At 44.5% G+C, this 144179-nt stretch overlaps 1 protein-coding gene across 1 annotated transcript; it reads left to right on the forward strand.

Annotated features, from left to right (window-relative positions):
- Nucleotides 1-10233: 10233 nt before the first annotated feature.
- Nucleotides 10234-113793, forward strand: LOC138658268 (uncharacterized). The gene is made up of 5 exons (XM_069745750.1): nt 10234-10279; nt 42710-42860; nt 42968-43160; nt 112455-112874; nt 113324-113793. The coding sequence occupies exons 4-5, from the start codon at nt 112455-112457 to the stop codon at nt 113630-113632; spliced, it is 729 nt and encodes a 242-aa protein (XP_069601851.1). The 5' UTR covers nt 10234-10279; nt 42710-42860; nt 42968-43160; the 3' UTR covers nt 113633-113793.
- Nucleotides 113794-144179: the final 30386 nt, after the last annotated feature.

Here is a 144179-nt window from a genome sequence, read left to right on the forward strand (position 1 = left end):
GCAAGGCACAACAGGCACCTGCCATATATATATGCGGTACTGCCTAATATTATTTGCCTCTAAAAAGAGCTAATTTGTATATTATGGTAGTGGATTAAATCCTGCCTATCTCTCTCTAATCCCACAGTCTCTTCCTAATCCTAATCTATACAAACACAATGCAAAATAGCAGATATCTGCAGCATGTACTTGCCATGAAGATGTGAACTGATAATACCCAGGTGCATGCCTTTGACTCTCCCTCGTATTAAATCTCTCCCTCTGCTATCTCCAGTTAACAAAGAACTAATCTTTACCCTCATGAGCTCTTAAAAGAGCTTTCTAGAATAAAAAAATATATGCTCATTTCACTCTCCCTACACTCTCCCCACTCTGTTTTCAGCTGCAATGTGCGCAAGATGGCACCAACAGGGATTAAATATCCCCTATGACACCAGGTTATGACAGCAAAGCCACACCAAAGATGGTGCTGGCATTACTGTGATTGGCAAGCCAGCCTAGCATTTTCAAATAAAGTGCCAAACATGCTGGGCGGGTCATTCGAATATACCGAGGCGAATACCAAATTACTCGCCAAGTAACGAACAGCCCGAATAGCGTACTATTCGTGCAAGTAACGAGTAGTGCCGGATGTATTCGCTTATCACTAGAACTAATTGCAACTTTTTTTTCATTATTATTATTTTTTTTTGCATTAACTCTGTTGTCTAAGTAATAAGATAACTTTATTTTTCGGTGGTGCGAGAACACCTATGCCAGAATTATGTTGATTTTTATGTTTTGCTACTTTTACACACTTTCACACACTAAAAACACTTTTTTTCCACAAAATACGGTGGGGAAAATAAGTATTTGATACACTACCAATTGTTCAAGTTTTACCACCTACAAGCAATGGAATGGTCTGTCATTTTTAAAGTAAGTACACTTCAACTGTGAGATTCAGAATCTAAAAATAAAATCCAGAAAATCACATTGTTTGAATTTGAAATAATGAAATTGCATTTTATTGCATGAAATAAGTGTTTGATCTCCTACCAATCGGCAAGAATTCTGGCTTTCACAGACCTGTTAGTTTTTTTTTCTAGAAGACCTCCTACTCTGCACTCATTACCTGCATAAATTGCAACTTTTTGAACTCATTACCTGTATAAAAGACACCTGTCTACACACTCAATCAATCACATTCCAACCACTCCACCGTGGCAAAGACTAAAGAGCTGTCTTAGGACACCAGGGGCAAAATTGCAGTCCTGCACAAGGCTAGTATGGGCTACAGGACAATAAGGCAAACATATTGGTGAGAAGGCAGCAACTGTTGGCACAAGAAAATGGATGACACACAAGATGACTGTCAATCTTCCTCAGTATGGGGCTCCATGCAAGATCTCGTCTCATGGGGTAAGGAAGATTCTCAGAAAGGTCAAAAATCAGCCCAGAACTACACGGGAGGATCTGGTCAATAACCTGAAAAGAGCTGGGACCGCAGTCTCAGACATTACCATTAGTAACACACTATTTTCTAGTTCTTATTTTATTTTTGAGAAGGGGGCTGAATTTTTGGGAAATGTTTTTGCACACCTGTTTTCCTAGTCTAATATACAACCATACAAACACCACACCTGCTGGCCTGCTGCCACACTTCACTTTCTGTACATCTACCAACCAATCTACTACTTCTTATAGAATTCTCTTTGACAAGGGTCGAATAATTGGGGTTGAAAAGATTGTAAAATATATAGTAAAAAAAAAAGTTGCAATGTCAATCGACGAGGTTGTGTAAAAAAAATTCATACCGTAGAGAAGAGTGTGGGAACTACCATTGACACCAGCTGTCTCGGCAGCAATATTACAAATTCAGACCATAATTGGTGTTGTTTGGTACCAGCAAGTTTATTAGTGGTAAGGAATTGTCATTATGGAATATATGGCACATAAATTATCTGAATCACTGATGTTACTTCTAGCAGTGACACTGTCAGTTAGAGTTTGTTGTCAGCATGGAATGGCCTGTCTAATCTCAAGAGGCTAAGATGGATCATGTTTGGACCATTTTTTTGTTTTGTTTTAAAAGTCTGACAAGTGTCATAGCACTGTGATATTAACCCCTTAATCCCATATGATGTACTATCCCATCGAGGTGACCTGAAACTTAATTCCCAGTGACGGGATAGTACGTCATGTGCGATCGGCCGCGCTCACGGGGGGAGCACGGCCGATCGTGGCCGGGTGTCAGTTGACTATCACAGCTTAGAAAGGTGAACGCGTGCACAGCCTGATAGTGAGGTGCCTGGGTAGATTCCAATATCATAAATAGTAGTAAAAAAAAAACCAGCACTCTAACTTAGCTTTTAGTCAGTGGTTTAATTGTGTCCACGTTAAACAACAGAAACATTTCGGTCCTAATATTCGGACCTTCCTCAGTCACATGGACTTACGGTGGAGGCCGCGTCCCTTCAGACCACACACACAGGCTCCAGATTCTCCCTAAGGGCACCTGCCGGATACTTATACAAGCCCTGAGACACTGTCTGTGTCCACCATCCCCCATGAATCTACTGAGATCTCACAATCCTGGGGTCTGCCTGGTGTCAACCATATCTTATTACTGTGACTGAGGAAGGTCCGAATATTAGGACCGAAACGTTTCTGTTGTTTAACGTGGACACAATTAAACCACTGACTAAAAGCTAAGTTAGAGTGCTGTTTTTTTTACGACTATCACAGCTGACATCCGGCACTATGTGCACATTAACCCCCGGAACACTGTGATCAAACATGATCACAGCATTCCGGCGGTACAGGGAGACATCGCGTAGGAAGGGGGCTCCCTACGTGCTTCCCTGAGACCCTCGGTACAAGACAATGTGCTCACCTTGTACCGAGCGTCTCCTCCCTGCATGCCCCACATTCAAAATGGCCGTTGGGCTACATCCAGGTCCTGCAGGGAGGTGGCTTACCAGCGCCTGCTCAGAGCAAGCGCTGGTAAGCCTGCAGCCCTGCATGTCAGATCACTGATCTAACACAGTGCTCTGAAAAGTGTCAGATCAGAGATCTGACCCTATAACATGATGACCCCCCCCAAAAGGGGGCAATGTTATAAAGTAAAAAAAAAATATTATCATGTGTAAAAAAAGCAAAAAAATTCCTAAATAAAGAAAAAAATATATATTGTTCTCATAAATGCATTTCTTTATCTAAATAATAAAAAACAATAAAAGTACACATATTTAGTATTGCCGAGTCCGTAACGACCCCACCTATAAAGCTGTCCCGCTAGTTAACCCGTTCAGTGAACGCAGTAAAAAAAAAAACGAGGCAAAAACAACGCTTTATTATCATACCGCTGAACAAAAAGTGGAATAACACGTGATCAAAAAGATCGATATAAATAACCATGGTATCGCTGAAAGCATCATCTTGTCCCGCAAAAAGCTAGCTGCCATACAGCATCATCAGCAAAAAAATAAAAAGTTTAAGTCCTCAGAATAAAGCGATGCAAAAATAATTATTTTTTCTATAAAATTGTTTTTATCGTATAAAAGCGCCAAAACATTAAAAAAATATATAAATGAGGTATCGCTGTAATCGTACTGACCCGAAGAATAATACTGCTTTATCAATTTTACCAAACATGGAACAGTATAAACACCCCCCCCCCAAAAGAAATTCATGAATAGCTGGTTTTTGGTCTTTCTGCCTCACAAAAATCGGAATAAAAAGCGATCAAAAAATGTCATGAAAATATTACCAAAAAAACGTCGTCTCGTCCAGCAAAAAACAAGACCTCACATGATTCTGTGGACCAAAATATGGAAAAATTATAGCTCTCAAAATGTGGAGACGCAAAACTATTTTTTGCAATACAAAAGCGTCTTTTAGTCTGTGATGGCTGTCAATCATAAAAATCCGCTAAAAACCCCCCACTATAAATAGTAAATTAAACCCCCCTTCATCACCCCCTTAGTCAGGGAAAAATAACAAAATAAAAAAAGTATTTATTTCCATTTTCCCATTAAGGTTAGGGCTAGGGTTAGGGCTAGGGTTAGGATTAGGGTTAGGGGTAGGGGTAGGGTTTGGGCTAGGGTCAGGGTTAGGGCTAGGGTTACGGTTAGGGTTAAAGCTAGGATTAGGGCTAGGGTTAGGATTAGGGTTAGGGTTAGGGGTAGGATTAGGGCTAGGGTCAGGGTTAGGGCTAGGGATACGGTTAGGGTTAGGGCTAAGGTTGAGGCTAGGGTTAGGGTTTCAGTTAGAATTGGGGGTTTCCACTGTTTAGGCACATCAAGGGCTCTCCAAACTCAACATGGCGTCCGATCTCAATTCCAGCCAATTCTGCGTTGAAAAAGTAAAACAGTGCTCCTTCACTTCCGAGCTCTCCCGTGCGCCCAAACAGGGGTTTACCCCAACATATGGGGTATCATCGTACTCGAGACAAATTGGACAACAACTTTTTGGGTCCAAGTTCTCTTGTTATCCTTGGGAAAATAAAAATTTGGGGGGCTAAAAATCATTTTTGTGGGAAAAAAAAGGATTTTTTATTTTCACGGCTCTGCGTTGTAAACTGTAGTGAAACACTTGGGGGTTCAAAGTTTTCACAACACATCTAGATAAGTTCCGTGGGAGGTCTAGTTTCCAATATGAGGTCACTTGTGGGGGGTTTCTACTGTTTGGGTACATCAGGGGCTCTGCAAATGCAACGTGACGCCTGCAGACCAATCCATCTAAGTCTGCATTCCAAATGGCGCTCCTTCCCTTCCGAGCTCTGCCATGCGCCCAAACAGTGGTTCCCCCCCACATATGGGGTATCAGCGTACTCAGGACAAATTGAACAACAACTTTTGGGGTCCAATTTATTCTGTTACCCTTGTAAAAATACAAAGCTGGGGGCTAAAAAATCATTTTTGTGAAAAAAAAAAAGAATTTTTATTTTCACGGCTCTGCGTTATAAACTGTAGTGAAACACTTAGGGGTTCAAAGTTCTCACAACACATCTAGATAAGTTCCTTGGGAGGTCTAGTTTCTAATATGGGGTCACTTGTGGGGGGTTTGTACTGTTTGGGTACATCAGGGGCTCTGCAAATGCAACGTGACTCCTGCAGACCAATCCATCTAAGTCTGCATTCCAAATGGCGCTCCTTCCCTTCCGAGCTCTGCCATGCACCAAAACAGTGGTTCCCCCCCACATATGGGGTATCAGCGTACTCAGGACAAATTGACCAACAACTTTTGGGGTCCAATTTATTCTGTTACCCTTGTAAAAATACAAAGCTGGGGGCTAAAAAATCATTTTTGTGAAAAAAAAAGAATTTTTATTTTCACGGCTCTGCATTATAAACTGTAGTGAAACACTTAGGGGTTCAAAGTTCTCACAACACATCTAGATAAGTTCCTTGGGAGGTCTAGTTTCTAATATGGGGTCACTTGTGGGGGGTTTGTACTGTTTGGGTACATCAGGGGCTCTGCAAATGCAACGTGACTCCTGCAGACCAATCCATCTAAGTCTGCATTCCAAATGGCGCTCCTTCCCTTCCGAGCTCTGCCATGCGCCCAAACAGTGGTTCCCCCCCACATATGGGGTATCAGCGTACTCAGGACAAATTGGACAACAACTTTTGGGGTCCAATTTATTCTGTTACCCTTGTGAAAATACAAAACTGGGGGCTAAAAAATAATTTTTGCGAAAAAAAAAAAATATTTTAATGGCTCTGCGTAATAAACTGTAGTGAAACACTTGGGGGTTCAAAGCTCTCAAAACACATCTAGATAAGTTCCTTAGGGGGTCTAGTTTCCAAAATGGTGTCACTTGTGGGGGGTTTTAATGTTTAGGCACATCAGGGGCTCTCCAAACCAACATGGCGTCCCATCTTAATTCCAGTCAATTTTGCATTGAAAAGTCAAATGGCGCTCCTGCCCTTCCGAGCTCTGCTATGCACCCAAAAAGTGGTTTACCCCCACATATGGGGTATCGTCGCACTCAGGACAAATTGCACAACAACTTTTGTGGTCTAATTTCTTCTCTTACCCTTGGGAAAATAAAAAATTGGGGGCGAAAAGATCATTTTTGTGAAAAAATATGATTTTTTATTTTTACGGCTCTGCATTATAAACTTCTGTGAAGCACGTGTTGGGTCAAAGTGCTCACCACACCTCTAGATAAGTTCCTTAAGGGGTCTACTTTCCAAAATGGTGTCACTTGTGGGGGGTTTCAATGTTTAGGCACATGAGGGGCTCTCCAAACGCAACATGGCGTCCTATCTCAATTCCTGTCAATTTTGCATTGAAAAGTCAAATGGCGCTCCTTTCCTTCCGAGCTCTGCCATGCGCCCAAACAGTGGTTTACCCCCACATATGGGGTATCAGCGTACTCATTACAGATTGTACAACAATGTTTGGCATCCATTTTATCCTGTTACCCTTGGTAAAATAAAACAAATTGGAGCTGAAATAAATTTTGTGTGAAAAAAAAGTTAAATATTCATTTTTATTTAAACATTCCCCTGTGAAACCCCTGAATGGTTAATAAACTTCTTGAATGTGATTTTGAGCACCTTGAGGGGTGCAGTTTTTAGAATGGTGTCACACTTGGGTATTTTCTATCATATAGACCCCTCAAAATGACATCAAATGAGATGTGGTCCCTAAAAAAAATGGTGTTGTAAAAATGAGAAATTGCTGGTCAAATTTTAACCCTTATAACTCCCTAAAAAAAAAAAATTTTGGTTCCAAAATTGTGCTGATGTAAAGTAGACATGTGGGAAAGGTTACTTATTAAGTATTTTGCGTGACATATCTCTGTGATTTAAGGGCATAAAAATTTAAAGTTGGAAAATTGCTAAATTTTTGCCAAATTTCCGTTTTTTTCACAAATAAACGCAAGTTATATCGAATAAATGTTACCACTAAAATGAAGTACAATATGTCATGAGAAAACAATGTCAGAATCGCCAAGATCCGTTGAAGCGTTCCAGAGTTATAATCTCATAAAAGGACAGTGGTCAGAATTGTAAAAATTGGCCCGGTCATTAACGTGCAAACCACCCTCGGGGCTTAAGGGGTTAATGCTCTCGTTTAGTAGTTGTTGGAAACTACACTGCATTAGGCCTACAAATTGGGTATGGGGTGTAGAGACGGTGTGTTCCACTCCAAGGTGTTCTCCAGGTTGCCTTTCCTGAGCTTCTATCTTCAGGCTCTCGTTTAGTAGTTGTTGGAAACTACACTGCATTAGGCCTACAAAATGGGTATGGGGTGTAGAGAGATGGTGTGTTCCACTCCAAGGTGTTCCCCAGGTTTCTTCACCATTGCTTCGATCTTAATGCTCTCGTTTAGTAGTTGTTGGAAACTACACTGCATTAGGCCTACAAATTGGGTATGGGGTGTAGAGACGGTGTGTTCCACTCCAAGGTGTTCTCCAGATTTCCTTTCCTGAGCTTCTATCTTCAGGCTCTCGTTTAGTAGTTGTTGGAAACTACACTGCATTAGGCCTACAAAATGGGTATGGGGTGTAGAGAGATGGTGTGTTGCACTCCAAGGTGTTCCCCAGGTTTCCTCTCCATTGCTTCGATCTTCTGGCTCTCGTATAGTAGTTGTTGGAAACTACACTGCATTAGGCCTACAAATTGGGTATGGGGTGTAGAGAGATGGTGTGTTCCACTCCAAGGTGTTCCCCAGGTTTCCTCTCCATTGCTTCGATCTTAATGCTCTCGTTTAGTAGTTGTTGGAAACTACACTGCATTAGGCCTACAAATTGGGTATGGGGTGTAGAGACGGTGTGTTCCACTCCAAGGTGTTCTCCAGGTTGCCTTTCCTGAGCTTCTATCTTCAGGCTCTTGTTAAATAGTGGTTAAATGGAACAACTGCATTTGGCGTACTAGTTGGTTTGGGGCCTACTAACAGTGTCTGCCGCTCCTTGCTGTTCTCCTGGTTTCCTGTCCTGAAATTCCATTTTCAGGCTCTCGTTAAGTAGTTGTTAATGTTAGACTGCATTTGGCCTACTAGTTGGGTTGGGGCCTACTATCGGTGTCTGCCACTCCTTGCTGTTCTCCTCCACTGAACAAAGCTGTGCCGCCTGTTTACTACGGTTGCCAATTTTGAACTGCATTTCGACTACTTACTGATTTGGGCCTACTCTCTGTGTCAGCCTCTCATTCCAGTTGTCCTCCACTGCAATGCCCCCTGGTTAGTCCTGTGTTAACAATTTTGAACTGCATTTAGCCAACTTTATTCTTTGGGCCTATATCTGTGTTTCCTCCTCATCCTGCCCATTGCCCAGCCAGTGATAGATGAGTCTGCTAGTACATTGACCCATAACGCAACATTCCCCGTGCACGCTACACAGCAAGATTGTGACCCTGCTGAAAGTCAGGTCCCCCTTCCCGCATACCATACCACCTTACACGGGGACAAAGAGGAAGGTGCAGATGAAGGTGCAGGTTCCTTCATCAGGTGGGGGGAGGAATACTAGTTGGCGACGTCACTGGCACAGGGCCTCTCATAGTACGCAAAAGTGTTGCTGCCGGTGGGAGGCGCCCCTGCCGTGCAAACACACCACTGTACTTTGAGGGGCCCTGTGCCAGTGCCAATGCCAACTAGTGGGCCCCCCCTGCTTGCTCAGGATCACAGCACTTGCAAAGTTGAAATACTTACCTCTCCCTGCTCCACTGCCGTGACGTGTTCCAGATTTCCTGGGCCCACTAATTACTTGAACCAGCCCTACCCCCCACAACTTTAGCCAAATGACCCCCAATTTCCAATGCCTTCCAATTATTATAAGGTAAATTACGATTGACAAGCTTCTGTAACAAGAATGGATGTTTTTGCCATTAAAATGGGCAGTGCAGGTGTTTTCCTGGCCTCCACTCACTGCCGACTATGCTCCCCCATTGACTTGCATTGGGTTTCGTGTTTTGGTCGATCCCCGACTTTTCGCGATAATCGGCCGATTCCACTCGACTCGACTTCTAAGATAGTCGGGTTTCGCGAAACACGGCTAGACTCTAAAAAAGTCAAGGTCACTCAACCCTAGTTAACACCTGAGGACAAAGTAGCAAATAGAGCCTGGGTCATGATAGAGATCCTGTAAAATGGCTCGAGCTACCTGTCATACGGGTAGTGTCCTATCTAAAGGGGGACAGAGAGAAAATGTGAGGACAGCGCTAGAAGGAAGGCTTCCAACTCCACCTGGTTAGAGGGATTCCCAATTCGTTTCAAAACTGGCCGGACCACATGAGCATCCATAATCCGGTAGCCTGGACTGTCGCTGCATTGAATCAAGTAAAGAGGTAAAGAGACTCTTATTATACTACCTACCACCATCTTCATCTATTACATCGGGAGCCCTGGGGACCTTGCTTCACCTGTGGGAAGCCATATATTCCCTGCTGCCATAACATCACCCCAGTGGACCCCTTTAATCAGCATCGATCACCCCTGACCGAATACCACAGGTGGCGTCACAAACTTTTTTTAATTCAACTAACCTCTTTAAAGACCGTCCCTTTAACATGGGTGCCCAGGGCCACGGCCCGGGTCGCCACTGCAGTGACACATCCTATTAAGTATCAGACCCGGTACCGAGTACCCCACGGCCCTGAGGGCATTCCACATACACTGTATTCAGAATTTAATTCTAATACATTTGGTGTCTGGTAGAATTGAATTTACTGGCATTGAGCATAAAGCTCCCCCAACCCCTGTATTATATTCCTCTTACAGCAGCTTCACCCGCTAAGACCGTGGCTCCATTGGCCGAAATTAACTGTGATGCTCACAAAACTCAGGCTTCACGGCACTTGCTGGCCCTCTGAAAATGTGAAGCGAGGGCCACATAATGACATGGCGGTGGACGTGGTGGTGGTGACGGGCGAAGCTCAAAATTCAAATGAGCATGTTTTAGCTAGCATTGTGAAGTGATGGGGAATATGCATTCCACTATCTAGCAAAAATTTTGGCATGAGAGAGGGACCTCCCTGTTCTGTCTCCAACATCTAATTTGTTACCTCTGAATATCTGTTTGCATAATTAGCAGTTTTTTCATTAGTATGAGTATAGAGAAACTTGTATATTCATAATCTTATTTGTTTGCAGTGTTTTGGCTCCCTCTAGCAGCCAGAGTCATGTTCACTATCCTACTTTTATTTTTTTTCCCATTTCTTATGTCTGAATCTCCTCCCATTTTTTGCAATGCATTATGGTAGCTCTGCCTCCATTTCCCTCGATTTTCCTTCACTCTGCATTAAAGGAAAGACTCCTCCATTACATCCCCCTTGCGATTGCATTACCGGTATGTATTTGTGCTCTCTATAGTTCATTTCTGTCCTAATGTTAGCCTAGCATAGGCAGTTGTTTCCGTGGTCAGTTCTAGTTTGTAACCTTCATGCACAATGTATAACATAATTAGCTAAAAACACGACAAGATACAACATAATACCACAAGAAGGGAAGGACTGTAGTCGGACTAGTCGCTAGTAACTATAGAACAAAGAGTGGTCCATGGGGACCAAAGAAAACGACCACAGAGTCCGTATGTGAAAAAATATACAAAGAAATCTTTATTAATTTAAGAACATAATAACTGGACAATATAGAACAGAACGAGTAGGACAAAGAACCACATGGTGCGCACATAAGCCTCACCAGTGTATAAAAATCCACAGGCACACGGAATCGGGGAGGGGAAACACCTGCATTAAAGTATGTGATGGTTCACAATAAATCCGAGGCAGACCGCAATATGAAATCACCATCCAGCATGATATAAATGGCAGTACAAATCACTTAGCTACAAATAAGTAGTCATACTGACCAAGGATCCCTGCCTCGCCAGAAGGGTACAGCCTGAATCTAATAATAACAAAGGCAACCAAGCCATAACAATAATAGACCAGGAACTGTATAGAACGGATCTTACCTCGCTGTCAAAAAGCAGTGTGCCAGCCCTCCCAGAGTCCACGTGCCCTCCCCGACGCACGTTTCGGTCGCACACCTTCTTCAGGGGGCTGTACCCTTCTGGCGAGGCAGGGATCCTTGGTCAGTATGACTACTTATTTGTAGCTAAGTGATTTGTACTGCCATTTATATCATGCTGGATGGTGATTTCATATTGCGGTCTGCCTCGGATTTATTGTGAACCATCACATACTTTAATGCAGATGTTTCCCCTCCCCGATTCCGTGTGCCTGTGGATTTTTATACACTGGTGAGGCTTATGTGCGCACCATGTGGTTCTTTGTCCTACTCGTTCTGTTCTATATTGTCCAGTTATTATGTTCTTAAATTAATAAAGATTTCTTTGTATATTTTTTCACATACGGACTCTGTGGTCGTTTTCTTTGGTCCCCGTGGACCACTCTTTGTTTTACAATGTATAACATGTATAATGTGTATTTCTGCTGTGCCGTGCACTGATTGTATGTATATAGTTGTTTACAGTTTCACCGTGACATATACTATAATATTCAATAAAAGCACAGACTCAACCACAGTCTCCTTATCGGACTCCAGTATAGTGGTTTAGCTGCCTGTATAGCTACATGAGCCTGTCTCATTTAGTGAGGACAGAACACTCCCAAATATAGTGAGTGAGTGAGAGCTCTCCCAAATGTATGATACAAGGCCACCTGAGGGCCCTTCCCAAACTCAGGTTTCACAACACCTGCTGGCCCTCTGAAAATGTGAAGCGAGGGCCATATAATGACATGACGGTGGACGTGGTGGTGGTGGCGGGCAAAGCCCAAAATTCAAATGAGCATGTTTTAGGCTAGTTTCACACTAGCATTTAGCCGGGCTGCGGAGGGATGTGGACTTCCTCTGTGAAGCCCTGCCCACTGCCGTGCCTCTTCGTTCACCTCCGCCTACGGCTGCATGCGGTGTGCGCACCTTATATTTAACATTGGGTATTCAGGCCATGCCGCTGTATGCGGATGCCACCGCATGCGTTGTTTTGACGGTGCGACGACCTGCGCCGAACGAAACATGTTGCATTTTCGTGCAGATGCTGCACGTTAAAACGACGCATGCGGCGGCATCCGCATACAGCGGCATGGCCTGCGTATCCAATGTTAAAGATAGGGTGCGCACGCCGCATGAAGCCATAGGCGGAGCTGAACGAAGCGGTGTGGCAGTGGGCGGGGCTTCCCGGAGGAAGTCCACATCCCTCCGCAACTCGGCTGAAACCTAGTGTGAAACTAGCCTTAGCTGGCATTGTAAGTTGGTGCGGAATATGCATTCCAGTATCTAGCTAACATTTTGGAATGAGGTAGGGACCTCCCAAAATATAGAAGTGAAAGCTCTCCCAAATGTATGATACTTAGCCACCTGAAGGCCCTTCCCAAACTCAGGTTTCACAGCACTTGCTGTCCCTCTGAAAATGTGAAGCAAGGGCCACAAAATGACATGGCGGTGGATGTGGTAGTGGTGGCGGGCGAAGCCCAAAATTCAAATGAGAATGTTTTAGCTGGCATTTTAAATTGATGGGGAATATGCATTCCACTATCTAGATAACATTTTGGAATGAGGTAGGGACCTCCCAAAATATAGGAGTGAAAGCTCTCCCAAATGTATGATACAAGGCCACCTAAAGGCTCTTCCCAAACTCAGGTTTCACAGCACCTGCTGGTCCTCTGAAAATGTGAGGCGAGGGCCGCATAATGACATGGCGGTGGACGTGGTGGTGGTGGCAGCCGAAGCCCAAAATTCAAATGGGCATGTTTTAGTTGGCATTGTATAATTTTTTCATTATTTATTTTTATGCTTATTTTGCGTTATATACATGTTAAATGAATGAAAAAATGTTTCTTAGCATTTTTAAAAAAAAATTTGTTTTGGTTTGGTAGGTCTTCTTATAAATCCGTAAAACTGGTGCAATAGTCTGACAAAATTACTCTCAGATATCATATGTGAGTCAAAAAGTAATCTTCTCCATGCTGTTCCCATTTAGTTTTAGCTCTTTCCTGATCCTTTTCAACATTTTTCCCATGTCCCCAGACCTTTTTGTTAGGCCAGTCTCACACGTCCAGATAATTCCGGTACCGGAAAATCGGTACCGGAATTATCCGTGTCCGTGTGTCCGTGTGCTTACGTTGAACATCAGTGTGGCACACGTGCAGCAGCCGTGTGCCGCCCGTGTGCTGACTGAGGACCACACGGACCGTGCAGGAGACAGCGCTAAAGTTAAGCGCTGTCCCCTGCGTGCGGTGCTGGAAAGAAGGAATGAATAATCTTTTTTTTTTTATTTATTTTTGTTTTTAAAATACAGTTGCCGGTAATCTGCCCCCTCCCATGCCCTGTGCGCCCCCCCCCGCTGGCATTAAAATACTTACCCAGCTCCCTCGGCGCTTACATCCTCTCAGCGTCGCTGCTTGTCCTGTATGAGCGGTCACGTGGTGCCGCTTATTACAGTAATGAATATGCGGCTCCACCCCTATGGGAGGTGGAGCCACATATTCATCACTGTAATGTGCGGCACCACGTGACCGCTCATACAGGACAAGCAGCGACGCTGAAAGGATGTAAGCGCCGAGGGAGCTGGGTAAGTATTTTAATGCCAGTGGGGGGCGCACAGGGGGTGGGATGGGGCAGATTACCGGCAACTTTATTTTAAAAACAAAAATAATTAAAAAGAAAGATTATTCATTCCTTCTTTTCAGCAAACGCTGCTGGAGAGAAGAAATGAATGGGGCTTCAGCACCACATGCGGGGAGGGACAGCGCTTACAGTAGCGCTGTCTCCTGCACGGCACACGGACTGCACAGGACAACGGTACGTGTTTTACATGGACCCATTGACTTTAATGGGTCTGTGTGATCCGTGCGCTCCCACGAACACTGACATGTCTCCATGTTTTCCAAACGGACACACGGTCCGTGAAAACACGCTGACATGTGCAGAGACACATTGATTTTAATGTGTCTACGTGAGTCAGTGACTCCGGTACGTGAGGAAACTGTCACCTCACGTACCGGAGCCACTGACGTGTGAAACCGGCATTAGGTGCAGCAGAAAAATATTTGGATTTCACATTGACTTGCATTGGATTCTTTATTCTTTGCGAATACACGGATATTTGAAATTATTTGTGACGTTTTTCCCGAAACCAAAAATTTCACTATTCGCTCATCACTAATTAGTTCATTTGCTTTACAAAAATCACAGTAAGGATTCACTCAGACATCAGTTTTTCACAGATAGCATTCAGACCTATGATAGTCTATAGTGCTGTTCACTGTGATTTTATGTGGACCGAGTGGTCCATGCAAAATTACAGAGACGTCCATATTGATCCAAGTGTCTGATCAAACTCATCAATGAAAGTCTATGGGCCCATTAAAAAATCAGACAGCCATTGTGAGTTATCCGAGCGCTTTCTGTTTTTGATTGACTGACTGATAATTTCTGCTAATTAGGTTTCGGTGCACAGGGGTTGGACTGTCCACTGGGTCTTTGCCTTCCTGTCTGTGATTCCCCGGCCTCTCTGCCTGCCTCCAGTCTGTGAATGATCTGCCTTCTCCTTTTGAAATCTTAGCAGTAAAATGTCATTGAATGACAGGAGGCAGGCAGAAGGGCTGGGGAATCACAGAGCGGGAGAGAAGATCCCATGTACAGTCCAGCACTGGTGCACCTAAATCTAATTAATTAGCAGAAAACTTCATACGGTGATTGAAAAACGACAGAGTGGATTTCTGCACCAAAGGCAGTGGCGTAACTACCGCTGTCGCATCGGTCGCCACTGCAACGGGGCCCGGCAGGTCAGGGGCCCGCCGCCCGGCAGGTCAGAGGCACCTGACACCATGTTGCAGTGCAGGAGATCCCTCCAGCACGGCAACAGTCCGAGGCGTATCTAGGGCAGTGGCGTATCTGGGTGGGCAGGGCGCAGCCGGCAGGGGGGCGCAGTCGGCCGCCTAATGTGGTGGTCTGCAGCGTCTCCCCCGGCGGCTGCATTCTGCCGCCCCCACACTGGGAGTCAGCTGTTCTCTGCGCCGACTGTCAAGCTGACAGCCGGCACAGAGAAGCTGCAGAGCGCCGACTCCAAATGTGTGCAGAGGTGGAGGGGAGCCCCTGCAGAGTGGCTGCGGCAGGCAGGGAGAAATTGCTGCAGCTCCGCTGCCCAGCGATCTGTCTTCCTGCTTCCTCTCACACAGACGTGCCGCTGGATGACGTCATCATTCAGCGGCCGGCTGTGTCAGAGCCCCGCCGATCACTGCGCCCCCCCGAGCTCTGCCGATCACTGCGCCCCCCGAGCTCCGCCGATCACTGCGCCCCCCGATCACTGCGCCCCCTGAGCTCCGCCGATCACTGCATCCCCCGACCTCCGCCGATCACTGCGCCGTTCGATCACTGCGCCCCCCGAGCTCCGCCGATCGCTGCCATGTTTCCTCCCCGGTTGTCTCACGCCAGAGTCTGGGGATGGAGGCGGCAGGGACGATGCACAACCGGCATTTAAATCTGAATGGCGGGGAGGTATTCAGGGAAGATTGGGAGCCTCGGCCGCTGATTGGCCGAGGGAGGAGCTGGAGTGATGGAGATGGACAGACCGGCTGAAAAGTCAGGGGATTTATTCCCCCTCGTCTTCAGGCATCGGGCAGAAGGATTGATCAAAGTCTGAATGAAAAGCGTTCATCATAGCCGCCTGCAGAAGTCAATGCAACTGCGTCCCCGCCAGCTGCTGCTCAATGCAAGGCATCATCCGCCTATCCAGGACCAGCAGCAGGAGAGGATGCAGTGCAGCAGGAGAGGATGCAGTGCAGGAGGAGAGGGTGCAGTGCAGGAGGAGAGGGTGCAGTGTAGTAGGAGAGTGTGCAGTGTCGGAGGAGAGGGTGCACTGCCGGAGGAGAGGGTGCAGTGCAGGAGGAGAGGGTGCAGTGCAGGAGGAGAGAGTGCAGTGCAAGAGGAGAGGGTGCACTGCTGGAGGAGAGGGTGCAGTGCAGGAGGAGAGGGTGCAGGAGGAGAGGGTGCAGTGCAGGAGGAGAGGGTGCAGTGCAGGAGGAGAGGGTGCAGTGCAGGAGGCGAGGGTGCAGTGCAGCAGGAGAGGATGCAGTGCAGGAGGAGAGGGAGCCCCTGCAGAGTGGCTGCGGCAGGCAGGGAGAAATCGCTGCAGCTCCGCTGCCCAGCGATCTGTCTTCCTGCTTCCTCTTGTTGCTTCCTCTCACACAGACGCACCGCTGGATGACATCATCATTCAGCGGCCGACTGTGTCAGAGGAAGGCGATGAGATGCTGCGGCAGAGAGCGAGGAGAGGTGAGGTGTGTGTGTGTGTGTGTTGCGCTCTGCACAGGAATGTGCAGAGAAGTAAATGGTGTATGTGTGTGTGTGTGTAGGGGGAGGAGAGGGCAATGATGGGGATGGTGGTGGAGGAGGAACTGATGGAAGTGGTGGAATGGGCAAGGATGGGGATGGTGGTGGAATGGGCAAGGATGGGGATGGTGGTGGAGGAGGAAATGATGGAAGTGGTGGAATGGGCAAGGATGGGGATGGTGGTGGAATGGGCAAGGATGGGGATTGTGGTGGAGGAGGAAATGATGGAAGTGGTGGAATGGGCAAGGATGGGGATGGTGGTGGAATGGGCAAGGATGGGGATGGTGGTGGAGGAGGAAATGATGGAAGTGGTGGAATGGGCAAGGATGGGGATGGTGGTAGAGGAGGAAATGATGGAAGTGGTGGAATGGGCAAGGATGGGGATGGTGGTGGAATGCGCAAGGATGGGGATGGTGGTGGAGGAGGAAATGATGGAAGTGGTGGAATGGGCAAGGATGGGGATGGTGGTGGAATGGGCAAGGATGGGGATTGTGGTGGAGGAGGAAATGATGGAAGTGGTGGAATGGGCAAGGATGGGGATGGTGGTGGAATGGGCAAGGATGGGGATGGTGGTGGAGGAGGAAATGATGGAAGTGGTGAAATGGGCAAGGATGGGGATGGTGGTAGAGGAGGAAATGATGGAAGTGGTGGAATGGGCAAGGATGGGGATGGTGGTGGAGGAGGAAATGATGGAAGTGGTGGAATGCACAAGGATGGGGATGGTGGTGGAATGAGCAAGGATGGGGATGGTGGTGGAGGAAGAAATGATAGAAGTGGTGGAATGGACAGGGATGGGGATGGTGGGGGAGGAGGAAATGATGAAAGTGGTGGAATGGGCAAGGATGGGGATGGTGGTGGAATGGGCAAGGATGGGGATGGTGGTGGAGGATGAAATGATGGAAGTGGTGGAATGGGCAAGGATGGGGATGGTGGTGGAGGAGGAAATGATGGAAGTGGTGGAATGGGCAAGGATGGGGATGGTGGTGGAGGAGGAAATGATGGAAGTGGTGGAATGGGCAAGGATGGGGATGGTGGTGGAATGAGCAAGGATGGGGATGGTGGTGGAGGAGGAAATGATGGAAGTGGTGGAATGGACAAGGATGGGGATGGTGGGGGAGGAGGAAATGATGGAGGTGGTGGAATAGGCAAGGAGGCGTATCTAGGGCAGTAGCGTATCTAGGGGGGGCAGCCGGGGCATGTGCCCCGGGCGCAGCCGGCAGGGGGGTGCAGTCGGGCCACCTAATATGGTGGTCTGCAGCGTCTCCCCCGGCGGCTGCATTCTGCCGCCCCCCGCACTGGGATTCAGCTGTTCTCTGCACCGACTGTCAAGCTGACAGCCGGCACAGAGAAGCTGCAGAGCGCCGACTCCCAATGTGTTAATAGGGAAAATGTGAATTTGGTTGGAAAATATTTTGGCATGGTGGGGGGGCCCCATTTGAAAGTTCGCACCGGGGCCCATAACTTTGTAGTTACGGCACTGACCAAAGGTATCAATTTAATCAGTATTGCAGTGTCATTACTGCCATGTCTTTACTTTACATTACAAAATCGTACTGATAGGTTCTCTTTAAGTGCTCAATGTAGAACACAGGATAACTGTGAACCTAGCCTTAAAAGTTATCCAAATTGTTATGTACCCCAAAATGATATTTAAAAAAGCTTCAACTGAACCCTAAAAAAACAAGTCCTTGCTTTGTCAAAGAAAATATGGGGAGTTTAAATATTACTGGTAAGCACAATTATTTTGGAACTGACATGGCTCCTTCCCCCACTCCAAAAAAAAGAGATCCAGCTAAATTCAAAGCCTCCATTCCTGCTGAGGCAGTAGCATTTCTGTAGCAGGGAGCACTCACTTAATAATTTACGGGGTGCATGATTTCAGAATGACAAGCTGGACCCAATGCATTGGGAACTTAGCTGGCATATTTTCAATTTTCTCTCTGTAAGGCCGGTTTCACATGTACATTTATTTCCGGTACCGGAAAAAAAATGGTACCGGAGATATCCGTGTCCGTGTGTGTACTTCATGTGGCACATGGACAGCTGCCAGGGAAGAAGCGTTACAGTAAGCGCTGTTCCCCAGTGGCTGGTGCTGAAGCCAGCATATAAAAATATCATAATTAGATATAAATTGGTGACCCAAATATATCCATAGCAGATTTTATGCCAAAAAATGGTGTAAAGAAAGATAATAAAACAAAAAAAAAAAAAAACAAAGTGAGTGGAGAAAGTTAATTATTATTAATATTATTATTATTATTATTGTTATTTATTTATATAGAACCATTAATTCCATGGTGCTGTACATGAGAAAGGGGTTACATACAGAGTTATAGATATCGTTTACAGTAAACAAGTTACAGTGACAGACTGGTTCAGAGGGGAGAGAACCCTGTCCTTGCGGACTTACATTCTATGGGAAAAGTTAATAAAATAAAGTGTGATAATAGAATCACTCACTGCAAAATACAACACCAATGATTGCAGCAATAGCAATGAATTAATAAAAATAAGGTGCAAAAATAGAATAACTCACTGCAAAATACAACACCAATGATTGCAGAAATGGCAATGAAAACCGTGCAATAAAGAGTAACAGTGTATATGTGAAACTGCAGGATAAAAATCAGACCTGCAAGCACAGTAAAAATACTTATAAAGTGCAAAGTGCGAGAATAAACACCCTTGAGGGAGACATACGTTTCTGCAATATACCTTTTTAGGGTCACCAAGTCCCGTCACCGTGCACCCAGACGCACGTTTCGGAATATCTTCCTTCGTCAGGGGGAACTGTTACTCTTTATTGCACGATTTTCATTGCCATTTCTGCAATCATTGGTGTTGTATTTTGCAGTGAGTGATTCTATTTTTGCACCTTATTTTTAGTAATTCATTGCTATTGCTGCAATCATTGAAAATATTCAGAAAAGTTCCCAGGCTCGAGTTCATATGAGGACATCCAGCAGATGGCGCATCACCGCAACTCGAGGTAACTACAGGTCATTCACCTACATTCCATTCAGCCGGGTTTTTACAACAGGGGCGGCTGCATTAGCAGGCTTCTGCTTGTAAAATTAGTTAACCCTTTCAGATGGATTTACAGCGTGGGACGAGACTGATCATCGGAAGGTATGGGATATTGTTGTTTTGTTTTTTTACATTTGTTACAGGTGACAAGGGTCTTCAGGTGGATTACTAGTATAATAAAATATTACAACAACCTGTGTATTTATTTCATTAAAATACTTTGTAATAATGTGTGTTTGTTTTTTTAAACATTTCTTACTATTGGATTTATAATGGATAGGTGTCACAATTGACGCCTCTCTATTATTAATCTGGCTTACTGTCACCTTACAATAGCAAGGTGACATTAACCCTTCATTACCCCATATCCCACCGCTACACGGGAATGGGAAGAGAGTGGCCAAGTGCCAGAATAGGCGCATCTTCCAGATGCGCCTTTTCTGGGGTGGCTGGGGGCAGATGTTTTTAGCCAGGGGGAAATCAATAACCGTGGACCCTCTCCAGGCTGTTCATATTGGCCCTCAGTCACTGGCTTTACCATTCTGGCAGAGAAAATTGCGCGGGAGCCCACGCCAATTTTTTCCGCTATTTAACCCTTTAATTTAATAACTAGAGCGCCCAAATTTTGCACATACACACTACTAACTTTAGAAGTGTGGAATATGCAAAAAAAGGGATATGAGATTGTTTACTGTATGTAAACCAGGTCTCATATCATGTCGGGTTTGAGAAGGAGATAGGAAAAGCCGGCAATTGAATTACCGGCTTTTAAGCTATCTAGCGCTGTATGAAATATTCATATATATATATATACATATACAGTTAGGGCCAGAAATATTTGGACAGTGACACAATTTTCGCGATTTGGGCTCTGCATGCCACCACATTGGATTTGAAATGAAACCTCTACAACAGAATTCAAGTGCAGATTGTAACGTTTAATTTGAAGGGTTGAACAAAAATATCTGATAGAAAATGTAGGAATTGTACACATTTCTTTACAAACACTCCACATTTTAGGAGGTCAAAAGTAATTGGACAAATAAACATAACCCAATCAAAATATTTTTATTTTCAATATTTTGTTGCAAATCCTTTGGAGGCAATCACTGCCTTAAGTCTGGAACCCATGGACATCACCAAACGCTGGGTTTCCTCCTTCTTAATGCTTTGCCAGGCCTTTACAGCCGCAGCCTTCAGGTCTTGCTTGTTTGTGGGTCTTTCCGTCTTAAGTCTGGATTTGAGCAAGTGAAATGCATGCTCAATTGGGTTTAGATCTGGAGATTGACTTGGCCATTGCAGAATGTTCCACTTTTTGGCACTCATGAACTCCTGGGTAGCTTTGGCTGTATGCTTGGGGTCATTGTCCATCTGTACTATGAAGCGCCGTCCAATCAACTTTGCAGCATTTGGCTGAATCTGGGCTGAAAGTATATCCCGGTACACTTCAGAATTCATCCGGCTACTCTTGTCTGCTCTTATGTCATCAATAAACACAAGTGACCCAGTGCCATTGAAAGCCATGCATGCCCATGCCATCACGTTGCCTCCACCATGTTTTACAGAGGATGTGGTGTGCCTTGGATCATGTGCCGTTCCCTTTCTTCTCCAAACTTTTTTCTTCCCATCATTCTGGTACAGGTTGATCTTTGTATCATCTGTCCATAGAATACTTTTCCAGAACTGAGCTGGCTTCTTGAGGTGTTTTTCTGCAAATTTAACTCTGGCCTGTCTATTTTTGGTATTGATGAATGGTTTGCATCTAGATGTGAACCCTTTGTATTTACTGTCATGGAGTCTTCTCTTTACTGTTGACTTAGAGACAGATACACCTACTTCACTGAGAGTGTTCTGGACTTCAGTTGATGTTGTGAACGGGTTCTTCTTCACCAAATTAAGTATGCGGCGATCATCCACCACTGTTGTCATCCGTGGACGCCCAGGCCTTTTTGAGTTCCCAAGCTCACCAGTCAATTCCTTTTTTCTCAGAATGTACCCAACTGTTGATTTTGCTACTCCAAGCATGTCTGCTATCTCTCTGATGGATTTTTTCTTTTTTTTTAGCCTCAGGATGTTCTGCTTCACCTCAATTGAGAGTTCCTTTGACCGCATGTTGTCTGCTCACAGCAACAGCTTCCAAATGCAAAACCACACACCTGGAATCCACCCCTGACCTTTTAACTACTTAATTGATTACAGGTTAACGAGGGAGACGCCTTCAGAGTTAATTGCAGCCCTTAGAGTCCATTGTCCAATTACTTTTGGTCCCTTGAAAAAGAGGACGCTATGCATTACAGAGCTATGATTCCTAAACCCTTTCTCCGATTTGGATGTGGAAACTATCATATTGCAGCTGGGAGTGTGCACTTTCAGCCCATATTATATGTATAATTGTATTTCTGAACATGTTTTTGTAAACAGCTAAAATAACAAAACTTGTGTCACTGTCCAAATATTTCTGGCCTTAACTGTATGTATCTCACTGATATATATGATATATATATACCTATTCTATGTGTACACATTTATTCTACCTATTCTACTGTAAGCTGTCAGTGTGATTTTACTGTACACTGTACTGAATTGCCGGCTTTTCTATAGAACACCGCTGCGTATTTCTCGCAAGTCACACTGTTGGTCCGTGTGTAATCCGTATTTTTCTCGCCCCCATAGACTTTCATTGGCGTATTTTTTGCGCAATACAGTGACAAACGCAGCATGCTGCGATTTTCTACGGCCGTAGAAGACCGTATAATACGGAACAGTAAAATATGGCAGATAGGAGCTGGGGCATGGAGATGCATTGTACCGTATGCAATCCGTATTTTCTGCACCTCTCATACGTCCGTACAACTCGCTAGTGTGAGGCCGACCTCATAGTACGGCGGAGGTCGGGAAGGGGTTAAGCTTAATTAGCAATTATTCTGGTCTTTTCTAACCTATGTTGACCAGATTATATAGCTCAATGTGGATGAGCTTAATTGGTAATTTTCTGACTTTATTACAATAGACCAAGTAAAGCCTTAAAATAATATTAGCAAACTAAATTTTTTACAAGGTGAAGCAAAACGTATTTTTATGACAAAGATAAGGACAAGAGGTCTTTCATCCTGGATACATCTAGCTTGGAATATCTTAACCCCTTAACACTGCAGCCAATTTCCCTTTTTTCATTTATTTTTTTTACTCCCCTTCTGCCCAGACCCATAACTTTTTCATTTTTCCATCCACATAACAACTTGAGGACTTTTTGCAGGACAAGTTGAACTTTTGAATGACACCATTCATTTTATCATGTGATGCACTGGAAAGTCCAAGTGCATTGAAATTGCAAAAAAAGTGCAATTCCACAATTGTTTTTTTATTTTTTTTTTTAATTTACCATGATCACTATATGGTAAAACTGACAATTTGATTCTTCAGGTCAGTGTACAAGTGCACAGATACCAAACATGTATAGTTTTTTTTTAATTAAGTGGTGAAAAAAACAATGTGGAAATTTGTAAAAAAAAATATTGCTTGAGTCGCCATTTTCCGAGACCCGTAAGGATTTAATTCTTTACGATATAGCGCTGTGTGGGCTTATTTTAGCTTAGCTGATTTTTTTTATTTATACAATTTTGGGCTAGATACATTGTTTTAATCTCCTCTTATTGCATTTTATTGCAATGTTGCAGAGGACAAAAAAGCGAAATTCTGGCATTTCGATTTTATTTTCTTGTTACGCTAGTTACCAATCAAATTCATTTTTTTTATTTATTTTATATTTTGATAGAATTTTATAAATCAAATATGTGTATTTTTCTTATAAATTGTTTTATTTCTAATGAGGCAAAGGGGGGTGATTTGAACTTTTGCATTTTATTTTCATTTTTTCATATTTTTTTAACAACAAGTTTTTCACTTTTTTTACTTTAATTAATAGTCCTTAAGGGACTTGAACCTGCGATCATCTAATCTAGGAGTAAATCATCACTAAATTTATATATATATATATATATATATATATATATATATATATATGTATGTATGTATGTATATATATATATATATATATATATATATATATATATACATACATATATATATATATATATATATATATATATGTATATATATATGTATGTATATATATATATATATATATATATATATATATATACACATATATGTATATCAAAAATTACTATCTCCTATGAATGCCAGCTACATTCTGGCGTTCACAGGAGAATATTCATGATAAGCATGAGGGTCTTCAGCAGATCATCAACTGTCATAGCGATGGGTTTGTCATTCCATGCATCCATCGGGGCATAGGTGTGATGTGTTTGTGAGGTGCCGATGGAATGAAATGACAAAACCCCCTGCCAGATTATGTTAAATATCGCTGTTAGAGATTGACAGCGCCATTTGACAGGATAACAACCACGGGCAGAGTTGTACTCCTCATGCGGCTGTAAGAAGCAGATGATGGCTGAATAGTTGAGACATCATCAGCTGGGAAATATGCGGGTTCAGCATATGAGCCCGCATCAAAGTCAGGGACACAACGCATTCCATAACTGTACATCATGTGTCAGGAAGGGAGTAAGTGGCTTCGTCTTATTCCTGCACACCGCTAATTAAGACTCGTGTATGAAATGTCAAAACATATAACTTGACCTATGTCTTTTCAGTAAAGACTGGAGAGGACAGTATAAATGTTCAGCACAAATCCTTCATCAAAAAAATAAAACTGCTGGAGGAATGACTAACACAAGAGATCACACTGTTCCCTACTGTTATAACGTCAGGTCATCTGCTCGCTCTCATTATATATATATTACATTGTATCTGAAAGGAACTGTATATAAGGCAGTGAGTGTAAAGTTATGATGTAGATATCAATACATATTTCATCTGTTTAGAGACAGGGCAGTAAATGTTGACATTTCTCTGCGTAGTTAGGCCACCCACTAGCTCCACACGTAACTTCCAGTACATACCAAGCAAGTGTTTTGGCACACTTTCGGCACTGACAGATTGTTTTTGTGCACGAGATTCATTCTAAATGATTTAAGACAAAACCATCATCCACGAACACTGAGATATTAAAGAAATATTTATCCATCCACTTGTGCGAGGATTACACAAACAGAGGAAGCTTACTTTCATTTATTAATCTTAAAAGGGTCCAATATAGAGTCCACACGTGCCAACCTACAGTGACGCTCCAGACACAACCAAGGCATTCTGGACTTTAATATATTTTTATAGCATTAGCTTTGTTTATCCATGCAACCAGTCTATTCTGCAAGTGACAAAAGTGACAAATTGTGTTATTACATTCATAATCATAATACCGTTTCCTTGTAATTGTATGCCCAAACAAAGACATTTCTTCTCGTTTTCTGATGTTTTTTCCTATAGAATAACATTCAGATACATTTCACCTTCCATTAAATCGGTTTACAAATCATATTTCATCCACCGAAGTACTAAGAACCTACCTGTACTATATAAGGACAGTATATTACAGGGAGTAGAGCAGACTGATATAAGTCAACATATCGACAGCCTAAATCCCCATGAAAGTGATCACAGATTCATATGCCAATCACTAATTAGAGACGACCACTGGACTCATGAAGGACTAGATTAGCAAGAATTTAAAAATGTAAACCAATAAGTTAAAAGGAATCTGTCACTAGGTTTTTGCTACCCCATCTGAGAACCGCCCAATGTAGGGACATAGACCCTGAATTCAGTGATGTATCACTTATTGGGCTGCTTGCAGTCACAACGACAAAATCCCTCTTTTGTCTGCTGCAGATCTAGCAGGTATCAGAAAGCTGAGCTCTGTATAGCCCCGCCCACACCTCTGATTGGCAGCTTTATACCCATGTACAGTGTTGACAGAAAGCTGCCAATCAGTGGTGGGGGTGGTTTTTACAGAGCTCACGAGTATGCTTGACTACCTGGCAGTAGGTTTCCTAGTCCTTCAGTGATGACATCCTGATGATAAAATGATAAAGCAGTGACACATCTCTGGAATCAGGGTCATTGCTCCTACATTATGCCACTTTCAGATTAGTGGTACAAAAAAAGATGATATAAGGTCAAACAAATACCGTATCAAAAACACTTTATTAACAATTAATACAAACTAAGACAACAAGTGTGAGAGAGGTAACATAAAGATGGCGACATTAGTGAGGGCATTGTAAGGATAGCGGGAGGCACGTTCTCAGGAGATGCAAGTCTACTAAAAAATTCACCAACTACCAATTACTCATAGCTAATTGCTCAATACAAAATGTGAAAAAAATTAAGAAAATTATAATAATAATTAATGGTGGGGAATTATGTCTGCGAGCGGAGGCCAAGAAAAAATCCTTATAAGCCACAGTCATAATGAAGATCACAATCAGCACAGCCATAAACAGTATTTCAGTGCAAATACAATATAAGACTAGTGGTAAGAACTAATGGGGCCATAATCTTATAAAAGCCGCAGCAGAGATTACCCACCGCAAAGTAGACTGCCAGTCCTGGCCCCAATGCGCGTTTCGGAAACCAAACCTTCGTCAGGGGGCATAAATCATTTAATGGCGAGCGGTTTAAAAAGGAGTTACCCGGAAATTCAAGGACATCCTGAGCCGGAAGTGGTGGTGCGCCGTCATAGCAACTGTAACGCCGGCAACCTCCCCGAGCGGCAGAAGGACGCAAGAGACCACGGGGGCCCCACATGATCCCAAGCATCCAACCACAGACACAGAGACGCGCAGGCGCACAGAAGCCCGAAGACGCGTCCGGTAACCAGGCAACAGAGATAGTGGATCTACACTACGGAACGGTAGTGTGAGTATCTGAACGGTGCAGGGGGCTGACACAGGGCGAAAATATGTGCATGCAAGATTGCCTTGCGCAGGCGTGTACTACGGAGGACATAGAATGAACTTCAAACCAATATTGCGATATTGCGGCCAGCATGGAACCAGCGGGTAAGGAAAGGGTGAATCAAGCACCCGAAAACTCCACCCCTATGACCGAAAACCGGTCCCGCCAAATTCAGGTGACAAGTTCCCTTTAATCTATGGGCAAACTCACATCGCCGTTTTTTTTCTCGGGCATATTCGGCGTGCGAGTGAAACCGTAGCATGATGCGATTGTACGCGTACATCGCCTGTCTCTCGCCAATGCAAGTCTATGGGTGCGAGACAAAATCGGACACCACACGGACCATCAGTGTGACTTGTGAGAAATACGCAACCATTTTCCTCATTTCAGCCCATTGAGCCATTAAATTCAATGGGGAAAAGCAGTGAGAAATGTAAAGCCATACACGCATCATACGGATGTCATACGGAAACATAGATGCAAGAAAATCAAAAACATTCTGATAAGACAAATGATGTAAATGTATCTGTCTATCTTTCTAAATCTATTTTTGTATGTTCCATATCATTGTACTGTATGTGTCAGTTATTACTTTCCATCAGTCTATGATTCTCCCAGCTGTTAAAAACACAAATGGTTGCCATATCATACCAGCTGTTTATTGGACCACATAGAAGTACTGGCACAAGATATAACAATCTCCTCCATTAAAGCTGTGAATCATCCCCTGTTAGCTGAAGCGGAACGTAGTGCCAGGGCTTACTACTACATGTTAGTGTTGAGCTTGAGCAGTTACTCCACCCAAAACAGAAATATATTTTCTATTCTCATTTTTTCCTCTGGAACCTTGCAAGACATTTGTTAACTTTACTCCATTTCATTGATCATTACTGATTACCTCATTTTGCAGCAGCCGCCAAAAGGGCTGCATTGAGACACACATACGTACTGTACTGTCGTTCACTAGAGTCACCCCCATTGAAAAGAGGAGGTGTAGTTATGTGATGATCGGATGAAAAAAAAACACCCCTCAAGGCAAGGTACCCTTCACTAATCCCGGATTAGATCTAAGCTGTATAGAAAACCTGCATACCTGACATCTTTATATGCTAAATTGAACGTGTCACATACAGATGTGTCCTCACTTACCTTTCCCCTTGAGATGAGCAGCGTGAAATAAACAGCTTTTGCGATACGTTGTAGGAAGAGGTGTTTGCTAATACATGACTATCTGTTAACATGTTATGGTAATGTATTCAATTTGAATGGTTGGAGTTCTTCATGAAATTCTGAAACTGGATATCGCATTCCTATGGATGGTCCATGAACCATGGTGAGGGCCAGTGGAGCTATGGGACAGAATTCTTGGTCTATCTCTACTACCGTATTAGATGAGTATAGGACAATTATGTTCATTGGCTGAAGGATTCACATTTTATTGTACGACAATGTAAAAATACATCAAACATACATATTGGCTTTGTTTGCCTTCCAAGTCCCAGACTGAATATACGTCTACTGCTTCTGTGTATATCCACACACCTGTCTCGGCTACATCTAGTGTTTCCTGCTCCATTTGTCTGCTTGTCTTCTTGCATATCCTGCTGTACTTGTCCTTACAGATCTACATGTTGACCATTCATAGCTTCTCTGCTGCATCTGAGTCGCCATCCAGGGCCGTGGGGTACTCAGTACCGGGTCCGGTACTTAAAGGGGATGTCACTGTGGCTGCAACCCGGTCCGTGGCCCTGGGTGCCCAAGTAAAAGGAAATGACTTTAAAGGGGTTTTGAGATTAAAGTTTGTTCGTGACACCACCTGTAGTTTTCAGTCAGTGGGGACCGACGCTGCTGAAAGGGGTCCGCTGGCATGATGGTATGGCAGCTAAGATGGTGATGCTTCCCACAGGTGAAGCGCGGTCCCCAGGGCTCCCGGTGTGCAGGGCAGGGATGGTATATACCGGCAAGTAAATGGAGGACATAGAGTGGTAATGTCTTTACCTGGTTTTACTGGTTGTAAGCAGCCGCAGTCCAGGGTACCAGCAACAGGAGGTGATGTGGTCCAGCCAGCCTGGAGGCAATGGGAGATCCCTCTCCCAAGTGAGGTCCATAAGCCTTCCTACTCACGCTAGTATGCAAGGTCCTTGGTGCCTGTGACTTGCTGACAAAGTCCTCTCTCTCCTGTCCTGGGACAAGTACCTGTATGGTGGGCAATTTGAGCTTTTTTATAAGGTCTCTATCATTACCCTGGCTCCTAGTATACTGCTTCACCTCCAGGTGTGGGTGCGGGTAAATTCCATAAAGTCCTTTGCCCTCCGGTCCTGCTGTATGACCTGGAGTGCAACACAGCCTTGGGCTCCTGGTGCCCGGTTCCTGCACTTCAGCTCAGAGGGTTCCCAGTCACAGTTCCCCTCTAAGCCCTTTCATTCTCCTGTGCTCCTTTCCTCCGATGCTCACTACATTCCAACCCTTCAGGTTCTCCTGCTTTCCTGGAGCTGCAGCCCTTAGGCATGGCTGCACAGCTCAACTCTCTGCTCTCTCCTTCCTCTCTCTCTCTCTTCACTATCTGATCCAGACTGTCCAAACTCCTCCTCCAGACCAGAATACTTAAAGCTGGGGAAGCTCCCCTGAATCCGGGTTCAGAGCTCCCCCTTCTGGCCTGGATTCAGAACATGTTGCATCTAGGTGCTTTACCTGATAAAGGAAATCCTCCTTGCCTCAAAGCATGATATCTGTTATGACCTGGTGGTTAGGACAATAATGGACCTGGTGGTTAAGTGCACACGGAAAGACCTGATAGTTACAATAATACAGGACAAGCTCTGGGACGTGGGAACTCTGCCGACCGCAATCCTTAATCCTATCACACACACTAGAAATAGCCGTGGATTGCTCCTAACGCTCCCTATTCAACTCGTCACAGCCTAAGAACTAGCTAGCCCTAAAGATAGAAAAATAAAGCCTACCTTGCCTCAGAGAAATTCCCCAAAGGAAAAGGCAGCCCCCCACACATAATGACTGTGAGTAAAGATGAAAATCACAAACACAGAGATGAAATAGATTTTAGCAAAGAGAGGCCCGACTTACTGAACAGACAGAGTATAGGAAAGGTAACTTTGCGGTCAGCACAAAAACTACAAAAAAACCACGTAGAAAGCGCAAAAAGACGCTCCGCACCGACTCACGGTGCGGAGGCGCCCCTCTGCATCCCAGAGCTTCCAGCAAGCAAGACAAAAATCAAAATAGCAAGCTGGACAAAAAATAGCAAACAAGAGAAAATAAAGCAGGAACTTAGCTTCTGCTGGAGAAGACAGGTCACCAGAATGATCCAGGAGCGAACTAGACCAATACTAGAACATTGACAGGTGGCATGGAGCAATGATCTAAGTGGAGTTAAATAGAGCAGCCAGCTAACGAATTAACCTCGTCACCTGTGGAAGGAAACTCAGAAGCCGCAGCCCCACTCACAACCACCAGAGAAAGCCCATGGACAGAACCAGCCGAAGTACCATTCATGACCACAGGAGGGAGCTTGACAACAGAATTCACAACAGTACCCCCCCCTTGAGGAGGGGTCACCGAACCCTCACCAGAGCCCCCAGGCCGACCAGGACGAGCCAAATGAAAGGCACGAACCAGATCAGCAGCATCAACATCAGAGGCAAAGACTCAGGAATTATCTTCCTGACCATAACGCTTCCACTTGACCAGGTACTGGAGTTTCCGTCTCGAAATACGAGAATCCAAAATCTTCTCCATCACATACTCCAACTTCCCCTCAACCAACACCGGGGCAGGAGGATCAACGGATGGAACAATAGGCGCCACGTATCTCCGCAACAACGACCTATGGAACACATTATGGATGGCAAAAGAAGCTGGAAGGGTCAAACTAAATGACACAGGATTGAGAACCTCAGAAATCTTATACGGACCAATGAAACGAGGCTTAAACTTAGGAGAGGAAACCTTCATAGGAACATAACGAGACGACAACCAAACCAAATCCCCAACACGAAGTCGGGGACCCACACAGCGCCAGCGGTTAGCGAAACGTTGAGCCTCCTCCTGGGACAATGTCAAATTGTCCACCACATGAGTCCAAATCTGCTGCAACCTATCCACCACAGTATCTACACCAGGACAGTCCGAAGACTCAACCTGCCCTGAAGACCCTGAAGAGAAACGAGGATGGAAATCAGAATTGCAGAAAAACGGCGAAACCAAAGTAGCCGAGCTGGCCCGATTATTAAGGGCGAACTCAGCCAAAGGCAAAAAGGACACCCAATCATCCTGATCAGCAGAAACAAAGCATATGTTTCCAAAGTCTGATTAGTTCGTTCGGTTTGGCCATTTGTCTGAGGATGGAAAGCCGAGGAAAAAGACAAATCAATGCCCATCCTAGCACAAAAGGATCGCCAAAACCTCGAAACAAACTGGGAACCTCTGTCCAAAACGATGTTCTCCGGAATGCCATGCAAACGAACCACATGCTGGAAAAACAATGGCACCAAATCAGAGGAGGAAGGCAATTTAGACAAAGGTACCAAATGGACCATCTTAGAAAAGCGATCACAAACCACCCAAATGACCGACATCTTTTGAGAGACGGGGAGATCCGAAATAAAATCCATAGAAATATGCGTCCAGGGCCTCTTCGGGACCGGCAAGGGCAAAAGCAACCCACTGGCACGAGAACAGCAGGGCTTAGCCCGAGCACAAGTCCCACAGGACTGCACAAAAGAACGCACATCCCATGACAAAGACGGCCACCAAAAGGATCTAGCCACCAAATCTCTAGTACCAAAGATTCCAGGATGACCAGCCAACACCGAACAATGAACCTCAGAGATAACTCTACTAGTCCATTTATCAGGGACAAACAGTTTCTCCGCTGGGCAACGGTCAGGTCTATCAGCCTGAAATTTTTGCAGCACCCGCCGCAAATCAGGGGAGATGGCAGACAAAATTACTCCCTCTTTGAGAATACCCGCCGGCTCAGGAACACCCAGAGAGTCGGGCACAAAACTCCTTGACAGGGCATCAGCCTTCACATTCTTAGAGCCCGGAAGGTACGAAACCACAAAATCAAAACGGGAGAAAAATAGCGACCATCGAGCCTGTCTAGGACTCAACCGTTTGGCAGACTCGAGATAAGTCAAATTCTTGTGATCCGTCAAGACCACCACGCGATGCTTGGCTCCTTCAAGCCAATGACGCCACTCCTCGAATGCCCACTTCATGGCCAACAACTCTCGATTGCCAACAACATAATTGCGCTCAGCAGGCGAAAACTTTCTAGAAAAGAAGGCACATGGTTTCATCACCGAGCCATCAGAACTTCTTTGCGACAAAACAGCCCCTGCTCCAATCTCAGAAGCATCAACCTCGACCTGAAACGGGAGCGAAACATCTGGCTGGCACAACACGGGGGCAGAAGAAAAATGACGCTTCAACTCCTGAAAAGCTTCCACAGCCGCAGAAGACCAATTGACCACATCAGCAACCTTCTTGGTCAAATCAGTCAACGGTTTAGCAACACTAGAAAAATTACTGATGAAGCGACGATAAAAATTAGCAAAGCCCAGGAACTTTTGCAGGCTCTTCACAGATGTCGGCTGAGTCCAATCATAAATGGCCTGGACTTTAACAGGGTCCATCTCGATAGTAGAAGGGGAAAAAATGAAACCCAAAAATGAAACCTTCTGAACTCCAAAGAGACACTTTGACCCCTTCACAAACAAAGAATTTGCACGAAGGACCTGGAACACCATTCTGACCTGCTTCACGTGAGACTCCCAATCATCCGAAAAGACCAAAATATCATCCAAATATACAATCAGGAATTTATCCAGGTACTCTCGGAAGATGTCATGCATAAAGGACTGAAATACTGATGGAGCATTGGAAAACCCGAATGGCATCACCAAGTACTCAAAATGGCCCTCGGGCGTATTAAATGCTGTTTCCATTCATCGCCCTTTTTAATACGCACAAGATTATACGCCCTTCGAAGATCTATCTTGGTGAACCAACTAGCCCCTTTAATACGAGCAAACAAATCAGACAGCAGCGGCAAAGGATACTGAAACCTGACTGTAATTTTATTATATAGGCGGTAATCAATACAAGGTCTCAAAGAACCATCCTTCTTGGCCACAAAAAAGAACCCTGCTCCTAACGGTGATGACGACGGGCGAATATGACCTTTCTCCAAGGATTCCTTTATATAACTCCGCATAGCGGCGTGTTCTGGCACAGATAAATTGAACAGTCGGCCCTTAGGAAACTTACTACCAGGAATCAAATCAATAGCACAATCACAATCCCTATGAGGAGGTAGGGCACTGGATTTGGGCTCATCAAATACATCCCGGTAATCCAACAAAAACTCCGGGACTTCAGAAGGAGTGGACGACGAAATTGACAAAAATGGAACATCACCATGTACCCCCTGACAACCCCAGCTGGACACAGACATAGATTTCCAATCCAATACTGGATTATGGACCTGTAGCCATGGCAACCCCAACACGACCACATCATGCAGATTATGCAACACCAAAAAGCGAATATCCTCCTGATGTGCAGGAGCCATGCACATGGTCAATTGGGTCCAGTACTGAGGCTTATTCTTGGCCAAAGGCGTAGCATCAATTCCTCTCAATGTAATAGGATACTGCAAGGGCTCCAAGAAAAAACCACAGCGCCTAGCAAACTCCAAGTCCATCAAATTCAGGGCAGCGCCTGAATCCACAAATGCCATAACAGAATAGGATGACAAAGAGCAAATCAGAGTAATGGACAAAAGAAATTTCGACTGTACCGTACCAATGGTGGCAGACCTAGTGAACCGCTTAGTGCGCTTAGGGCAATCGGAGATAGCATGAGTGGAATCACCACAGTAAAAACACAGCCTATTCCGACGTCTGTGTACTTGCCGTTCAGCTCTGGTCAAAGTCCTATCACATTGCATAGGCTCAGGTCTATGCTCAGATAATACCGCCAAATGGTGCACAGCTTTACGCTCACGCAAGCGTCGATCGATCTGAATGGCCAAAGACATAGACTCATTCAGACCAGCAGGCATGGGAAATCCCACCATGACATCCTTAAGGGCTTCAGAGAGACCCTTTCTGAAAATTGCTGCCAGGGTGCACTCATTCCACTGAGTGAGTACAGACCACTTCCTAAACTTCTGACAATATATCTCTACCTCATCCTGACCCTGACACAGAGCCAGCAAGATTTTCTCTGCCTGATCCACTGAATTTGGTTCATCATAAAGCAATCCAAGCGCCAGAAAAAACGCATCAACATCACGCAATACCGGATCTCCTGGCGCAAGGGAAAATGCCCAGTCTTGAGGGTCGCCACGTAACAAAGAAATAATGATTTTCACTTGTTGAACAGGGTCACCTGAGGAGCGAGGTTTCAAAGCAAGAAACAATTTACAATTATTTTTGAAATTCAGAAACTTAGATCTATCCCCAAAAAACAAATCAGGACTTGGAATCCTAGGCTCTGACATCGGATTCTGAACCATAAAATCTTGAATGTTTTGTACACTTGCAGTGAGATTATCCATCCAAGAGGACAGACCTTGAATGTCCATATCTACACCTGTATCCTGAACCACCCAGAAGTAAAGGGGAAAAGAGAGACAAAACACACTGCAAAGAAAAAAAAATGGTCTCAGAACTTCTCTTATCCCTCTATTGAGATGCATTAATACTTTGGGCCACCTGTACTGTTATGACCTGGTGGTTAGGACAATAATGGACCTGGTGGTTAAGTGCACACGGAAAGACCTGATAGTTACAATAATACAGGACGAGCTCTGGGACGTGGGAACTCTGCTGACCGCAATCCCTGATCCTATCACACACACTAGAAATAGCCGTGGATTGCTCCTAACGCTCCCTATGCAACTCGTCACAGCCTAAGAACTAGCTAGCCCTAATGATAGAAAAATAAAGCCTACCTTGCCTCAGAGAAATTCCCCAAAGGAAAAGGCAGCCCCCCACACATAATGACTGTGAGTAAAGATGAAAATCACAAACACAGAGATGAAATAGATTTTAGCAAAGAGAGGCCCGACTTACTGAACAGACAGAGGATAGGAAAGGTAACTTTGTGGTCAGCACAAAAACTACAAAAAAAAAACACGCAGAGAGCGCAAAAAGACCCTCCGCACCGACTCACGGTGCGGAGGCGCCCCTCTGCATCCCAGAGCTTCCAGCAAGCAAGACAAAAATCAAAATAGCAAGCTGGACAAAAAATAGCAAACAAGAGAAAATAAAGCAGGAACTTAGCTTCTGCTGGAGAAGACAGGTCACCAGAACGATCCAGGAGCGAACTAGACCAATACTAGAACATTGACAGGTGGCATGGAGCAATGATCTAAGTGGAGTTAAATAGAGCAGCCAGCTAATGAATTAACCTCGTCACCTGTGGAAGGAAACTCAGAAGCCGCAGCCCCACTCACAACCACCAGAGGAAGTCCATGGACAGAACCAGCCGAAGTACCATTCATGACCACAGGAGGGAGCTTGACAACAGAATTCACAACAGATATCGCCCTCCCCGAAAGGAAGGCAACATCACTACAACAACCGGTTACCTGGGGTATTACACATCCTCACCTGTCATCAGGGATGGACTGGCCATCAGGCAGTTCTGGCAAATGCCAGAAGGGCCAGTGGCAGTCATGGGCCACTCGCCAGCGCCGACTCACCCCCCAACTGCCGATGACTCACCCCCCCAGCGCATTCAACTATACCGGAATCTATGATGCCGGTACAGTTGAATGCAATGATGGAGGAGAGAGCGTCTGCTGACGCTCCCTCTCCCATCATTCCCCGCTCTGCCTGGTGCTGACACTGCGGGTGCGCGATGATGTCATATCATCGCACACCTGCTGTGTGACCGGGCAGACTGCAGCTGCTGAGACCGGAGCCAGGAGCAGCGCTGGGCACGAGGAGAGGTGAGTGGCTTTTTGTTTTTTAAATATATCACTAAGAGATAACTCGATTGGGGGCTGCATTACATTCTATGGGGGCTGTGCTGTATTACATTCTATGGGGGCTGGGCTGTATTACATTCTATGGGGGTTGTGCTGCATTACATTCTATGGGGGCTGTGCTGCATTACATTCTATGGGGGCTGGCTGCATTACATTCTATGGGGGCTGTGCTGCATTACATTCTATGAGGGCTGGCTGCATTACATTCTATGGGGGCTGGCTGCATTACATTCTATGGGGGCTGTGCTGTATTACATTCTATGGGGGCTGAGCTGTATTACATTCTATGGGGGCCGTGCTGCATTACATTCTATGGGGGATGGCTGCATTACATTCTATGGGGGCTGTGCTGCATTACATTCTATGGGGGGCTGTGCTGCATTACATTCTATGGGGGCTGTGCTGCATTACATTCTATGTGGGCTGTGCTAAATTACATTCTATGGGGGCTGGCTGCATTACATTCTATGGGGCTGACTGCATTACATTCTATGGGGGAGGGCTGTATTACATTCTATGGGGTGCTGTATTATATTCTATGGGGGGCTGCATTATGCTCTATGAGGGGGCTGCATTATACTGTATTGAGGACTATGGGGAATACATTATACTATATGAATAATTATGGGGTGCATTATACTATGGGAAGTGAATTGTACTACATGGATGACAATGGCGGGGCATTATACTATATGGAGCACTATGAGGAATATATTATACTATTTGGAGGACTGAGGAATAGTGTTGAGCATTCCGATACCGCAAGTATCGGGTATCGGCCGATACTTGCGGTATCGGAATTCCGATACCGAGATCCGATACTTTTGTGGTATCGGGTATCGGTATCGGTTCCATAGGGATGTGTAAAATAAAGAATTAAAATAAAAAATATTGATATATTCACCTCTCCGGCGGCCCCTGGACATCACGCTGGTAACCGGCAGGCTTCTTTGTTTAAAATGAGCGCCTTTAGGACCCGCTCATGTGACCGCCACGCGACCAATCAGAAGCCGCGACGTCATTCTCATTCACTAAACTCCTAATTCTAGGAATTAAGGACCTGCGAATGACGTCGCGGCTTCTGATTGGTCGCGTGGCGGTCACATGAGCGGCACGCGACCAATCAGAAGCCGCGACGTCATTCGCAGGTCCTAAAGGCGCTCATTTTAAACAAAGAAGCCTGCCGGTTACCAGGGTGATGTCCAGGGGCCGCCGGAGAGGTGAATATATCAATATTTTTTATTTTAATTCTTTATTTTACACATCCCTATGGATCCCAGGGCCTGAAGGAGAGTTTCCTCTCCTTCAGACCCTGGGAACCATCAGAATACCTTCCGATACTTGGTGTCCCATTGACTTGTATTGGTATCGGATATCGGTATCGGCGATATCCGATATTTTTCGGGTATCGGCCGATACTATCCAATACCGATACTTTCAAGTATCGGACGGTATCGCTCAACACTACTGAGGAATGTATTATACTATTTGGAGGACTGAGCAATGTATTATACTATATGGAGGAATTGCAGTGTATTTTAATATATGGAGGTCTATGAGGAGTGTATTATACTATATGGTGGAGTGTATAATACTATATGGAGGACTGAGGAGTGTATTATACTATATGGAGGACTGAGGAGTGTATTATACTATATGGAGGACTGAGGTGCACATTATAATATATGGAGGACATTTTTATAGCGCCATTTATTCCATGGCGCTTTACATGTGAATACAAGGCAAATATAGACAAATACATTAAACATGAGTAGATAACAAGGCACACGAGTACATAAGGAGGGAGGACCCTGCCCGCGAGGGCTCACAGTCTGCAGGGGGTGGGTGAGGATACACTAGGAGAGGGAAGAGCTGGCTGTGCGGCTGTTCCGTAGGTTGAGGATTACTGCAGGCAGTAGGCTTGTTGGAAGAGATGAGTCTTCAGGTTCTTTTTGAAGGTTTCTATGGTAGGCGCGAGTCTGATGTGTTGGGGTACAGAGTTCCAGAGTATGGGGGAAGCACGGGAGAAGTCTTGGATGCGGTTATGGGAAGAAGAGATGAGAGGGGAGTAGAGAAGGAGGTCTTGGGAGGATCAGAGGTTGCGTGTAGGTAGGTAACGGGAGACCATGTCACAGATGTATGGAGGAGACAGGTTGTGGATGGCTTTGTATGTCAGTGTGAGGGTTTTGAACTGGAGTCTCTGGGCGATAGGAAGCCAGTGAAGGGCTTGACACAGGGGAGAGGCTGGGGAATAGCGGGGAGACAGGTAGATTAGTCGGGCAGCACAGTGTAGGATGGATTGGAGTGGTGCCAGAGTGCTAGAGGGGAGTCCAGAGAGTAGGAGGTTGCAGTAGTCGAGGTGGGAGATGATAAGGGCATGCACTAGCGTTTTTTCAGTGTTGCGGTCAAGGATATTCTAGGTTTTTCAAAGTAGCCACCTTTTGCTTTGATGACTGCTTTGCACACACTTGGCATTCTCTTGCTGAGCTTCAAGAGATAGTCACCGGGAATGGTCTTCCAACAAACTTGAAGGAGTTCCCAGAGATGCTTAGCACTTGTTGGCCCTTTTGCCTTCACTCTGCTGTCCAGCTCACCAAAACCATCTCGATTGGGTTCAGGTCTGGTGACTGTGGAGGCCAGGTCATCTGGTGTAGCACCCCATCACTCTCCTTCTTGGTCAAATAGCCCTTACACAGCCTGGAGGTGTGTTTGGGGTCCTTGTCCTGTTGAAAAATAAATGATGGTCCAACTAAACGCAAACCGGATGGAATAGCATGCCGCTGGAAGATGCTGTGATAGCCATGCTGGTTCAGTATGCCTTCAATTTTGAATAAATCTCCAACAGTGTCACCAGCAAAGCATCCCCACACCATCACACCTCCTCCTCCATGCTTCACGGTGGGAACCAGGCATGTAGAGTCCATCCGTTCACCTTTTCTGCGTCGCACAAAGACACGGTGGTTGGAACCAGAAATCTCAAATTTTGACTCATCAGACCAAAGCACAGATTTCCACTGGTCTAATGTCCATTCCTTGTGTTCTTTAGCCCAAACAAGTCTCTTCTGCATGTTGCCTGTCCTTAGCAGTGGTTTCCTATCAGTTATTTTACCATGAAGGCCTACTGCACAAAGTCTCCTCTTAACAGTTGTTGTAGAGATGTGTCTACTGCTAGAACTCTGTGTGGCATTGACCTGGTGTCCAATCTGAGCTGCTGTTAACATGCAATTTCTGAGACTGGTGACTCAGATAAACTTATCCTCAGGAGCAGAGGTGACTCTTGGTCTTCCTTTCCTGAGGCGGTCCTCATGTGAGCCAGTTTCTTTGTAGCGCTTGATGGTTTTTGCCACTGCACTTGGGGACACTTTCAAAGTTTTCCCAATTTTCAGACTGACGGACCTTCATTTCTTAAAGTAATGATGGCCACTCGTTTTTCTTTACTTAGCTGCTTTTTCCTTGCCATAATACAAATTCTAACAGTCTATTTAGCAGGACTATCAGCTGTGCATCCACCAGACTTCTGCTCAACACAACTGATGGTCCCAACCCCATTTATAGTATATAATTCCACATGTGTTAATTCATAGTTTTGATGCCTTCAGTGTGAATTTACAATTTTCATAGTCATGAAAATACAGAAAAATCTTTAAATGAGAAGGTGTGTCCAAACTTTTGGTCTGTACTGTGTATACTGTATATATGTTTTCACAAATATTTCCATTCTATGTCCATTTTACAAGTCGGCGAGAAAATCTCGCCATACGGGTGCCATACGGATGACACACGGATAATTTTTGGAGAAAAAATCGCATCCTTGCATTAAATACGGATCACTGTTCAGGAACTTTTCTGTGTATCTCAGCCATAAAAAACGGACGGTATTTTTATACGTTAGGTAAGACCCCGGCCATAAAGTTCCAGACTACCATTTTAATTTATTAAAAAAATATACACTTAATCGAAGCCGATTTAGTAGTTGATTGCACAATTACAGTGTTTTGGGGCTGGAAGTATAGGTTGACTGTAAAACAAACTGTCATACCATTTGACACATATTTCTTCGTTTCTGGATAACAATACTTTAGGAAATTCAGACCCACCTGCAACAATAAAGCGTGCCTGGTCATGGATGATGAATGCAAGGGTCAGTAACAGCTTACATACCTTTCCACCCCAGGTAACATGTCTCCTGACAATTATAGTTGCTACAAAGGAATTCTGAATATCTGTAAAATCATTAGATTGTGTTCCATAACCCTAACAGTTGAAGAAGAAACATTGTGGATAGGAAGATAATACACACATATAGTTACAAGCTAATTTTCTTGATAGCTAATACAATGGGCTGGATGTTTAGACTAGTTGTTCTCATTGTGTTTTACAAAGTCTTCTCCAAAGATCAGATGTTTTCAACATTGTTACATATAGCAATTCCAGGAGTTAAAAAATTATATGCGATAATAATTTAAGGCAAGAGACACTCTAGTGATTTTAAAATCGGTCTGATTTTGTTCCTGTGAAATCGGACGAGTGTCATGCAAGACTCATGTGTTTATGCAAGTACAATACAATCTTTCACATCAAGCATCCAAATGCAATGCGATTTTAACATGAGCATTTGCATAGAGCAATTCTCTATGTAATTTACACATAGTTTTCAAAGGATATATTTTTCCAAACACATATATATCCAGATAGTGTGACACAGTCACTGATGAAGTGATAGAGAATGAGATATGTGTCACTGTGCATAATGGCGTCAGTGATGCAAAACCAGAATAATTTCCTCCAGCACACTACGTGTTGTGAGGGTTGAATGAAAGTTATATTATGGGCTGGTTTTAGTGGACATTAATAGAGAGGGTGGGGGAATGTCCTCTGTATCTCCACCTGCAGAGAGTCCTGACAGGACCTGTGTGATGTTGAGATCATGTGATCAGTCACATGATGGAGGAGTCACAGCCCTGGATTTAGGGGTGGGCCCAAGGGGCCCGGGCCCTGGGCCACCCACCAAGAGGGGGCCTCCCACCAATATAGGGATAAATATCTCAAAACATGTGAAATACACGTCTCTTTGCTGTGAACCATTTCTAATGATGAGGAATATTTAACAAAAGAGAAACTATTGAAAGTGTAGGGACATAGCTGCGATCCTACATCCCAGTGGCTGGCGTAGAGTGGCAGAGTCATGGCAGTTGACCTGCGTCAGCATCCACTGACCTGGCTAGCCAGACTTCCTTAGTACCCTCCCTGTACCTAATGCTTAGCTTATGGCATGTGGCAGCCTTCTCCAATCCCAACAAAAGCTTCTAGGCGCTACCTATTCAGCTATATGATCGCTTCCTCAGCTTAGATCAGATGAGAGTTTGTTCAGCTACCTTTGAGGAAGGAGGTGGAGCCACGATGTCGGCACAAGAAGAGGATTCTCCACCGCAGACGGCGGCATGACTTCACTCTGGATCATCAGTCACTGAGGATCCAAAGGTGAAGTGGTTCAATCTTCACAGTGTTGTGGTGGGTGAGTATGATCTCTGTCTGTGTGTTGTGTCTATATGTGTCTGTCTGTGTATCTTTCTTGCAGCTCCTGTCCTACATAGTACCATACTGTATATACAAGTCCACACTATATCCTGCATTACAGTGTGTCTGTGTATACTGTATGTATATAGTGTGGACCTGTTTACAGTACATTGCTGTGTATACCCTTTATACAGCCCCTCAGCCTCTATTCTATATACAGTCAGCACAGCAACAGCCTCTGATATATACAGCCTGGCAGCAGCCCCTCATATATATACAGCCCAACAGCAGCTTCTAATATATACAGCCCAGCAACAGCCCTATATATATATATATATATATATATATATATATATATATATATATATATATATATATATATATATATATTGTAGTATAGTGACCCCTGTGGCAGCTAGGGGGCGCTGTGTGTGCTCCTTGGGATATGCATGGAGGCATATCTGTTGTGATAATGGTAGTAAAACAGTGACTGGCAGTGTTGTGAATGGCCGATATGTGTCGCAGAGGGAGTCTGCGTGGTAAGTCTGATGCAATGTTGTTGTTCTGGGACCTGTAGTCCCTCAAGAGTTTGTATAGTGGTAAGGGAGATTTACTAGGCTAGTTGTGTGAGATGGGTGGGACAAACTAGCCACACATGCACGCTCCCACCTGTGGGAGTGGTTAATACTATATAATGTGACTGAGGGATGGTCACATGGGCTCTGAGTGTAGATCTGAATGGTTGTGCTGGAATGTCCTAGAGAGAGCCCCATGTGTTGGGAGGATCATCTCCCTGGAGAGCACATGGCGGGGGCTCTGGACCTCGCACAGACCAGGCTGTGGAACGGATGGAGATCCGTGCTGTACTGACCGGGGTCAGAGTGAGAATGTCTGAAGGATACCTCTGAGGAAGAGAGGTATCCGAGAACCTGTGCAGCAATGGCAGGTAACGAATGGAGATTCGTGTTATACTGACCAGGGTCAGAGAAAAGGAAAGACTGAGTGCGAACGACTGAAGGATGCCTCTGGTGAGGAGAGGTATCCGAGAAACCTGTGCGGCACCGACAGGTAACGGGAAGGAACTGTGTTGTACTAACCGGGGTCAGAGTGAGAGACATTGTGTATGGGGCACCTCTGAGGCCAAGAGGTGTCCAGGAACCCGTGAAGGTTGCCAACGGGTAACGGTCTGAAAACCGTGTGTAATGCTGACCGGGGTCAGAGACGAACTGTGGTAAAGTTGAATACGTCCAGATACTGTTCAAGCTGTTACTAAGTTCCTGTGTATGTGGTTTATGTTGTGCGAAATAAACCGTAAAGACTGTGTTTTGATAGAAAACCGTGCCCGAGTGCTTTAATCCCATGCCAAGCGAGTGTCCCCCAAGACACGTAGTGGGTGAAACGCTACAATATATATATATATATATATATATATATATATATATATATATATATATATATATATATATATATATATATATATATATACAGCTCAGCAGAAGCCCCTCATATATATACAGCCTAGCAGAAGCCTCTCATACATATACAGCCCAGCAGAAGCCCCTCATATATATACAGCCCAGCAGAAGCCCCTCATACATATTCAGCCCAGCAGAAGCCTCTCATACATATACAGCCCAGAAGAAGCCTCTGACATATAGAGCCCAGCAGAAGCCTCTGACATATTGAGCCCAGCAGCAGTCTTTGATATAGATAGTCCAAATTCCTACAATATACATACATACATATGTACATATTTTAATCTTTAACGCCCTTTCAGGACTTCAAGGGTTGACAGGGTCAGATATACTGCGTGAATTGGACTTTAGTGACATCATTAGTGATTTTGCAGCACAAAAATCAAGGAAAGTGCCCAGATTGTAAAAAATGAATGATTTTACTTGAATTACTCTGCATAAATGATTTTTGTAAATAAACTTGCATTCGTTTCATTTTGTGTTTTTGCATTACATATTGCAGCATCTTGAAGAATGGGCCTCCCTCCAAAATGGGCCCCAGGCCACCCACCTCCTAAATCCGGCCCTGAGGAGTCACATAGTCAAGGCTTAAATTTCTGACTGCCAAAGCTTTCAGTGTTCAGTGTGTGCCCGGAGAGGAATCACTCAGGAAAGTATGTGCTAAATCTGAAAAGTGGACATTGCTACCTGTGAGCGGGCTGATCCCCGCTTGAAAATGACTGTGTTTCTCTTTGCTTCTTTGTCTTGCTGTTTTGCCCAGAGGGCCGACTTTATTTTCCCAAGCTTGGTTTATCCCGTTTGCACCATTTGCCCGAAAAAGGAAAGCACAGCGCAGGTGCCGGGTGTGTTACTGAAGGCAGAGGAGGTGGCGCCCGGCGCATGGAGGGGCTGAATGATGGCTGGAAGGTGGTTGTTTCCAGGGGAAAAGACATGCCCCCCTGGACAGACTAAAGGTATGGCGCGCCAATTATAAAAAGTAATATTGCAGCGTTGGAAGGGACCACAAAAAGAAGGGCCACCTTCACAGACTGCAGCATTAGTGCTGCACAAGGTGGCTCTTTTAGTTAAAAACACCAGAAGGGGGTGACAGGTTCCCTTTAAGGTTCCATTTTGTTGAATGCCCTTCTATGGCTTTTGTGAGTGTTGCATGAGCCTATTACTGTAGCTCTGTATGCTCAAAATCATGGCATGCTCTATTAGACACCTTATTTTCTGAGGTACTGTTCCCTAGAATATGTCCTACATATAGAGCCTTATAGCCAGTATTCAGACATCATATGGAGGGATCCTCACTGGTTCCATGCACTGCCTTACATACTCCCGCCTTGTGTGCATATGCTATTTATTCACATTTCACAGTGTAAATGCAATGATGTGAAATATGTGACTTGTCATGGTATTTGCTTTATGAGGAATGTAGAGTAGCTCCTTCTCTACAAAAAGGCCATTATAAGGTTGATTGATGTGCTCACCTATATTGTATACAAAGCTCTATGTCTTTGGTATGGGCACCGAATTACAGAGAATGATGCAGCTGTTATAAAACAACTGAACATTCTCCACATTGATGACATAGTGCTAATTGTTGTGCTAAAACAGAACTCTACATGTTTGAAACAAGAGAATATTTAATGAACTTGCCCTTGTATATAAGGAATTGGAGCAACATACTTATGATCTTATGTTACCACTTACAAGCTGGAGTCGTCTGCTAAGAATGCACCTGGGGAACGCTGGGGAATTCACATTACTTGCATTCATTTTTCAGTATCTCTGTCACTGACAAAGGACACACTCACTGTAAGGTAAAGGTACCGTCACACATAGCGACGCTGCAGCGATACTGACAACGATGTCGATCGCTGCAGCGTCGCTGTTTGGTCGCTGGAGAGCTGTCACACAGACAGCTCTCCAGCGACCAACGATCCCGAGGTCCCCGGTAACCAGGGTAAACATCGGGTAACTAAGCGCAGGGCCGCGCTTAGTAACCCGATGTTTACCCTGGTTACCATCCTAAAAAGTAAAAAAACAAACGCTACATACTTACCTACAGCCGTCTGTCCTCGGCGCTCTGCTTCTCTGGTCTGGCTGTGAGCGCCGGGCAGCCAGAAAGCAGAGCGGTGACGTCACCGCTCTGCTTTCCGGCTGACCGACGCTCACAGCCAGAGCAGGAGGAGTGCAGAGCACAGCGCTGGAGGACAGACAGCGGTAGGTAAGTATGTAGTGTTTGTTTTTTTACTTTTAGGATGGTAACCAGGGTAAACATCGGGTTACTAAGCGCGGCCCTGCGCTTAGTTACCCGATGTTTACCCTGGTTACCAGCAAAGACATCGCTGAATCGGAGTCACACACGCCGATTCAGCGATGTCTACGGGGAGTCCAGCGACGAAATAAAGTTCTGGACTTTCTTCCCCGACCAGCGATCTCCCAGCAGGGGCCTGATCGCTGCTGCCTGTCACACTGGACGATATCGCTAGCGAGGACGCTGCAACGTCACGGATCGCTAGCGATATCGTCTAGTGTGACAGTACCTTAAGTCTGGGCCAGGCCAAGGTATTTGTGTGCTTAGGCAGATGAAGCTAATGGCGCTCCCCCACATGAACCCTCAGCCCTCATGCAAAGGAATGGGTCAGAGACTAAGGTAACAGGACCCCTAAAGCACACCCATCCGATGGGTCAGATAAAAGTAACAAGCTCTGATGACCACTTGCACTAAAATTGTTATCTATTTCTCCAAAAAATAACAGAAAATTAAGAAAGAAAAGGTGTACTGTAGAGGTGAGGCTCAACACGGAGTGTGTTTTAATAGTTAGATATAAAATCATTCATTGCTTGCAGTCTATTTACACGATAACAGGAAAAAATAGCAATATTCATCCCTGACATACTATATTTTAAATGTCAAAAATAAGGACAGTCATAGAAACCATTTTTCTTAACTATAATGGGGGCTGTTTGGTTTCAAATAAGGTGTGCATAATTTGGTGGATAGTGGATACCCCAATGGAAGCTAAACAGACCCCATACTCAGTATGAACGAGGAAACAATTACATTCAGGTAGCTTGTAGGTGACATTTTCTCTAATTGAGTGGTTTCTTTGTTTTCTTCTCTTTCTTGTCAAGATTTCATGGTGACTTTTCACATCCACAGCTTTTCTCTGCTGACCTCCCTATTCTCCGGTCAGTAGACCTAAATAAGCCTCCTATGGTACATGGGCCTCCACACTGTCTGCCCTTATGAGCTACACCAGTCACACTGTCCACCTTAATGAGGTATAACCGCCCCACTGTCTGCCATCATCAGCTATAACTGACACACTCTCTGCCCCTATGAACCACGGCCTATACCATGGCGGTCACCTCTCCACTGTTTTCTCTTACACTCTCTATAGCTCCCCCGTCAAGCTAACCTCTTTCCATGATGGGCCCCCATTTCACTCTGCTCCTCTCCAAATTCATACTGTGCCCCTTTTTCACACTATGCCCTCATCCTACCCACCAGGTTGTCTTCTCCAAACTGTACCCCCTCATCACACTGTCCTCCTACACATTATGATGGTCACTGCAGATGCCCTTACAGCATAATATCCACAACAGCTCCCAATAGACACTATGATGTCCATTACAGCTTCTCATACAGTATGATGTCCACTATAGCCCTCCATTACATAGTATGATGGCCCCCACAGCACACCATACAGTATTATAGCACACCGGTCACTGATACAGTATAATGGCCCACAGTCCATTATATGCAAGATAATGTCCCACACAGCACCCCAAACAGTATAACATCCATCACAACCCACCAATATATGGTATAATGTCCCGCACAGCCCCTTATACATTATGGTTACCACAGCCCCCAATATAAGGTCCACAACAGCACCCAATACAGTATAGTCACTCTCTTGTTATGTCTTCGCAGCCCCTCTTGTAATGTCCCCACAGTGAGCCCCTTTGCAATGTCCCCATAACCAGCCCCTTATGCCCCTATAGTCAGCTCCTCTTTTGATGTCTCCACATCCCCTCTTATTTTTCCATAGCCAGAAGACACTCTTAAAATGTCCACATAGCCAGACCCTTACATCCCTATTGTCACCCCTCTTGTCATGTCCTCACTGGCCCTTGGTATAATAGCCTTCATTCTCCTCTGCTTTTGTGCCAGCAACCCCCACATCAATTGTATTGATGTTTTGCAGATGCAAATACAATTGAGTGTGGGGAAGGAACAATGGCCAAGGGCGCTGGTAGAGAAAGGCGTTAATGGTGTCAGTGACTGACACTGCTCCCCTGTGTGCCCATGCCCCGGCCATCACTGTGCTGAGTACCTGCAGCTGCAGGAAGGTGACGGGACGGCTACAGGCATTCAGCAATGTCAGTTTATTTTTATCCGAAATGTACCCCCCTCCGGTAGGCAGGAGGTAGCACCCTAGACAGCTGCCTAAACAGCCTACCCCCAATCCGGCCCCGTGGTAGGCAAATGGAAGGTTTAAGTACCAGTTGAAAAGAATGCAGCTTTCTGGTTTCGATGGTTTGGATGGCTCAGGTTCAGTATGTTAATACTGCAGTGTAGGAGATCAACTACAGTATTGCTGGATTTATCTGGCTCTCCTAATTTCTTGTTCCCAATCAGTTGATATAAGGAGGAGAATTAAGAGCGTTATATGTGGAGAGAGCTTAAAAGTGGAACAAACTGATAAATATTATTACACTAATCAGTCTTTCATTTATTTTAGTATTGCTTTTAAAAAATACCAATCGTTTTTAAATATTTTTTCTAAAGTGCACTGCTTAGCAGACAGTTACATTAATTCTTGCATGAGCTCATGCACTGAATCTTATAGGAGCTCAATGAAGATTTTATAGGACTGTATATAGCCCTGTACATTTGCTCATTCAGGAACTCAGCACTTGTGCATACTAAGTGTGCTTCTGATCTTTATTTTTAATCATCTGTAGGGCGATTACCTTCTCTGCTCCGTGCCTGGAACCATTGAGCTGTGCTACAGGTTCCCCAGGGGGCAGACTTAGAGACTGGGACAGGAAGGAAGACAGGCATAGAGCGTGAAAGGTGCGCACATGCAAGTGGCAGAGCAGCGTGTGCAGCAGTCAGGGCAGGACGCAGCTGTGCTCCAGGGAGGAGAGAGGGCTCCCGGTCAGAGGACAAATGCAGGGAGATTGCCCAGAAAGACTGCATCTTGTGAGTACATGAAAGCAGACTCTGCTGTGACTGGAGAGGGGAGCGCTGACACCCGTTCAGAGACATTGGCCCGTGCAGAGACTGTGACCCCTGGTACCCACGGTATCAATGCAGAGCCCCTGATTCCTGTTAAGAAACTTAATAATAGACTGAGCATCATTCTCCCGGGATATGCTGTGCTGTTGAATCTAAAGACTCAGAGCTGAGGGGACCCCGTTTGCCTAGCATCCCCTCTGTCTATCACATTAACTCCCAAAACCCCCAGGCTGCGGGTTCCTAGAGACTACACAGCTCATGGATAACAGAGGGACGACAAGTGCCGCTGTATCTCGGCACCTACGATGGAGAAGACGACCCTTCAAGCAAGTCCTCATCAGACTAAGTGTTCTTTTTCTCAAGAAGTCCTGCTTAATTCTGTTACACTGTTTGACTCCCACATTTTGCACCATTATCTTTTTGGTTTATATTCTACTGTTCTCTCCCTGCGAGGAGAATATTGTCCCTGTTAATAAATCCCCCTCAACAGTTGGTCTGTCTGTTCCGTGGTGACATACTCAACCCTGCACTCTATTACACTGGCATGACCTCAAGCAAAACCACAAGGCTTCCCCATATTACCATGCAACTATCACATCAAGTCACATGGTATAATGCAGCCAATCAGTAGAGACTATCATATTCAGAATAAAAGCCAAGGCAGAGGATGCAGCAGCCATATTTGGATTATTTAGTCTAGAGATAACATCAGCACTCCTAGATTAGCAGTAAAGATAGGAAGAGAAAGCCCTAAACCATTGAACAAATAATCCAGACAGTAATATGTTGTACAACTTTAGCACTGAAGAAGGGTTGTAGTAGTCTGTGAATATTACATTCAGTTGATAGGGAGAGAGAGACATGGGAGATGTGCCAGTGATAGTGCCAGACTTTTTCACAGAGTTACGTTGTGAAATAGAGTTCAATATAAATAAATGGATTTATCAAAACCCCATTCACATGTTGTAGATATGTGTTGTTGTGGTTTTGGCCATGTTTTACAATCCATAGTATATTCATTATCTTGGGGTCAAATTGTGGATACATTCACTTAAATGTGCGAGTGATCCACAAATTGTAAAACCTACCCATAGATTACAATGTGAAAAATACAGATACAACACATTTAACAAAAACAGATGACTGAAAGAGGCTTTAGCCATCCCATACACCTAGTTTTTTCGTGTCTGTGTTTTTGTTAAAAACGCCATGATTATGATTGTTTTCCGGGTATTTGTATGGCTTTATTAGACTGTCTAGTCCAAGCTTAGACTTCAAGTTCACTTACATGTAGACCAGTTTTTAAGCCGGCCTGAACTATCAATCTTCAGGAGCATACTGCCCCCGGAAAGCAAAAAGCTAGGAAAGAGATAACCAGTGTGCTCCTCCTGAGACAGAAAGACAGAAACATGAGACATCCTCCGTAATAAATGTGGCACATTGCTTGGGCACTAGAAGTTCAGGCTCTGTGTGAAACAGAATTCTGTCACATTTGTAAATCTCCCCCTATGTGCACAGTGTACACCGTTCACATGTTACAGTGGGTAAAAAACTGATATGCAGAATAATAAACTTGCGAGGTCAACTAATAAACAGCCCAGCAGGATTTAGCTTAATGCTTGCAAAACAAAAGCAATGAAAAACATAATGAAAGAACATGCAAGGTCTATTATTAGCAAAATTGGAAAGAGATTTGTATTCTGAGGATGCAAACCCGCTGGCTGATCTAAAATGCCAAACATTTGTGCAGCTTATTTGGTATTCGGTAAGAAAAGTAGTAATTCAAGGGAGAATATACTTTATTGTGAGTAAAAGCTTAGCTGGTTCCGTAACAAACTCGTGACAATCTCACTCATTATAGTATTATACAGCTACTGTGTTATATTGTGAAGGGTTATAGTAGGTAGCCATTGTTAGCCATTGGTAGCCATGTTCTTCACACTCGGAATATTTGGACACAATAAGATGTTAACAAGTAGATTAAGGGATTTTTGGCAACTGAATTTGCATATTCGTAGATGAGGCTATACTTGTAATTTTGGACTCTCCATTCCATGATCATTGGCACACCAGATCTTTCACTTTCCATCTCAATGTACCAGGGGTTTCCCAGTTGAATTATTCTTTTATTTATTCTTATACGCAAGCGGTCAAAATTGTTGGTACCCCTCGTTTAATGACAGAAAAACCAACAATGGTCACAGAAATTACTTGAATCTGACAAATGTAATAATAACTTAAAAATCTATGATAATGAGCAAATGAAAAGAAAGTCAGACATTGCTTTTCAACTATGCTTCCACAGAATTTAAAAAAAAATAAAACTCGTGAAATAGGCCTGGACAGAAATGATGATACCCCTGAAAATAATGTGATAAAAGTGACATGTTAAAACACGATGTATCCACTAATTAGCATCACATGTGTCTACAATCTTGGAATCAGTGAGTGGGCCTGTATATAGGGCTACAGATGCTCACTGTGCTGCATGGTCTGTATCACACTCAACATGTACAAGAGGATGCGAAGGAAAGTGTTGTCTCTGGAGATTTGAAAGACAATTCTAGACAAAAAATTTTAAGGTAAAAGTTATAAGACCATCACTAAGCAGCTTGATGTTCCTGTGACTACAGTTGCATATACTATTCAGAAATTTAAGATCCATGGGACTGTAGCCAACCTCCCTGGACATGGCCACAGGAGGACAATTGATTATAAATCAAAGAGACGGATAATACGAATGGCAACAAAAAAGCCCAGAAAAACTTCTAAACAGATTAATGGTGAACTTCAAGCTCAAGGGACATCAGTGTCAGATCATACCATCCGTCGTTGTATGAGCCAAAGTGGACTTCATGGGACATGACCAAGGAGGACACAATTGTTTAAAAAAAAATCATAAAAACGCCAGACTGGAATTTGCCAAACTACATGTTAACTAGCCACAAAGCTTCTGGGAGAATGTCCCCAGGACAGATGAGACAAAAATGGAACTTTTTGGCAAGGCACATCAGCTCTATGTTCACAGATGGAAAAATGAAGCATATCAAGAAAAGAACACTGTCCCTACTGTGAAACATGGAGGAGGCTCTATGTTCTGGGGCTGCTTTGCTGCATCTGGCACAGGGTGTCTAGAATCTGTGCAGGGTACAATGAAATCTGAAGACTATCAAGGGATTCTAGAGAGAAATGTGCTGCCCAGTGTCAGAAAGCTTGATCTCAGTCGCATGTCATGGGTCTTGCAACAGGATAATGACCCAAAACACACAGATAAAATGCCCGAGAATAGCTAAGAGGAAAACATTGGACTATTCTGAAGTGGCCTTCTATAAGCCCTGACCTAAATCCTATTGAGCATCTTTGGAAAGAGCTGAAACATGCCATCTGGAAAAGGCAACCTTCAAACACAAGACAACTGGAGCAGTTTGCTCTTGAGGAGTGGGCCAAAATACCTGTCGAAAGGTGCAGGAGTCTTACTGACAGTTACAGGAATCGTTTGATTGCAGTGATTGCCTCAAAAAGTTGTGCAACAAAATATTAAAGGGAATTTGTCACCCCAAAAATCGTATATGAGCTAAGGCCACTGGCATCAGGGGCTTATCTACAGCATTCTGTAATGCTGTAGATAAGCCCCAGATGTAAACTGAAAGGTAAGAAAAACAGGTTATATTATACTCACCCAGGGGCTGTCCCGCTGCGGTCCGGGTCCGATGGGTGTCGCGGTCCGGGTCCGATGGGTGTCGCGGTCCGGGTCCGGCACCTCCCATCTTCATCAGATGACGTCCTCTTCTTGTCTTCCTGCCGCGGCTCCGGCACAGGCATACTTTGTCTGCCCTGTTGAAGGCAGAGCAAAGTACTGCAGTGCGCAGGCGCCGGGCCTCTCTGACGTTTCCTGGCGCCTGCGCACTACAGTAGACGTATCTTACCTAAGTGCAAATCTAGATGCAGGTAGTTCAGCTGATGTGATTTATCTGGATTTTGCAAATGCATTTGATGCAGTACCACATAATAGCTTTATAATTAAGCTACAGAAGCAAGGACTGGGGGAAACTATACGCAGATCGGTAAGGAATTCGCTAAATGACAAGAAACAAATAGTTGTTATAAATGATACGTTCCCTAAATGGGATATAGTCAGCAGTGGTGTACCACAGGGATCTGTGCTAGGACTGATTCAACCTCTTTATTAATGACCTTGTGGATGGTATTGAGAGTAAAGTGTCTGTCCTTGCCGACGACACCAAACTAATGTAGGATATTAAAATCTGACCTTGGCATAATATTGCAAAATTATCTGAATGCGATGACTGAATGGACAAACACTTGGCATATGAAATTTAACCCCTTTACCACCAAGGGTTGTTTGCACGTTAATGACCAGGCCAATTTTTACAATTCTGACCACTGTCCCTTTATGAGGTTATAACTCTGGAACGCTCTAACGGATTCTGGTGATTCTGACAATGTTTTCTCAAGACATATGGTACTTCATGATAGTGGTAAAATTTCTTTGATATTACCTGCATTTATTTGTGAAAAAAACTGAAGTTTGGCGAAAATTTTGAAAATTTTGCAATTTTCCAAGTTTTAATTTTTATGCAATTAAATCACAGAGATATGTCACACAAAATACTGAATACATAACATTTCCCACATGTTTACTTTACATAAGCACAATTTTTGAACCAAAATTTTTTTGTTAGGGAGTTATAAGGGTTAAAATTTGACCAGCAATTTCTCATTTTTACAACACCATTTTTATTTAGGGACCACATCTCATTTGAAGTCATTTTGAGGGGTCTATATGATAGAAAATACCCAAGTGTGACACCATTCTAAAAACTATAACCCTCAAGGTGCTCAAAACCACATTCAAGAAGTTTATTAACCCTTCAGGTGTTTCACAGGAATTTTTGGAATGTTTAAATAGAAATGAACATTTAACTTTTTTTCACAAAAAATTTATTTCAGCTCCAATTTGTTTTATTTTACCAAGGGTAACAGGAGAAAATGGACCCCAAAAGTTGTTGTACAATTTGTCCTGAGTACGTTTGGGCGCATGGGAGAGCTCGGAAGGGAAGGAGCTCCGTTTGACTTTTCAATGCAAAATTGACAGGAATTGAGATGGGACGCCATGTTGCGTTTGGAGAGCCATTGATGTGCCTAAACATTGAAACCCCCCACAAATGACACCATTTTGGAAAGTAGACCCCCTAAGGAACTTATCTAGAGGTGTGGTGAGCACTTTAACCCACCAAGTGCTTCACAGAAGTTTATAATGCACAACCATAAAAATAAAAAATCATATTTTTTCACAAAAATTATCTTTTCACCCCCAATTATTTATTTTCCCAAGGGTAAGAGAAGAAATTGGACCCCAAAAGTTGTTGTACAATTTGTCCTGAGTGCGCTGGTACCCCATATCTGGGGGTAAACCACCGTTTGGGTGCATGGGAGGGCTCGGAAGGGAAGGAGCACCATTTGGAATGCAGACTTAGATGGAATTGTCTGCAGCCATCACATTGCGTTTGCAGAGCCCCTTATGTACCTAAACAGTGGAAACCCCCCACAAGTGACACCATTTTGGAAAGTAGACCCCCTAAGGAACTTATCTAGAGGTGTGGTGAGCACTTTGACCCACCAAGTGCTTCACAGAAGTTTATAATGCAGAACCGTAAAAATAAAAAATCATATTTTTTGACAAAAATTATTTTTTAGCCCCCAGTTTTGTATTTTTCCAAGGGTAACAGGAGACATTGAACCCTAAATATTGTTGTCCTAGTTGTCCAGAGTACGCTGAAACCCGATATGTGGGGGGAACCACCGTTTGAGTGCATGGCAGAGCTCGGAAGGGAAGGAGCATCATTTGGAATGTAGACTTAGATGGATTGGCCTGTAGGCATCACATTGTGTTTGCAGAGCCCTAAACAGAACCTAAACAGTAGAAACCCCTCATAATTGACCCCATATTGGAAACTAGACCCCCCAAGGAACTTATCTAGATGTGTTGTGAGAACTTTAAGCCCCCAAGTGTTTCACTACAGTTTATAACGCAGTGCCGTGATAATAAAAAAATAAAAAATTCCCCCCAATATTATTTTTTAGCCCCCAGTTTTGTATTGTCCTGAGGGTAAGAGGAGAAATTGGACCCCAAAAGTTGTTGTCCAATGTGTCCTGAGTACGCTGATACCCCATATGTTGTGGTAAACCCCTGTTTGGGCACACGGGAGAGCTCGGAATGGAAGGAGCACTGTTTTACTTTTTCAACGCAGAATTAGCTGGAATTGAGATTGGACGCCATGTCGTGTTTGGAGAGCCCCTGATGTGCCTAAACAGTGGAAACTCCCCAATTATAACTGAAACCCTAATCTAAACACACCCCTAACCCTAATCACAACAGTAACCCTAACCACACCTCTAACCCTGACACACCCCTAACTGTTGTGAATTCTGTGGCAGAGCTCCCTCCTGTGGTCACGAGTGGTACTGCGGCTTCTGAGTTTCCTTCCTCAGGTGATGTGGTGAAGTCGTTAGGTGCTGCTCTATTTAACTCCACCTAGTGCTTTGCTCCTGGCCTCCAGTCAATGTTCTAGTATTGGTCTTGCTTCCTCCTGGATCGTTCCTGTGGCCGTCTGCTCTGCATAAGCTAAGTTTTGCTTGTGTTATTTTTGTTTTGCTATTTTTTCTGTCCAGCTTGCTTAATTGTTTTTTCTTGCTTGCTGGAAGCTCTGGGACACAGAGGGAGCACCTCCGTACCGTTAGTCGGTGCGGAGGGTCTTTTTGCCCCTCTGCGTGGTTGTTTGTAGGGTTTTGTGTTGACCGCAAAGTTATCTTTCCTATCTTCGGTCTGTTCAGTAAGTTGGGCCTCACTTTGCTAAATCTATTTCATCTCTGCGTTTGTATTTTCATCTCTACTCACAGTCATTATATGTGGGGGCTGCCTTTTCCTTTGGGGTATTTCTCTGAGGCAAGGTAGGCTTATTTTTCTATCTTAGGCCTAGCTAGTTTCTCAGGCTGTGCCGAGTTGCATAGGGAGCGTTAGGTGCAATCCACGGCTGCCTCTAGTGTGGTTGGATAGGATTAGGGATTGCGGTCAGCAGAGTTCCCACGTCTCAGAGCTTGTCCTATGTCTTTTGGTTATTGTCAGGTCACTTTGTGTGCTCTAATCTTCAAGGTCCATTGTGGTTCTGAATTACCTAATCATAACAGTACTGGAGGCCCAAAGTACTATGCTTCTCAATAGAGGGAAAAAAGAAGTTCTGAGACCATTTTTTTTTCTTTGCACTGTGTTTTGCCTTTCTTTTCCCCTAGACATTTGGGTGGTTCAGGACACAGGTGTGGTGATGGACATTAAAGGTCTGTCTTCATGTGTGGATCTTCTCACTGCAAGAGTACAAAATATTCAAGACTATGTGGCTCAGAATTCTATGTTAAAACCAAGAATTCCTATTCCTGATTTGTTTTCTGGAGATAGAGCTAAATTTCTGAGTTTCAAAAATAATTGCAAACTGTTTCTGGCGTTGAAACCTCGCTCCTCTGGTGACCCAGTTCAACAAGTTAAGATCATTATTTCTTTATTACGTGGCGACCCTCAAGACTGGGCATTTTCCCTTGCGCCAGGAGATCCTGCATTATGTAATATTCATGCGTTTTTTCTGGAGCTCGGATTACTGTACGATGAACCTAATTCAGTGGATCTGGCAGAGAAAAATTTGCTGGCTCTGTGTCAGGGTCAGGATGAGATAGAGATTTATTGTCAGAAGTATAGAAAGTGGTCTGTGCTCACTCAATGGAATGAATGTGCTTTGGCAGCAATCTTCAGAAAGGGTCTCTCTGAAGCCCTTAAGGATGTCATGGTGGGATTTCCTATGCCTGCTGGTCTGAATGAGTCTATGTCTTTGGCCATTCAGATCGGTCGACGCTTGCGTGAGCGTAAATCTGTGCACCATTTGGCAGTATTATCTGAGCATAAACCTGAGCCTATGCAGTGCGATAGGACTTTGACCAGAGCTGAAAGGCAAGAACACAGACGTCAGAATGGGCTGTGTTTCTACTGTGGTGATTCCACTCATGCTAAGTTTGCCACCATTGGTACGGTACAGTCGAAATTTCTTTTGTCCGTTACTTTGATTTGCTCTTTGTCTTCCAATTCTGTCATGGCATTTGTGAATTCAGGCGCTGCCCTGAATTTGATGGACTTGGAGTTTGCTAGGCGCTGTGGGTTTGTCTTGGAGCCCTTGCAGTGTCTTATTCCATTGAGAGGAATTGATGCTACGCCTTTGGCCAAGAATAAGCCTCAGTATTGGACCCAGCTGACCATGTGCATGGCTCCTGCGCACCAGGAGGATATTCGCTTTCTGGTGTTGCAAAATCTGCATGATGTGGTCGTGTTGGGGTTGCCATGGCTACAAGTCCATAACCCAGTATTAGATTGGAAATCAATGTCTGTGTCCAGCTGGGGTTGTCAGGGGGTACATGGTGATGTTCCATTTCTGTCTATCTCATCATCCACCCCTTCTGAGGTCCCAGAGTTCTTGTCTGATTACCGGGATGTATTCGATGAGCCCAAGTCCAATGCCCTACCTCCGCATAGGGATTGTGATTGTGCTATAGAGTTGATTCCTGGTAGTAAGTTTCCTAAGGGTCGACTGTTTAATTTATCTGTACCTGAGCACGCCGCTATGCGGAGTTACGTAAAAGAATCCTTGGAGAAGGGGCATATTCGGCCGTCGTCATCGCCATTGGGAGCAGGGTTCTTTTTTGTGGCCAAGAAGGATGGTTCGCTGAGACCTTGTATTGATTACCGCCTTCTAAATAAAATCACGGTCAAATTAAAGTACCCCTTGCCGCTGCTATCTGATTTGTTTGCTCGGATTAAGGGGGCTAGTTGGTTCACCAAGATAGATATTCGTGGTGCATATAATTTTTTGCGTATTAAACGGGGCGATGAATGGAAAACTGCATTTAATACGCCCGAGGGCCATTTTGAGTACCTAGTTATGCCTTTCGGACTTGCCAATGCTCCATCGGTGTTTCAGTCCTTTATGCATGACATCTTCCGAGAGTACCTGGATAAATTCCTGATTGTATACTTGGATGATATTTTGGTCTTCTCGGATGATTGGGAGTCTCATGTGAAGCAGGTCAGAATGGTGTTCCAGGACCTGCGTGCTAATTCTTTGTTTGTGAAGGGATCAAAGTGTCTCTTTGGTGTTCAGAAGGTTTCATTTTTGGGGTTCATTTTTTCCCCTTCTACTATCGAGATGGACCCTGTTAAGGTCCAGGCCATCTATGATTGGACTCAGCCGACATCTCTGAAGAGTCTGCAAAAGTTCCTGGGCTTTGCTAATTTTTATCGTCGCTTCATCTGTAATTTTTCTAGTATTGCTAAACCATTGACCGATTTGACCAAGAAGGGTGCTGATGTGGTCAATTGGTCTTTTGCTGCTGTGGAAGTTTTTCAAGAGTTAAAGCGTCGTTTTTCTTCTGCCCCTGTGTTGTGTCAACCAGATGTTTCGCTTCCGTTCCAGGTCGAGGTTGATGCTTCTGAAATTGGAGCAGGGGCTGTTTTGTCGCAGAGAAGTTCTGATTGCTCGGTGATGAAACCATGCGCCTTCTTTTCCAGGAAGTTTTCACCTGCTGAGCGAAATTATGATGTTGGCAATCGAGAGTTGCTGGCCATGAAGTGGGCATTCGAGGAGTGGCGTCATTGGCTTGAAGGAGCTAAGCATCGTGTGGTGGTCTTGACTGATCACAAGAACTTGACTTATCTCGAGTCTGCCAAACGGTTGAATCCTAGACAGGCTCGTTGGTCGCTATTTTTCTCCCGTTTTGACTTTGTGGTTTCGTACCTTCCGGGCTCTAAAAATGTGAAGGCGGATGCCCTGTCTAGGAGTTTTGTGCCCGACTCTCCGGGTTTGTCTGAGCCGGCGGGTATTCTCAAAGAGGGAGTAATTTTGTCTGCCATCTCCCCTGATTTGCGGCGGGTGCTGCAAAAATTTCAGGCTAATAAACCTGATCGTTGCCAGCGGAGAAACTGTTTGTCCCTGATAGGTGGACGAATAAGGTTATCTCTGAGGTTCATTGTTCGGTGTTGGCTTGTCATCCTGGAATCTTTGGTACCAGAGATTTAGTGGCTAGATCCTTTTGGTGGCCGTCTCTGTCGCGGGATGTGCGTTCTTTTGTGCAGTCCTGTGGGATTTGTGCTCGGGCTAAGCCCTGCTGTTCTCGTGCCAGTGGGTTGCTTTTGCCCTTGCCGGTCCCGAAGAGGCCTTGGACACATATCTCTATGGATTTTATTTCGGATCTCCCCGTCTCTCAAAAAATGTCGGTCATTTGGGTGGTTTGTGATCGCTTCTCTAAGATGATCCATTTGGTACCCTTGTCTAAATTACCTTCCTCCTCTGATTTGGTGCCATTCTTCCACCATGTGGTTCGTTTGCATGGCATTCCAGAGAACATCGTTTCTGACAGAGGTTCCCAGTTTGTTTCGAGGTTTTGGCGAGCTTTTTGTGCTAGGATGGGCATTGATTTGTCTTTTTCCTCGGCTTTCCATCCTCAGACTAATGGCCAGACCAAACGAACCAATCAGACCTTGGAAACATATCTGAGATGCTTTGTTTCTGCTGATCAGGATGATTGGGTGTCCTTCTTGCCTTTGGCTGAGTACGCCCTTAATAATCGGGCCAACTCGGCTACCTTGGTTTCGCCGTTTTTCTGCAACTCTGGGTTCCATCCTTGTTTCTCTTCAGGGTAGGTTGAGTCTTCGGACTGTCCTGGTGTGGATACGGTGGTGGACAGGTTACAGCAGATTTGGACTCATGTAGTGGACAATTTGACCTTGTCCCAGGAGAAGGCTCAACGTTTCGCTAATCGCAGACGCTGTGTGGGTCCCCGACTTCGTGTTGGGGATTTGGTTTGGTTGTCATCTCGTCATATTCCTATGAAGGTTTCCTCGCCTAAGTTTAAGCCTCGTTTCATTGGTCCGTATAGGATTTCTGAGGTTCTTAATCCTGTGTCTTTTCGTTTGACCCTTCCAGATTCTTTTTCTATCCATAACGTATTCCATAGGTCATTGTTGCGGAGATACGTGGCACCTATGGTTCCATCTGTTGATCCTCCTGCCCCAGTTTTGGTGGAGGGGGAGTTGGAGTATATTGTGGAGAAGATTTTGGATTCTCGTGTTTCGAGACGGAAACTCCAGTATCTGGTTAAGTGGAAGGGTTATGGTCAGGAAGATAATTCCTGGGTCTTTGCCTCTGATGTGCATGCTGCCGATCTTGTTCGTGCCTTTCATGTGGCTCATCCTGGTCGGCCTGGGGGCTCTGGTGAGGGTTCGGTGACCCCTCCTCAAGGGGGGGTACTGTTGTGAATTCTGTGGCAGAGCTCCCTCCTGTGGTCACGAGTGGTACTGCGGCTTCTGAGTTTCCTTCCTCAGGTGATGTGGTGAAGTCGTTAGGTGCTGCTCTATTTAACTCCACCTAGTGCTTTGCTCCTGGCCTCTAGTCAATGTTCTAGTATTGGTCTTGCTTCCTCCTGGATCGTTCCTGTGGCCGTCTGCTCTGCATAAACTAAGTTTTGCTTGTGTTATTTTTGTTTTGCTATTTTTTCTGTCCAGCTTGCTTAATTGGTTTTTCTTGTTTGCTGGAAGCTCTGGGACGCAGAGGGAGCACCTCCGTACCGTTAGTCGGTGCGGAGGGTCTTTTTGCCCCTCTGCGTGGTTGTTTGTAGGGTTTTGTGTTGACCGCAAAGTTATCTTTCCTATCTTCGATCTGTTCAGTAAGTTGGGCCTCACTTTGCTAAATCTATTTCATCTCTGCGTTTGTATTTTCATCTCTACTCACAGTCATTATATGTGGGGGGCTGCCTTTTCCTTTGGGGTATTTCTCTGAGGCAAGGTAGGCTTATTTTTCTATCTTAGGCCTAGCTAGTTTCTCAGGCTGTGCCGAGTTGCATAGGGAGCGTTAGGCGCAATCCACGGCTGCCTCTAGTGTGGTTGGATAGGATTAGGGATTGCGGTCAGCAGAGTTCCCACGTCTCAGAGCTTGTCCTATGTTATTGTCAGGTCACTTTGTGTGCTCTAATCTTCAAGGTCCATTGTGGTTCTGAATTACCTAATCATAACACCTAACCCTAATCCCAACCCTATTCCCAACCGTAAATGTAATCCAAACCCTAACCCTAACTTTAGCCCAACCCTGACTTTAGCCCCAATCCTAACTTTAGCCCCAACCCTATCTGTAACCTTAACCCTAGCCCCAACCCTAGCCCTAACCCTAGCCCAAACCCTAGCCCTAACCCTAACCCTAGCCCTAACCCTAAGCCTAGCCCTAGCCCTAACCCTAACCGTAGCCCTAACCCTAACTCTAACCCTAACCCTAACCCTAGCCCTAACCCTAACCCTAGCCCTAACGGGAAAATGGAAATAAATACATTTTAAAAAAAAATTAATTTTTCCCTAACTAAGGGGGTGATGAAGGGGGGTTTGATTTACTTTTATAGTGGGTTTTTTTAGCGAATATTTTTTGCGTTACCACATTTTGAGAGCTATAATTTTTCCATATTTTGGTCCACAAAGTCATGTGAGGTCTTGTTTTTTGTGGGACGAGTTGACGTTTTTATTGGTAACATTTTCGGGCACGTGACAATTTTTGATCGCTTTTTATTTCGATTTTCGTGAGGCAGAATGACCAAAAACCAGCTATTCATGAAATTCTTTTGGGGGAGGCGTTTATACCGTTCCGCGTTTGGTAAAATGGATAAAGCAGTTTTATTCTTCGGGTCAGTACGATTACAGCGATACCTCATTTATATCTTTTTTTATGTTTTTGGCGCTTTTATACAATAAAAACTATTTTATAGAAAAAATCATTATTTTGCATCGCTTTATTCTGAAGACTATAACTTTTTTATTTTTTCACTGATGATGCTGTATGGTGGCTCTTTTTTTGCGGGACAAGATGACGTTTTCAGCGGTACCATGATTATTTATATCCGTCTTTTTGATCGCGTGTTATTCCACTTGGGGTCGTTACGGATGTGGCGATACTAAATATGTGTACTTTTATTGTTTTTTTAATTTAGATAAAGAAATGTATTTATAGGAGCAATATTTGGGGGGGGATTTTGGGGGGAATTATTTTAAATTTTTTTTACACATGTGAAAAAATTTTTTTTTACACTATAACATTGCCCCAGGGGGGGCATCATGTTATAGTGTAAGATCGCTGATCTGACACTTTGCTGTGCACTGTGTCAGATCAGCGATCTGACATGCACAGCTCCAGGCTTCACAGTGCCTGCTCTGAGCAGGCGCTGTGAAGCCACCTCCCTCCCTGCAAAACCCGGATGCCGCAGCCATTTTGGGTCTGGGGCCTGCAGCGAGGAAGGAGGTAAGAGACCTTCAGGGGGCTGCGGGGGTCTCAGGGAAGCACGCAGGGAGCCCCCTCCCTGTGCAATGCTTCCCTGTACCACCGGCACACCACGATCATGTTTGATCGTGGTGTGCCGGGGGTTAATGTGCCGGGAGCGGTCCGTGACCCTCTCTGAACCCTGCTTATACAGGTACTATACAGATGATCAGGTTTTTAAATACATCAGATTGGGATTATATACATTAGTTAGGACTGCTCTATATGGGTATACCTTGACGATTGGTGGAGCAGCTTAGTATACATTTTTTTGCAAAAAAACGTATCGACTAAATACCCTTTTTTTCCATCTTTTGAATAGCACTTGCTCACACGGTGATTTTTTTTTGTACAAAAGAGTATTTTTGGCCTCATTGTGCTCTTTTGTGTCTTCTATATATTATATACTGTAGAGTCATTACAAACAGAGTGATCTATTTCGAGTGTTTATTTCTGTTAATGTTGAATATGGCTTACATCCAATGAAAACCCAAAATTCATTATCTCAGTAAATAAGAATACTTTATAACACCAGCTTGAAAAATGATTTTAAAATCCAAAATGTTGGCCTACTGAAATGTATGTTCAGTAAATGCACTCAGTACTTGGCCAGACCTCCTTTTGCATCAATTACTGCATCAATGCGGCGTGGCATGGTGGCGATCAGCCTCTGGCACTGCTGAAGCATTATGGAAGCCCATGTTGCTTTGATAGCAGCCTTCAGCTTGTCTACATTGTTGGGTCTGGTATCTCTCATCTTCCTCTTGACAATATCCCAGCTATGGAGTTAAGGTCAGGCGAGTTTGCTGGCCAATCAAGCACAGTGATGCTTTTGTTTTTAAACCTGGTATTGGTAATTTTGGCAGTGTGGACAGGTACCAAATCCTGTTGGAGAATTAAATTTCCATGTCCAAAAAGCTTGTCAGCAGAGGGAAGCATGAAGTGCTCTTACATTTTTTGGTAGACGGCTGCGCTGACTTTGGTCTGGATAAAACACAGTGGACCTACACCAGCAGATGACATGGCTCCCCCAACCATCACTGATTGTGGAAACTTCACTCTAGACCTCCAGCAGCTTGTGTGCCTCTCCACTCTTCCTCCAGACTCAGGGACCTTGATTTCCAAATGAAGTGCAACATTTTCTTTCATCTTAAAACAACACCTTGGACCACTGAGCAGCAGTCCAGTTCTTTTTCTCCTTGGCCCAGGTAAGATGCTTCTGGCATTATCTATTAGTCATGAGTGGCTTGACACAAGGAATGTGACACTTGTAGCCCATGTCCTGGATACCTCTGTGTGTGGTGGCAGCAGTCCACTCTTTGTGAATCTCCCCCAAAGTTTTAAATGGCCTTTTCTTAACAATCCTTTCGAGGCTGTGGTCATCCTGGTTGCTTGTACACATTTTTACACCACACATTTTAATTCCACTCAACTTTCCATTAATATGCTTGAATACAGCACTCTGTGAACATCCATCATCTTTAGGAGTGACCTTTTGTGGCTTACCCTCTTTATGGAGTGTGTCAATGACTGACTTCTGGACATCTGTCAAGTCAACAGTCTTCCCCATGATTGTGGAGCCTACTGAAACTAACCAAGGGACCTTTTTAAATGCTTAGGAAGTCTTTGAAGGTGTTTTTTGTTAATTATTCTAATTTACTGAGATAATGACTTTTGGGTTTTCATTGGCTGTAAGCCATAATCATCAACATTAACATAAAACACTTGGAACAGATCACTCTGTTTGTAATGACTGTATATAATATAGGAGTTTCACTATTTGTATTGAAGAACTGAAATAAATTAAGTTTTTGATGATATTCTAATTGTGTGAGAAGCACATGCCTGTATGTGTGGCCAGTACAAAACACTGGCACATGACTTATTCCTTCCAAAGACCATACTGAGGACCAGGGGGCAATCATTATGATTGGAAGAATGGTGATTCCGGCAGCTACACAGGAAAGGGTTCTTTACAGTTAGAGCAGTCAGAATGTGGAATGTTCTACCACAGGAGGTAGTAATGGCAGACACAATAACAGCGTTTAAAAAAGGGCTGGATGATTTCCTTGATATACATAGCATTGCGGGTTATAGTTAAATTAGTGACAAAATGTACAATTGGTGGAGAAAGGTTGATCTTGATGGACCTAGGTCTTTTTTCAACCTACGTAACTGTGTAACTATGTAACTCTAATTGTGTCACAACTGCTGCACCCAATAAACTGACACATCATTGGAATCAGGGTCTCTTTTCTTCCATTATGCTGCTCTCAGATGAGGTAAAAAAAAACCTGGTGACAGATCCCCTTTAATACCTCATAAGATACAAAAAATATTGCATGTTACTGGATTATATCAGCGAAGCTGCCCAAAACGCCCCTTCTCTGACATCAATCTAAAGCTACTGGTTGAATCTGCACTATACCAAAATCTATATATGCATAGCCAGAATTGTGGACTAGTAAAAGGACCATAGTCCTATATGGAGGAAGCTCCCAAAAAGTTCAACCAATGAATACATAGTAACATACATAGTAACATAGTTAGTAAGGCCAAAAAAAGACATTTGTCCATCCAGTTCAGCCTATATTCCATCATAATAAATCCCCAGATCTACGTCCTTCTACAGAACCTAATTGTATGATACAATATTGTTCTGCTCCAGGAAGACATCCAGGCCTCTCTTGAACCCCTCGACTGAGTTCGCCATCACCACCTCCTCAGGCAAGCAATTCCAGATTCTCACTGCCCTAACAGTAAAGAATCCTCTTCTATGTTGGTGGAAAAACCTTCTCTCCTCCAGACGCAAAGAATGCCCCCTTGTGCCCGTCACCTTCCTTGGTATAAACAGATCCTCAGCGAGATATTTGTATTGTCCCCTTATATACTTATACATGGTTATTAGATCGCCCCTCAGTCGTCTTTTTTCTAGACTAAATAATCCTAATTTCGCTAATCTATCTGGGTATTGTAGTTCTCCCATCCCCTTTATTAATTTTGTAGCCCTCCTTTGTACTCTCTCTAGTTCCATTATATCCTTCCTGAGCACCGGTGCCCAAAACTGGACACAGTACTCCATGTGCGGTCTAACTAGGGATTTGTACAGAGGCAGTATAATGCTCTCATCATGTGTATCCAGACCTCTTTTAATGCACCCCATGATCCTGTTTGCCTTGGCAGCTGCTGCCTGGCACTGGCTGCTCCAGGTAAGTTTATCATTAACTAGGATCCCCAAGTCCTTCTCCCTGTCAGATTTACCCAGTGGTTTCCCATTCAGTGTGTAATGGTGATATTGATTCCTTCTTCCCATGTGTATAACCTTACATTTATCATTGTTAAACCTCATCTGCCACCTTTCAGCCCAAGTTTCCAACTTATCCAGATCCATCTGTAGCAGAATACTATCTTCTCTTGTATTAACTGCTTTACATAGTTTTGTATCATCTGCAAATATCGATATTTTACTGTGTAAACCTTCTACCAGATCATTAATGAATATGTTGAAGAGAACAGGTCCCAATACTGACCCCTGCGGTACCCCACTGGTCACAGTGACCCAGTTAGATACTATACCATTTATAACCACCCTCTGCTTTCTATCACTAAGCCAGTTACTAACCCATTTACACACATTTTCCCCCAGACCAAGCATTCTCATTTTGTGTACCAACCTCTTGTGCGGCACGGTATCAAACGCTTTGGAAAAATCGAGATATACCACGTCCAATGACTCACCGTGGTCCAGCCTATAGCTTACCTCTTCATAAAAACTGATTAGATTGGTTTGACAGGAGCGATTTCTCATAAACCCATGCTGATATGGAGTTAAACAGTTATTCTCATTGAGATAATCCAGAATAACATCCCTCAGAAACCCTTCAAATATTTTACCAACAATAGAGGTTAGACTTACTGGCCTATAATTTCCAGGGTCACTTTTAGAGCCCTTTTTGAATATTGGCACCACATTTGCTATGCGCCAATCCTGCGGAACAGACCCTGTCGCTATAGAGTCCCTAAAAATAAGAAATAATGGTTTATCTATTACATTACTTAGTTCTCCTAGTACTCGTGGGTGTATGCCATCCGGACCCGGAGATTTATCTATTTTAATCTTATTCAGCCGGTTTCGCACCTCTTCTTGGGTTAGATTGGTGACCCTTAATATAGGGTTTTCATTGTTTCTTGGGATTTCACCTAGCATTTCATTTTCCACCGTGAATACCGTGGAGAAGAAGGTGTTTAATATGTTAGCTTTTTCCTCGTCATCTACAACCATTCTTTCCTCGCTATTTTTTAAGGGGCCTACATTTTCAGTTTTTATTCTTTTACTATTGATATAGTTGAAGAACAGTTTGGGATTAGTTTTACTCTCCTTAGCAATAAAGAGAATTACAGAGTACACTAAATGAACTGAGGAAAATCACATATCCTGTTTATCATAAAATACAATACTTTATTTGTGCCAATAAAAAACGTCTCAACTACTAACATATCAGTAGATGCAGTTTATAAAGAAAAAAACCAGTCGGGCAACTATACAACCAAAAGGCCATGGTACAGTTCGTGTACACATTAGAATGGGGGAATTGCTTGCAAATAATTCAAGTATCTCAATATAAAGATATAGTATCATGGCAAAGGACACCCCATGAAAGTATTTGTAGTTTAGATTACCATCATTTAATATATAATTTATTGAAAAACAGGAAAATAAATAGTGTTGATCGAATCTTTTCAAATTCAGTTTCATTGAAATGTTTCCAAAAATGTAATTCACAGTGAATCGATCTGCCAATCGCCATGCTACAAAGCCTCTAGTTGCCCTAAAAAAACGCTTCTATAACACTCTGAGGTCTTCTAGGTTTGTATTGACACCAATTTGCCAAAAGGCAAATAAAGATCCCTAATAAAGAAGCAAAATAAAACTTAACTTTTAATTATTATGACAAAAATAACGGAAAAACTCTTTAAGAACACATAACACTAGATTGGGGCAGTCGACCATTAATTAATTAAAGTGCTTATGCTTGTCTCATTGGTAGTCTATTGACAGTAACGTGTAGTGTCAAGGTCAATGTTGCTACAACCATGCATGCAGTTTGCTAATAACGCTGATATTAAGCTGTATAAATAAATTCCTATACCAACTACATTTGTTTGTGCTAGCTTTATATTGTCAGCAGGCTCATTATCAATGGCTCTACCAATAGCTCCCTAGTTCATTAGATCAGCATGCCAAGCTTATCCATTGTCTCTTACTTCAAATCTTAGCTTATGAGATGCCTATAGGTGTTGTAGGGATTTCACTCACTCAGGTGTGATGGCTGACACTCAGGAGGCACGTTCCTTTAAAAGTTCACAAAGGTTTATTGCATCATAAACCATTTGGTAAAAATAACAGAAAACAAATAGCCTCTGGCTCAGGCAAGAAAACAAGTGTCCAGTCCTTCAGGCTCAGTCCTGGAGCCTTAACACACTCAGGAGGGCTCCACCTCCATTCATATCTACTGTGTTAAGCATTAGGATTTCTTTTATATGTCTAACCACACCCAGAACCCATCACATGACCAGACATGTGGTTGTGACATCACCACCGGTCCTGAAACACATATAGGTAGCTATGGTTACATCACAGCAGCAAGCCATCTATGTGACACATATCTCCCGTCGATTAGACACCCTTTAGCCATGCTACATTCCTCCCCCCTCTGCCTAAAGCCGTGGGGCTTGGCACTTTCCCCCACTGGACAAGGGATTCTTGACAGGGCATCAGCATTACCGTGCAGCTTTCCGGCCCTATGTTCCACATGGAAACAGAAGTCCTGCAGGGCTAAGAACCAACGGGTGACCCTAGCATTTCTACTCTTCGTTTCCCTCATCCACCTAAGTGGGGCATGGTCGGATATCAGTCTAAATTTACGTCCCAGCAGATGGTACCGTAATGTGTCCACCGCCCACTTTATGGCCAAGCACTCCTTCTTTACGACTGAGTAGTTCTTTTCAGATGAGGACAGCTTCCTACTCAGATAGAGAACAGGATGCTCCTCCCCATGTAGTTCTTGGGAAAGGACTGCTCCTATCCCAACATCTGAGGCATCTGTCTGAAGAATAAACTCTTTCTTGAAGTTTGGGGCCATCAGAACGGGTTGCTTACACAGAGCCTCTTTCATCTCTTGGAAGACTAACTCTGTTTCTTCGGACCATTTAATCATTACTGATTATGTCCCTTTTAGCAGATCAGTCAGAGGCGCAGCCATCGTGGCGAAGTTTGGGATGAACCTCCTGTAATATCCCACGATTCCCAGGAAGGCTTTAACTTGCTTTTTGGAAACTGGTTTTGGCCATGTTTGAATTGCCTCGACTTTACTGATTTGGGGTTTTATTTCTCCATGACCCACTATATATCCAAGGTACTTAGCTTCTTCTTTACCCAAGGCACACTTCTTCGGGTTTATTGTAAACCCCGCCTCTCTTATAGCATCAAACACCACTTGGACCTTTTCCAGATGACTCTCCCAGTCCGGGCTAAAGATGACGATATCATCCGGGTACGCAGCAGCGTGCAAGGATTCTATCCATAGCCCTTTGGAAGGTGGCCGGAGCTCCCTGTAGGCCAAATGGCATCCGGACATACTGGAAGCATCCATCTGGTGTAGAAAACGCCGTCTTCTCCTTGGCTTCCTGTGCCATGGGGATCTGCCAATACCCCTTCGTCAAATCCAAGGTGGTTATGTACCTGGCGGGCCCAAGCCTTTCGATGAGCTCATCAACGCGGGGCATGGGATATGCGTTGAACTTGGAGACCTCATTCAACTTCCTATAGTCATTGCAAAATCTCCACTCCCCATCAGGTTTTGGGACCAGGACAATTGGGCTCGACCAACCGCTCTTGGATTCCTCAATGACTCCAAGCTTCAACATACGCTCCACTTCCTTGGAGACTACTTCTCGACGGGCCTCAGGAATTCTATAGAGCTTCACGTTCACGCGCACATGTGGCTCTGTCAGGACCTCATGCTCTATGACCTTCGTGTACCCAGGCAACTCAGAAAACAGGTCCCTGTTTTTCTGGAGTAACTCCCGACATTGCTGTTTCTAGGTCTTCGATAGCGTCTCCGCTATAGTAACCGCTCCAACCTCACCTTCTGGGTTGCTTAACAACGATGGAGTTACTGTCGGCTCTCTATCTTGCCACGGCTTGATGAGGTTGACATGGTATACTTGGAATGGTTTCCGTCTTCCTGGTTGGTGAATTTTATAATTTCCTTCACCAAGTTTCTCGACAACCTCATACGGCCCTTGCCATTTGGCCAAGAACTTGCTTTCCACCGTCGTAACTAACACAAGAACTCGGTCTCCCGGATTGAACTGCCTCACTCTTGCAGACCGGTTGTAGACTCTGGCCTGAGCTTCTTGTGCCTGGAGGAGGTGTTCTTTCACGATAGACATCACCTTTGCAATCCTCTGCTGCATCAGGGCCACATGCTCAATGACGCTTCTGTGGGGTGTGACTTCGGCTTCCCAGGTTTCCTTGGCTATACCCAGGAGTCCTCGCGGATGTCAGCCATATAGAAGCTCAAACGGTGAGAACCCTGTGGAGGCCTGTGGAACTTCACGAATGGAAAACATCAGATAGGGTAAGAGACAATCCTAGTCTCTACCGTCTTTCTCTGTAGCTTTTCTCAGCATGCTCTCCAGTGTCTTGTTAAATCTCTCAACAAGGCCATCTGACTGGGGATGGTACACCGAGGTCCTCAACTGGGAGATTTTCAGGGCTTTGCATAATTCCCTCATCACCTTGCTCATGAAAGGTGTCCCCTGGTCAGTCAGGATCTCCTTCGGCAGACCTGTCCGGGAAAAGACATGGACCAACTCGCGAGCTATACTCTTTGAGGAAGAATTTCTCAAGGGAATTGCCTCAGGATAGCGTGTGGCATAGTCCAGGATGACTAATATATACTGATGGCCCCAGGCTGATTTAACTAAGGGACCGACCAAGTCCATGGCAATTCTCTCGAATGGCACCTCAATAATGAGCAGTGGCACAAGGGGGTTCCGGAAATGAGGAGTGGGAGCAGTTAGCTGACATGTAGGGCAGGACCTGCAATAGTACACTATTTCCCGGTGACACCCAGGCCAATAGAACCTCTGCACAACCCGTTCCTGCGTTTTTTCCACCCGTAGGTGTCCACCCAAGATGTGTGAATGGGCCATATCCAACACCTTCCGTCAATATGGACCCGGCACTACCAACTGCTCTACCAACTCCTCCCTTATTTTCGTGACCCGGTACAACAACTCCCCACTCATTAGAAAATGGGGAAATCTTGTGTCCGCCCCCGGCTCCTGTACCACCCCATCAATAACTGTGACATTATTAAAGGCTTCCCTCAGAGTGGGGTCCCTATGTTGGGCAGTCCCAAAATTTTCACCGGTCACCTCTAACTCCAGAATGTAAGATGCAGGGGACACTTCCTCCTCATCCCCAACCAGAACACAAAAAGGAAACCTGTCTGACTCTGGGTGTGACGACACCCTTCCAGGGTTCATTGGTTCCCTACTCTTGCTAGGGAGCTCAGAACCTTTTCCCCACAAATCCCAAAACAAACAGAAATCCCGGCCAATAATTATAGGGTGCAACAAGTCCTGCATGACGCCGACTATGTGGGACTCAGTGCCACATGCTGTTTCAATGTCCACCCTGGCCATTGGGTAGTCCTTTGCATCACCATGTATGCACCGCACTCCGACCTTCTTTCCCGGGAGCAGGTGGAGAGGAAAAGTGGCCCTCACCAGGGTCACTAGGCTCCCCGAGTCTAACAGTGCCGTTACTACTCGACCGTTCACCTTTACAGGACATGCTTGAAGTCCCTCGTTGGGCGGAGAATTCACACCGCAGGCTGGATATGCATAGTATGAACAACGGCGTCCCATGCTGCAGTCCATCTGCTCAGTGGTCTGGGAACAATGGGCAGCTATATGTCCTGGCCTGTGGCACCTCCAACAAATAACATCACCCGTAGGGACCTTGGGCACCACCTCCCCCGCCCTTTTTGAGACCTTGGACGTCCCACCCCTTTTTGGGATTCAGCTCCCTTCTGGGACCCCCAGTACGGCATGGGCTGCCTCCCGAAGGAGCCTTCCAACCCTTGGTATCTCTCAACCAGTCCGATCAACTCGTCGGCATCCTGGGGATCACCCTGGGCAACCCAAGTCTGTATGGACCTCAGGAGGGAATGCACAAACCGATCCATCATCACCCGTTCCACCATCTGTGCAGGTGTACATGACTCTGGCTGCAACCATTTCTGGACCAGTTGCAACATATCAAACATTTGAGAGCGAGGAGGTTTGTCCTGGTGATAGGCCCAGCAGTGAACTCGCTGTGCCCTGACAGTCAGTGTCACCCCCAAACGTGCGAGAATCTCGACTTTCAATTTGTGATACTCTTTGGCATCCTGCAAGGTCAAATCATAGTACGCCTTCTGGGGTTCTCCCGTCAGGTATGGCGCCAGTAATTCTGCCCACTGCTCTGGCGGGAGTTTTTCCCTCTCAGCGACCCTCTCAAACACCGTCAGGAAGGCCTCAACATCATCCCCGGGGGTCATTTTCTGCAATGCGCGTCTTACCGTCTTCCAGACGTGGGTGTCATCAGCCAGACCTGGAGTTGGGGCACTCGTCTTGCCCTGGATGGCGGTTGCCAGAAGCTGCATCTGCTGCCGTTGCTCCTGCTGGCTCTGTTGCATCTGCTGCATCAACAGCCTGTTGGTCTCTTGCTACCTTTGCTCCTGCTGTGACTGCATCTGGACCAAGTGTTTCAGCAGGTCCTCCATTTTCCACGGCAATGCTTGCTGGCTTGCAACAGACTTGATCCAGGACATTCAATAGTAGATTTACTACTCGGCTGGGAACGTTGCCCGCACATCTACCACCAATTGTAGGGATTTCACTCACTCAGGTGCGACGGCTGACACTCAGGAGGCACGTTCCTTTAAAAGTTCACAAAGGTTTATTGCATCATAAACCATTTGGTAAAAATAACAGAAAACAAATAGCCTCTGGCTCAGGCAAGAAAACAAGTGTCCAGTCCTTCAGGCTCAGTCCTGGAGCCTTAACACACTCAGGAGGGTTCCACCTCCATACATATCTACTGTGTTAAGCATTAGGCTTTCTTTTATATGTTTATCCACACCCAGAACCCATCACATGACCAGACATGTGGTTGTGACATCACCACAGGTCCTGAAACACATGTAGGTAGCTATGGTTACATCACAGCGGCAAGCCACGCTACAGTGTATAATAAACTTTGCACCAATACCTGCCTATCAATCCCTTATTCCAAATCTAGTGAATGCTATTGAAAGATAGCAGTTATTAGCCTCCCCAACATGTTTCATCTTGCGGAATCATCAGGAAAGACAGGCTATAGCTATACATGTTTCACCTTGCACCGTCATCAGGTGAAAGAGGTTATAGCTACAGCCTCTTTACCCTGATCATGCCACAAGGCGAAACGTGTTGGGAGCCAAATGGGCACTATCTTTCTGGATATACCTCGTACTACTAAATTAACTTGAATACACATTACAATCTTTATATGCCTATTGACTATTTCACATATACGACTTTCATCTTTCTTCTTATTTTTTTTTGAACCGCCATGTATAATAGGTTGTTTTTTTTAAATTCGTTTAATGTATAATAGGTTTTGCACCAATGCCTGCTTACAAACCAACCCTTATTCCAAATCTAGTACATGCTATTAAAAGATAGCAGCAATTAGCCTCCCAAACTTGTTTCGCCTTGCGGAATCATCAGGAGAGAGATTCTATAACTATAGATGTTTCGCCTTGCAGCTTCATCAGGGGAAGAGGTTATAGCTATAGCTATACCCTGATGACGCCGCAAGGCAAAACATGTTGGGGAGGCTAATGGGCACTATCTTTCCGAATATACCTCATACTACTAAATTAACTTGAATACATATTACAATCTTTATATGTATATTGACTATTCCACATATATGACTTCCATCTTTCTTATTATTTTCTTTGGTACAATTTATATATAATTGCCCACTATTTTTGCATTTTTAATCATGTTGGGATAAGTAATGCTTATTGATAGCTTACACTTTGAATGCAGTCATCCTGTAGGTTGGATTGATTGCTGCTTTGACTATAATTATTATTATTATTTATTGTTATAGCGCCATTTATTCCATGGCGCTTTACATGTAAGGAGGGGTATACATAATAAAAACAAGTACAATAATCTTAAACAATACAAGTCATAACTGGTACAGGAGGAGAGAGGACCCTGCCCACGAAGGCTCAAAATCTACAAGGAATGGGTGAGAATACAGTAGGCGAGGGTAGAGCTGGTCATGCAGCGGTTTGGTCGATCGGTGGTTACTGCAGGTTATAGGCATGTCGGAAGAGGTGGGTCTTCAGGCTCTTTTTGAAGGTTTCGATGGTAGGTGAGAGACTGATGTGTTGTGGTAGAGAGTTCCAGAGTAGGGGTGATGCGCGAGAGAAATCTTGTATGCGATTGTGGGAAGAGGAGATAAGAGGGGAGTAGAGAAGGAGGTCTTGTGAGGATTGGAGGTAGCGTGCAGGAAAGTACCGGTAGACGAGGTCATAGATGTATGGAGGAGACAGGTTGTGGATGGCTTTGTACGTCATGGTTAGGGTTTTGTACTGGAGTCTCTGGGTAATGGGGAGCCAGTGAAGGGGTTGACAGAGGGGAGAGGCCGGGGAATAGCGGGGGGACAGGTGGATTAGTCGGGCAGCAGAGTTTATAATAGATTGGAGGGGTGCAAGAGTGTTCGAGGGGAGGCGACAGAGCAATAGTCAAGGCGAGAGATGACGAGGGCATGGACTAGGGTTTTTGCAGATTCTTGATTGAGGAATGAACGGATTTGTGAAATATTTTTGATTTGAAGTCGGCAGGAAGTGGAAAGGGCTTGGATATGTGGTTTGAAGGAGAGATCAGCGTCAAGGATTACCCTGAGGCAGCGAGCTTGTGGGACTGGGGAGAGTGGGCAGTCATTTACTGTAATGGATAGGTTCGTTGGGGGGGTCACGTGAGATAACAAATATATATTTTTTGTATACCGGCCCAGTTGGCTTACTGTTAAAACTTGTAGGTTTACATAAGGGAAATATAGTTTTAGAAGATATCAATTCAAATGTAGGAAATATATAGTAATGTAACTTATTTCATCACTTACTCTTTTACCGCAGACTCCAAATATTACACTAATGCAGATGTCATCATGTTACAAAAAGTGTATTTGTAGCTGGAGTCTTACACACAGACTTCAGTAATATCTTTGCAACTTTATAGCAGTAAGAAAGATTATATAACCCTACTAGCATGAAATAATTGTGTGACTGACTGAAATAACTAGAATAAATACAAACACAAGTGTAGGTAATCCATTTTCTTCAAAAATATACAAAATAAACAAACATGAAATCATTACAGGACAAGGATTAAATGAGTAACTGACCGTGGGTATCTGAAGAAGCCTGTGTTCTAATATTCTAAGCTGTTACCATGATATACTTGGAAATTGGGTATGAAATGCTTGACAGGACCCCAGGAGAGAATCTCTAGTAAATGGTGCACCCTTAATTTCCCTTCTATCACCATTCAGACAGTGACTTCAGCCACATTTCTTTCGCGGTGAAAGCATTAAACCCATCTGCAGCTCTCTTTTTGTGGCTGCTGGGGGTCATGATCCTTCCCCATTACCTGAATAAATCATAAAGTCTGCTCAGACCACACAAGAAGGAATGTTTGCAAGCCACAGGCAATGCCTCGAGTATGTTATTCACTTTCAGAAAAAAAAAAAAAATACAGCAAAACAGAACGAAAAAAAAAGAGCAAACAGCAAGTTGTAGGAAATGTTTAGACATTTTTATTTAATCTCTTGAGGTAACGTGGAGACTTCTCTTTTTTTCGAAGTCCAGGAAATGTAATTAAAATATTTTGAAAATAAATAAATAAAGTAAATGCTTCAGGCCATGTTGCACCTCCTGTAAGATGTTTTCATTTACAACAGTGGAAAAGTCTGGTTTTGTGACATCCATGAGCCACCGTGTGTGGCAAGGAGGAGCACACCTAATAATGATCCAAAGAGCGGAGCCGGAATATGGCAATGGCTGACGTACATAGCCTGTCTCCAGGAACGGCTAGAGTGATCGCACATGATAACATTCATTTCCCTCACTAGATCGCTAGTTATAAAATGTTAGATGATGACTCTCATTAGGATGATTATCATGATCATTAGATTTTATTTAGCAAGTTTATTACATTTTCCAAATATTTTCAAGTACAAATATTTCTGCCTATTTTTAGCATACTTCTTTTATTAATTGATTTACTGTACGGTGTGGTGTAAGTGACTTTATAACCTACATCTGTATAGGATATTGAGGCTGCGAGCCCAAGATCAGGAATAGCAGAGCATTTTCGCTGCTTCTAAAATGCTGCATTCTACAATACGATAACATTGGATGGAATTTTTAGAAATCCCATGCCCACTATGCTTCTATTTAAAGGGAACCTGTCACCCCCAAAATCGCGGGTGAGGCTAGTCCACCGGCATCAGGGGCTTATCTACAGCATTCTGGAATGCTGTAGATAAGCCCCCGATGTATCCTGAAAGATGAGATAAAGACATTAGATTATACTCACCCAGGTGCGTTCCCGCTGTTGGTCCGGGTCCGGCGCCTCCCATCTTCATCAGATGACATCCTCTTCTGGTCTTCACGCTGTGGCTCCTGCGCAGGTGAACTGATTTGCCCTGTTGAGTGCAGAGCAAAGTACTGCAGTTCGCAGGTGCCGGGCCTCTCTGACCTTTCCCGACGCCTGCGCACTGCAGTACTTTGCTCTGCCCTCAACATTGTTACATTAGAAAGTGAATTATATTAATGTTGTTCTTTTAGGCTACATTCCCGCGATTAGTGTTTGTTCAGCTTTTGATGCCGCAGAATTTCTGCCCCTTAGTTTATTTGCATTTTATTTTTCATTGCGTTTTTGTGTGCGTTTTTCGATGCTGCATTTTTATCACACTTTTTGTCTCAGGTGTCTCATTCTTTAACCCCTAAGAGACCGAGCCAATTTTGACCTTAATGACCAAGCCAATGTTTACAATTCTGACCACTGTCACTTTGTGAGGGTATAGCTCTGGAACGCTTCAACGTATTCCACTGATTCTGAGATTGTTTTTTTCGTGACACATTGTAATTCATGTAAGTGGTAAAATTTCTTCGATATGACTTGCATTTATTTTTTTAAAAAGTGGATATTTGGCAAAATTTTTTAAAATTTTGCAATTTTCAAACTTTTAATCTTTGTGCCCTTAAATCAGAGAGATAATGCACATAAAATAGTTAATAAATAACATTTCCCATTGTCAACTTTATATCAGCACAATTTTGGAAACATAATTTTTTTGCTATGACGTTATAAGGGTTAAAAGTTTACCAGCAATTTCTCATTTTTTCAACAAAATTTACCAAACCATTTTTTTATGTACCTCCTCACATTTGAAGTTACTTTGGGGGGTCAATATGACAGGAAATGCCCAAAAGTGACACCATTCTAAAACCTGCACCCCGCAGGGTGCGCAAAACCACATTCAAGAAGTTTATTAACCCTTCAGGTGATTCACGAAAACTAAAGCAATTTTGACAGAAAAAATTAACATTTAATTTTTTTCACAAAAAATGTAATTTAGACCCAAACATTTTTATTGCCACAAGGGTATCATGAGAAAATGGACCACAAAAGTTATTATGCAATTTCTCCTGAGTACGCCGATACCCCCTGATTTGGGGGAAATCCACTGGCACATGGTAGGGCTCAGAAGGGAGAGAGCACCGTTTGACTTTTTGAATGCAAAATAGGCTGGAATCGATGGCGGGCACCATTGTCGCATTTGGAGACCCCCTAATGTGCCTAAACAGTGGAAACCCCCCAATTCTAACTCCAACCCTAACACAGCCCTAGCCCCAACCCTAACCCAACACACCCCTAACCCTTGCTTTCCATGCCTGCTGTCGCCTGTTACCCGCTAGAGCCACATATCTTCTGCCTGGTTCTCCACTACTTGCAGTACCTGCCTACCCGCCAGTCCAGCGAAGTAAGCTTCCACGTACCCAGGGTCTAACTGGTGGTAGCTCCTTGTGTCTCCCGAACTTTCCATTCTGACCCTGTTCGAGGGGTCTTACTATGGGAGTCAAGGGTTTGCTTAGTCACGCCCCCTTCAGAGCCCCCTGGGTAGTTGTCCCGTGGTTTCATGAAAATTTCAATAAACAAATGTGGACATCACCATCTGTGCCTCGGTTTCCATTCATTACACTCTTCCAACCGGATCATTAATTTATATAGTGGATATTTGCCGCTGGAGGACCTCCTTCTTCTTTGATTTCTTTCCACATCCTTGAACCCTTTTTTGGAGTGTTATAAACTACTGAGATTTAGCAGAAAGCGTTTGTTAGGAGTCGAGTTTCCTCTGCTGCACAGGGGGAATCTCGATCCGTGTCTGCTGCGGTCTCCCATTCTGCATCGGCCGCAGTGGAGCCTGCTCAGCTGAGACGTCGCTCCCAGCATCTCACTGGAGACCTCTTAATGGAGATCTAGGGTCACATGCTTAGGTACTGCTGCAAATCCATTGGTCTCTCTTTGAAGGGTTCTGAACGTGCTGCAGCTATATAAGCTTCGCATGACCGCACGACCATGCGCTAGTATACTATTGTTATCGTGTGTGTGTTGATGAGTGCAAGTCGTTCCTTAAAAAACCCATCCCTTGTGTATGACTGTTCGCGTAAGGTGTATGGTTGCAATCTAGCACCTGGCTGAACTCACAGCCTTAACACACGAAGCAGCATCTAACTGCTGTGACCGCCAGTGCAGCGCCGTGCGCTACTAGTGCGCTTACCTTACCCAAGTCTTGGTAGTTAGTGGCATCCGCTAGTGTGGCACAGCATACACTTCTGTGCATAATAGTTACCTCTGATACCCCTATTGTGGTGTCGATCGCAAGAGGTCTACACTAACTCTAATCCTGTGTCCTGGGATAGAGTTCTGTGGTTCCTTGCTTGCGCTCTCTGTGCGGTACCGTGACCCTGTGACTTAACAGGGATCGCTTCCTTCACACAGGGTGAAGTTAACCCGTGTGTGTAATCACATTGTACCACCATATAGTGCCGCCATTCACTTAGCAGCAGGTTCTTTCCTGCATGGTGGATCCCGGGTGGTGAACGCACCAATCTTACTTAATAAATATATTCGGTGCGTTCCGCCAACCCTAACAGCATGTAATACTCTATGGATGACTTATTGAATCCAGACAAATTTTCTTTGCTTTTTTGAAGTTTTACATACCACTGTATTGCAACAATAACATTGTTAAACTGTAAGGATGATTCATTGAATCAATAAAATGTTTTCAAAGTGCAGTTGATGTACTTCTGCAGTCATAAAGGCTTTGCAGAAAGTGCAAAGCCAGGAATAAATTATAAGGAGGGTCATCCAGTCATCCATAGAACCCTGAAAGGCAACAACTGTCAGGCCTCATTCAAATGTTTTTAAAATGTAGTTGCTGTACTCATACACTTATAAAGGCATTGCACAAAGTACAAAGGTCAGAAAAACATTATAAGGAGGGTCATTCATACACCTTTAAAGGCTCCAAGCATAGTGCCTCATAAAAAAGATGAAAAAGTATAGTTGATGCACTCATAAACTCATAAAGACTTTGCAGAAAGTGCAAAGCCAGAATTTGTTTTTAAGAAGGGTCATCCATACACTCTTGAAGGCAAGAACTGGAAGGCCTCATTCAAATATTGAACATTAAAAACACTTCATGTGTTGCTGTCATCTGGCAATGTGGAAAAGTGAGGGCTAATTCAGGCCTTGTTAATTTTTAACAGAGAAAGCCTGTCAGCATTCTCTGTTGACAGGCAAAAACACCTGTCTCTTATGACCCCTCGGCGGCACTAAAAATCCACTCAGTCAAGATGCTAGCAGCAGCACAGCACAACTCCAAGGCATAGAGGGACAGCTCATGCCAGGTGTCCAGATTTGAGACCAAATTGTTGAAGGTCGCAAAGGAATTAGGGAGTAGGCTGGTTTTCTCAGCCAGATATAACTTGTCCATCTTTAACCAATCTCTGACCTTAGACGTACTATCCCGTTGAGAGGACCTGGGCCTATCTGACCCTTGATGGGATAGTACATCATACGCAATCAGCCACGCTTACGGGGGGAGCACCGCCGATCGTGGCCGGGTGTCAGCTGATTATCACAACTGACGTCCAGCACTATGTATCAGGAGCAGTCACGGACTGCTCCCGGCACTTTAACCCCCGGAATATTGTGATCAAACAAGATCATAAGGATGACATAAGGAAGCATCGCGCAGGGAGGGGCTCCCTGCATGATTCCAAGAGATCCTGAGAACAACGCGATGTGATCGCATTGTTTTGAGCATCTTCTCCCGGATCCAAGATGGCCACGGGGTCCTTCCGAGTCCTGCAGGGAAGTGACTTGTCAGTGCCTGCTGAGAGCAGGTGCTGGCAAGCCTCCTGTACTGCCTGTCAGATCGCTTGATCTGACACAGTGCTATGCAAAGTGTCAGATCAGCGATCTGAGAATATATAGTGATGTCCCACCGTGGGACAAAGTAAAAAAGTTAAAAAATAAAATAACATGTGGAAAAATATTTTTTGAAAAATTCCTAAATAAAGAAAAAAAAATGTATTGTTCCAATAAATACTTCTCTTTATGTAAATAAAAAAACAATAAAAGTATTTGATATCTCCGCGTTCAGAACGACCCGACCTTTAAAACTGTCCCACTAGTTAACTCCTTCAGTGAACACCGTAAAAAAATAATAAAAACTAAGCAAAAAACAATGCTTTATCATCATATCGCCGAACAAAAAGTGGAATAACATGCGATCAAAAAGACAGATATAAATAAACATGATACCACTGAAAATGATATCTTGTCCCGCAAAAAATGAGCCACAATACAGCACAATCAGTGAAAATATAAAAAAGTTATAGCTCTCAGAATAAAGCGATGCAAAAATATTTATGTTTTACATAAAATACTAAAAAAGAAAGTAAAAAGCACTGGCGCTCCTGATAGTCCCTAGTGGGGAAACAAAATTGCTGAATGTAGCATGCTGCTGGTGATTGTGACAGGTTCTGTGTAGACCTGTAAAGTATATAAAATGAAAAAGAGTGGTATTCACCTGCGCTGTCTACAAAAACGAACAATAAAATGAAAAATAGATGAATAAATGAATAAGAGAGCACTTACCTAATGAGTAATCATTGGTTATGCAGTGGATGTTGCAATGGGTCCTTAAAGTACTACCAGAATTCAGATATTAAATGGAAATGTGCAATGAAGAGACGTGATCCCTGTGTATCTGCAATTGATGCGGGTATTGTGATGACCACGGTTGCTTAATCTTCAGAGGTTTATAGTAGATGCCCTGCTGGTGGGAGTAGCGCAGGATTCCGTTAGGTTAAGGTAGTAAGATGACCATCAGATGCTGGTGTGGTGCTGAGTGCGGAGGGAAGCGGTTCTGGAAAGTCTGAGCCACCGCTAGGTGTACCACTATGACAGAGAGGTGGGTTAAGGAGAGAGTGGCGGCAGAAGCCGTGCGACCGCGAAACCTTGCGTGCCCCGGCCGGATGCAGCGCTGAGGTAGCGGTCGGAGAGGGTGGGCAGAGCTGCTGGTGACGTCACCACGCTACGGGGCTAAAGAGGACAGGTGTGCTAGTATAGCTAGTCAGCAAACCAATGCATTTCAAGGGCTCAGGCCCTCTTCATCAGGGTTAATGCTGACCGCATGTCTTCCTGCTTCTTTTATAGCAAAATGCCCTCCCCTCCTATGTGTAATTGCTGCCAGTGCTGATTTCAATTAGTGAATCGTATCTTTAATTGGATGATTGTTTGTGCACCAATGCAGAAAGTTGTTGATCTGTAATTAGGTATTGAGCTGTGGAACTCAATTGAATTGTCTGTTGGTTGGGAATTAAAGTGTATAAACAGGTGAATTAAGAACTGGGAAAGTATTTAAAAGGGGAAAAAAATTCTTTATTGATTATAGTAAAAAGCTTAAAAAGTATATCTGTATATACTGCATTTAAAAATGAAAATACTAATAAAATCTTGTCTCTTAATTAGACTGACTGAACATATAACCACATCAGTATGTGTGGAGTTATAAATGTACACAAATATTAAGAATACATAAAATGTGTCATTTTATGTATGAAATATAAAATATTAGAGCTCTATAACCCTTGTTAGACACTTGCCTCTATGTATAGTCACCCATTAATAATGTTAGCCTGGGGTATTCGTCGAGCTCCATCGTTTTAGCCTGTGTACAAAACGGATGATGTTATTATTGACCCAGCTACTGTTGCCAGCCTCATGAGGGTCAGAATTTGGCCAAATGACACGTCAAAAAAAGGCATAAAGTTCAATTTCCTGATTTAGCCCTTTGGGTGCCAGGCTGTGAAGGGAGAAGATCCATTTAGATTCAATTCTTGACATGGTTTTGATGTAGTGGCCACCCCTTGGGTTCTTAGGTACAGTTTGGATACCGTAAAAGGAGATCCCCTCACATGATTTATTGTGTTTCTCATAGAAGTGTCGAGATAAGGGATGACCTTTAAAACCCTTTTTGATATTGTTTAGATGTTCCTTTATGCGGACCTTTAGGGGTCTTTTCGTGCGCCCGACATAAATTTTCTCGCATGGGCAACTAAGGATATAGATGACCCCTACAGAATCACATGTGATTGAGGACTTAATGGGATATTCATGAGTGTTATTTGCGTCTGTAAAAGACATGTATATACAGATATACTTTTTAAGCTTTTTACTATAATCAATAAAGAATTTTTTTCCCCTTTTAAATACTTTCCCAGTTCTTAATTCACCTGTTTATACACTTTAATTCCCAACCAACAGACAATTCAATTGAGTTCCACAGCTCAATACCTAATTACAGATCAACAACTTTCTGCATTGGTGCACAAACAATCATCCAATTAACCCCTTTACCCCCAAGGGTGGTTTGCACGTTAATGACCGGGCCAATTTTTACAATTCTGACCACTGTCCCTTTATGAGGTTATAACTCTGGAACGCTTCAATGGATCCTGGTGATTCTGACATTGTTTTCTCGTGACATATTGTACTTCATGACAATGGTAAAAATTATTTGATAGTACCTGCGTTTATTTGTGAAAAAAACGGAAATTTGGCGAAAATTATGAAAATTTCGCAATTTTCCAACTTTGAATTTTTATGCAATTAAATCACAGAGATATGTCACACAAAATACTTAATAAATAACATTTCCCACATGTCTACTTTACATCAGCACAATTTTGGAAACAAAATTTTTTTTTGTTAGGGAGTTATAAGGGTTAAAAGTTGACCAGCAATTTCTCATTTCTACAACACCATTTTATTTTAGGGACCACATCTCATTTGAAGTCATTTTGAGGGGTCTATATGATAGAAAATACCCAAGTGTGACACCATTCTAAAAACTACACCCCTCAAGGTGCTCAAAACCATATTCAAGAAGTTTATTAACCCTTCTGGTGCTTCACAGGAATTTTTTGAATGTTTAAATAAAAATGAACATTTAACTTTTTTTCATTTAATTCAGCTCCAATTTGTTTTATTTTACCAAGGGTAACAGGAGAAAATGGACCCCAAACATTGTTGTACAATTTGTCCTGAGTATGCCAATACCCCACATGTGGGGGTAAACCACTGTTTGGGCGCATGGCAGAGCTCGGAAGCGAAGGAGTGCCATTTGACTTTCAATGCAAAATTGACTGGAATTGAGATGGGACGCCATGTTTCGTTTGGAGAGCCCCTGATGTGGCTAAACATTGAAACCCCCCACAAGTGACACCATTTTGGAAAGTAGACCCCCTAAGGAACTTATCTAGAGGTGTGGTGAGCACTTTGACCCAACAAGTGCTTCACAGAAGTTTATAATGTAGAACCGTAAAAATAAAAAATCATATTTTTTCACAAAAATTATCTTTTCGCCCCCAATTTTTTATTTTCCCAAGGGTAAGAGAAGAAATTGGACCCCAAAAGTTGTTGTACAATTTGTCCTGAGTACGCTGATAGCCCATATGTGGGGGTAAAATACTGTTTGGGCGGATGGGAGAGCTCGGAAGGGAAGGAGCGCCGTTTGACTTTTCAATGCAAAATTGACAGGAATTGAGATGGGACCTCATGTTGCGTTTGAAGAGCCACTGATGTGCCTAAACATTGAAACCCCCCACAAGTGACACCATTTTGGAAAGTAGACCCCCTAAGGAACTTATCTAGAGGTGTGGTGAGCACTTTGACCCACCAAGTGCTTCACAGAAGTTTATAATGTAGAACCGTAAAAATAAAAAATCATATTTTTTCACAAAAATTATATTTTTGCCCCCAATTTTTTATTTTCCCAAGGGTAAGAGAAGAAATTGGACCCCAAAAGTTGTTGTACAATTTGTCCTGAGTACGCTGATACCCCACAGAAGTTTATAATGCAGAGCCGTAAAAATAAAACAAAATTTTTTTCCCACAAAAATTATTTTTTTAGCCCCCAGTTTTGTATTTTCCTGAGGGTAACAGGAGAAATTGGACCCCAAAATTTGTTGCCCAATTTGTCCTGAGTGCGATGATACACCAAATGTGGGGGGAACCACTGTTTGGGCACATGGGAGGGCTCAGAAGGGAAGGAGTGCCATTTGAATGCAGACTTAGATGGAATGGTCTGCAGGTGTCACATTGCGTTTGCAGAGCCCCTAATGTACCTAAACAGTAGAAACCCCCCACAAGTGACACCATTTTGGAAAGTAGACCCCCTTAGGAACTTATCTAGATGTGTGCTGAGCGCTTTGACCCACCAAGGGCTTCACAGAAGTTTATAATGGAGAGCCGTAAAAATAAAACAAAAATTTTTTCCCACAAAAATTATTTTTTAGCCCCCAGTTTTGTATTTTCCCGAGGGTAGCAGGAGAAATTCGACCCCACAATTTGTTGTCCAATTTGTCCTGAGTGCGCTGATACCCCATATGTGGGGGGGAACCACTGTTTGGGCGCATGGGAGGGCTCGGAAGGGAAGGAGCTCCATTTGGAATGAGGACTTAGATGGAATGGTCTGCAGGTGTCACATTGCATTTGCAGAGCCCCTAATGTACCTAAACAGTAGAAACCTCCCACAAGTGACACCATTTTGGAAACTAGACACCCTAAGGAACTCATCTAGATGTGTTGTGATAGCTTTGAACCCCCAAGTGTTTCACTACAGTTTATAACGCAGAGCCGTGAAAATAAAAAATCTTTTTTTTTCCCACAAAAAATATGTTTTAGCCCCGAGTTTTGTATTTTCCCAAGGGTAACAGGAGAAATTGGACCCCAAAAGTTGTTGTCCTATTTGTCCTGAGTACGCTGATACCCCATATGTTGGGGTAAACCCCTGTTTGGGCACACGGGAGAGCTCGGAAGGGAAGAAGCACTGTTTTACTTTTTCAACGCAGAATTGGCTGGAATTGAGATCGGACGCCATGTCGCGTTTGGAGAGCCCCTGATGTGCCTAAACAGTGGAAACCCCCCAATTATAACTGAAACCCTAATCCAAACACATCCCTAACCCTAATCCCAACAGTAACCCTAACCACACCTCTAACCCTGACACACCCCTAACCCTAATCCCAACCCTATTCCCAACCGTAAATGTAATCTAAACCCTAACTGTAACTTTAGCCCCAACCCAAACTGTAGCCCTAGCCCTAACCCTAGCCCTAACCCTAATCCTAACCCTAGCCCTAACCCTAGCCCTAACCCTAACCCTAACCCTAGCCCTAGCCCTAACCCTAGCCCTAACCCTAGCCCTAACCCTAGCCCTAACCCTAACCCTAACCCTAGCCCTAACCCTAACCCTAGCCCTAACCCTAACCCTAGCCCTAGCCCTAACCCTAGCCCTAACTCTAACCCTAGCCCTAATGGGAAAATGGAAATAAATACATTTTTTAAATTTTTCCCTAACTAAGGGGGTGATGAAGGGGGGTTTGATTTACTTTAATAGCGGGTTTTTTAGCGGATTTTTATGATTGGCAGCCGTCACACACTGAAAGATGCTTTTTATTGCAAAAAATATTTTTTGCGTTACCACATTTTGAGAGCTATAATTTTTCTATATTTTGGTCCACAGAGTCATGTGAGGTCTTGTTTTTTGCGGGACGAGTTGATGTTTTTATTGGTAACATTTTTGGGCACGTGACATTTTTTGATCGCTTTTTATTCCGATTTTTGTGAGGCAGAATGACCAAAAACCAGCTATTCATGAATTTCTTTTGGGGGAGGCGTTTATACCGTTCCGCGTTTGGTAAAATTGATGAAGCAGTTTTATTCTTCGGGTCAGTACGATTACAGCGATACCTCATTTATATAATTTTTTTATGTTTTGGCGCTTTTATACGATAAAAACTATTTTATAGAAAAAATAATTATTTTTGCATCACTTTATTCTCAGGACTATAACTTTTTTATTTTTTTGCTGATGATGCTGTATGGCGGCTCGTTTTTTGCGGGACAAGATGACGTTTTCAGCGGTACCATGGTTAGTTATATCTGTCTTTTTGATCGCGTGTTATTCCACTTTTTGTTCGGCGGTATGATAATAAAGCGTTGTTTTTTGCCTCGTTTTTTTTTTTTTTTTCTTACGGTGTTTACTGAAGGGGTTAACTAGTGGGCCAGTTTTATAACGGACGCGGCGATACTAAATATGTGTACTTTTATTGTTTTTTTTTTTTATTTAGATAAAGAAATGTATTTATGGGAATAATATTTTTTTTTTTTTTTCATTATTTTGGAATATTTTTTTTTATTTTTTTTACACATTTGAAATTTTTTTTTTTTACTTTTTTACTTTGTCCCAGGGGGGGACATCACAGATCAGTGATCTGACAGTTTGCACAGCACTCTGTCAGATCACTGATCTGACATCCAGCGCTGCAGCCTTCACAGTGCCTGCTCTGAGCAGGCTCTGTGAAGCCACCTCCCTCCCTGCAGGACCCGGATCCGCGGCCATCTTGGATCCGGGGCTGGAGGGAGCAGGGAAGGAGGTGAGACCCTCGCAGCAACGCGATCACATCGCGTTGCTGCGGGGGGGCTCAGGGAAGCCCGCAGGGAGCCCCCTCCCTGCGCGGTGCTTCCCTGTACCGCCGGCACATCGCGATCATCTTTGATCGCGGTGTGCCGGGGGTTAATGTGCCGGGGGCGGTCCGTGACCGCTCCTGGCACATAGTGCCGGATGTCAGCTGCGATAAACAGCTGACACCCGGCCGCGATCGGCGGCGCTCCCCCCGTGAGCGCTGCCGATCGCATATGACGTACTATTGCGTCCTTGGGAAGTAAAGCCCACCCCACATGGATGCAATAGTACGTCTAATGGCAGAAAGGGGTTAAAGATACTATTCACTAATTGAAATCAGCACTGGCAGCAATTACACATAGAAGGGGAGGGCATTTTGCTATAAAAGAAGCAGGAAGACATGCGGTCAGCATTAACCCTGATGAAGAGGGCCTGAGCCCTTGAAATGCATTGGTTTGCTGACTAGCTATACTAGCACACCTGTCCTCTTTAGCCCCGTAGCGTGGTGACGTCACCAGCAGCTCTGCCCACCCTCTCCGACCGCTACCTCAGCGCTGCATCCGGCCGGGGCACGCAAGGTTTCGCGGTCGCACGGCTTCTGCCGCCACTCTCTCCTTAACCCACCGCTCTGTCATAGTGGTACACCTAGCGGTGGCTCAGACTTTCCGGAACCGCTTCCCTCCACACTCAGCACCACACCAGCATCTGATGGTCATCTTACTACCTTAACCTAACGGAATCCTGCGCTACTCCCACCAGCAGGGCATCTACTATAAACCTCTGAAGATTAAGCAACCGTGGTCATCACAATACCAGCATCAATTGCAGATACACAGGGATCACGTCTCTTCATTGCACATTTCCATTTAATATCTGAATTCTGGTAGTACTTTAAGGACCCATTGCAACATCCACTGCATAACCAATGATTACTCATTAGGTAAGTGCTCTCTTATTCATTTATTCATCTATTTTTCATTTTATTGTTCGTTTTTGTAGACAGCGCAGGTGAATACCACTCTTTTATATAAAATAGTTTTGATTGTATAAAAGCGCCAAAACATAAAAAAATGTAAATGAGGTATTGCTGCAATTGTACTGACCCAAAGAATAAAACTGCCTTATCAATTTCACCACTTGTGGAATGGTATAAATGCCCCACCCAAAAGAAATTCATGAATTGCTGGTGTTTGTTCATTTTGCCTCCCAAAAAGCGTAATAAAAAGCGATCAAAAAATGTCATGTGCCCGAAAATTGTACCAATAAAAACGTCAACTCGTCTTGCAAAAAACAAGACCTCACTTGACTTTGTGGGCTACACTATGGAAAAATTATAGCTCTCAAAATGTGGTGATGCAAAAACAATTTTTTTTGCAATAAAAAGCGTATTTTAGCATGTGACAGCTGCCAAACATATCAACCCGTTATAAATAGTAAAGCAAACCCCTTAATCACCCCATTAGTTAGGGAAAAATAATAAAGTAAAAAAATGCATTTATTTACAGTTTCCCATTAGGGTTGGGGCTAAAGTTAGGGTTAGGGCTAAAGTTAGGGTTAGGGTTGAGGCTAAAGTTAGGGTTGGGGCTAAAGTTAGGGTTAGGGTTGGGGCTAGAGTTTGGGTTAGGAATATATTTACGGCTGCAATTAGGGATAGGGATGGGATTAGGGTTAGGATTCAAGTTAGGGGTGTGTCAGGGTTAGGGGTGTGGCTAGGTTTGGGATTAGGGTTAGGGGTGTGTTGGGGTTAGGGTTGTGGTTAGGGTTGGGATTATGGTTAGGGGTGTGATTTTTTTTGTTAGGAGTGTGTTGGGGTTAGGATTGTAGTTAGGGTTGGGATTAGGGCTAGGGGTGTGTTCGGGTTAGGGTTGGGATTAGGGTTAGAGGTGTGTTGGGGATAGGGTTGGAGTTAGACTTGGGGGTTTCCACTGTTTAAGCACATCAGGGGCTCTCCAAACATGACATGGCGTCCGATCTCAATTCCAGCCAATTTTGAAAAGCCACTGAAAAGTCAAATGGCGCTCCTTCCTTTTCAAGCTCTGCCATGTGCCCAAACAGTGGTTTACCCACACATATGGGATATCAGCGTACTCAGGACAAATTGTATGACAACTTTGGTGGTCAATTTCTCCTGTTACCCATGGTAAAATAAAACAAATTGGATCTGAAGTAAATTTTTTGTGAAAAAAAGTTAAATGTTCTTTTTTTAAAACATTGCAAAAATTTCTGTGAAGCACTCGAAGGGTTAATAAACTTCTTCAATGTGGTTTTTGAGCACCTTGAAGGGTGCGGTTTTTTAGAATGCTGTCACTTTTGGGTATTTAATCATATAGACCCCTCAAAGTGACTTCAAATGTAATATAGTCCCTAATAAAATGGTGCTGTAAAAATGAAAAATCGCTGGTCAAATTTTAACCCTAATAACTCCCTAAAAGAAAATATTTTGGTTCCAAAATTGTGCTGATGTAAAGTAGACATGTGGAAAATGTTACTTATTATGTATTTTGTGTGACATACTGTATCTGTGCGATTTAAGGTCATGAAAATTCAAAGTTGGAAAATTGAGAAATTTTTAAAATTTTCGCCAAATTTCCATTTTTTCACAAATAATCGCAAGTCATATCAAAGAAATTTTACCATTTTCATGAAGTACAATATGTCACGAGAAAACATTGTCAGAATCACCAGGATCTGTTGAAGCATTCCAGAGTTATAACCTCATAAATGGACAGTGGTCAGAATTGTTAAAATTGGCCTGGTCATTAATGTGCAAACCACCTTTGGGGGTAAAGGGGTAAAAAATACCCAGCCATCAGGCCCTGGATGCAGGGCTGGTGTCATGAAATTGGCCCAGGCCTTTGATAGTGTACCCCTGTCTCTCCTGTGTGTCTCCCTCACCTCTTCTCTTTGGTTTAGTAAGGAAGAAGTGCTACCGCTGCTAGCATTGTCTGATGGGAATTTTTTCAACATATTTTCCACAATAACCTTCTTGCATACTGCTATTTTAGTTGACCTCATGGAGATGCAAAGTCACCTTATAGGGTGGGTCTAGCAGGGTGAACAACTAGTACTCTTTTTTTGTCAAGATAAATAGAATGCATGGGTCACAGTAAAGGCAGCGGTACATAAAGTCGCCCATATGTGCCAAGCCTCCTACAGCCTACATTTCCCTGTCTCTAATAGGATGACAACTCACCATTTCTCCTCTACATCCTCATTCTCCTTCTCAGCCCATCTACTTAGGAGTGACAGAGTAAAGGATGTGTGGGTATTAGCCACCAGCTCCTGTTCCTCCTCCTCCTCAGCCTCCACCTACTCATTGTTACTCAATCCATGCTAAGTAGATTAGATGAGGCTGAGCTGGGTAGCATCTCCCTGTCTCATGTCTTCCTCCATCTTTACCTGGTCCGCATGCATAGCTTCATATTTGTGTCAGCAGCAACTATCTAACCACTTTCTGACATTAGAAAAAGCAAAAAGTGGCTACTTTGAAGAACCTAGAATATAAGACATATTTTCAGTTGTTTCACACTTTTTTGTTAAGTATATAATTCCACATGTGTTAATTCATAGTTTTGATTCCTTCAGTGTGAATTTACAATTTTTATAGTCATGAAAATACAGAAAAATCTTTAAATGAGAAGGTGTATCCAAACTTTTGGTCTGTACTGTATCTCTGTGATTTAATTGCATAAAAATTCAAATTTGGAAAATTGCGACATTTTCAAAATTTTTGCCAAATTTCCATTTTTTTCCACAAATAAATGCAGGTAATATCAAAGAAATTTTACCACTATCATGAAGTACAATATGTCAAGAGAAAACAGTGTCAGAATCACCAGGATCCGTTGAAGCGTTCCAGAGTTATAACCTCATAAAGGGACAGTGGTCAGAATTGTAAAAATTGGCCTGGTCATTAACGTGCAAACCACCCATGGGGGTAAAGGGGTTAAATAGCCACAGAAGTGGGATCGTTACGCTGACTATGGTGTCATCACCACTCACCAACTTTGTGCAGTCCTCAAAGTCTTGGAGAGCAGCATAAATGTCAGACATCTATGTCCACTTTTCAGTTGTTATGTGCGGAGGATGACCAGAATACTGATTGGCGTATTGGAGCTGATATGCAACAATTGGCCTCTGCTGCTTATAAAACCTTTGCCAGCATGTGAGTTGGATTTACAGCATGTGGGCACGTCGCACACCACCTGGTGTGCTGGCACTTGCATGCACTACCATAATGGCGGCAGCTGTAGCTGGCTGGCAGAAATGGGCACTGATGCGGCGTACCTTGACCAAAAGCTCTGGCAAATCTGGGTAGGTTTTCAAAAACTTCTGAACTAGCAACTTGGGCATGTGGGCCAAACATGGTAAATGTGTGAGCTTACCATGCTTTACAGCCACCACCAGGTTGCCTCCATTATCAGGCACGACCATGCCTGGTCAGAGGTTTAGTGTCAAAAGCCGTAGATCTGTCTGGTCTGGTTTTCCTTTTAAGTAACTGTGCCGCAGTGTGTGGTTTGCCTCCTAGACAAATAAGCTTCAGCAGAGCCTGTTGCTGCTTCGCTGAGGCAGTGCTGCAGAGCTTACAGGTTTCAGCTAATGTGGACGATGTGCTCAGAGATAACAAAAGGGAGATAGAGGTTGAAGAGAAACAGGAGGATGCGCTGGAACTGATTTATGAGGTGGAGGTAACCATGATTGAAGTAAGGCCAGCAATTCTTGGCGTCAGGAGCACATGTGCCGCTGCAGGGTGGGACTCAACTCCAGACTCCACAGTGTACACCCAGCATGCCGTCAGGAAAATGTAGCATCTCTGGTCACAAGTGGTTGTCCATGTGTTGGTCGTTAATTGGACAATCCCAGTAACCGTGTTGGTAAGGGCACGGGTGATATTCCTGGACACATGTTGCTATAAGAAGGGGACGCAACACTGGGAGGAAATGTGGAGGCTGGTTACCAAGTACAGAGGGACAGCTGCCTCCTTGAGTCTGCGGAAGTTCTCTGTGTCAACAAGCCTAAAAAGCATAATTTCCTTGGCAATCAGCTTGGAAATGTGCCCATTTAGCTTTTGCGCCTGTGGGTGGATGGTTGGAAACTATCATTCGTTTCAATGTCTGGGGTAGGGACAGCTGAACGCTGTGCTGGGACAAGGATTTAGAAGTGCCTGATGATAGTGCATCAGAATGCGCAAGGACAGGTGCAAGGCAGGATGCATCTGCTCCTGTGTCATGGACAGGGGATTAGGAAGCACCTAGCACAGGAGATGAGGCAATAGTGCCTCCATCTGGCACCAATCGTGAACCGAGGCATTCGACCCACCAAGGCGGGTGCTTAGATGACATGTGCCTAATCTGCTGGTGGTGGTTAGGCTCTTAGTAGTCAGACCCCTGCTGATCTTGGCATGGCATATGTTGCAAATGGTCATTTTGTTTGCCTCAGAATTCTCTTAAAAGGTTCCAGACTATGGAATGCCTAATTCTTTGATGGAGAAATTTAGGAGTATTGGTGCTCTGCAGAACAGTTGCCCACTTTCTCCCTCTGATCACCCCAAGAGAGGTGGTGCATAAGTAGGATACCAAATTCGTCATCAATACTGTAAAAAAAAACTTGGTACTCTTATTGATGTATTCAACAGAAATATTTATTAACAGTGGCAAAATCCAGAAAAAATATAGAGACGTTTCGTTCACTTCCAGAAGTTCATCAGTCTTCTGAATAGTGGAGAGATTTAGGTGGGATTTACAACCATTCCCTATTTAAAGTCGCCATTTTAACCCCTTTACCCCCAAGGGTGGTTTGCACGTTAATGACCGGGCCAATTTTTACAATTCTGACCACTGTCCCTTTGTGAGGTTATAACTCTGGAACGCTTCAACGGATCCCAGTGATTCTGGCACTGTTTTCTCGTGACATATTGTACTTCATGACAATGGTAAAAATTCTTTGATAGTACCTACGTTTATTTGTGAAAAAAAAGGAAATTTGGCAAAAATTATGAAAATTTCGCAATTTTCCAACTTTGAATTTTTATGCAATTAAATCAAAGAGATATGTCACACAAAATACTTAATAAGTAACATTTCCCACATGTCTACTTTACATCAGCACAATTTTGGAACCAAAATTTTTTTTGTTAGGGGGTTATAAGGGTTAAAAGTTGACCAGCAATTTCTCATTTCTACAACACCATATTATTTTAGGGACCACATCTCATTTGAAGTTATTTTGAGGGGTCTATATGATAGAAAATACCCAAGTGTGACACCATTCTAAAAACTACACCCCTCAAGGTGCTCAAAACCATATTCAAGAAGTTTATTAACCCTTCTGGTGCTTCACAGGAATTTTTTGAATGTTTAAATAAAAATGAACATTTAACTTTTTTTCACAAAAAATTTAATTCAGCTCCAATTTGTTTAATTTTACCAAGGGTAACAGGAGAAAATAGACCCCAAACATTGTTGTACAATTTGTCCTGAGCACGACAATACCCCACATGTGGGGGTAAACCACTGTTTGGGCGCATGGCAGAGCTCGGAAGCGAAGGAGCGCCATTTGACTTTTCAATGCAAAATTGACTGGAATTGAGATGGGACGCCATGTTTCGTTTGGAGAGCCCCTGATGTGCCTAAACATTGAAACCCCCCACAAGTGACACCATTTTGGAAAGTGGATCCCTAAAGGAACTTATCTAGATGTGTGGTGAGCACTTTGACCCATCAAGTGCTTCACAGAAGTTTATAATGTAGAACCGTAAAAATAAAAAATCATATTTTTTCACAAAAATTAAATTTCCGCCCCCAATTTTTTATTTTCCCAAGGGTAAGAGAAGAAATTGGACCCCAAAAGTTGTTGTACAATTTGTCCTGAGTACGCTGATACCCCATATGTGGGGGTAAACCACTGTTTGGGCGGATGGGAGAGCTCGGAAGGGAAGGAGCGCCGTTAGACTTTTCAATGCAAAATTGACAGGAATTGAGATGGGACGCCATGTTGCGTTTGGAGAGCCACTGATGTGCCTAAACATTGAAACCCCCCACAAGTAACACCATTTTGGAAAGTAGACCCCCTAAGGAACTTATCTAGATGTGTGGTGAGCACTTTGACCCACCAAGTGCTTCACAGAAGTTTATAATGCAGAGCCGTAAAAATAAAACAAAAAATTTTTCCCACAAAAATTATTTTTTTAGCCCCCAGTTTTGTATTTTCCCGAGGGTAACAGGAGAAAGTGGACCCCAAAATTTGTTGTCCAATTTGTTCTGAGTGCGCTGATACCCCATATGTGGGGGGAAACCACTGTTTGGGCGCATGGGAGGGCTCGGAAGGGAAGGAGCTCCATTTGGAATGCAGGCTTAGAAGGAATGGTCTGCAGGTGTCACATTGCATTTGCAGAGCCCCTAATGTACCTAAACAGTAGAAACCCCCCACAAGTGACACCATTTTGGAAACTAGACCCCCTAAGGAACTCATCTAAATGTGTTGTGAGAGCTTTGAACCCCCAAGTGTTTCACTACAGTATGTAACGCAGAGCCGTGAAAATTGAAAAAAAAAATCTTTCCCCCCAAAATTATTTTTTAGCCCCCAGTTTTGTGTTTTCCCGAGGGTAAGAGGAGAAATTTGACCCCAAAAGTTGTTGTCCAATTTGTCCTGAGTACGCTGATACCCCATATGTTGGGGGGAACCACCGTTTGGGCGCATGGGAGGGCTCGGAAGGGAAGGAGTGCCATTTGGAATGCAGACTTAGATGGAATGGTCTGCAGGCGTCACATTGCGTTTGCAGAACCCCTAATGTACCTAAACAGTAGAAATCCCCCACAAGTGACCCCATATTGGAAACTAGACCCCCATGGAACTTATCGAGATGTGTTGTGAGAACTTTGAACCCCTAAGTGTTTCACTACAGTTTATAACGCAGAGCCGTGAAAATAAAAAATCCTTTTTTTCCCACAAAAATTATATTTTAGCCCCCAGTTTTGTATTTTCCCAAGGGTAACAGGAGAAATTGGACCCCAAAAGTTGTTGTCCTATTTGTCCTGAGTACGCTGATACCCCATATGTTGGGGTAAACCCCTGTTTGGGCACACGGGAGAGCTCGGAAGGGAAGGAGCACTGTTTTACTTTTTCAACGCAGAATTGGCTGGAATTGAGATCGGAAGCCATGTCGCGTTTGGAGAGCCCCTGATGTGCCTAAACAGTGGAAACCCCCCAATTATAACTGAAACCCTAATCCAAACACACCCCTAACCCTAATCCCAACAGTAACCCTAACCACACCTCTAACCCTGACACACACCTAACCCTAATCCCAACCCTATTCCCAACTGTAAATGTAATCTAAACCCTAACCGTAACTTTAGCCCTAACCCTAACTGTAGCCTTAACCCTAGCCCCAACCCTAACTTTAGCCCCAACCCAAACTGTAGCCCTAACCCTAGCCCTAACCATAGCCCTAACCCTAACTTTAGCCCCAACCCTAACTGTAGCCTTAACCCTAGCCCTAACCATAGCCCTAGCCCTAGCCCTAACCCTAACCCTAGCCCTAACCCTAACCCTAGCCCTAACCCTAGCCCTAAACCTAGCCCTAACCCTAGCCCAAACCCTAACCCTAGCCCTAACCCTAGCCCTAGCCCTAACCCTAGCCCTAATGGAAAAATGGAAATAAATACATTTTTTTAATTTTTCCCTAACTAAGGGGGTGATGAAGGGGGGTTTGATTTACTTTTATAGCGGGTTTTTTAGCGGATTTTTAAGATTGGCAGCCGTCACACACTGAAAGACGCTTTTTATTGCAAAAAATATTTTTTGCGTTACCACATTTTGAGAGCTATAATTTTTCCATATTTTGGTTCACAGAGTCATGTGAGGTCTTGTTTTTTCCGGGACGAGTTGACGTTTTTATCGGTAACATTTTCGGGCACGTTACATTTTTTGATCGCTTTTTATTCCGATTTTTGCGAGGCAGAATGACCAAAAACCAGCTATTCATGAATTTCTTTTGGGGGAGGCGTTTATACCGTTCCGCGTTTGGTAAAATTGATAAAGCAGTTTTATTCTTCGGGTCAGTACAATTACAGCGACACCTCATTTATATCATTTTTTTATGTTTTGGCGCTTTTATACGATAAAAACTATTTTATAGAAAAAATAATTATTTTTGCATCGCTGTATTCTCAGGACTATAACTTTTTTTTTTTTGCTGATGATGCTGTTTGGCGGCTCGTTTTTTGCGGGACAAGATGACGCTTTCAGCAGTATCATGGTTATTTATATCTGTCTTTTTGATCGCGTGTTATTCCACTTTTTGTTCGGCGGTATGATAATAAAGCGTTGTTTTTTGCCTCGTTTTTTTTTTTTTTTTCTTACGGTGTTTACTGAAGGGGTTAACTAGTGGGCCAGTTTTATAGGTCGGGCCGTTACGGACGCGGCGATACTAAATATGTGTACTTTTATTGTTGTTTTTTTTATTTAGATAAAGAAATGTTTTTAGGGGAATAATATTTTTTTTTTTTTTTCATTATTTAGGAATATTTTTTTTTATTTTTTTTTACACATTTTGAAATTTTTTTTTAAACTTTTTTACATTGTCCCAGGGGGGGACATCACAGATCAGTGATCTGACAGTGTGCACAGCACTCTGTCAGATCACTGATCTGACATGCAGCGCTGCAGCCTTCACAGTGCCTGCTCTGAGCAGGCTCTGTGAAGCCACCTCCCTCCCTGCAGAACCCGGATCCGCGGCCATCTTGGATCCGGGGCTGGAGGAAGCAGGGAGGGAGGTGAGACCCTCGCAGCAACGCGATCACATCGCGTTGCTGCGGGGGGCTCAGGGAAGCCCGCAGGGAGCCCCCTCCCTGCGGGAAGCTTCCCTATACCGCCGGCACATCGCGATCATCTTTGATCGCGGTGTGCCAGGGGTTAATGTGCCGGGGGCGGTCCGTGACCCCTCCTGGCACATAGTGCCGGATGTCAGCTGCGATAAACAGCTGACACCCGGCCGCGATCGGCGGCGCTCCCCCCGTGAGCGCCGCCGATCGCGCTGGACGTACTATCCCGTCCGTGGTCATGGGGGCCCACCCCACCTCGACGGGATAGTATGTCCCATGTCAGAAAGGGGTTAATCATTTTGTATGCTTGAAAAAGACCTTTAATGGTTGAAACCTTGCACTTGGCACAATAAAAGGAGTACTTTTCACCTGGATTGGATGCTGTCCTTCATCATTTTTTTGGGTATGTACACTTCTACTTTGGTCCGTGGGACTAGGACGGGCATCCCATTGCCAATTGTGCTGTCAGCTACTCTCTGAATAGACAAATAATGGTGTCTGTTAGACTATAAGGATCAAGATGCACACCAGTGTAATACCAAGAGAGTTTAGGTGCCAGTTAGGAAGATAGCTCTGAAGTAGAGGTAGGCACTATCAATATTGTGCAATAGTATATGGTGCAATAGTATATGGTGCATATATGTGACGCAAGGGAACAACATCCATATAAACCTGTAATAGGTGGGTGTGACTGCAGACTTATGAATCCCTCAGTGTACGTTCTGTGTTCTGCAGGGATTCTCTGGTTTCTGAGCCAGGACCGAAGGCTATGTATGCATAACACATACTTATGGCCAGTGGGCCCGACCTCCCTTCCATTCACTTGCATGGAAATCACGAATGGGCTAAAGGAAAAGCTACTGGTGTTGGATGCCACATATAAGAATGAAATTTTCAGGCCTTTGAAGCCGAATTTCCTAAGAGCTAGGCCTCACTCAGACGCATGTTTTTTTCTTGGAGATGAAAGTGGATATAACACTTGTTCTGCCGAGCATCCAGTATATGAGGGGAAACCAGATGGGGTATGAATGCGGTTTTATTTGTCAATGTGCTTCAAGGAGATTATAGCTCTTCATCAGAACAAACCACAATTTCACAGTTCATTGTGGTTTGTCCTGATGAAGAGGTATGATCACCTAGAAACAAGTTGACAAATATAACCACATTCATACCGCATCTGGTTTCTATCATACATTCAATCTTCAGCAGCGCGAGGTTTATATCCACTTTCATTTCCAAGTTTGCTTACTATCTGTTTGGGGGATCTGTAGCAGCTGTCGTTGTTTAAAAAATAATAAAGGGGTTGTGACTTTCACAATCCCCCCCCAGGTGACCAAATCCTGTTATACCCTTTACTTTGTAAGCCGGTGTAAGGTGGCAGCTGGACAAATCCCCCAGGTGCCAAACCTTGGAGAAGCAGGCTCCAGCACATATAGTGCTGAGAGGTGTTTTTACGAGCCCAGATTATAGGTCCAGCTTTTACGAGCAGCTGAAAGAGCTGGGTTGGGATTAGCTGCTCACTTACCTCCTCTCCAGGTCTTGGATGGTCTGATTTAAGTCAGCTGGAGCTTTCTCAATTGGTCTGTGTTGTAATGCTGCTTCAGTGCAGCATAGCGCAACCTCCACCAAGAGATGCTGGTGAGGGAAGGGAGGCTGCACACACAGCGTAACACCACTGAGAAGCAGCACAAGCGCCACCAAGTGGCGAAAGAGTGGTCAGACGAATCAGAAACCGTCAGGACAAAAAGTACCACGTGTCACAGCAATACACATGGTCAAATACACGCCAGAAGTCAGAGCAAGACGGGAGCAGATATAACCAAGACGAGAGACAGTTATACAGGTCAGAAGACAGGCCAAGTCACATACCAAAAGGTCCAAGAACAGGGGGCGAACACTAAGACAAAGTGGGGTGGTAAGAAGGGAGGTCACGGGAACAGAGTACACGGGCAGAGGATAAGACACAGTATCAAGGGGTCAGCTGCTCTAGTCTGGGAACATGAACTATCACTGACATCAGCTGCCAGCAACAGCTAAGGGAAATAGCCACCCATACACCAGAGAGAGGCAGAGAAGGTTAACCCCCCACTGACCAGGTCGGGGAGCAGGAAGCGGACTCCGAACTAGATCATGACATGTGTCTTGTGCAAGGTGAGGAGGCCTTGTATGTGCTGCTCAGACCCTGCTGGAGTCTGAGAGGAAAAGACTCACAATTAAACGGCTGAGCCCTGTGTTATATGGACTTGTTATTTTCTGCTTTTGCTCTGTTATACCTTTGTTTTACCTGGAGGAGGCTGTTTACTTTGGAACCCTGGCGGTTTATGGGCTGTTTTTAATAAATCGCATGTTGGCTGGAACCAGCGAACTAAGTCTCGTTTGTGAACCAGCATCTACTGCAGAGCCTATCACTCACAATTGGTGCTTCAAATGCACGCTGAAATTCCAAAGGACAGGTGATTGCTGTCTGGAAACTGCATGTCTGAAGTCAAGGTAGCTGTAGCCATGCAAGCGAAGCCTGCAATCATGGAGGTGCTAATTAAACACCTGGTACAAGCGAATCTATATCAGCAGCAAGCTAAGCAGGAGACCAACAAATGCAGTAGCAGCAGGAACAGATAACGCTGCTGGTAGAAGCCATCCATGTCAGACAAGCCGCACCACCTCAAGGCCAAAGCGACGATACCCAGGTGAGAAAGACCGTGAGAGGGGCGTTGCAAAAGATAACTTCGGAGGATAAAGTTGTAGAGTTCCTGGCCATGTTTGAGAGGGTGGTGGACCATGAGAGACTAAATCCTAGAGCAAAAGGTAGAGGTTCTAGTGCCATATCTGACTGGAGAGCTACAGAAGGCGTACTTTGATTTGGCCCTACAAGACGCCAAAGAATATGACAAACTTAAAGCTGAGATCTTGACTTGGCTTGGTGTAACCCTGGCAGTCATCACACAGTAGGTCCATCTTTGGGTCTTTCACAGTGATAAGCCTCCCCAGTCACAAATGTTTGACCTTCTTCACCTGGTCCAGAAGTGGCTGCAACCAAAGACTTGTTCCTCAGCCCTGATTTTCGAGAGTGGTCATGGATCGGTTTATCCACTCTCTGCCAAAGTCGATTCAGTCTTGGGCTGCCAAGAGAGATTCCCAAAATGCAGATGACCTGGTAGGCCAAGTGGAGAGGTACCAGGTGGTCGAGGGTTCTCTGGGTAGTCAAGTAGGTGTAAGGTCACCTTTCTGGGGTTCCCAAAGGAGGGGATGGCTGTTATGAACAGGTAATTCAGAACCACAATGGACCTTGAAGTTCAGAGCACACAAAGTGACCTGACAATTACCAAAAACATAGGACGAGCTCTGAGACGTGGGAACTCTGCTGACCGCAATCCCTAATCCTATCACACCACACTAGAGGTAGCCGTGGATTGCGCCTAACTCTCCCTATGCAACTCGGCACAGCCTGAGAAACTAACTAGCCCTGAAGATAGAAAAATAAGCCTACCTTGCCTCAGAGAAATTCCCCAAAGGAAAAGGCAGCCCCCCACATATAATGACTGTGAGTAAAGATGAAAATACAAACACAGAGATGAAATAGATTTAGCAAAGTGAGGCCCGACTTACTGAATAGACCGAGGATAGGAAAGATAGCTTTGCGGTCAACATAAAAACCTACAAACAACCACGCAGAGGTGCAAAAAGACCCTCCGCACCGACTAACGGTACGGAGGTGCTTCCTCTGTGTCTCAGAGCTTCCAGCAAGCAAGAAAAACCAATATAGCAAGCTGGACAGAAAATATAGCAAACAAAAGTAACACAAGCAGAACTTAGCTTAAGCAGGATAGAGAGGCCACAGGAACGATCCAGGAGGAAGCAAGACCAATACTAGAACATTGACTGGAGGCCAGGATCAGAGCACCAGGTGTGTTATGATAAGGTAATTCAGTACCACAATGGACATAGAGGTCAGAGCACATACAGTGACCTGACAATAACCAAAAAATATAGAACGAGCTCTGAGACGTGGGAACTCTGCTGACCACAATCCATAATCCTCTCCAACCACACTAGAGGCAGCCGTGGATTGCGCCTAACGCTCCCTATGCAACTCGGCACAGCCTGAGAAACTAGCTAGCCTGAAGATAGAAAATAAGCCTACCTTGCCTCAGAGAAATACCCCAAAGGAAAAGGCAGCCCCCACATATAATGACTGTGAGTAAGATGAAAAGACAAACGTAGAGATTAAATAGATTTAGCAAAGTGAGGCCCGACTTTCTGAACAGAGCGAGGATAGGAAAGGTAACTTTGCGGTCAACACAAAACCCTACAAAAACCATGCAAAGGGGGCAAAAAGACCCTCCGTACCGAACTAACGGCACGGAGGTACACCCTCTGCGTCCCAGAGCTTCCAGCAAGCAAGAAAAAACAAATAGACAAGCTGGACAGAAAAATACAGCAAACAAAATAGCAAAGCGGAACTTAGCTATGCAGAGCAGCAGGCCACAGGAACGATCCAGGAGGAAACAGGTCCAATACTAGAACATTGACTGGAGGCCAGGATCAAAGCACTAGGTGGAGTTAAATAGAGCAGCACCTAACGACTTCACCACATCACCTGAGGAAGGAAACTCAGAAACCGCAGTACCACTCTCCTCCACCAACGGAAGCTCACAGAGAGAATCAGCCGAAGTACCACTTGTGACCACAGGAGGGAGCTCTGCCACAGAATTCACAACACAGGTGGAGTTAAATAGAGCAGCACCTAACGACTTAACCTCATCACCTGAGGAAGGAAACTCAGAAGCCGCAGTACCACTCTCATCCACCAAAGGAAGCTCATAGACAGAACCAGCCGAAGTAACACTCTCGACCACAGGAGGGAGCTTGGCCACAGAATTCACAACAGTACCCCCCCCTTGAGGAGGGGTCACCGAACCCTCACCAGAGCCCCCAGGCCGACCAGGATGAGCCACATGAAAGGCACGAACCAGATCGGCAGCATGGACATCAGAGGCAAAGACCCAGGAATAATCTTCCTGACCATAACCTTTCCACTTAACCAGATACTGGAGTTTCCGTCTCGAAACACGAGAATCCAAAATCTTCTCCACTATATACTCCAATTCCCCTTCAACCAAAACCGGAGCAGGAGGATCAATAGATGGAACCACAGGTGCCACGTATCTCCGCAACAATGACCTATGGAACATGTTATGGATGGAAAAAGAAGCTGGAAGAGTCAAACGAAAAGACACAGGATTAAGAACCTCACAAATCCTACATGGACCAATGAAACGAGGCTTAAATTTAGGAGAGGAAACCTTCATAGGAATATAACGAGATGACAACCAAACCAAATTCCCAACACGAAGTCGGGGACCCACACAGCGCCTGCGGTTAGCGAAACGTTGAGCCTTCTCCTGGGACAAGGTCAAATTGTCCACTACATGAGTCCAAATCTACTGCAACCTATCCACCACAGTATCCACACCAGGACAGTCCGAAGACTCAACCTGCCCTGAAGAGAAACGAGGGTGGAACCCAGAATTGCAGAAAAACGGCGAAACCAAAGTAGCCGAGCTGGCCCGATTATTAAGGGCGAACTCAGCCAAAGGCAAAAAGGACACCCAATCATCCTGATCAGCAGAAACAAAACATCTCAGATATGTTTCCAAGGTCTGATTGGTTCGTTCAGTCTGGCCATTTGTCTGAGGATGGAAAGCCGAGGAAAAAGACAAATCAATGCCCATCCTAGCACAAAAGGCTCGCCAAAACCTCGAAACAAACTGGGAACCTCTGTCAGAAACTATGTTCTCTGGAATGCCATGTAAACGAACCACATGCTGGAAAAACAATGGCACCAAATCAGAGGAGGAAGGCAATTTAGACAAGGGCACCAAATGGACCATCTTAGAGAAGCGATCACAAACCACCCAAATGACCAACATTCTTTGAGAGACGGGGAGATCCGAAATAAAATCCATAGAGATATGTGTCCAAGGCCTCTTCGGGACCGGCAAGGGCAAAAGCAACCCCCTGGCACGAGAACAGCAGGGCTTAGCCCGAGCACAAATCCCACAGGACTGCACAAAAGAACGCACATCCCGCGACAGAGATGGCCACCAAAAGGATCTAGCCACCAAATCTCTGGTACCAAAGATTCCAGGATGACCAGCCAACACCGAACAATGAACCTCAGAGATAACTTTATTCGTCCACCTATCAGGGACAAACAGTTTCTCCGCTGGACAACGGTCAGGTCTATTAGCCTGAAATTTTTGCAGCACCCGCCGCAAATCAGGGGAGATGGCAGACAAAATTACCCCCTCTTTGAGAATACCCGCCGGCTCAGGCAAACCCTGAGAATCGGGCACAAAACTCCTAGACAGGGCATCCGCCTTCACATTTTTAGAGCCCGGAAGGTACGAAACCCCAAAGTCAAAACGGGAGAAAAACAGCGACCAACGAGCCTGTCTAGGATTCAACCATTTGGCAGACTCGAGATAAGTCAAGTTTTTGTGATCAGTCAAGACCACCACCCGATGCTTAGCTCCTTCAAGCCAATGACGCCACTCCTCGAATGCCCACTTCATGGCCAGCAACTCTCGATTGCTAACATCATAATTTCCCTCAGCAGGCGAAAATTTCCTGGAAAAGAAGGCGCATGGTTTCATCACCGAGCAATCAGAACTTCTCTGCGACAAAACAGCCCCTGCTCCAATTTCGGAAGCATCAACCTCGACCTGGAACGGAAGCGAAACATCTGGTTGGCACAACACAGGGGCAGAAGAAAAACGACGCTTCAACTCTTGAAAAGCTTCCACAGCAGCAGAAGACCAATTGACCACATCAGCACCCTTCTTGGTTAAATCAGTCAACGGTTTAGCAATACTAGAAAAATTAGCGATGAAGCGATGATAAAAATTAGCAAAGCCCAGGAACTTCTGCAGACTCTTCAGAGATGTTGGTTGAGTCCAATCATAAATGGCCTGAACTTTAACAGGGTCCATCTCGATAGTAGAAGGAGAAAAAATGAACCCCAAAAATGAAACCTTCTGAACACCAAAGAGACACTTTGACCCCTTCACAAACAAATAATTACAACGCAGGACCTGGAACACCATTCTGAATTGCTTCACATGAGATTCCCAATCATCCGAGAAGACCAAAGTATCATCCAAGTATACAATCAGGAATTTATACAGGTACTCTCGGAAGATGTCATGCATAAAGGACTGAAACTCTGATGGAGCATTAGAAAGCCCGAATGGCATAACCAGGTACTCAAAATGGCCTTCGGGCGTATTAAATGCTGTTTTCCATTCATCGCCCCGTTTAATATGCACAAGATTATACGCACCACGAAGATCTATCTTGGTGAACCAACTAGCCCCCTTAATCCGAGCAAACAAATCAGACAGCAGCGGCAAGGGGTACTGAAATTTGACCGTAATTTTATTTAGAAGGCGGTAATCAATACAAGGTCTCAGCGAACCATCCTTCTTGGCCACAAAAAAGAACCCCGCTCCCAATGGCGACGATGATGGGCGAATATGACCCTTCTCCAAAGACTCCTTCACGTAACTCCGCATAGCGGCGTGCTCAGGTACAGATAAATTAAACAGTCGACCCTTAGGAAACTTACTACCAGGAATCAAATCGATAGCACAATCACAATCCCTATGCGGAGGTAAGGCATTGGACTTGGGCTCATCGAATACATCCCGGCAATCAGACAAGAACTCTGGGACCTCAGAAGGGGTGGATGATGAGATAGACAGAAATGGAACATCACCATGTACCCCCTGACAACCCCAGCTGGACACAGACATTGATTTCCAATCTAATACTGGGTTATGGACTTGTAGCCATGGCAACCCCAACACGACCACATCATGCAGATTATGCAACACCAGAAAGCGAATATCCTCCTGGTGCGCAGGAGCCATGCACATGGTCAGTTGGGTCCAATACTGGCCAAAGGCGTAGCATCAATTCCTCTCAATGGAATAGGACACTGCAAGGGCTCCAAGACAAACCTACAGCGCCTAGCAAACTCCAAGTCCATCAAATTCAGGGCAGCGCCTGAATCCACAAATGCCATGACAGAATAGGAAGACAAAGAGCAGATCAAAGTAACGGACAAAAGAAATTTCGACTGTACCGTACCAATGGTGGCAGACCTAGCGAACCGCTTAGTGCGCTTAGGACAATCGGAGATAGCATGAGTGGAATCACCACAGTAGAAACACAGCCCATTCTGACGTCTGTGTTCTTGCCTTTCAGCTCTGGTCAAAGTCCTATTGCACTGCATAGGCTCAGGTTTATGCTCAGATAATACCGCCAAATGGTGCACAGATTTACGCTCACGCAAGCGTCGACCGATCTGAATGGCCAAAGACATAGACTCATTCAGACCAGCAGGCATAGGAAATCCCACCATGACATCCTTAAGGGCTTCAGAGAGACCCTTTCTGAAAATAGCTGCCAGCGCACATTCATTCCATTGAGTGAGCACGGACCACTTTCTAAACTTCTGACAATAAATCTCTATCTCATCCTGACCCTGACACAGAGCCAGCAAATTTTTCTCTGCCTGATCCACTGAATTAGGTTCGTCGTACAGCAATCCGAGCGCCAGAAAAAACTCATCAATATTACATAATGCAGGATCTCCTGGCGCAAGGGAAAATGCCCAGTCTTGAGGGTCGCCACGTAATAAAGAAATAATGATCCTAACTTGTTGAACTGGGTCACCAGAGGAGCGGGGTTTCAAAGCCAGAAATAGTTTACAATTATTTTTAAAATTCAAAAACTTAGCTCTATCTCCAGAAAACAACTCAGGAATAGGAATTTTAGGTTCTAACATAGGATTCTGAACCACTAAATCTTGAATGTTCTGTACACTTATAGTGAGATTATCCATCAAAGAGGACAGACCCTGAATGTCCATGTCCACACCTGTGTTCTGAACCACCCTGATGTAAAGGGGAAAAGAAAGACAGAACACAGTGCAAAGAAAAAAAAATGGTCTCAGAACTTCTCTTTTCCCTCTATTGAGAAGCATTAGTACTTTGGGCCTCCAGTACTGTTATGAACAGGTAATTCAGAACCACAATGGACCTTGAAGTTCAGAGCACACAAAGTGACCTGACAATTACCAAAAACAAAGAACGAGCTCTGAGACGTGGGAACTCTGCTGACCGCAATCCCTAATCCTATCACACCACACTAGAAGTAGCCGTGGATTGCGCCTAACGCTCCCTATGCAACTCGGCACAGCCTGAGAAACTAACTAGCCCTGAAGATAGAAAAATAAGCCTACCTTGCCTCAGAGAAATTCCCCAAAGGAAAAGGCAGCCCCCCACATATAATGACTGTGAGTAAAGATGAAAATACAAACACAGAGATGAAATATATTTAGCAAAGTGAGGCCCGACTTACTGAATAGACCGAGGATAGGAAAGATAGCTTTGCAGTCAACACAAAAACCTGCAAACAACCACGCAGAGGGGCAAAAAGACCCTCTGCACCGACTAACGGTACGGAGGTGCTTCCTCTGCGTCTCAGAGCTTCCAGCAAGCAAGAAAAACCAATATAGCAAGCTGGACAGAAAATATAGCAAACAAAAGTAACACAAGCAGAACTTAGCTTAAGCAGGATAGAGAGGCCACAGGAACGATCCAGGAGGAAGCAAGACCAATACTAGAACATTGACTGGAGGCCAGGATCAAAGCACCAGGTGGAGTTAAATAGAGCAGCACCTAACGACTTAACCTCATCACCTGAGGAAGGAAACTCAGAAGCCGCAGTACCACTCTCATCCACCAAAGGAAGCTCATAGACAGAACCAGTCGAAGTACCACTCTCGACCACAGGAGGGAGCTTGACCACAGAATTCACAACAGATGGCTCCCAAAAGAAGGGGACTAAATACGCACTGGAGGGCATCCAAAGTCCCAAGAGAGATCTGAGCCATCGCTGAGTAATAAGCCCCATGCCGTTCTCTGTTTCTGGTGTCATGCCCCTGGCCATATAGCTGCCCAGTGTCCAATGAACTCTGAGCCAGTGGACTGCAGCATAGGCCAGCATTGCTCCTATTTTGCCTACCCCACTTGCAGCATGGTTCCTCATCCTAGCAAGGGCCTCAGGTATGCTCCATGTCTGTAAACGGGGTGATAAGGGCCACACTTCCACACCGGCTCGTCCCTGAGAAGGTGGTGGGAGTCCGGTGTATCCATGGGGACACTAAGAACTATTCTGTGGCCCAAGTCGATGTAAGCTGTTATGATTAGGTGACCTTGGAGCAGCATGAAAACTTTCACTGGAGTAGGTGGTAACTATACTGACCGCAAACCCTGATCTTAACACCGTGACTAGAAGTAGCCGTGGGGTGTGCCTAACAAAACCTAGACACCTCGACACAGCCGGAGGACTAAATACCCCTATAGATGGAAAAAGGAATTCTACCTTGCCTCAGAGCAGAACCCCAAAGGATAGGCAGCCCCCCACAAATATTGACTGTGAGTAGTAGAGGAAAAGACACACGCAGGCAGGAAACAGGATTTAGCAAATGAGGCACACACTAGCTAAATAGGAAAGGATAGGACAGGATACTAAGCGGTCAGTATTAAAAATCCTTCCAAAAATATCCACAGCAGAAAATACAAAAACTCCACCATCTAACTAAAGATGTGGAGCATATATCTGCAACTCCAGAAAATCCAACAAGACTGAGAAAACACTGACACAGTCTAAGCTGGACAAGAGAAAAACAAATGAATAGCACAGAATATAAGCACACTGCATGTGTGCCACAGAAAAAGAAACAGACACTTATCTTTGCTGAATTGGCAGCTAAGCAGGAGAAGCCAGAAAGTGATCCAACACTTCACAAGAAACATTGACAACTGGCAAGGACCAATGAATCCTGCACACCTAAATATCCCAGTCAGAACTGCAATCAGCAGATACACCTGGCCAGGACTGCGACTCAGAGACAACTGCATTCCCACCTACAACCACTGGAGGGAACCCAAAAGCAGAATTCACAACAGTACAGTAAGCATGGACTGTGGTACCGCGTCTCATGAAGTTAGTGTCATCAAGGTTTTGTTGCACCCCATATTAATAGGATAGGACTTTGCATTGTTCTGGGACATATGGGGGATAGCAGAGCCACCTGGGTGATCAGACGACAGTCAGATCACCCCTAAAGAAACCTTACTGCAGGACGTAGTGTTCGAGTTTCCCACGTGTATGGTGTATGCTTATTGGCGATGAGAGTGAGGTAGCAGCTCAAGGCCAAGCAGCGTCTGAGGTCTGTCACAAAAGAACGGAACATCGCTAGCGCGTGCTGAAAATGGCACGCGCTAGTGATGCGCTACAGGCAGAAATAACATTGCTGTCAATGGGTGCGCTAACGGACCCATTGTGCGGCGTTAATTGCGCCATTTTCGCCGCGCAACGCTGTCCGTTATCGTTAACCCATTAACGCAATGGGAACCCAGCGTAAGCCCTACCAGGTGTACCATGTTAGCCTGATTAAACCATGGCAGGACAGAGAATCCGTGGAAGCTCATTGTCTGATGTCCAAGTCCGATTTCAGCACATATGTTAAGGTGGTGGTCACTCAGGTTAAAGAGCATGAGGTACTCACAGAGCCTTACGTTTGCATAAATCTGAAGCTGTATTGGATTCTGAGGCCCACAGAGAGGTGATCTCAAAAGAAGTGAAGTGGATGCTGAATCTAGGGGCCATTGAAGAATCTAAGAGGCTGGTCCAGTCCAATAGTGTTGTGACAATACCAGATGGGGAGTGCCAGTTCTGTAACTGTTACAGGAAACTGAATGAGGTCTCGAAGTTGAGAGATGGGCTCATTGAGAGGCTAGGACCAGCTCGATATATCACCACCCTGAACCTCTTTTAAGGATACTGGCAAATTCCCATGTCAAAAGAGGTGAAGGAGAAGACAGCCTTCTTGACACCAGACCAATGTTATCAGTATGTGAGGATGTTGTTTGGGTTGCAGGGAGCTCCAGCCACTTTCCAGAGAGCCATGGATCGGATCTTAGCACTCCACAAAAAGTATGGAGCGTCCTACCTACATGACATTGTCAGGACTGGGGAAGCCATCTTGGTAAAGTTCAGGCCATAATTAACACCCTGAGAAAGGCAAGCTTTACCATCAACCCAAAAAATGTGCTATGGAGATGTAGGAAGCCAAGTGTCTGGGCTACGTAGTAGATATCTTTCTGTGGAAACTTTTTGAAGAAGAAGCCATGAGCTTCGAAACGCGTTGAATAAACCACCCGAACATCTTATAACTATATCTGGATCCATCATTTGTCGCAGCAGCGTGGATTTTATCCACATCTATTATAATGGTTCTGAGATGTCGCAGCGCCGACCTGTGGATCTTTAGCAGCTGACAACTTCACGCTTTTACTGTGTACCACCAGGTGAGCAGTTCTCTCATAATTGATTGGAAACAATCCTGGGGATAAGACCCTATTTGCGCTTTTTTGTCTCCTACCTTTCTATACTGAGCATACGTAGTAGGTAGAGGTGAAATAAAACCTCAAATAAATAAGATGGATGCGATCCAGAGGTGTCCAAAGTCTCTCTCGAAGAAGCAGGTCAGAGCATTTCTAGGTATTGTGGGCTAGTATCAAATTGTGTCCCTAATTTTGCCCTAATAGCAGACCCACTGACAGATCTTCTGGAAGGGACAAAGTCAACTATGGTTAAGTGGTGCCTGGTAGCTGAGTTGGCCTTCCGCAAACTGAACCTGGTCTTCTGTAAAGAGCCAGTTTTGGTGGTGCCCAACTTCTCCAAAGAGTTTGTGGTCCAGATGAATGCAACGGATGTCAGGCTGGGAGCAGTTTTGACCCTGTAATGTACCTAAGTCGGGAGCTGTCCACATGTGAGAAGAACTACTTCAGAATGGAAAAAGAATGTTTGGCCATCAAGTGGTTGTTGGACGCTCTGAGATATTACCTGTTAGGTAGATGTTTCAGGTTAGTGTTGGACATTGCCCCACTAAGGTGGAGGCGAGAGAAGAAGAGAAACAAAGCCCGAGTAACTAGGTCATTCATAGCCCTACAAGGTTTTAGTTTTCAGGTGGAGCATAGACCTGGGAAACAACATGGGAATGCAGATGCCCTATCAAGGGTCCATTGTATGTTGACAAAAGGTGCCAAGCCACAAGGCTTTGGGCAGAGGAGTAGGGTATGTAAGATGGCAGCTGGGCAAGTCATGGATGGGAGGTATGTGTCCCCCAGGTACCAAACCTCAGTGATGTAGGACCCAGAGAAGCAGGCTCCAGCAAATATAGTGCTGGGAGGTGTTTTTATGAGCTTGGATTAAGGGTTTGGGTTTTCCGAGCAGCTGAAAGAGCTGGGTGGGATCAGCTGCTCTCTTACCTCCAGTCCAGGTCTTGGATGGTCTGATTTAAAGCAGCTGGGGCTGTCTCACTTTGTCTGTGTGTTTTGCAAGGTGAGGAAGACTTGCATGTGCTGCTCAGACCCTGCTGGAGTCTGAAAGGAAAAGACTCAGATTTAAAATGGCCGAGCCATTGTGTTATATGAACATGTTATTTTCCATTTTGTTCTGTGATATCTTTGTTTACCTGGAAGAGGCTGTTTTACTTTGTAACCCTGACAGTTTATGAACTCCTTTAAATAAACCGCCTGGTTGTTTGGAATCAGCTAAGTCCTGTGTGTGAACCAACATCTACCGCAGAGCCGATCTCTCAAAGTAGATAAGACCCTTTTGCGCTTATTGTCATTCCATTTTTTATCTAAACACGTAATTTTTTATAGTACATGAGAAAAGCTGACTAATATTCATCAGTGTGCTAGATCAGTGTTTAGTCAGTGTCAGTTTTTCCCAACAGTAATTTTCTCATTATGCCAAAAAAGACGTGAATTGCTAACAGAAAAAGTTATGTCTCTGGTGTTTATGAGCAAATCTGTTTGAAAAACAATCGCCAAACATAAATTCAGCGCGTAAATTTTCTAAAATCGGGAAAAATCGGTAACATTCTGTAAAAAGTTTGGGAAAATATTTGCTTTGCCACCAAAGTATTTTCAGCACTTTGGCTATGATAATGGTGGTGTATCATGAGCTTGGGACATGTGTTTGATGAGGGGAGGGGGTTTTCAGAGCTCAGAGACGCGGAGTTCTTGTAAATAGAAATTGTTTAGATTTTAAACTCTGCACTACTTCTGCAAAAGTAAATTCCAAAGTGAAATATGGCATGCTGTATTGTGTTAGTCACAAAAAAATTGATTGAGTGTGGATGAGGCCTGTATGTCAAAGAATATATGCTGCAAACAATTCAAAAATTATATTTCCCCCTAATGTTGTGAATGTTAGGAATACAAGAATTTTTTAGTGGCCTCTGGATAAGGCCTCTATAACACACTAGATGCTGGAAACTATTTGAATGTCAGGTCCCCTAGGATATGACACTAGGAACAGAAGAATTTTTTGTGGCCTCTGGATCAGGCCTCTATAACACACTAGATGCTACAAACTGTTTGAAAGTCAGGTCTCCTACTGTATGACACTAGGAACAGAATATTATTTGTAGCCTCTGGATCAGGCCTCTATAACACACTAGATCCTGCAAACTATGGTAAAGTCAAGTCCCCTACTGTATGACACTAGGAACAGGATTTTTTGGTGGCCTCTAGATCAGGCCTCTTTAACACACTAGATGCTACAAACTATTAAGTCAGGTCCCCTACTATATGACATTAGGAACACCAGAATTTTTGGGTGGCCTCTGGATCAGGCTTCTACAGTTTAATTTCAACCCAACAAAATGACAAAGTGTGATACGGCTGGTTTTCAAACTTTTGGTAACTAAAAAATTACACTTTTTTTTTAATATGTCTTAGGTCTGCAGACAGTTTCATATCACCACAGCACTAAATGATAAGGTGGGATTGAGCAGGCTCTTTCACATTTCACATTCTCATTTCACATAGCTAGTGAAAAAAATATGATTTAGACTACCATACTCATGTGTGGAGCACAATAGAAGCAGCACACAACACACTTGTAGGACATGTGCCCTGCTGGCTTTATTTGTGAATCTCAATAATTGCAAAAAAGGCAAAAAAAAATGCTGGAAGGTTAATTTAACAGCCACACCGGGCACTAGCCAGCTACACTATCTGACTGATATACAACCGCCTAGCTAACTAGCTAAAATCTTGCTGCTATCAGTGTCAGCATCAGGAGAAGCCTCTCTGCGCTGTTACAGTGTCAAAATGATGCTAAAACAAGATGTTTGCTATTTATATGGAGAGGGACATGTGATATCAGCAGCCAATGACACAAGCCGTTGTGCCAGGATATTGTGTTTCCTGCGCCCTGATTGGCTAGTCTCAATGCACACATATAAAATTAGGGAAAAAAAAAAGACTTTTTACAAGAATGTCGTGCCTCTGAGCTCTGTAAACCCCCTCCCCTCATCAAACAAACGTTCATGATACACTACCATTATCTTAGCTAAAGTGCTGAAAATACTTTAGGGGCAACACAAATATTTTCCCACACTTTCACCGAATGTTACCGATTTTTACTGATTTTATAAAATTTTGCTCATGTTTCTGATCACAAATCCAAATGTGCCATATTCATGTTGAATTTATGTTTGGCAATCGTTTTACAAACAAATTCGCTCATCACTACTCCTTACAAATAAATGGTGGTGGAGTATTGGCCAGTTTCTGTACATTTTATGCAGGTCTAAGAGCCTCTGTTAACACGTTCCACAGACGTATTTAGGCTGCAGCCTTACACATATTGGAACATGGTTATTGTCACACTAAGGGTACTGTCTCACAGTGGCACTTTGGTCGCTACGACGGCACGATCTGTGACATTGCAGCGTCGCTTGATTATTGCTCCAGCGTCGTAGACTGCGGTCACACTTTGCAATACACGGCGCTGGAGCGATAATTTCATGACGTATTTGCGATGTACAAGTCGTACGGGACAGTCGTATGGGCATGTCACACAGGAGGTGCTCTCACAATTCAGAGCACATTTGCATAATCTATGCATGACGTTGTTAATGAGGGGCGTGTTGTGCTGCTAGCTAACTATACCTGTAGTGTGCTGATTGGTCATTGGTTACTGTGCACACATTGGTTGGGAAAATTGTCACCTGAGCGCTATTGTTCCCGACGACACCTCACCTTCTTCACTTTGTACTTGGACACTTGGTGGACCTGGACGTCTGATTTTGTATTTCCCAGACTATTCCACGATTTGCACCGCTGCTTCGAGGTATGTAAAAGCGCTTGGGCGTGGTGGATGGAATGCTGTATGATCGCATGAGCGCTTCGTGACGCCGCTGTAGCGAAGCGGATGGTACGCTGTTTTGGGTTCTGATGGGCTGGGGCGTGGTGGATGGGATTTGCACCGCTGCTTGTATGTATGTGGTGGTAGGCTGTTTTGGGTTATGATGGGCAGGGGTGTGGTGGATGGGATTTGCACTGCTGCTTGTATGTATGTGGTGGTACGCTGTTTTGGCAGATGGAACAATGTATGGTCGGCATGAGCGCTTTGTGCGGCTGCTGTAGTGAAGTGGGTGGTACGCTGTTTAGGGTTATGGTGGCCTAGGGCGTGGCAGATGGAACAATGTATGGTCGGCATGAGCGCTTTGTGCGGCTGCTGTAGTGAAGCGGATGGCACGCTGTTTAGGGTTATGGTGGCCTAGGGCGTGGCAGATGGAACAATGTATGGTCGGCATGAGCGCTTTGTGCGGCTGCTGTAGTGAAGCGGATGGTACGCTGTTTAGGGTTATTGTGGCCTAGGGCGTGGCAGATGGAACAATGTATGGTCGGCATGAGCGCTTTGTGCGGCTGCTGTAGTGAAGCGGATGGTACGCTGTTTTGGGTTATGGTGGCCTAGGGCGTGGCAGATGGAACAATGTATGGTCGGCATGAGCGCTTTGTGCGGCTGCTGTAGTGAAGTGGGTGGTACGCTGTTTTGGGTTATGGTGGCCTAGGGCGTGGCAGATGGAACAATGTATGGTCGGCATGAGCGCTTTGTGTGGCTGCTGTAGTGAAGCGGGTGGTACGCTGTTTTGGGTTATGGTGGCCTAGGGCGTGGCAGATGGAACAATGTATGGTCGGCATGAGCGCTTTGTGCGGCTGCTGTAGTGAAGCGGGTGGTACGCTGTTTAGGGTTATGGTGGCCTAGGGCGTGGCAGATGGAACAATGTATGGTCGGCATGAGCGCTTTGTGCGGCTGCTGTAGTGAAGCGGATGGTACGCTGTTTAGGGTTATGGTGGCCTAGGGCGTGGCAGATGGAACAATGTATGGTCGGCATGAGCGCTTTGTGCGGCTGCTGTAGTGAAGCAGGTGGTACGCTGTTTTGGGTTATGGTGGCCTAGGGCGTGGCAGATGGGAAAATGACTGCTGTTTTTTAAAGTGGCGTTTGCACCTCTGTGAACCTTTTTTTTTTTTGTCCCCCTTTCGCTGTTGCTGTTTTAATGTACTATTTGTAAAACACCTAACTTTAATTTTTTTTAATTTTACAGATGTCAAATCGTATTGAGTTTATCCGCGAGTTCCTTGAGATATACCAGTCTTTTCCCTGCCTTTGGAAGATAAAATCGCCAGAGTATTCCAACAGGGAAAAGCGTAAGGCCGGATATTCGAAGCTGATAGAATTTTACAATCTCCATGCACCTGAAGAGCAAGCCACCGAAGCAGTAGTTAAGAAGAAAATTCAGGCGCTGCGCACGGTGTGGAGGAAGGAGCTCAATAAGGTCTTGCACACTTCCAAGTCCGGGGCTTCAACTGAAGAGGTGTACGTGCCGAAGCTCTGGTATTTTGATCATCTTAATTTTCTTCGGGACCAAGAGGTGCCACGGTCATCTACGTGTTTGCGCTCGTTGGCACCTGTGGAACCTACAGTATCTCAGAACCACGTCGAGCTGGACTCACAAGGGCAACAAGTAAGTACCTCTTTGCACCACTGGTTCACCAATGTGGCCTATAATTATATATAATTTATCTGCATTTTCTGTGTTATCCATCTGATTATACCATCAATTAGAAGTTTTAACATTTTTCTGTACAGATAAGTAACCCTGTCGCAGAAAAGTATTACATGGCGACCTTCATAACCCATACCATCTAAACTTATTGAAAATAGTATCGGTTTCAGCTAGAGATAAGTATTCTTGCTTTAACTATTCAGACCCAAAATTGGTAATCAGGTTGCCCTACTAGTCTGAACAGTGGAGTGCAAAGTTATAAATAAATGTGAATGATAAATATTACTAATAAAATAATATATAGCAACTTTTTCGCATGTATACGAATATATATTTTTAATGCGGTTAGGGTGGTGTACATCGTTTTCTTTTTTTTTTTTAATAATTTCCTTTTTTATTCTCCCCAGGAGGACAGTGCACAGGACAGTGCACAGGACAATGCACAGGACTGCTCCACGAGTCAAATAGTGGAGGCTGCACCTGCACGGAGTCAATGGAGGCAGGGTTCAAGGAAGCGTAAAGCCACCTCAGACGTCTCCCTTGAACTGTTGACCCTGGCCAAAAAGGCGTTGACGAACAATGCCAGCCCAGCGTTGGAGGGTTTTGGACACTACATCGTCGACAAACTTTCTAAAATGGACGAGAGGCAAATAACTCTAACGGAGCGTCTTATTTTTGAGGCTGTTAATAAGGGTTCGGATGGCACTTTGGATTAACACACACGGTTGTCCGCATAATGTCCACCATATTGGCCCCAAACACCAGCACGCCCCAATTTCCCCGTGTCCCACTTTGGCCCGTCACCCCAAAACTCCTACCCGACCATGCCGTCTCACATTGCTTCGCCCATCAGGCACCTTCATGTTCGCAATGAAGATTCAGTGTATCACGATTTGTGATAGTTTGGTTTCTTAAGGATTTTTAAATTGTAATTTTGTTAATAATTTGTTTTGAATAAAAACTTTTTATTGAACTTCAATCTCGACAGCTTGATTGGTGGGTCTCGATCACAAAGACAAAATGGGTCCACAGCACAGTATGACGGCAGAAATGAACTTTACAAAGAAATGTACTTTTAACAAAACAAAAAATAGAGAATGGAATAAAAGTCTATATATATATATATATGTATATTTTTAAATTAACAACCTAAACTGTACAAGCAGACACTTGGTTTTTATTTTGGCCCCGCCTCCAAGAGTTGGCACATGTCCCGAAGCTTCTGCAGCTCCCCCATTGCCACATTCTGCTGCTCCTGAATCCGCGCCATAGTGTCTATCAGCCTTTCAATTCCAGCTTCTAGATCGTCCATGGTCACACTGCCGGCAGCTGTGGATCAAAAAACATAACATTAATAACACAGTAGTCTCCCGATAGTGGGCTGGGATCACATCCCCATAATAGCGTTTAGGATGAATGAAACATCTCTGAGGCGGCAGAAGGCTCTGAAACTGCCCTTGCTGTCCAGGGTTACATAGAGAGAGGCAGTGAGTGACAATCTTAAGCGTGTTTAAAAAACTTACATGGCAAGACCTCGTCTGGGGACATATTCTCCGAAGGAGAGAAGACCGGAAGTGAATGAGGGGGCCAGTACTGCGCGGACTGGGATGCCTCGTGGTGGCGGTGCTGTGTCTTTGCCTCTTTGAATGGAAAAAAATGTGCTGTCAGCATACATGGCAACAGTGGCTGCAGGGGGGGCATACCTGCAACCAAATCCCAATCACATTATTGTGGAAACCTACTAGAATGTGGAGGTGTTGACTCTGATGGCACAGCTAGATTAGAGGCGGTGTGGGATGCCTTGTAGTGGCGGCGCTTTGTCTTTGCCTCTTTGAATGGAAAAAAAAGGTGCTGTCAGCATACATGGCAACAGTGGCTGCGGGGGGGGGGCATACCTGCAACCAAATCCCAATCACATTATTGTGGAAACCTACTAGAATGTGGAGGCGTTGACCCGGAGGACACAGCTAGATCAGAGGCGGTGTGGGATGCTTCGTGGTGGCGGCGCTGTGTCTTTGCCTCTTTGAATGAAAAAAAAAGGTGCTGTCAGCATACATGGCAACAGTGGCTGTGGGGGGGGGAGCATACCTGCAATCAAATCCCAATCACATTATTGTGGAAACCTACTAGAATGTGGAGGCGTTGACCCGGAGGGCACAGCTGGATCAGCCCCTCTTGGGCCAAAAAAGAGGTTTTTTTAACCGTTATGTTGTGTGCTGGGTTAATTAAATAGTGGAGCAGGCCTGGGACAGCCAAGCCAAGGCCGACACAGTAGGTTAAACTTTACATGTAGTGTGCGCACAAAATGGCAGCCATAGCAACAGAGTTTGCAAACCGCATCCTAAAGTGCCTCCATTTTGTGCATCTGCTTGGCTGATGCACAAGATGGCAGCCAGAGATGTTTTATACATCATTTTACCTAGTGCATAGATAAGCATTGCTGCATAGCCATACACTATATACAAAATAAACAAACAACTACTTAAACATGTCATACCGTTCATGAGCTACAAAACGGGAACGCCGAAGGTGCATTTCTGGAGCCGGCGGCACAACCGCGACGCTGTGCATACCGGCGTCACAACCGCGATGCTGCGCATAAACGGAGACGCTATAGCGATGCGGATCGCGCGGGAGCACGGCAGAGTTAAGGACCTCCTCTGGGCGTTGTTAGGCGGTGCTGTACAGCGTCTTTCCACCTAAAATGGTGGCAAGACAAAGATGTGCTCCTCTGGGGCAGACCGAGCTCTGCTTTTTTGTACATAAAATGGATGCCCTGGATTACGAGTGCCAGGAGACTCGCCCAGCCCACCCGAACCTACACAAGCAGGAGGTGCTGCGTCGCATTGGGCACATGCTGGATAGGAGGTTTGGCGTCCGCCGCAGTGCGCTGCAGCTGCGGAAGAAATGGGCTGACCTCCGCCACAAAAATCCACACCTTCTGGCAGAGTTGCGTGCGGAGACAAGGCGAGGCAAGTACCAGTATGGGGGAATTGGGCGATGCACGCTTTTAGGAGGAGGTTGGCAACCCTGCGCACAAGTTTTTCTTTTATTTTTTGGGGGGTCTGGAGCCCTGTACTTTGGTGTCTAAACATTGCGTTTCTTGTCCAAATGCTGCTGCAAAAACGTATCAGAACACAGCTTTCATTCCCTAACAATTTTTGGAAAAATTAAAGCAGGAACCTGATTGGTTGCAATGCTTCCCTTTGCTCTGCACTTGGTTTTGAACATACAGTACAGGAATGTCTAACCATTGCGTTTCTTTCATTTATGTGTAGAGAGAAGGTGCCGGCAACAGGTGCCTGCCATTGCCACCAGCCCTCCTTCGTCCGCCACCAGCAGCAGCCCACAGCCCGGGACCTCACGTAAGTGTACCATCATTCATAGCAATTTTAGTACTGCATAGGTGACATAACAGTGTAGTGGAAATATTGTATACATTATCCAGCGCGCACTGCTAGAAGGGGTAATCAGTAGACGCGTGCAGCCGTGATGCGCTTCTATTACTATGGCATACACACCGTGCCGCACACAATACGGAGCAGACACAGCGCCGCACACACTACGACGTACACACCGTGCCGCACACAGTACGACGTACACACCGTACGGAGCACACAATACGGAGCCCACACTGTACTACACATATAAAATACAAGCTTCTCAGTTACAACTTGTCCAAATGCTGCTGCAAAAGCCATACAGTATAGGAATGTCTAACCATTGCGTTTCTTTCATTTATGTGTAGAGAGAAGGCGTCGGCAACAGGCACCTGCCATTGCCACCAGCTCTCCTTCGTCCGCCACCAGCGGCAGCCCACAGCCCGGGACGTCACGTAAGTGTACCATCATTCATTGCAATTTTATTACTGCATAGGTGACATAAGAGGGTAGCGGAAATATTGTATACATTACAGGCGCAGTAAGGAGCAGGCGCCCTACCACCCCTCCAACATCACTTCGGACCTGGCTCCCTCGCACCCCTTCACCATCCTCAACACTTCCCTTCCGCCACTCATCTTCCTCCCCCGGGTCGGCGGCCTTCTCACCAGAAGCGACCATTCGTAAGTGACCAAAAGTGCGAGTGCTTCCCAACGCCGTGTTCCATTGTTAAGCAGATATTGTTTCCTTTTAGCAGCGTCATCTGTGGCCAGATCGAGGGGCTGGGAAATTAGCAGCTCTAGTGCCGCCGAAGAACAACCGGCGCCCATTCTCCGTAAGTATACAGACAGTGGGAGGGGTTATCGGTGTGAGGTGACATTTGAAAAAAATAAATAAAAAAAAAATAAAAATTTTTCGCCCTCTGTGACAGGACCAAATTGAGTGTGTTGTAATTGTCAGGGTATGTTCACACGTGCTGTATTTGCAGCGTAATCACCGTCCATTCTCCAACCTCTTCTATCCACAGAACCGGCCACCGTGAGAGAGCTGCTGGCGAAGCTAGAGCGCCTGGAGCGGACAGCAGCATTCCTACTGGCTCAAGTAGAGCAGCATGGGCGCACGCTGCACCTGTTGGGCCGTGGGAGGACATAATGTGTTTTTGTCATTGTTTGTAAAATTGTTTGGTAATTGTTTTCCAAAAAATAAATATTACAAAAAAATGCATTTGTATATCATAGGCGGTGTGGGATGCCACGTGGCGGCGGCGCTGTCTGTCTGGGTCTTCGAATGAAAAAAAAATAAATAAAAAAAGCGTATGTAGTACCGCTCCCACTACGACAAGCTAATAAAACTGCCCTATAAAAGTCCCCGAAGCGTACCCCACATTCACAGGAATGACCAAATTCACCCTTTGGCGTACCATACTCTCCGATACCTGCGTACTCACCTCTGCGTATCTCGTGACGAAGGTCCTGCAGGCGGCCACGGCATTTCGACTTCAGATCGCCCCATTTTTTAACGATCTGGGCCTTGCTTCTGGTCATTCCAGACTGCTTCCTGAGGCCCTCAGACACAGCACGCACGACTTCCTCCTTGTGCTGATTGCGGTGCAGCTCCAGCCCAGTGGTATTGTACTGCAGCTGATCCATGGTGGCAATCAAGAACTTTAGCTCCGGGATGTTCAGCATGTCTGGGAACCAAAGGAAGACAGGGTAGGAACGCACGCACGCTATAACGTACGTTCGGCATCACGCCGTCATAGACAACGAGTGCACATTACGTGCCGCTCCGGCGTTATGTACACATCCATCGAACGGCATTGACTCTGGGCATTCCTTCCGTGCCGCTCAGGCATAATAAAATGAACACGAACCGGCACTTACAATTAGCGTTCATACCGTGTCGTTCTGGCGAGGTAAAATTAATCCCTAGGCCCGAAGGATGGTTTGCACGTCAATGACTGGGCTAATTTTTGATACAGGAAAGAAATATATCTTGGTACCGTGTTAGCCAGTGGATAGAAAAATATTTAGAATTGAGAGTCCTCAGTGGTTGATACCTTTTAATGGCTAACTGAAAAGATGGTAACAAATTGCAAGCTTTCGAGACTACACAGGTCTCTTCATCAGGCAAAGACTAAAACAAATTCTGAAGAATCACATATTTATGCACAACATAGTATAGGAAAAAAAAAAAAGGGAAAAAAAAAAACCATGGATAAGCCAGGTGACATGAAGCAGAATTACCATGGGATTGGGTTTGTAATCCAGAGTCCTTTGGGAATTAGATTCTCCTTTTTGCATTTAGATAGGAAAAAAATGTCACTGTCCATTTGTGCACGTTTCTTCAGAAGTGGTTTTAGTTCCATAAAGATGCGGTACATTCTGGTATCCTCCATTTTGATACAGGAAAGAAATATATCTTGGTACCGTGTTAGCCAGTGGATAGAAAAATATTTAGAATTTATCACCCATGGTAATTCTGCTTCATGTCACCTGGCTTATCCATGGTTTTTTTTTTTCCCTTTTTTTTTTTCCTATACTATGTTGTGCATAAATATGTGATTCTTCAGAATTTGTTTTAGTCTTTGCCTGATGAAGAGACCTGTGTAGTCTCGAAAGCTTGCAATTTGTTACCATCTTTTCAGTTAGCCATTAAAAGGTATCAACCACTGAGGACTCTCAATTCTAAATATTGGGCTAATTTTTATAATTCTGACCACTGTCTCTTTATGAGGGTAAAAATCAGGAAGCTTCAAAGGATCTTGGTAATTCTGACATTGTTTTCTCGTGAGATATTGTACTCCATGTTATTAGTGGTTAAATGTATTTGATAAAACTTGGGTGTGTTTTGGACAAAACCGAAAATGTGGCAAAAAATTCGAAAATTTCACAATTTTCCTACTTTGAATTTTTATGCCCTACAATCAAAGAGATACGTCTCACAAAACACTTAATTAGTAACATTTCCCACATGTCTACTTAACATCAGCACAGTTTGGGAACCAATTCTCTTTTTTGGTTCAACTAGTTTACCCTTCCGGTGTTTCACTGTAATTTTTGGAGTGTTTACATAAAAATGAACATTGACCTTTTTTCCACACAAAAAGTCTGCTCCAATTTGTTTTCTTTTACCAAGGGTTACAGGATAAATAGGACCCCATAATATGTTGTACAATTGTCCTGAGTACGCCGATACCCCATATGTGTGGATAAACCATTGTTTGGGTGCATGGCAGAGCACGGAAGGGATGGAGCGCCATTTGACTTTTAAATGCAAAATTGATCGTTCGCCATGACATACTATCCCGTCACAGGTAATTAAGTCCCAGGTCACTTTGACGTGATAGTACGTCATATAGGATTAAGGAGTTAACCACTTTATATAAAAAGAACAACCGTGATTATTAACGGGAGTAATGCAATACAATTTTATTAAACAAAAGAGAGTTGCCTATTAAAACAATGCCATTGTGGAAACCAAAGCTTAAAATATAGATTGTTCAGTTTACGCTAAACATACAAGTTTGTTTTTATACGGCGTGATCCTGCCAGGGCACAGCTCTAGAACCATTAAAGTACAGGCAGTATTTTTCTCTACAGTCCCTTGCATCGTCTGCTTGTCTGCCAGATCCCAGCGCTTGAAGACCTGCTAAATTTTCTTCTTGTGTCGGTCATTCCCCGGGCACAATATCTCCGGTTATTGGGTCCACAGAATCAATAAATGAAGGAGGAGAGTAGGAGCTGGTGTCGTGGCGTCTCAGGAAGTTATGCAGCACACAGCATGCCAAAACGACAAAGTCTATAGACGGCAGCTTCAAGTTGATAGCGGTGTGGAAAACTCTAAACCGATTCGCCATAATCCCAAAGGCATTTTCGACCACACGACGGGCCCTAGACAACCGGTAGTTAAAGATTCTCCGCTCCGCTGTGAGTGTTCTCTGCGGAAATGGCTTCAGCAGATGTGGATGAAGAGGGAAAACTTCATCAGCGATGAAAACAAAATTGAGGTTTCCCTTTGTGTCTTCATTTCGTGGCAACTGTAGTTGATTGTTCCTCAAGGCTTCCCCAAATGAAGTGTGTTCAAAAACACCACCATCGGAGACTCGACCATTCATGCCAACATCCACTGTTATGAACAGGTGAATCAGAACCACAATGGACCTAGTGGTTAAGAGCACACAAAGTGACCTGATAGTTACTAACATAGGACGAGCTCTGAGACGTGGGAACTCTGCTGACCGCAATCCCTAATCCTATCATACCACACTAGAGGTAGCCGTGGATTGCGCCTAACGCTCCCTATGCAACTCGGCACAGCCTGAGAAACTAACTAGCCCTGAAGATAGAAAAATAAGCCTACCTTGCCTCAGAGAAATTTCCCAAAGGAAAAGGCAGCCCCCCACATATAATGACTGTGAGTTAAGATGAAAATACAAACACAGAGATGAAATAGATTTTAGCAAAGTGAGGCCCGACTTACTGAATAGACCGAGGATAGGAAAGATAGCTTTGCGGTCAGCACAAAAACCTACAAACAACCACGCAGAGGGGCAAAAAGACCCTCCGCACCGACTAACGGTACGGAGGTGCTCCCTCTGCGTCTCAGAGCTTCCAGCAAGCAAGAAAAACCAATATAGCAAGCTGGACAGAAAATATAGCAAACAAAAGTAACACAAGCAGAACTTAGCTTATGCAGGGCAGACAGGCCACAAGAACGATCCAGGAGAGAGCCAGACCAATACTGGAACATTGACTGGAGGCCAGGAACAAAGAACTAGGTGGAGTTAAATAGAGCAGCACCTAACGACTTAACCTCGTCACCTGAGGAAGGAAACTCAGAAGCCGCAGCCCCACTCACATCCACCAGCGGAAGCTCATAGACAGAACCAGCCGAAGTACCACTCATGACCACAGGAGGGAGCTTGACCACAGAATTCACAACAGTACCCCCCCCCCCTTGAGGAGGGGTCACCGAACCCTCACCAGAGCCCCCAGGCCGACCAGGATGAGCCAAATGAAAGGCACGAACCAGATCGGCAGCATGAACATCAGAGGCAAAGACCCAGGAATTATCTTCCTGACCATAACCCTTCCACTTAACCAGGTACTGAAGTTTCCGTCTCGAAATACGAGAATCCAAAATCTTCTCCACTATATACTCCAACTCCCCATCAACCAAAACCGGGGCAGGAGGATCAACGGAAGGAACCACAGGTGCCACGTATCTCCGCAACAATGACCTATGGAATACGTTATGGATGGAAAAAGAAGCTGGAAGGGTCAAACGAAAAGACACATGATTAAGAACCTCAGAAATCCTATACGGACCAATGAAACGAGGCTTAAACTTAGGAGAGGAAACTTTCATAGGAATATAACGAGATGACAACCAAACCAAATCCTCAACACGAAGTCGGGGACCCACACAGCGCCTGCGGTTAGCGAAACGTTGAGCCTTCTCCTGAGACAATGTCAAATTGTCCACCACATGAGTCCAAATCTGCTGCAACCTATCCACCACAGTATCCACACCAGGACAGTCAGAAGACTCAACCTGCCCTGAAGAGAAACGAGGATGGAAACCAGAATTGCAGAAAAATGGCGAAACCAAAGTAGCCGAGCTGGCCCGATTATTAAGGGCGAACTCAGCCAAAGGCAAAAAAGACACCCAATCATCCTGATCGGCAGAAACAAAACATCTCAGATATGTTTCCAAGGTCTGATTGGTTCGTTCAGTCTGGCCATTAGTCTGAGGATGGAAAGCCGAGGAAAAAGACAAATCAATGCCCATCCTAGCACAAAAGGCTCGCCAAAACCTCGAAATAAACTGGGAACCTCTGTCAGAAACGATGTTCCCCGGAATGCCATGTAAACGAACCACATGCTGGAAGAACAATGGTACCAAATCAGAGGAGGAAGGCAATTTAGACAAGGGTACCAAATGGACCATCTTAGAGAAGCGATCACAAACAACCCAAATGACCGACATTTTTTGAGAGACGGGGAGATCCGAAATAAAATCCATAGAGATATGTGTCCAGGGCCTCTTCGGGACTGGCAAGGGCAAAAGCAACCCACTGGCACGAGAACAGCAGGGCTTAGCCCGAGCACAAATCCCACAGGACTGCACAAACGAACGCACATCCCGCGACAGAGACGGCCACCAAAAAGATCTAGCCACCAAATCTCTGGTACCAAAGATTCCAGGATGACCAGCCAACACCGAACAATGAACCTCAGAGATAACTCTACTCATCCATTTATCAGGGACAAACAGTTTCTCCGCTGGGCAACGGTCAGGTCTATTAGCCTGAAATTTTTGCAGCACCCGCCGCAAATCAGGGGAAATGGCAGACAAAATTACCCCCTCTTTGAGAATACCCGCCGGCTCAGACAAACCCGGAGAGTCGGGCACAAAACTCCTAGACAGGGCATCCGCCTTCACATTTTTAGAGCCCGGAAGGTACGAAACCACAAGGTCAAAACGGGAGAAAAACAGCGACCAACGAGCATGTCTAGGATTCAACCGTTTGGCAGACTCGAGTTAAGTCAAGTTCTTGTGATCAGTCAAGACCATCACGCAATGCTTAGCTCCTTCAAGCCAATGACGCCACTCCTCGAATGCCCACTTCATGGCTAGCAACTCTCGATTGCCAACATCATAATTACGCTCAGCAGGCGAAAACTTCCTGGAAAAGAAGGCGCATGGTTTCATCACCGAGCCATCAGAACTTCTTTGTGACAAAACAGCCCCTGCTCCAATCTCAGAAGCATCAACCTCGACCTGGAACGGAAGCGAAACATCTGGTTGACACAACACAGGGGCAGAAGAAAAACGACGCTTCAACTCTTGAAAAGCTTCCACAGCAGCAGAAGACCAATTGACCACATCAGCACCCTTCTTGGTTAAATCAGTCAACGGTTTAGCAATACTAGAAAAATTATTGATGAAGTGACGATAAAAATTAGCAAAGCCCAGGAACTTTTGCAGACTCTTCAGAGATGTCGGCTGAGTCCAATCATAAATGGCCTGAACTTTAACAGGGTCCATCTCGATAGTAGAAGGGGAAAAAATGAAACCCAAAAATGAAACCTTCTGAACACCAAAGAGACACTTTGACCCCTTCACAAACAAAGAATTCGCACGCAGGACCTGGAACACCATTCTGACCTGCTTCACGTGAGACTCCCAATCATCCGAGAAGACCAAAATATCATCCAAGTATACAATCAGGAATTTATCCAGGTACTCTCGGAAGATGTCATGCATAAGGACTGAAACACTGATGGAGCATTAGAAAGCCCGAATGGCATAACCAGGTACTCAAAATGGCCCTCGGGCGTATTAAATGCTGTTTTCCATTCATCGCCCTGTTTAATGCGCACAAGATTATACGCACCACGAAGATCTATCTTGGTGAACCAACTAGCCCCCTTAATCCGAGCAAACAAATCAGACAGCAGCGGCAAGGGTGTTGTGAATTCTGTGGCCAAGCTCCCTCCTGTGGTCGAGAGTGGTACTTCGGCTGGTTCTGTCTATGAACTTCCTTTGGTGGATGAGAGTGGTACTGCGGCTTCTGAGTTTCCTTCCTCAGGTGATGAGGTTAAGTCGTTAGGTGCTGCTCTATTTAACTCCACCTGGTGCTTTGATCCTGGCCTCCAGTCAATGTTCTAGTGTTGGTCTTGCTTCCTCCTGGATCGTTCCTGTGGCCTGTCTATCCTGCATAAGCTAAGTTTTGCTTGTGTTGTTTTTGTTTGCTATTTTTTCTGTCCAGCTTGCTATATTGGTTTTTCTTGCTTGCTGGAAGCTCTGAGACGCAGAGGGAGCACCTCCGTACCGTTAGTCGGTGCGGAGGGTCTTTTTGCCCCTCTGCGTGGTTGTTTGTAGGTTTTTGTGTTGACCTCAAAGCTATCTTTCCTATCCTCGGTCTATTCAGTAAGTCGGGCCTCACTTTGCTAAATCTATTTCATCTCTGTGTTTGTATTTTTATCTTCCTCACAGTCATTATATGTGGGGGGCTGCCTTTTCCTTTGGGGCATTTCTCTGAGGCAAGGTAGGCTTATTTTTCTATCTTCAGGGCTAGTTAGTTTCTCAGGCTGTGCCGAGTTGCATAAGGAGCGTTAGGCGCAATCCACGGCTGCCTCTAGTGTGGTGTGTTAGGATTAGGGATTGCGGTCAGCAGAGTTCCCACGTCTCAGAGCTCGTCCTTTGTTTTTGGTAATTGTTAGGTCACTTTGTGTGCTCTGAACTTCAATGTCCATTGTGGTTCTGAATTACCTGTTCATAACAGTACTGGAGGCCCAAAGTACTAATACTTCTCAATAGAGGGAAAAGAGAAGTTCTGAGACCATTTTTTTTTCTTTGCACTGTGTTCTGTCTTTCCTTTCCCCTTTACATCAGGGTGGTTCAGAACACAGGTGTGGACATGGACATTCAAGGTCTGTTCTCTTTGATGGATAATCTCGCTATAAATGTACAGAATATTCAAGATTTAGTGGTTCAGAATCCTATGTTAGAACCTAAAATTCCTATTCCAGAGTTATTTTCTGGAGATAGAGCTAAGTTTTTGAATTTTAATAATTGTAAACTATTTCTGGCTTTGAAACCCCGCTCCTCTGGTGACCCAGTTCAACAAGTTAAGATCATTATTTCTTTATTACGTGGCGACCCTCAAGACTGGGCATTTTCCCTTGCGCCAGGAGATCCAGCATTATGTAATATTGATGCGTTTTTTCTGGCGCTCGGATTGCCGTACGACGAACCAAATTCAGTGGATCAGGCAGAGAAAAATTTGCTGGCTTTGTGTCAGGGTCAGGATGAGATAGAGATTTATTGTCAGAAGTTTAGAAAGTGGTCCGTGCTCACTCAATGGAATGAATGTGCGCTGGCAGCTATTTTCAGAAAGGGTCTCTCTGAAGCCCTTAAGGATGTCATGGTGGGATTTCCTATGCCTGCTGGTCTGAATGAGTCTATGCCTTTGGCCATTCAGATCGGTCGACGCTTGCGCGAGCGTAAATCTGTGCACCATTTGGCGGTATTATCTGAGCATGAACCTGAGCCTATGCAGTGCGATAGGACTTTGACCAGAGCTGAAAGGCAAGAACACAGACGTCAGAATGGGCTGTGTTTCTACTGTGGTGATTCCACTCATGATATCTGATTGTCCTAAGCGCACTAAGCGGTTCGCTAGGTCTGCCACCATTGGTACGGTATAGTCGAAATTTCTTTTGTCCGTTACTTTGATCTGCTCTTTGTCTTCCTATTCTGTCATGGCATTTGTGGATTCAGGTGCTGCCCTGAATTTGATGGACTTGGAGTTTGCTAGGCGCTGTGGATTTGTCTTGGAGCCCTTGCAGTATCCTATTCCATTGAGAGGAATTGATGCTACGCCTTTGGCCAAGAATAAGCCTCAGTATTGGACCCAGCTGACCATGTGCATGGCTCCTGCGCACCAGGAGGATATTCGCTTTCTGGTGTTGCATAATCTGCATGATGTGGTCGTGTTGGGGTTGCCATGGCTACAAGTCCATAACCCAGTATTAGATTGGAAATCAATGTCTGTGTCCAGCTGGGGTTGTCAGGGGGTACATGGTGATGTTCCATTTCTGTCTATCTCCTCATCCACCCCATCTGAGGTCCCAGAGTTCTTGTCTGATTACCGGTATGTATTCGATGAGCCCAAGTCCAATGCCCTACCTCCGCATAGGGATTGTGATTGTGCTATCGATTTGATTCCTGGTAGTAAGTTTCCTAAGGGTCGACTGTTTAATTTATCTGTACCTGAGCACGCTGCTATGCGGAGTTACTTGAAGGAGTCTTTGGAGAAGGGTCATATTCGCCCGTCATCGTCGCCATTGGGAGCGGGGTTCTTTTTTGTGGCCAAGAAGGATGGTTCGCTGAGACCTTGTATTGATTACCACCTTCTAAATAAAATTACGGTCAAATTTCAGTACTCCTTGCCGCTGCTGTCTGATTTGTTTGCTCGGATTAAGGGGGCTAGTTGGTTCACCAAGATAGATCTTCGTGGTGCGTATAATCTTGTGCGTATTAAACGGGGCGATGAATGGAAAACAGCATTTAATACGCCCGAAGGCCATTTTGAGTACCTGGTTATGCCATTCGGACTTTCTAATGCTCCATCAGTGTTTCAGTCCTTTATGCATGACATCTTCCGAGAGTACCTGGATAAATTCCTGATTGTATACTTGGATGATATTTTGGTCTTCTCGGATGATTGGGAGTCTCATGTGAAGCAGGTCAGAGTGGTGTTCCAGGTCCTGCGTGCTAATTCTTTGTTTGTGAAGGGGTCAAAGTGTCTCTTTGGTGTTCAGAAGATTTCATTTTTGGGGTTCATTTTTTCTCCTTCTACTATCGAGATGGACCCTGTTAAAGTTCAGGCCATTTATGATTGCACTCAGCCAACATCTCTGAAGAGTCTGCAGAAGTTCCTGGGCTTTGCTAATTTTTATCGTCGCTTCATCGCTAATTTTTCTATTATTGCTAAACCGTTGACTGATTTAACCAAGAAGGGTGCTGATGTGGTCAATTGTTCTTCTGCTGCTGTGGAAGCTTTTCAGGAGTTGAAGCGTCGTTTTTCTTCTGCCCCTGTGTTGTGCCAACCAGATGTTTCGCTTCCGTTCCAGGTCGAGGTTGATGCTTCCGAAATTGGAGCAGGGGCTGTTTTGTCGCAGAGAAGTTCTGATTGCTCGGTGATGAAACCATGCGCCTTCTTTTCCAGGAAATTTTCGCCTGCTGAGCGAAATTATGATGTTGGCAATCGAGAGTTGCTAGCCATGAAGTGGGCATTCGAGGAGTGGCGTCATTGGCTTGAAGGAGCTAAGCATCGCGTGGTGGTCTTGACTGATCACAAAAACTTGACTTATCTCGAGTCTGCCAAACGGTTGAATCCTAGACAGGCTCGTTGGTCGCTGTTTTTCTCCCATTTTGACTTTGTGGTTTCGTACCTTCCGGGCTCTAAAAATGTGAAGGCGGATGCCCTGTCTAGGAGTTTTGTGCCCGATTCTCCGGGTTTGCCTGAGCCGGCGGGTATTCTCAAAGAGGGGGTAATTTTGTCTGCCATCTCCCCTGATTTGCAGCGGGTGCTGCAAAAATTTCAGGCTAATAGACCTGACCGTTGCCCAGCGGAGAAACTCTTTGTCCCTGATAGGTGGACGAATAAAGTTATCTCTGAGGTTCATTGTTCGGTGTTGGCTGGTCATCCTGGAATCTTTGGTACCAGAGATTTGGTGGCTAGATCCTTTTGGTGGCCGTCTCTGTCGCGGGATGTGCATTCTTTTGTGCAGTCCTGTGGCATTTGTGCTCGGGCTAAGCCCTGCTGTTCTCGTGCCAGTGGGTTGCTTTTGCCCTTGCCGGTCCCGAAGAGGCCTTGGACACATATCTCTATGGATTTTATTTCGGATCTCCCCGTCTCTCAAAGAATGTCTGTCATCTGGGTGGTTTGTGATCGCTTCTCTAAGATGGTCCATTTGGTGCCCTTGTCTAAATTGCCTTCCTCCTCTGACTTGGTGCCGTTGTTTTTCCAGCATGTGGTTCGTTTACATGGCATTCCAGAGAACATCGTTTCTGACAGAGGTTCCCAGTTTGTTTCGAGGTTTTGGCGAGCCTTTTGTGCTAGGATGGGCATTGATTTGTCTTTTTCCTCGGCTTTCCATCCTCAGACAAATGGCCAGACTGAACGAACCAATCAGACCTTGGAAACATATCTGAGATGTTTTGTTTCTGCTGATCAGGATGATTGGGTGTCCTTTTTGCCTTTGGCTGAGTTCGCCCTTAATAATCGGGCCAGCTCGGCTACTTTGGTTTCGCCGTTTTTCTGCAATTCTGGGTTCCCCCCTTGTTTCTCTTCAGGGCAGGTTGAGTCTTCGGACTGTCCTGGTGTGGATACTGTGGTGGATAGGTTGCAGCAGATTTGGACTCATGTAGTGGACAATCTGACCTTGTCCCAGGAGAAGGCTCAACGTTTCGCTAACCGCAGGCGCTGTGTGGGTCCCCGACTTCGTGTTGGGGATTTGGTTTGGTTGTCATATCGTTATATTCCTATGAAGGTTTCCTCTCCTAAATTTAAGCCTCATTTCATTGGTCCATATAGGATTTCTGAGGTTCTTAATCCTGTGTCTTTTCGTTTGACTCTTCCAGCTTCTTTTTCCATCCATAACGTGTTCCATAGGTCATTGTTGCGGAGATACGTGGCACCTGTGGTTCCATCTATTGATCCTCCTTCTCCGGTTTTGGTTGAGGGGGAATTGGAGTATAGAGTGGAGAAGATTTTGGATTCTCGTGTTTTGAGACGGAAACTCCAGTATCTGGTTAAGTGGAAAGGTTATGGTCAGGAAGATAATTCCTGGGTCTTTGCCTCTGATGTCCATGCTGCCGATCTGGTTCGTGCCTTTCATGTGGCTCATCCTGGTCGGCCTGGGGGCTCTGGTGAGGGTTCGGTGACCCCTCCTCAAGGGGGGGTACTGTTGTGAATTCTGTGGCCAAGCTCCCTCCTGTGGTCGAGAGTGGTACTTCGGCTGGTTCTGTCTATGAGCTTCCTTTGGTGGATGAGAGTGGTACTGCGGCTTCTGAGTTTCCTTCCTCAGGTGATGAGGTTAAGTCGTTAGGTGCTGCTCTATTTAACTCCACCTGGTGCTTTGATCCTGGCCTCCAGTCAATGTTCTAGTATTGGTCTCGCTTCCTCCTGGATCGTTCCTGTGGCCTGTCTATCCTGCATAAGCTAAGTTTTGCTTGTGTTGTTTTTGTTTGCTATTTTTTCTGTCCAGCTTGCTATATTGGTTTTTCTTGCTTGCTGGAAGCTCTGAGACGCAGAGGGAGCACCTCCGTACCGTTAGTCGGTGCGGAGGGTCTTTTTGCCCCTCTGCGTGATTGTTTGTAGGTTTTTGTGTTGACCGCAAAGCTATCTTTCCTATCCTCGGTCTATTCAGTAAGTCGGGCCTCACTTTGCTAAATCTATTTCATCTCTGTGTTTGTATTTTCATCTTACTCACAGTCATTATATGTGGGGGGCTGCCTTTTCCTTTGGGGCATTTCTCTGAGGCAAGGTAGGCTTATTTTTCTATCTTCAGGGCTAGTTAGTTTCTCAGGCTGTGCCGAGTTGCATAGGGAGCGTTAGGTGCAATCCACGGCTACCTCTAGTGTGGTGTGTTAGGATTAGGGATTGCGGTCAGCAGAGTTCCCACGTCTCAGAGCTCGTCCTTTGTTTTTGGTAATTGTCAGGTCACTGTGTGTGCTCTGAACTTCAATGTCCATTGTGGTTCTGAATTACCTGTTCATAACACAAGGGGTACTGAAATTTGACCGTGATTTTATTTAGAAGGCGGTAATCAATACAAGGTCTCAGCGAACCATCCTTCTTGGCCACAAAAAAGATCCCTGCTCCCAATGGCGACGACGACGGGCGAATATGACCCTTCTCCAAGGATTCCTTTACGTAACTCCGCATAGCGGCGTGCTCAGGCACAGACAAATTAAACAGTCGACTTTTAGGAAACTTACTACCAGGAATCAAATTGATAGCACAATCACAATCCCTATGCGGAGGTAGGGCACTGGACTTGGGCTCATCAAATACATCCCGGTAATCCGACAAGAACTCTGGGACCTCAGAAGGGGTGGATGATGAAATAGACAGAAATGGAACATCACCATGTACCCCCTGACAATCCCAGCTGGACACAGACATTGATTTCCAATACAATACTGGGTTATGGACTTGTAGCCATGGCAACCCCAACACGACCACATCATGCAGATTATGCAACACCAAAAAGCGAATATCCTCCTGATGCACAGGAGCCATGCACATGGTCAGCTGGGTCCAGTACTGAGGCTTATTCTTGGCCAAAGGCGTAGCATCAATTCCTCTCAATGGAATAGGATACTGCAAGGGCTCCAAGAAAAACCCACAGCGCCTAGCATACTCCAAGTCCATCAAATTCAGGGCAGCGCCTGAATCCACAAATGCCATGACAGAATAGGATGACAAAGAGCAGATCAAAGTAACGGACAAAAGAAATTTCGACTGTACCGTACCAATGGTGGCAGACCTAGTGAACCGCCCAGTGCGCTTAAGACAATCGGAAATAGCATGAGTGGAATCACCACAGTAAAAACACAGCCCATTCTGTCGTCTGTGTTCTTGCCGTTCAGCTCTGGTCAAAGTCCTATTGCATTGCATAGGCTCAGGTTTATGCTCAGATAACACCGCCAAATGGTGCACAGTTTTACGCTCACGTAAGCGTCGATCGATCTGAATGGCCAAAGACATAGACTCATTCAGACCAGCAGGCATAGGAAATCCCACCATGACATCCTTAAGGGCTTTAGAGAGACCCTTTCTGAAAATTGCTGCCAGAGCACATTCATTCCATTGAGTGAGCACAGACCACTTCCTAAATTTCTGACAATATATCTCTACCTCATCCTGACCCTGACACAGAGCCAGCAAGATTTTCTCTGCCTGATCCTCTGAATTAGGTTCATCATAAAGCAACCCGAGCGCCAGAAAAAATGCATCAATATCACATAATGCAGGATTTCCTGGCGCAAGGGAAAATGCCCAGTCTTGAGGGTCGCCACGTAATAAAGAAATAATGATCTTTTCTTCTTGAACTGGGTCACCAGAGGAGCGGGGTTTCAAAGCCAGAAATAGTTTACAGTTATTTTTGAAATTCAGAAACTTAGCTCTATCTCCAGAAAATAACTCAGGAATAGGAATTTTAGGTTCTAACATAGGATTCGGAACCACTAAATCTTGATTGTTCTGAACACTTATAGCGAGATTATCCATCAAAGAGGACAGACCTTGAATGTCCATGTCTACACCTGTATTCTGAACCACCCTGATGTAAAGGGGAAAAGAAAGACAAAACACAGTGCAAAGAAAAAAAAAATGGTCTCAGAACTTCTCTTTTCCCTCTATTGAGAAGCATTAGTACTTTGGGCCTCCAGTACTGTTATGAACAGGTGATTCAGAACCACAATGGACCTAGTGGTTAAGAGCACACAAAGTGACCTGATAGTTACTAACATAGGACGAGCTCTGAGACGTGGGAACTCTGCTGACCGCAATCCCTAATCCTATCATACCACACTAGAGGTAGCCGTGGATTGCGCCTAACGCTCCCTATGCAACTCGGCACAGCCTGAGAAACTAACTAGCCCTGAAGATTGAAAAATAAGCCTACCTTGCCTCAGAGAAATTCCCCAAAGGAAAAGGCAGCCCCCCACATATAATGACTGTGAGTTAAGATGAAAATACAAACACAGAGATGAAATAGATTTTAGCAAAGTGAGGCCCGACTTACTGAATAGACCGAGGATAGGAAAGATAGCTTTGCGGTCAGCACAAAAACCTACAAACAACCACGCAGAGGGGCAAAAAGACCCTCCGCACCGACTAACGGTACGGAGGTGCTCCCTCTGCGTCTCAGAGCTTCCAGCAAGCAAGAAAAACCAATATAGCAAGCTGGACAGAAAATATAGCAAACAAAAGTAACACAAGCAGAACTTAGCTTATGCAGGGCAGACAGGCCACAAGAACAATCCAGGAGAGAGCCAGACCAATACTGGAACATTGACTGGAGGCCAGGAACAAAGAACTAGGTGGAGTTAAATAGAGCAGCACCTAACGACTTAACCTCGTCACCTGAGGAAGGAAACTCAGAAGCCGCAGCCCCACTCACATCCACCAGCGGAAGCTCATAGACAGAACCAGCCGAAGTACCACTCATGACCACAGGAGGGAGCTTGACCACAGAATTCACAACAATCCACATCCACGAACTCATAGTTCGCATTGACAAGGGCCATGAGGATAACACTGAAATATCCTTTGTAGTTATAGAAAAAGGATCCAGAGTTGGCTGGTTGCGTGATGCGCACATGCTTTCCATCCAAGGCGCCACCGCAGTTTGGAAACTGCCACAGCTTCTCAAAATCGCAAGCAATCTTCTTCCAGTCATCCGCCGTCTTGGGAAACTGCAAGATGAAAAGGAAACATGTACAAATTAGGAATAATATATTAATAAATAGACTGATTGACGCACAGTATGGAGTAGTCAAACAAAGTGAACAATCCAGAGTACGCAGGCAGCCATTATATCAGACTGCTTCACTGACTGAGAGGTTAGCTGAACACTATATCGACATAACATAACACAGCATTCAAAACCAATAGTAGGAAAAAAATAGTCACCTCCATATAATGCCTCAAGCTCTGCACAATGGCCTCGCATGTCTCCGGAATCATTACACTCAGTAAAGGCCTGGAAACAGCAGCGGAAAATTGCAAATCCTGAAGAGACCTTCCTGTGGCCAGAAACCGCAGTGTCACCGCCAACCTTTCATACACGGGCACGGCTGCACGCATCGGCGTATCCCGCCTTTGTATGAGTGGCGTAACAGCAGCAAGTATTAACTTGAAGTATTCCTCTGACATCCTAAGGTAGTTTCGGAAATCATGAGGGTTGTTATCACGTAGCTCTCTTATGAGACCCATGTGTGACAATGTAGACCTTTTCAGCAGCCAGCTCCTGGTCCACAAGCGACGTCTTCGTTTTGGACGTCTCTCCTCTAGGAGCCGTGCTGCCTCAAACACAAGGGCAGCAGCAACGACAGACCTCTCACCGGAAGTCAGCATACTTGCTAAAAGGAAAGCAAACGTACAATTAATACACGTGCTAACAAACAAAATGTTTTGACCATTTATCAAAATATATATGGTGCTACCGGCATAAACTGGGCAGTCCACCACGCAACAGCTAGATCTGTAAAAGGATAAAATAGGCCATGCTACAACTCTCAACTTGAGACGCTCTGGCCTACCCTACTCTCCAATAAGGAACAATCGTCCACACTCCAGTGGTAAACACGAGGTAACATCTTCGTTGAAAGACACTATCTGCTACGCTGTAGCGTTGTACAAACCTCTTGCCGTAAAAGTCCAGGGAATCCAGGGGATTTAGGAGTTCTGGTTAGTTCAAAGAACGTGCTCCAGAATACAGCGCTCGACAGCTCCGGTTTTATCGGCAGGGAACAAAAGTACTAGAGTTCTGGTTCAAAGAACGTGCTCCAGAGAGAAAAGACACAGCGCTCGACAGCTCCGGTTTTTATCGGCAGGGAACAATGGTACTACGTCTGTCGAATGAGCGCACAGTATTGTACCGCCCAATCAGCACACAGGAGGTGGAGAATTTGGTGCTCCTACGTAACAAGCTTCCCCACCCATTGCATCGTATTCAATATCGTACACACCTTTGTCACACGATGCGATCATGCCACCACAGCGGGACACTTGACGACGAAAGAAAGTTTCAAACGATATGCTACGACGTACGATTCTCAGCGGCGTCCCGGATCGCTGCTGCGTGTCAGACACAGCGATATCGTATGGATATCGCTGCAACATCACAGATCGTGCCGTCGTAGCGACCAAAGTGCCACTGTGAGACAGTACCCTAAGGCTTTTACCTGAGCTCTGTATCAGTGCCTGTCACCTGAGTAATACACTCCACAGACCTCAACACTATCTGGGACTAGGGTTGAGCGGCCTTTACTTTTATAGGATCGGGTCGGGTTTCACGAAACCCGACTTTTTCAAAAGTCAGGTCGAGTGAAATCGGCCGATCCTATAAAAAAGTCGGGGTCGGGGTCGGCCGAAACTCGAAACCCAATGCAGTGCATTGGGTTTCCATGGTTCCCAGGGTCTGAAGGAGCGGAAACTCTCCTTCAGGCCCTGCGATCCATATTTTAGTGTAAAATAAAGAATTAAAATAAAAAATATCGCAATACTTACCCTCTGACGCGCCCTGGTACTAACCGGGAACCTTCCTTCCTTAGAATCAGCCTTCAGGACCTTGCGGTGATGTCGCGGTGACGGTGCGGCTTTTGATTGGCCGCGCGGCCGCCCATGTGACCGCTCACGCGACCAATCACAAGCCGCGACGTCACCGCGACGTCACCGAAGGTCCTGGAAGGGCTGATTCTTAGGAAGGAAGGCTGCCGGAAAGAAGCAGGGCGCGTCCGAGGGTGAGAATATTCCTATTAGGTATATACTCACCCTCGGACGCGCCCTGCTTCTTTCCGGCAGCCTTCCTTCCTAAGAGTCAGCCCTTCCAGGACCTTCGGTGACGTCGCGGTGACGTCGCGGCTTGTGATTGGTCGCGCGAGCGGTCACATGGGCGGCCACGCGGCCAATCACAAGCCGCGACGTCACCGCGACGTCACCGCAAGGTCCTGGAAGGCTGATTCTAAGGAAGGAAGGTTCCCGGTTAGTACCAGGGCGCGTCAGAGGGTAAGTATTGCGATATTTTTTATTTTAATTCTTTATTTTACACTTCAATCTGAATTCCGATACCAATTCCCGATATCTTAAACATATCGGGAATCGGTATCGGAATTCCGATTCTAGATTCAAAAGATCGCCGACTTCATGGCCGACCCCACACAGGGGTCGGGTCGGGTTTCATGAAACCCGACCTTGCCAAAAGTCGGCGACTTTTGAATATTTTCGACCCGTTTCGCTCAACCCTATCTGGGACATATCCTGTAATTAGTCCTTTGTTGCTCAAAACTATGCAAAGTTACATTCTGCCGGGTTGAGTAGTTTCCAGAAGAACTGCGTAGGCTCGTGCAGATTGGTCAATGGCATTTAACCCCTTTCTGACCTCGGACGGGATAGTACGTCCGAGGTCAGATACCACGCTTTGATGCAGGGCTCCGGCGGTGAGCCCGCATCAAAGCCGGGACATGTCAGCTGTTTTGAACAGCTGACATGTACCCGCAATAGTGTCGGGTGAAATCGTGATTCAGCCGCCGGTATTAACTAGTTAAAAGCCGCTGTCAAACGCTGACAGCGGCATTTAACTGGCGCTTCCGGCCATCTGGTCGGAAATGAGCGCATCGCCGACTCCCGTCACATGATCAAGGGTCAGCGATGCATCAGAATGGTAACCATCGAGGTCCTTGAGACCTCTATGGGTACTGATCCCAGCTAGCTGTGCGCGCCACCCTGTGGTCGGCGCTCATATCAAGCCTGTTATTAAGCTACATAGCAGCGATCTAATGATCGCTGCTATGTAGCAGAGCAGATCAAGTTGTGCCAGCTTCTAGCCTCCTATAGAGGCTATTGAAGAATGGCAAAAGTTAAAAAAAATGTAAAAAAAAATAAAAGTTTAAATCACCCCCCTTTCGCCCCATTCAAAATAAATCAATTAAAAAAAATCAAACCTACACATATTTGGTATCGCTGCGTTCAGATCTATCAATAAAAAACGGATTAACCTGATCGCTAAACGGCATAGCGAGAAAAAAATTCGAACCGCCAGAATTACTTTTTTGGTCGCAATTTTTTTTTTTTAAGCAAAGTTTGGAATTTTTTTTCACCACTTAGATAAAAAATAACCTAGACATGATAGGAGTCTATGAACTCATAATGACCTGGAGAATCATAATATCAGGTCAGTTTTAGCATTTAGTGAACCTAGCAAAAAAGCCAAACAAAAAACAAGTGTGGGATGGCACTTTTTTTGCAATTTCACAGCACTTGGAATTTTTCCGGTTTTTTAGTACACGACATGCTAAAACCAATGCTGGCGTTCAAAAGTACAACTTGTTTCACAAAAAATAAGCCCTCACATGGCCAAATTGACAGAAAAATAAAAAAGTTATGGCTCTGGGAAGGAGGGGAACGAAAAACGAACAAGGAAAACCGGAAAATCCCAAGGTCATGAAGGGGTTAAATGTCACCTGCTTAGCCCAGCAGGAAGTACAGCGGCGTCTAAAAATCACTAAAATTGACAAATCTCCGGGCCCGGATGGGATACACCCTCGAGTACTGCAGGAATTAAGTACAGTCATTGATAGACCATTATTTTTAATCTTTAAAGAGTCCATAATAACAGGGTCTGTACCACAGGACTGGCGTATAGCAAATGTGGTGCCAATGTTCAAAAAGGGGACAAAAACTGAACTTGGAAATTATAGGCCAGTAAGCTTAACCTCTACTGTGGGTAAAATCCCGGAGGGCATTCTAAGGGATGCTATATTGGAGTATCTGAAGAGGAATAACCTCATGACCCAGTATCAGCATGGGTTTACTAGGGACCGTTCCTGTCAGACAAATCTGATCAATTTCTATGAAGAGGTAAGTTCCGGACTGGACCAAGGGAACCCAGTGGACTTTATATATATGGACTTTTCAAAAGCTTTTGATACGGTGCCACACAAAAGGTTGATACATAAAATGAGAATAATGGGGATAGGGGAAAATATGTGTAAGTGGGTTAAGAGCTGGCTCAGGGATAGGAAACAAAGGGTGGTTATTAATGGAGCACACTCAGACTGGGTCACGGTTAGCAGTGGGGTGCCACAGGGGTCAGTGTTGGGCCCTCTTCTTTTTAACATATTTCTTAATGACCTTGTAGGTGGCATTCAGAGCAGAATTTCAATATTTGCAGATGACACTAAACTCTGCAGGGTAATCAATACAGAGGAGAACAATTTTATATTACAGGATGATTTGTGTAAACTAGAAGCTTGGGCTGATAAATGGCAAATGAGCTTTAATGGGGATAAATGTAAGGTCATGCACTTGGGTAGAAGTAATAAGATGTATAACTATGTGCTTAATTCTAAAACTCTGGGCAAAACCGTCAATGAAAAAGACCTGGGAGTATGGGTGGATGACAAACTCACATTCAGTGGCCAGTGTCAGACAGCTGCTACAAAGGCAAATAAAATAATGGGATGCATTAAAAGAGGCATATATGTTCATGAGGAGAACATAATTTACCTCTATACAAGTCACTAGTTCGACCACACTTAGAATACTGTGTACAGTTCTGGTCTCTGGTGTATAATAAAGACATAGCTGAACTAGAGCGGGTGCAGAGAAGAGCGACCAAGGTTATTAGAGGACTGGGGGGGTCTGCAATACCAAGATAAGTTATTACACTTGGGGCTATTTAGTTCAGAAATGAAGACTAAGGGGTGATCTTATTTTAATGTATAAATATATGAGGGGACAGTACAAAGACCTTTCTGATGATATTTTTAATCATAGACCTGAGACAGGGACAAGGGGGCATCCTCTACGTCTGGAGGGAAGAAGGTTTAACAACAGACGTGGATTATTTACTCTAAGAGCAGTGAGACTATGAAACTCTCAGCAATTTGATGCTGTAGTGAGTGATTCATTACTTAAACATAAGAGGGGACTGGATGCCTTTTTTGAAAAGTATAGTGTTACAGGTTATATATATTAGATTCCTTGATAGAGCATTGATCCAGGGAACTAGTCTGATTGCCGTATGTGGAGTTGGGAAGGAATTTAATTTTTTTCCCCATTGTGGAGTTTACTTTTTGCCACATGGGGTTTTTTTTTGCCTTCCTCTGGATCAACATGTTAGGGCATGTGTTATGATCCGGTGACCTTGAGCAGCATGAAAACTTTCACTGGAGTAGGTGGTAACTATACTGACCGCAAATCCTGATCTTAACACCGCAACTAGAAGTAGCCATGGGGTGTACCTAACAAGCCCTAGACACCTCGTCACAGCCGGAGGACTAAATAACACTAAAGATGGAAATAGGAATACTATCTTGCCTCAGAGCAGAACCCCAAAGGATAGGCAGCCCCCCACAAATATTGGCTGTGAGTAGGAGAGGAAAGACACACACAGTCAGAAAACAGGATTTAGCACAAGAGGCCACTCTAGCTAAAATAGGAAAGGATAGGACAGAGTTCTGTGCGGTCAGTATTAAAACCCTTCCAAAAATATCCACAGCAGATTATACAAAAATTCCTCCATCTAAAGACGTGGAACGTATATCTGCAACTCCAGAGTCTACTAAACTCAGAGCAGGAATACAATCAAAAACAAGCACACATCTTGTGTGCCATAGAAAAAGAAACAGACACTTATCTTTGCTGAATTGGCAGCTAAGCAGGAGAAGCCAGACAGGGATCCAATACTTCCCAAGAAACATTGACAACTGGCAAGGACTAATGAGTCCTGCAAACCTAAATACTCCAGTCAGAACTGCAATCAGCAGATACAGCTGTCCAGGACTGCAGCCCAGAGACAACTGCATTACCACCTACAACCACCGGAGGGAGCCCAAAAGCAGAATTCACAACAGGCATGTCAGGTTGGGCTATGGGTTGAACTAGATGGACTTAAAGTCTTCCTTCAACCTTAATAACTATGTTACTATGTTACTCCTGTCTCTTTCCCTTGTTTTTTTGTGACATATTATACTTCATGGTAAAATTTCTCCGATATGACTTGCAATTATGAAAAAATGTAAACTTAGCAAAAAATTTGAAAATGTTCAAACTTTTAATTTTTGTGCCCTTAAAGCCGAGAGTCATATCGCACAAAACAGTTAATAAATAAAAATTTCCCACATGTCTACTTTACATCAGCACATTATTGGAAACATAATATTTTATTGTTAGGAAGTTATAAGGGTTAAAAGTTAACCTGCGATTTCTCATTTGTCCAACAAAATTTACAAAACCATTTTTTTATGGACCACCTCACATTTGAAGTGAGTTTTGGGGGGTCAATATGACAGAAAATACCCCAAAGTGACACCAAGTTTATTAACCCTTCAGGTTCTTCACGAGAACTAAAGCAATGTGAAAAAATGGACATTTTACTTTTTTCACAAACACTTTAATTTGGAACCAAACTTTTTTATTCTCATAAGGGTATCAGGAGCAAATGGACCACAAAACTTGTTGTGCAATTTCTCCTGAGTACGCCAATATGTGGGGGAAAGCTACTGTTTGGATGCATGGCAGGGCACGGAATAGAGGGAACACCATTTGACTTTTTGAATGCAAAATTGGCTGTAATCAAAGGTGGGCACCATATCACATTTTGGAGACCCCTGATGTACCTAAACAGTGGAAGCCCCCAATTCTTACTCCAACCCTTACACAGCCCTACCCCTGACCCTAATCCCAACCCTAATCCAAACCCAAACCCTAACCATAACCCCAACCCCAACTCCAATAGCACCCTAACACCAACACCCCAACCGTAACTCCAACACAACCGTATCCCCAACACAACCCTAACCCCAACACAACCCTAACCCCAACCCTAACCCTAAGCCAATTCTAACCCAAGTTCTAACTCCAACCCTAACCCTAGGCCCAACCCTAACTCTAGCTCTAACTCCAACCCCAACACTAGCACTAACTAACCCCAACCCTAACCTCAGTCCCAACCCTACCCAACCCAACCTACCCCAACCCTAACCCTAACTGCAAAGAATGGAAAAAATACATTTTTTTATTTTCTTATTTTTACCTAAGGGGGTGATAAAGGGGTTTGATTTACTTTTTTTTATTTTGATCTCTGTGATAGGGTCTGTCACAGGGATCAAAATAAACCAACAGGGAAAATCGATTGTTGCCGGGTGCCGACCAGCAGATTTCTGGGGCGCACTGCGCATACGCCCACCATTTTCTTCCAGGAAAAAGATGCCGAGGGCCAGGGGACAGAACCGTAGGGTCCACAGACACTGGAGGTACCAGAAGGGGCCGGGGACCCCATTTCTCTCTCCTCTGGTATGCTAGATCATGTCAGAGGAGAGAGAAATTAATAGGAAATCTGACTTTTTTTGCGATCACCGTTATTCGATTAAATAACGATGATCACAAGACTTGGGATGGTAAAAAATTACCTGAATCATGTTCTCCGGGGTCCCAGCTACCCACGGCAGCCATGAACCCAAAGATTTTCCAACGCTGGGGGGCGCTATAACCTTATTTCTCAGCGCCATTAAAAGCAGCTCTGAGGAATAAGTACCTGTAACTGCCACTGTTAAAAGTCGTATCGGCGATCGTTAAGTGGTTAATAGCCTGTTTACAGATGCAGACAGTAACAAACGATGCACACTAAGTGATCTGTAATAGATTTCTCAGTAAACATAGACTGTCATGGTTCTGAGCAGTTTTAGTCTTGTTTACATAGTACTATGCATAACAGCAAATGAAAGTCTTTTGCACTGCCCAAAAGATGATTTCACCGAATGAAGGAATGTTATTGTCACGCACACTGTAGGAAAAACTAAGTGCAACATGAAGGGAATAAGTGAAGTGAGACCAGCACTAAGGAAATCACCTAGTGTGTATTTAAGTTGTTGCAAGGGGGTCATAAGACTCCCTTAGTAACCATTGGACCCCCGCAATTAGAATCACTGGTTTTGATGATTACCATTGTACCCCGAGGTCATGTGATGACCCCAGGGTACAATGGACTGTGAGATTCAGCAATAAGCTGAAAGTCACAGGCAGGGCTGACTTCAAGTTTTCATGGGTTCCTGGTGAAAGAGTTTCAGTGGACCCCATTAACACATACCACGATTCATGATGTACAGATACGACAGAGAAATACAGGTATAGTACAATGCCAAATATTTCACTTACTTCTTACATTACATGAGTAATATCTGTTGTAAATTCTACAATACCATGCAGCAGAGGGGATTCAGATGAGTCAGGGTCCACAGGTTTCAGGGTTTCAGTACCTGTAGTACTAGAGGTAAATGGGATATTGATAAATGCACCCTATCAGTAGAAACTGTCCTCAGCAGTACCTTTACAAAAGTTAATTTCTTCCTATATAGTGCTCCATACAGTATAATGGGCCCCATATATTGCTCCATACAGTATAATGAGCCCCATATATTACTCCATACAGCATAATGAGTCCAATATAATGTTCCACATGGAATAATGGGCCCATATAATGATCCATACAGAATGGGCCCCATATAATGCTCCATACAGAATGGGCCCCATATATTGCTCCATACAGAATGAGCCTCATATAATTCTCCAACCAGAATGGGCCCCATATTTTGCTCCCTACAGTATGGGCCCCATATATTGCTCCATACAGAATGAGCGCCATATATTTCTCCATACAGAATGGGTCCCATATAAAGCTCCATACAGTATGGGCCCCATATAATACTCCATACATAAAAAAATCAAATACTCACCTCTCCTCGCTGGCTGTAGGTCCAGACTCCTCAGCATCGCCGCCTACCGCCTCTGTGCACTGTGACTGCTCAGAGCAGAGGGCATACTATATAGTGACATTATCATGCCCTCTGCTCTGATACGTCACACCAGAACTGCGCAGGAACAGGGAGAGATAAGTTTTGCAACTACCGGGGCCCTAAACAAGCTGGGGGAGCAACTCACAGGTGCTGGCACCAGGCTCCCATGACTCAAGGATCCCATAGCGTGCTGATGTCTCCATGGCGAGTGGGCCCCTGCATGTTCAGGGCCCTGACACTTGTCCGGGTGCACTTGATGGTGATGCCAGCCCTACTCACAGGAACAGCCAGTGAGACACTGACAGTCTCATATACTGCAGTACATGAGCACAGCAGTGTATGAGACAAGTAATCAAAATAATAATTATACATGTCCCACAGTGGGACCAAATAAAACAGTGAAAAAAGTCAAATAAAACATTTTAAAAAGTTAAAAAAAAGAAAAAAGTGCACACAAATCACTAAAATCCATTTCGCCACTCAAAACACAGCGTTTGTGATAAAACAAAAATAAACTAAAAAAAACTACACATTATTAGTATCGCCTCATCTGGAATGACTCGCTGTATAAAACTGGCACATTATTGCTTTTTCATCATACTCACTTACAAAAAAAGTGACTAAAAAGTGATCAAAAAGTCATATGTAAAACACAATGGTATAAATGAAAATGCCACAGTGTCCTGCAAAAGAGAAGCCCTAACATAGCTCATTCTGCAAAAAAATAAAATACTTATTAGAATATGACAACACAAAAAGAAAATCATTTTGTAAAATATTGTTTTAAGTCTGCAAAAAAAAAGTATAAATCTGATATCACTGTAATCGTACCGACCCGCTGAAAAAAATCGGTCTTATCACTTTTACAGCGCAAAAAAATAAAATAAAAACAATAATTGATTTGCTGGGTTTTGTTCATTCTGTATCTGAAAAATCTGAAAAAAAGAGATCAAACAATGTTATGTACTCCAAAATGTTACCAAAAAATCTGAAACTCGTCCCGCAAAAAATAAGTTCTTGTACAGCTCTGTTCGCCAAAAAATAAAATGTTACAGCTCTCAGAATATGGTGACAAAAATTTTTTACTGCTTATAGAAATGCATTTTTACTGTATGACAGCAGCAAAACCTAAAAAAATTAAAATATATAAATCTGATATCTCTATAATTGAACATGCTGAACCATGCAAAAATGCAAATAAGAACTATTCTTGTACTGCTATTTGTTCATTTTACCTCCCAAAAATAGGAATAAGGCTCGACTCGCATTTATCCTGCACTCTCCGCTGAGCGTTTAAGTCAGAGTTTCCAGGTAAATTCCCCAAAACCATGATCCGGACAAAACCCGGACTTAACCACTCACTTATGAGGCAAATGGAGTTACTTTGGACTGGTCTGTGTTCCGGTGGTGTCCCATCATTTTAGACGTCTTTTTAGCTCACAAGTGTGGGCAACCACAGATCTGTGCACGCCTAAAATGATGGATAACACTGTAACAGAGTACGCAATGTCTCCATCTGCCTCATGGTGGGTGGTTCCATTAGGGGTTTGTCTGAATTGAATTTTTGTGGGATTTACATGGAATCCCCGAGGTAAGTGCTCAGAATAGAACACAACATTGTGATCCACAATTATTCTGGAAGCAATTGAAAAATAAAAATGTACACAAAAAGGTTACCAATAAAAACTCTAACTTATCCCACACAAACCAGCCCCCACTCAGGTCCATCATCTGTCACAGGAACTGTAGGGGTTCCCACATTACTGGTAGAACAAAGAAACATGGCTCCTGCCCCCTCAAATAGAATTCAGTTAAAGGGAACCTGTCACCAGGTTAGGCTGATATGAGTTACAGCCATCACCTTTCAGGGCTTATCTTCAGCATTCTATAATGCTGTAGATAAGCCCCCAATCTGACCTCCAAGAGAGGAAAAATAAGTTTTATTATACTAACCTGCAAACGGTCCGGTCCGATGGGTGTCGCAAGTCCTGGTCAGGTGCCTCCCATCTTTGTTATGAAGGCAATCCAGTGACACAGTGTGCCAGCAATCAGAGCACATACAGTGATCTGACAATAACCCAAAAACAATAGAACGAGCTCTGAGACGTGGAATCTCTGTAGACCGCAATACCTGAACCTATCCTAAACACAACTAAAGGCAGCTGTCGATTGCACCTGACAATACCTATGCAACTCGGCACAGCCTGAGGAGCTGACTAGCCTGAAGATAGAAAAACAAGCCTGACTTGCCTCAGAGAAATACCCCAAAGGAAAAGGCAGCCCCCCACATATAATGACTGTTAGCAAGATGAAAAGACAAACGTAGGGATGAAATAGATTCAGCAAAGTGAGGCCCGATATTCTAGATAGAGCGAGGATAGCAAAGAGAACTTTGCAGTCTACAAAAAACCCTAAAGCAAAAAACCACGCAAAGGGGGCAAAAAGACCCACCGTGCCGAACTAACGGCACGGCGGTACACCCTTTGCGTCTCAGAGCTTCCAGCAAAACGAATTGACAAGCTGGACAGAAAAAGTAGCAACAAAAGCAAAGAAGCACTTATCTAAGCAGAGCAGCAGGCCACAGGAAAGATCCAGAAGCTCAGATCCAACACTGGAACATTGACAAGGAGCAAGGAAGACAGAATCAGGCGGAGTTAAATAACAAAGCAGCCAACGAGCTCACCAGAACACCTGAGGGAGGAAGCTCAGAAGCTGCAGTACCACTTGTGACCACAGGAGTGAATTCAGCCACAGAATTCACAACAGTACCCCCCCTTGA

Source organism: Ranitomeya imitator, chromosome 1 (assembly GCF_032444005.1).
Source record: "Ranitomeya imitator isolate aRanImi1 chromosome 1, aRanImi1.pri, whole genome shotgun sequence".
Lineage (NCBI taxonomy): Eukaryota > Metazoa > Chordata > Amphibia > Anura > Dendrobatidae > Ranitomeya > Ranitomeya imitator.

What these genes read in the sequence shown, in the direction of transcription:
- LOC138658268 (XM_069745750.1), top strand. Translation starts at nt 112,455, where the DNA reads ATGTCAAATCGTATTGAGTTTATCCGCGAGTTCCTTGAGATATACCAG. An exon ending in TGGACTCACAAGGGCAACAA is followed by an intron (nt 112,875 to 113,323) that starts GTAAGTACCTCT and finishes TATTCTCCCCAG; the next exon opens with GAGGACAGTGCACAGGACAG.